Genomic DNA, 144,179 nt, shown 5'->3' with positions numbered 1-144,179 from the left:
GTTTTTCGGGCAATCTGGGCCCGGATTCGGATTTGGGAGACAATTTTCGACATAGTATGACCTACCGCGGGGTCGAGAAAATTCAAAATGGCGGCCTTGGAGCGGTTTGAAAATAAAATTTGCCCCAAAAATGGGCTAAAAATCTCGACTGCTTGGTAGAAAATGGCATTTTTGAGGGTGTTGCCGACATCTGGGGGTTTTAGGATGTTCTACACTATTGTTCACGCTGTTCTTGCGCATTTTTATAAGGTGGTCCGGTTTTCGAGAGACGCGTCTGGGACCAATTTTGGGCGAGATTTCCAAAATAGTTGCAGTGTTGCAAATTTTAAAATCGGGTTTTCGGCCACTTCCGAGGGTTTTTTCGCATTTCTGAGTGCGGCAGGCTTCTTTGTTCCTTTCTTATGACATTTTGGCCAACTTTGAAAAAATTGTCGGTTTTGATTTCGAATTTTTTCTCCGTTTTTGGCCTGAAAGTTGGTTTTAGGTGCGTTTTTCGGGCAATCTGGGCCCGGATTCGGATTTGGGAGACAATTTTCGACATAGTATGACCTACCGCGGGTCGAGAAAATTCAAAATGGCGGCCTTGAGCGGTTTGAAAATAAAATTTGCCCCAAAAATGGGCTAAAATCTCGACTGCTTGGTAGAAAATGTCATTTTTAAGGGTGTTGCCGACATCTGGGGTTTTAGGATGTTCTACACTATTGTTCACGCTGTTCTTGCGCATTTTTATAAGGTGGTCCGGTTTTCGAGAGACGCGTCTGGGACCAATTTTGGGCGAGATTTCCAAAATAGTTGCAGTGTTGCAAATTTTAAAATCGGGTTTTCGGCCACTTCCGAGGGTTTTTTCGCATTTCTGAGTGCGGCAGGCTTCTTTGTTCCCTTTCTTATGACATTTTGGCCAACTTTGAAAAAAATTGTCGGTTTTGATTTTGGACGGAAATTTGACATTTCGAATTTTTTTCTCCGTTTTTGGCCTGAAAGTCGGTTTTAGGTGCGTTTTTCGGGCAATCTGGGCCCGGATTCGGATTTGGGAGACAATTTTCGACATAGTATGATTTACCGCGGGGTCGAGAAACAAATGCCGCCAATTTTGGGCGAGATTTCCAAAATAGTTGCAGTGTTGCAAATTTTAAAATCGGGTTTTCGGCCACTTCCGAGGGTTTTTTCGCATTTCTGAGTGCGGCAGGCTTCTTTGTTCCCTTTCTTATGACATTTTGGCCAACTTTGAAAAAAATTGTCGGTTTTGATTTTGGACGGAAATTTGACATTTCGAATTTTTTTCTCCGTTTTTGGCCTGAAAGTCGGTTTTAGGTGCGTTTTTCGGGCAATCTGGGCCCGGATTCGGATTTGGGAGACAATTTTCGACATAGTATGACCTACCGCGGGGTCGAGAAAATTCAAAATGGCGGCCTTGGAGCGGTTTGAAAATAAAATTTGCCCCAAAATGGGCTAAAAATCTCGACTGCTTGGTAGAAAATGTCATTTTAAGGGTGTTGCCGACATCTGGGGGTTTTAGGATGTTCTACACTATTGTTCACGCTGTTCTTGCGCATTTTTATAAGGTGGTCCGGTTTTCGAGAGACGCGTCTGGGACCAATTTTGGGCGAGATTTCCAAAATAGTTGCAGTGTTGCAAATTTTAAAATCGGGTTTTCGGCCACTTCCGAGTTTTTTCGCATTTCTGAGTGCGGCAGGCTTCTTTGTTCCTTTCTTATGACATTTTGGCCAACTTTGAAAAAATTGTCGGTTTTGATTTAGGACGGAAATTTGACATTTCGAATTTTTTCTCCGTTTTTGGCCTGAAAGTTGGTTTTAGGTGCGTTTTTCGGGCAATCTGGGCCCGGATTCGGATTTGGGAGACAATTTTCGACATAGTATGACCTACCGCGGGGTCGAGAAAATTCAAAATGGCGGCCTTGGAGCGGTTTGAAAATAAAATTTGCCCCAAAATGGGCTAAAATCTCGACTGCTTGGTAGAAAATGTCATTTTAAGGGTGTTGCCGACATCTGGGGTTTTAGGATGTTCTACACTATTGTTCACGCTGTTCTTGCGCATTTTTATAAGGTGGTCCGGTTTTCGAGAGACGCGTCTGGGACCAATTTTGGGCGAGATTTCCAAAATAGTTGCAGTGTTGCAAATTTTAAAATCGGGTTTTCGGCCACTTCCGAGGGTTTTTTCGCATTTCTGAGTGCGGCAGGCTTCTTTGTTCCCTTTCTTATGACATTTTGGCCAACTTTGAAAAAAATTGTCGGTTTTGATTTTGGACGGAAATTTGACATTTCGAATTTTTTTCTCCGTTTTTGGCCTGAAAGTCGGTTTTAGGTGCGTTTTTCGGGCAATCTGGGCCCGGATTCGGATTTGGGAGACAATTTTCGACATAGTATGATTTACCGCGGGGTCGAGAAAATTCAAAATGGCGGCCTTGGAGCGGTTTGAAAATAAAATTTGCCCCAAAAATGGGCTAAAATCTCGACTGCTTGGTAGAAAATGTCATTTTTAAGGGTGTTGCCGACATCTGGGGGTTTTAGGATGTTCTACACTATTGTTCACGCTGTTCTTGCGCATTTTTATAAGGTGGTCCGGTTTTCGAGAGACGCGTCTGGGACCATTTTGGGCGAGATTTCCAAAATAGTTGCAGTGTTGCAAATTTTAAAATCGGGTTTTCGGCCACTTCCGAGGGTTTTTTCGCATTTCTGAGTGCGGCAGGCTTCTTTGTTCCTTTCTTATGACATTTTGGCCAACTTTGAAAAAATTGTCGGTTTTGATTTGGACGGAAATTTGACATTTCGAATTTTTCTCCGTTTTTGGCCTGAAAGTTGGTTTTAGGTGCGTTTTTCGGGCAATCTGGGCCCGGATTCGGATTTGGGAGACAATTTTCGACATAGTATGATTTACCGCGGGGTCGAGAAAATTCAAAATGGCGGCCTTGGAGCGGTTTGAAAATAAAATTTGCCCCAAAAATGGGCTAAAAATCTCGACTGCTTGGTAGAAAATGTCATTTTTAAGGGTGTTGCCGACATCTGGGGTTTTAGGATGTTCTACACTATTGTTCACGCTGTTCTTGCGCATTTTTATAAGGTGGTCCGGTTTTCGAGAGACGCGTCTGGGACCAATTTTGGGCGAGATTTCCAAAATAGTTGCAGTGTTGCAAATTTTAAAATCGGGTTTTCGGCCACTTCCGAGGGTTTTTTCGCATTTCTGAGTGCGGCAGGCTTCTTGGTTTCCTTTCTTATGACATTTTGGCCAACTTTGAAAAAAATTGTCGGTTTTGATTTAGGACGGAAATTTGACATTTCGAATTTTTTCTCCGTTTTTGGCCTGAAAGTCGGTTTTAGGTGCGTTTTTCGGGCAATCTGGGCCCGGATTCGGATTTGGGAGACAATTTTCGACATAGTATGACCTACCGCGGGTCGAGAAAATTCAAAATGGCGGCCTTGGAGCGGTTTGAAAATAAAATTTGCCCCAAAAATGGGCTAAAAATCTCGACTGCTTGGTAGAAAATGTCATTTTTGAGGGTGTTGCCGACATCTGGGGGTTTTAGGATGTTCTACACTATTGTTCACGCTGTTCTTGCGCATTTTTATAAGGTGGTCCGGTTTTCGAGAGACGCGTCTGGGACCAATTTTGGGCGAGATTTCCAAAATAGTTGCAGTGTTGCAAATTTTAAAATCGGGTTTTCGGCCACTTCCGAGGGTTTTTTCGCATTTCTGAGTGCGGCAGGCTTCTTTGTTCCCTTTCTTATGACATTTTGGCCAACTTTGAAAAAAATTGTCGGTTTTGATTTTGGACGGAAATTTGACATTTCGAATTTTTTCTCCGTTTTTGGCCTGAAAGTCGGTTTTAGGTGCGTTTTTCGGGCAATCTGGGCCCGGATTCGGATTTGGGAGACAATTTTCGACATAGTATGATTTACCGCGGGGTCGAGAAAATTCAAAATGGCGGCAATTTTGGGCGAGATTTCCAAAATAGTTGCAGTGTTGCAAATTTTAAAATCGGGTTTTCGGCCACTTCCGAGGGTTTTTTCGCATTTCTGAGTGCGGCAGGCTTCTTTGTTCCCTTTCTTATGACATTTTGGCCAACTTTGAAAAAAATTGTCGGTTTTGATTTTGGACGGAAATTTGACATTTCGAATTTTTTCTCCGTTTTTGGCCTGAAAGTCGGTTTTAGGTGCGTTTTTCGGGCAATCTGGGCCCGGATTCGGATTTGGGAGACAATTTTCGACATAGTATGACCTACCGCGGGGTCGAGAAAATTCAAAATGGCGGCCTTGGAGCGGTTTGAAAATAAAATTTGCCCCAAAATGGGCTAAAAATCTCGACTGCTTGGTAGAAAATGTCATTTTTAAGGGTGTTGCCGACATCTGGGGTTTTAGGATGTTCTACACTATTGTTCACGCTGTTCTTGCGCATTTTTATAAGGTGGTCCGGTTTTCGAGAGACGCGTCTGGGACCAATTTTGGGCGAGATTTCCAAAATAGTTGCAGTGTTGCAAATTTTAAAATCGGGTTTTCGGCCACTTCCGAGGGTTTTTTCGCATTTCTGAGTGCGGCAGGCTTCTTTGTTTCCTTTCTTATGACATTTTGGCCAACTTTGAAAAAAATTGTCGGTTTTGATTTTGGACGGAAATTTGACATTTCGAATTTTTTTCTCCGTTTTTGGCCTGAAAGTCGGTTTTAGGTGCGTTTTTCGGGCAATCTGGGCCCGGATTCGGATTTGGGAGACAATTTTCGACATAGTATGATCTACCGCGGGGTCGAGAAAATTCAAAATGGCGCCATTTTGGGCGAGATTTCCAAAATAGTTGCAGTGTTGCAAATTTTAAAATCGGGTTTTCGGCCACTTCCGAGGGTTTTTTCGCATTTCTGAGTGCGGCAGGCTTCTTTGTTCCCTTTCTTATGACATTTTGGCCAACTTTGAAAAAAATTGTCGGTTTTGATTTTGGACGGAAATTTGACATTTCGAATTTTTTCTCCGTTTTTGGCCTGAAAGTCGGTTTTAGGTGCGTTTTTCGGGCAATCTGGGCCCGGATTCGGATTTGGGAGACAATTTTCGACATAGTATGATTTACCGCGGGGTCGAGAAAATTCAAAATGGCGGCCTTGGAGCGGTTTGAAAATAAAATTTGCCCCAAAATGGGCTAAAAATCTCGACTGCTTGGTAGAAAATGTCATTTTTAAGGGTGTTGCCGACATCTGGGGTTTTAGGATGTTCTACACTATTGTTCACGCTGTTCTTGCGCATTTTTATAAGGTGGTCCGGTTTTCGAGAGACGCGTCTGGGACCAATTTTGGGCGAGATTTCCAAAATAGTTGCAGTGTTGCAAATTTTAAAATCGGGTTTTCGGCCACTTCCGAGGGTTTTTTCGCATTTCTGAGTGCGGCAGGCTTCTTTGTTCCCTTTCTTATGACATTTTGGCCAACTTTGAAAAAAATTGTCGGTTTTGATTTTGGACGGAAATTTGACATTTCGAATTTTTCTCCGTTTTTGGCCTGAAAGTCGGTTTTAGGTGCGTTTTTCGGGCAATCTGGGCCCGGATTCGGATTTGGGAGACAATTTTCGACATAGTATGATTTACCGCGGGGTCGAGAAAATTCAAAATGGCGGCCTTGGAGCGGTTTGAAAATAAAATTTGCCCCAAAAATGGGCTAAAAATCTCGACTGCTTGGTAGAAAATGTCATTTTTAAGGGTGTTGCCGACATCTGGGGGTTTTAGGATGTTCTACACTATTGTTCACGCTGTTCTTGCGCATTTTTGGCCTGAAAGTCGGTTTTAGGTGCGTTTTTCGGGCAATCTGGGCCCGGATTCGGATTTGGGAGACAATTTTCGACATAGTATGACCTACCGCGGGGTCGAGAAAATTCAAAATGGCGGCCTTGGAGCGGTTTGAAAATAAAATTTGCCCCAAAAATGGGCTAAAAATCTCGACTGCTTGGTAGAAAATGTCATTTTTAAGGGTGTTGCCGACATCTGGGGGTTTTAGGATGTTCTACACTATTGTTCACGCTGTTCTTGCGCATTTTTATAAGGTGGTCCGGTTTTCGAGAGACGCGTCTGGGACCAATTTTGGGCGAGATTTCCAAAATAGTTGCAGTGTTGCAAATTTTAAAATCGGGTTTTCGGCCACTTCCGAGGGTTTTTTCGCATTTCTGAGTGCGGCAGGCTTCTTTGTTCCCTTTCTTATGACATTTTGGCCAACTTTGAAAAAAATTGTCGGTTTTGATTTTGGACGGAAATTTGACATTTCGAATTTTTTTTTCCGTTTTTGGCCTGAAAGTCGGTTTTAGGTGCGTTTTTCGGGCAATCTGGGCCCGGATTCGGATTTGGGAGACAATTTTCGACATAGTATGATTTACCAGGGGTCGAGAAAAGGTGGTCCGGTTTTCGAGAGACGCGTCTGGGACCAATTTTGGGCGAGATTTCCAAAATAGTTGCAGTGTTGCAAATTTTAAAATCGGGTTTTCGGCCACTTCCGAGGGTTTTTTCGCATTTCTGAGTGCGGCAGGCTTCTTTGTTCCCTTTCTTATGACATTTTGGCCAACTTTGAAAAAAATTGTCGGTTTTGATTTTGGACGGAAATTTGACATTTCGAATTTTTTCTCCGTTTTTGGCCTGAAAGTCGGTTTTAGGTGCGTTTTTCGGGCAATCTGGGCCCGGATTCGGATTTGGGAGACAATTTTCGACATAGTATGACCTACCGCGGGGTCGAGAAAATTCAAAATGGCGGCCTTGGAGCGGTTTGAAAATAAAATTTGCCCCAAAAATGGGCTAAAAATCTCGACTGCTTGGTAGAAAATGTCATTTTTAAGGGTGTTGCCGACATCTGGGGGTTTTAGGATGTTCTACACTATTGTTCACGCTGTTCTTGCGCATTTTTATAAGGTGGTCCGGTTTTCGAGAGACGCGTCTGGGACCAATTTTGGGCGAGATTTCCAAAATAGTTGCAGTGTTGCAAATTTTAAAATCGGGTTTTCGGCCACTTCCGAGGGTTTTTTCGCATTTCTGAGTGCGGCAGGCTTCTTTGTTCCCTTTCTTATGACATTTTGGCCAACTTTGAAAAAAATTGTCGGTTTTGATTTTGGACGGAAATTTGACATTTCGAATTTTTTTCTCCGTTTTTGGCCTGAAAGTCGGTTTTAGGTGCGTTTTTCGGGCAATCTGGGCCCGGATTCGGATTTGGGAGACAATTTTCGACATAGTATGACCTACCGCGGGGTCGAGAAAATTCAAAATGCCGCCATTTTGGGCGAGATTTCCAAAATAGTTGCAGTGTTGCAAATTTTAAAATCGGGTTTTCGGCCACTTCCGAGGGTTTTTTCGCATTTCTGAGTGCGGCAGGCTTCTTTGTTCCCTTTCTTATGACATTTTGGCCAACTTTGAAAAAAATTGTCGGTTTTGATTTTGGACGGAAATTTGACATTTCGAATTTTTTCTCCGTTTTTGGCCTGAAAGTCGGTTTTAGGTGCGTTTTTCGGGCAATCTGGGCCCGGATTCGGATTTGGGAGACAATTTTCGACATAGTATGACCTACCGCGGGGTCGAGAAAATTCAAAATGGCGGCCTTGGAGCGGTTTGAAAATAAAATTTGCCCCAAAAATGGGCTAAAAATCTCGACTGCTTGGTAGAAAATCATTTTTAGGGTGTTGCCGACATCTGGGGTTTTAGGATGTTCTACACTATTGTTCACGCTGTTCTTGCGCATTTTTATAAGGTGGTCCGGTTTTCGAGAGACGCGTCTGGGACCAATTTTGGGCGAGATTTCCAAAATAGTTGCAGTGTTGCAAATTTTAAAATCGGGTTTTCGGCCACTTCCGAGGGTTTTTTCGCATTTCTGAGTGCGGCAGGCTGCCTTGTTCCTTTGCTTATGACATTTTGGCCAACTTTGAAAAAAATTGTCGGTTTTGATTTTGGACGGAAATTTGACATTTCGAATTTTTTCTCCGTTTTTGGCCTGAAAGTCGGTTTTAGGTGCGTTTTTCGGGCAATCTGGGCCCGGATTCGGATTTGGGAGACAATTTTCGACATAGTATGATTTACCGCGGGGTCGAGAAAATTCAAAATGGCGGCCTTGGAGCGGTTTGAAAATAAAATTTGCCCCAAAAATGGGCTAAAATCTCGACTGCTTGGTAGAAAATGTCATTTTTGGGTGTTGCCGACATCTGGGGGTTTTAGGATGTTCTACACTATTGTTCACGCTGTTCTTGCGCATTTTTATATGGTGGTCGGTTTTCGGAGCGTTTCTGGGCAATCTGGGCGGATTCGGATTTGGGAGAAATTTTGCATAGTTGACATCATGGGGTCGAAAAACAAAATGGGTTTTTGGAGCGGTTTGAAATAATTTGCCCCTGAATGGGCAAAATCTCGACTGCTTGGTAGAAAATGTCATTTTTAACTTTGAAAAAATTGTCGGTTTTGATTTGGACAATTTGTTCAATTTTTCTCCGTTTTTGGCCTGAAAGTCGGTTTTAGGTGCGTTTTTCGGGCAATCTGGGCCCGGATTCGGATTTGGGAGACAATTTTCGACATAGTATGACCTACCGCGGGGTCGAGAAAATTCAAAATGGCGGCCTTGAGCGGTTTGAAAATAAAATTTGCCCCAAAATGGGCTAAAAATCTCGACTGCTTGGTAGAAAATGTCATTTTTAAGGGTGTTGCCGACATCTGGGGTTTTAGGATGTTCTACACTATTGTTCACGCTGTTCTTGCGCATTTTTATAAGGTGGTCCGGTTTTCGAGAGACGCGTCTGGGACCATTTTGGGCGAGATTTCCAAAATAGTTGCAGTGTTGCAAATTTTAAAATCGGGTTTTCGGCCACTTCCGAGGTTTTTTCGCATTTCTGAGTGCGGCAGGCTTCTTTGTTCCCTTTCTTATGACATTTTGGCCAACTTTGAAAAAATTGTCGGTTTTGATTTAGGACGGAAATTTGACATTTCGAATTTTTCTCCGTTTTTGGCCTGAAAGTTGGTTTTAGGTGCGTTTTTCGGGCAATCTGGGCCCGGATTCGGATTTGGGAGACAATTTTCGACATAGTATGAATTACCGCGGGGTCGAGAAAATTCAAAATGGCGGCCTTGTAGCGGTTTGAAAATAAAATTTGCCCCAAAAATGGGCTAAAAATCTCGACTGCTTGGTAGAAAATGTCATTTTTAAGGGTGTTGCCGACATCTGGGGGTTTTAGGATGTTCTACACTATTGTTCACGCTGTTCTTGCGCATTTTTATAAGGTGGTCCGGTTTTCGAGAGACGCGTCTGGGACCATTTTGGGCGAGATTTCCAAAATAGTTGCAGTGTTGCAAATTTTAAAATCGGGTTTTCGGCCAATTCCGAGGGTTTTTTCGCATTTCTGAGTGCGGCAGGCTTCTTTGTTCCCTTTCTTATGACATTTTGGCCAACTTTGAAAAAATTGTCGGTTTTGATTTAGGACGGAAATTTGACATTTCGAATTTTTCTCCGTTTTTGGCCTGAAAGTCGGTTTTAGGTGCGTTTTTGGGCAATCTGGGCCCGGATTCGGATTTGGGAGACAATTTTCGACATAGTATGACCTACCGCGGGGTCGAGAAAATTCAAAATGGCGGCCTTGGAGCGGTTTGAAAATAAAATTTGCCCCAAAAATGGGCTAAAAATCTCGACTGCTTGGTAGAAAATGGCATTTTGAGGGTGTTGCCGACATCTGGGGTTTTAGGATGTTCTACACTATTGTTCACGCTGTTCTTGCGCATTTTTATAAGGTGGTCCGGTTTTCGAGAGACGCGTCTGGGACCAATTTTGGGCGAGATTTCCAAAATAGTTGCAGTGTTGCAAATTTTAAAATCGGGTTTTCGGCCACTTCCGAGGGTTTTTTCGCATTTCTGAGTGCGGCAGGCTTCTTTGTCTCCTTGCTTATGACATTTTGGCCAACTTTGAAAAAAATTGTCGGTTTTGATTTAGGACGGAAATTTGACATTTCGAATTTTTTCTCCGTTTTTGGCCTGAAAGTTGGTTTTAGGTGCGTTTTTCGGGCAATCTGGGCCCGGATTCGGATTTGGGAGACAATTTTCGACATAGTATGAATTACCGCGGGGTCGAGAAAATTCAAAATGGCGGCCTTGCAGCGGTTTGAAAATAAAATTTGCCCCAAAAATGGGCTAAAATCTCGACTGCTTGGTAGAAAATGTCATTTTTAAGGGTGTTGCCGACATCTGGGGGTTTTAGGATGTTCTACACTATTGTTCACGCTGTTCTTGCGCATTTTTATAAGGTGGTCCGGTTTTCGAGAGACGCGTCTGGGACCAATTTTGGGCGAGATTTCCAAAATAGTTGCAGTGTTGCAAATTTTAAAATCGGGTTTTCGGCCAATTCCGAGGGTTTTTTTTTCGCATTTCTGTGTGCGGCAGGATTCTTTGTTCCCTTTCTTATGACATTTTGGCCAACTTTGAAAAAAATTGTCGGTTTTGATTTTGGACGGAAATTTGACATTTCGAATTTTTTTCCGTTTTTGGCCTGAAAGTTGGGTTTAGGTGCGTTTTTCGGGCAATCTGGGCCCGGATTCGGATTTGGGAGACAATTTTCGACATAGTATTAATTACCGCGGGGTCGAGAAAATTCAAAATGGCGGCCTTGTAGCGGTTTGAAAATAAAATTTGCCCCAAAACTGGGCTAAAAATCTCGACTGCTTTGTGCGGCAGGCTTCTTTGTCGAGAAAATTCAAAATGGCGGCCTTGCAGCGGTTTGAAAATAAAATTTGCCCCAAAAATGGGCTAAAAATCTCGACTGCTTGGTAGAAAATGTCATTTTTAAGGGTGTTGCCGACATCTATGGGGTTTTAGGATGTTCTACACTATTGTTCACGCTGTTCTTGCGCATTTTTATAAGGTGGTCCGGTTTTCGAGAGACGCGTCTGGGACCAATTTTGGGCGAGATTTCCAAAATAGTTGCAGTGTTGCAAATTTTAAAATCGGGTTTTCGGCCAATTCCGAGGGTTTTTTCGCATTTCTGAGTGCGGCAGGCTTCTTTGTTCCCTTTCTTATGACATTTTGGCCAACTTTGAAAAAAATTGTCGGTTTTGATTTTGGACGGAAATTTGACATTTCGAATTTTTTCTCCGTTTTTGGCCTGAAAGTTGGTTGTAGGTGCGTTTTTCGGGCAATCTGGGCCCGGATTCGGATTTGGGAGACAATTTTCGACAGAGTATGACCTACCGAGGGGTCGAGAAAATTCAAAATGGCGGCCTCGAAAATAAAATTTGCCCCAAAAATGGGCTAAAAATCTCGACTGCATGGTAGAAAATGTCATTTTTAAGGGTGTTGCCGACATCTGGGGGTTTTAGGATGTTCTACACTATTGTTCACGCTGTTCTTGCGCAATTTTATAAGGTGGTCCGGTTTTCGAGAGACGCGTCTGGGACCAATTTTAGGCGAGATTTCCAAAATAGTTGCAGTGTTGCAAATTTTAAAATCGGGTTTTCGGCCACTTCCGAGGGTTTTTTCGCATTTCTGAGTGCGGCAGGCTTCTTTGTTCCCTTTCTTATGACATTTTGGCCAACTTTGAAAAAAATTGTCGGTTTTGATTTTGGACGGAAATTTGACATTTCGAATTTTTTTCTCCGTTTTTGGCCTGAAAGTTGGGTTTAGGTGCGTTTTTCGGGCAATCTGGGCCCGGATTCGGATTTGGGAGACAATTTTCGACATAGTATTAATTACCGCGGGGTCGAGAAAATTCAAAATGGCGGCCTTGTAGCGGTTTGAAAATAAAATTTGCCCCAAAAATGGGCTAAAAATCTCGACTGCTTGGTAGAAAATGTCATTTTTAAGGGTGTTGCCGACATCTGGGGGTTTTAGGATGTTCTACACTATTGTTCACGCTGTTCTTGCGCATTTTTATAAGGTGGTCCGGTTTTCGAGAGACGCGTCTGGGACCAATTTTGGGCGAGATTTCCAAAATAGTTGCAGTGTTGCAAATTTTAAAATCGGGTTTTCGGCCACTTCCGAGGGTTTTTCGCATTTCTCTGTGCGGCAGGCTTCTTTGTTCCCTTTCTTATGACATTTTGGCCAACTTTGAAAAAAATTGTCGGTTTTGATTTAGGACGGAAATTTGACATTTCGAATTTTTTCTCCGTTTTTGGCCTGAAAGTCGGTTTTAGGTGCGTTTTTTGGGCAATCTGGGCCCGGATTCGGATTTGGGAGACAATTTTCGACATAGTATGACCTACCGCGGGGTCGAGAAAATTCAATAAAAATAAAATTTGCCCCAAAAATTAGCTAAAAATCTCGACTGCTTGGTAGGAAATGGCATTTTTGAGGGTGTTGCCGACATCTGGGGGTTTTAGGATGTTCTACACTATTGTTCACGCTGTTCTTGCGCATTTTTATAAGGTGGTCCGGTTTTCGAGAGACGCGTCTGGGACCAATTTTGGGCGAGATTTCCAAAATAGTTGCAGTGTTGCAAATTTTAAATTTAGGATTTAGGCCACTTCCGAGGGTTTTTTCGCATTTCTGAGTGCGGCAGGCTTCTTTGTTCCCTTTCTTATGACATTTTGGCCAACTTTGAAAAAAATTGTCGGTTTTGATTTAGGACGGAAATTTGACATTTCGAATTTTTTCTCCGTTTTTGGCCTGAAAGTTGGTTTTAGGTGCGTTTTTCGGGCAATCTGGGCCCGGATTCGGATTTGGGAGACAATTTTCGACATAGTATGATTTACCGCGGGGTCGAGAAAATTCAAAATGGCGGCCTTGGAGCGGTTTGAAAATAAAATTTGCCCCAAAAATGGGCTAAAAATCTCGACTGCTTGGTAGAAAATGTCATTTTTAAGGGTGTTGCCGACATCTGGGGGTTTTAGGATGTTCTACACTATTGTTCACGCTGTTCTTGCGCATTTTTATAAGGTGGTCCGGTTTTCGAGAGACGCGTCTGGGACCAATTTTGGGCGAGATTTCCAAAATAGTTGCAGTGTTGCAAATTTTAAAATCGGGTTTTCGGCCACTTCCGAGGGTTTTTTTTCGCATTTCTCTGTGCGGCAGGCTTCTTTGTTCCCTTTCTTATTTGGCCAACTTTGAAAAAAATTGTCGGTTTTGATTTAGGACGGAAATTTGACATTTCGAATTTTTTCTCCGTTTTTGGCCTGAAAGTCGGTTTTAGGTGCGTTTTTTGGGCAATCTGGGCCCGGATTCGGATTTGGGAGACAATTTTCGACATAGTATGACCTACCGCGGGGTCGAGAAAATTCAAAATGGCGGCCTTGTAGCGGTTTGAAAATAAAATTTGCCCCAAAAATCTAAAAAAGCTAGGAAAATCTCGACTGCTTGGTAGAAAATGGCATTTTTGAGGGTGTTGCCGACATCTGGGGGTTTTAGGATGTTCTACACTATTGTTCACGCTGTTCTTGCGCATTTTTATAAGGTGGTCCGGTTTTCGAGAGACGCGTCTGGGACCAATTTTGGGCGAGATTTCCAAAATAGTTGCAGTGTTGCAAATTTTAAAATCGGGTTTTCGGCCACTTCCGAGGGTTTTCGCATTTCTGAGTGCGGCAGGCTTCTTTGTTCCCTTTCTTATGACATTTTGGCCAACTTTGAAAAAAATTGTCGGTTTTGATTTAGGACGGAAATTTGACATTTCGAATTTTTTCTCCGTTTTTGGCCTGAAAGTTGGTTTTAGGTGCGTTTTTCGGGCAATCTGGGCCCGGATTCGGATTTGGGAGACAATTTTCGACATAGTATGACCTACCGCGGGGTCGAGAAAATTCAAAATGGCGGCCTTGGAGCGGTTTGAAAATAAAATTTGCCCCAAAAATGGGCTAAAAATCTCGACTGCTTGGTAGAAAATGTCATTTTTAAGGGTGTTGCCGACATCTGGGGTTTTAGGATGTTCTACACTATTGTTCACGCTGTTCTTGCGCATTTTTATAAGGTGGTCCGGTTTTCGAGAGACGCGTCTGGGACCAATTTTGGGCGAGATTTCCAAAATAGTTGCAGTGTTGCAAATTTTAAAATCGGGTTTTCGGCCACTTCCGAGGTTTTTCGCATTTCTGAGTGCGGCAGGCTTCTTTGTTCCCTTTCTTATGACATTTTGGCCAACTTTGAAAAAATTGTCGGTTTTGATTTTGGACGGAAATTTGACATTTCGAATTTTTCTCCGTTTTTGGCCTGAAAGTCGGTTTTAGGTGCGTTTTTCGGGCAATCTGGGCCCGGATTCGGATTTGGGAGACAATTTTCGACATAGTATGACCTACCGCGGGGTCGAGAAAATTCAAAATGGCGGCCTTGGAGCGGTTTGAAAATAAAATTTGCCCCAAAAATGGGCTAAAAATCTCGACTGCTTGGTAGAAAATGGCATTTTTGAGGGTGTTGCCGACATCTGGGGGTTTAGGATGTTCTACACTATTGTTCACGCTGTTCTTGCGCATTTTTATAAGGTGGTCCGGTTTTCGAGAGACGCGTCTGGGACCAATTTTGGGCGAGATTTCCAAAATAGTTGCAGTGTTGCAAATTTTAAAATCGGGTTTTCGGCCACTTCCGAGGGTTTTTTCGCATTTCTGAGTGCGGCAGGCTTCTTTGTCTCCTTGCTTATGACATTTTGGCCAACTTTGAAAAAAATTGTCGGTTTTGATTTAGGACGGAAATTTGACATTTCGAATTTTTTCTCCGTTTTTGGCCTGAAAGTTGGTTTTAGGTGCGTTTTTCGGGCAATCTGGGCCCGGATTCGGATTTGGGAGACAATTTTCGACATAGTATGAATTACCGCGGGGTCGAGAAAATTCAAAATGGCGGCCTTGGAGCGGTTTGAAAATAAAATTTGCCCCAAAAATGGGCTAAAAATCTCGACTGCTTGGTAGAAAATGTCATTTTTAAGGGTGTTGCCGACATCTGGGGTTTTAGGATGTTCTACACTATTGTTCACGCTGTTCTTGCGCATTTTTATAAGGTGGTCCGGTTTTCGAGAGACGCGTCTGGGACCAATTTTGGGCGAGATTTCCAAAATAGTTGCAGTGTTGCAAATTTTAAAATCGGGTTTTCGGCCACTTCCGAGGGTTTTTCGCATTTCTGAGTGCGGCAGGCTTCTTTGTTCCCTTTCTTATGACATTTTGGCCAACTTTGAAAAAATTGTCGGTTTTGATTTAGGACGGAAATTTGACATTTCGAATTTTTCTCCGTTTTTGGCCTGAAAGTCGGTTTTAGGTGCGTTTTTGGGCAATCTGGGCCCGGATTCGGATTTGGGAGACAATTTTCGACATAGTATGACCTACCGCGGGGTCGAGAAAATTCAAAATGGCGGCCTTGGAGCGGTTTGAAAATAAAATTTGCCCCAAAAATGGGCTAAAAATCTCGACTGCTTGGTAGAAAATGGCATTTTTGAGGTGTTGCCGACATCTGGGGGTTTTAGGATGTTCTACACTATTGTTCACGCTGTTCTTGCGCATTTTTATAAGGTGGTCCGGTTTTCGAGAGACGCGTCTGGGACCAATTTTGGGCGAGATTTCCAAAATAGTTGCAGTGTTGCAAATTTTAAAATCGGGTTTTCGGCCACTTCCGAGGGTTTTTCGCATTTCTGAGTGCGGCAGGCTTCTTTGTTCCCTTTCTTATGACATTTTGGCCAACTTTGAAAAAATTGTCGGTTTTGATTTAGGACGGAAATTTGACATTTCGAATTTTTTCTCCGTTTTTGGCCTGAAAGTTGGTTTTAGGTGCGTTTTTCGGGCAATCTGGGCCCGGATTCGGATTTGGGAGACAATTTTCGACATAGTATGACCTACCGCGGGGTCGAGAAAATTCAAAATGGCGGCCTTGGAGCGGTTTGAAAATAAAATTTGCCCCAAAAATGGGCTAAAAATCTCGACTGCTTGGTAGAAAATGTCATTTTTAAGGGTGTTGCCGACATCTGGGGGTTTTAGGATGTTCTACACTATTGTTCACGCTGTTCTTGCGCATTTTTATAAGGTGGTCCGGTTTTCGAGAGACGCGTCTGGGACCAATTTTGGGCGAGATTTCCAAAATAGTTGCAGTGTTGCAAATTTTAAAATCGGGTTTTCGGCCACTTCCGAGGTTTTTCGCATTTCTGAGTGCGGCAGGCTTCTTTGTTCCCTTTCTTATGACATTTTGGCCAACTTTGAAAAAAATTGTCGGTTTTGATTTTGGACGGAAATTTGACATTTCGAATTTTTCTCCGTTTTTGGCCTGAAAGTCGGTTTTAGGTGCGTTTTTCGGGCAATCTGGGCCCGGATTCGGATTTGGGAGACAATTTTCGACATAGTATGACCTACCGCGGGGTCGAGAAAATTCAAAATGGCGGCCTTGGAGCGGTTTGAAAATAAAATTTGCCCCAAAAATGGGCTAAAAATCTCGACTGCTTGGTAGAAAATGGCATTTTTGAGGGTGTTGCCGACATCTGGGGATTTTAGGATGTTCTACACTATTGTTCACGCTGTTCTTGCGCATTTTTATAAGGTGGTCCGGTTTTCGAGAGACGCGTCTGGGACCAATTTTTTGGCGAGATTTCCAAAATAGTTGCAGTGTTGCAAATTTTAAAATCGGGTTTTCGGCCACTTCCGAGGGTTTTTTCGCATTTCTGAGTGCGGCAGGCTTCTTTGTTCCCTTTCTTATGACATTTTGGCCAACTTTGAAAAAAATTGTCGGTTTTGATTTTGGACGGAAATTTGACATTTCGAATTTTTTCTCCGTTTTTGGCCTGAAAGTTGGTTTTAGGTGCGTTTTTCGGGCAATCTGGGCCCGGATTCGGATTTGGGAGACAATTTTCGACATAGTATGAATTACCGCGGGGTCGAGAAAATTCAAAATGGCGGCCTTGTAGCGGTTTGAAAATAAAATTTGCCCCAAAAATGGGCTAAAAATCTCGACTGCTTGGTAGAAAATGTCATTTTTAAGGGTGTTGCCGACATCTGGGGTTTTAGGATGTTCTACACTATTGTTCACGCTGTTCTTGCGCATTTTTATAAGGTGGTCCGGTTTTCGAGAGACGCGTCTGGGACCAATTTTGGGCGAGATTTCCAAAATAGTTGCAGTGTTGCAAATTTTAAAATCGGGTTTTCGGCCACTTCCGAGGGTTTTTTCGCATTTCTGAGTGCGGCAGGCTTCTTTGTTCCCTTTCTTATTTTGGCCAACTTTGAAAAAATTGTCGGTTTTGATTTAGGACGGAAATTTGACATTTCGAATTTTTCTCCGTTTTTGGCCTGAAAGTCGGTTTTAGGTGCGTTTTTGGGCAATCTGGGCCCGGATTCGGATTTGGGAGACAATTTTCGACATAGTATGACCTACCGCGGGGTCGAGAAAATTCAATAAAAATAAAATTTGCCCCAAAAATGGGCTAAAAATCTCGACTGCTTGGTAGAAATGGCATTTTTGAGGTGTTGCCGACATCTGGGGGTTTTAGGATGTTCTACACTATTGTTCACGCTGTTCTTGCGCATTTTTATAAGGTGGTCCGGTTTTCGAGAGACGCGTCTGGGACCAATTTTGGGCGAGATTTCCAAAATAGTTGCAGTGTTGCAAATTTTAAAATCGGGTTTTCGGCCACTTCCGAGGTTTTTCGCATTTCTGAGTGCGGCAGGCTTCTTTGTTCCCTTTCTTATGACATTTTGGCCAACTTTGAAAAAATTGTCGGTTTTGATTTAGGACGGAAATTTGACATTTCGAATTTTTTCTCCGTTTTTGGCCTGAAAGTTGGTTTTAGGTGCGTTTTTCGGGCAATCTGGGCCCGGATTCGGATTTGGGAGACAATTTTCGACATAGTATGAATTACCGCGGGGTCGAGAAAATTCAAAATGGCGGCCTTGTAGCGGTTTGAAAATAAAATTTACCCCAAAAATGGGCTAAAAATCTCGACTGCTTGGTAGAAAATGTCATTTTTAAGGGTGTTGCCGACATCTGGGGGTTTTAGGATGTTCTACACTATTGTTCACGCTGTTCTTGCGCATTTTTATAAGGTGGTCCGGTTTTCGAGAGACGCGTCTGGGACCAATTTTGGGCGAGATTTCCAAAATAGTTGCTGTGTTGAAAATTTTAAAATCGGGGTTTCGGCCACTTCCGAGGGTTTTTTTCGCATTTCTCTGTGCGGCAGGCTTCTTTGTTCCCTTTCTTATGCCAACTTTGAAAAAAATTGTCGGTTTTGATTTAGGACGGAAATTTGACATTTCGAATTTTTTCTCCGTTTTTGGCCTGAAAGTCGGTTTTAGGTGCGTTTTTTTGGCAATCTGGGCCCGGATTCGGATTTGGGAGACAATTTTCGACATAGTATGACCTACCGCGGGGTCGAGAAAATTAAAAATGGCGGCCTTGTAGCGGTTTGAAAATAAAATTTGCCCCAAAAATTAGCTAAAAATCTCGACTGCTTGGTAGGAAATGGCATTTTTGAGGGTGTTGCCGACATCTGGGGGTTTTAGGATGTTCTACACTATTGTTCACGCTGTTCTTGCGCATTTTTATAAGGTGGTCCGGTTTTCGAGAGACGCGTCTGGGACCAATTTTGGGCGAGATTTCCAAAATAGTTGCAGTGTTGCAAATTTTAAAATCGGGTTTTCGGCCACTTCCGAGGGTTTTTCGCATTTCTGAGTGCGGCAGGCTTCTTTGTTCCCTTTCTTATGACATTTTGGCCAACTTTGAAAAAATTGTCGGTTTTGATTTAGGACGGAAATTTGACATTTCGAATTTTTCTCCGTTTTTGGCCTGAAAGTTGGTTTTAGGTGCGTTTTTCGGGCAATCTGGGCCCGGATTCGGATTTGGGAGACAATTTTCGACATAGTATGACCTACCGCGGGGTCGAGAAAATTCAAAATGGCGGCCTTGGAGCGGTTTGAAAATAAAATTTGCCCCAAAAATGGGCTAAAAATCTCGACTGCTTGGTAGAAAATGTCATTTTTAAGGGTGTTGCCGACATCTGGGGGTTTTAGGATGTTCTACACTATTGTTCACGCTGTTCTTGCGCATTTTTATAAGGTGGTCCGGTTTTCGAGAGACGCGTCTGGGACCAATTTTGGGCGAGATTTCCAAAATAGTTGCATTGTTGCAAATTTTAAAATCGGGTTTTCAGCCAATTCCGAGGGTTTTTTTTTCGCATTTCTGTGTGCGGCAGGATTCTTTGTTCCCTTTCTTATGACATTTTGGCCAACTTTGAAAAAAATTGTCGGTTTTGATTTTGGACGGAAATTTGACATTTCGAATTTTTTCTCCGTTTTTGGCCTGAAAGTCGGTTTTAGGTGCGTTTTTCGGGCAATCTGGGCCCGGATTCGGATTTGGGAGACAATTTTCGACATAGTATGACCTACCGCGGGGTCGAGAAAATTCAAAATGGCGGCCTTGTAGCGGTTTTAAAATAAAATTTGCCCCAAAAATGGGCTAAAAATCTCGACTGCTTGGTAGAAAATGGCATTTTTGAGGGTGTTGCCGACATCTGGGGGTTTTAGGATGTTCTACACTATTGTTCACGCTGTTCTTGCGCATTTTTATAAGGTGGTCCGGTTTTCGAGAGACTGGGACCAATTTTGGGCGAGATTTCCAAAATAGTTGCAGTGTTGCAAATTTTAAAATCGGGTTTTCGGCCACTTCCGAGGGTTTTTCGCATTTCTGAGTGCGGCAGGCTTCTTGTTCCCTTTCTTATGACATTTTGGCCAACTTTGAAAAAATTGTCGGTTTTGATTTAGGACGGAAATTTGACATTTCGATTTTTTTCTCCGTTTTTGGCCTGAAAGTTGGTTGTAGGTGCGTTTTCGGGCAATCTGGGCCCGGATTCGGATTTGGGAGACAATTTTCGACATAGTATGACCTACCGCGGGGTCGAGAAAATTCAAAATGGCGGCCTTGTAGCGGTTTGAAAATAAAATTTGCCCCAAAAATGGGCTAAAAATCTCGACTGCTTGGTAGAAAATGGCATTTTTGAGGGTGTTGCCGACGGGTCTAGCTCATTTCCCCGAATGACATTTCCCCGAATGCCATTTCCCCGAAAATCATTTCCCCTAATTGGCCACATCCCCGAATACCACTTCCCCTAATCAGCCACATCCCCGAATGCCATTTCCCCGAATATCATTTCCCCTAATCGGCTATATCCCCGAATGCCATTTCCCCTAATCGGCCATTTCCCCGAATGCCATTTCCCCGAAGTGACACTTACGCCAATTGCCGTTTATTTAAATTTGAATTTTCCCGAATTTGTATATTCCCTAATCTTCATTTTCGCTAAAGCCTTTTTCCATAACTAACAGTTATTTTCTTTCTCAATTTTACCGAACAAACCTTTTTCGGGTATGCTGTTGATTAAATGTTGTAAATTGGGTAGTAAAGCTCTTTGTCAATTTTTATGAACAACGGTAAGAAACACGATCAAAAACCAATTCTGATAACGTTTTTTATTTCATTTTTATGCAAAAAAAAGTTATTGACAAGACAACATTTTTTCGATGGATCAACTATGGTCCCCTTGGAACGAGCTGTCAAGTACACTCAAACCCCGATGGTTTGACACCAACTGTTGTCAAACGAACGCGGTCACTTTTTAGTTTGACACCCCTTCTACACGGAGTTTACACACACTACCAAACGTTTGTTTTGGTAGTGTGCGTAAGCGCCGTGTAAAAAGTGACAGTTCGTCACTTTTAGTTTGACTTTGACCAACCAACGGGATACAAACTAAAAAAGTGTCAAACGAAAAAGTGACCAACCACCGGGGGTTGAGTGTAGGAGCTTTTCTGCCAAGAAGGGCCGTGAAGTGAATTTTTAAAGATTGAAAGAGTCATTGTACTTAGAAAAATAAGCTTTATCGTTGTGAACAATAATATCACAAATTTAGGCTTAATTTTAGGACCCAATTACAGTCCAAACTCGATTATCCGAAGCCTCGATTATCCGAAGTTTCGACTATCCGAAGTTCGATTATCCGAAGGTTTGTATGGGACTTCGGATAATTAAATCACGAACATTTTTTTTCTTTTTTTTTCTTTTTCTTATCTAATTTCAGTTCTGCAACCCCATTTTAGTCAAATTTGAATAGTTGATTGCCAGTTGAATAATAAAATGCATTTTTTCAACATTCCAGCACCGCCATATTGGCCGCCATCTTGGATTTAAAAGTTTTAAATCACTTTAACGTAGTTTAGGGGTCATACTTAAGCTCGACAATAAAAAATTAGGCATCGAAAAAAAATGTCTTTTCGTGTTTCGATTATCCGAAGTTTCGATTATCCGAAGTGAAATTTTTCCGAGGCCTTCGGATAATCGAGTCTGGACTGTACTAGATTTTTTTTGTTCAATTAACACTTGTATTCAACCGCATAGTTAGATGTTGTTTTTGAGAAATTTGTCTTCTTTCGAATTTTGTTCAAGAACCCAAAAATCGAACAAATAGGTACATAAGGCTGGTACAAATTTTATTTAAAGTTTTTGTTGATCATACTTTTCGCCAAATCTAAAACCAGCAATGTGAATAAAACGATCAGTGTGAACGGGGTTCTGTACTACGAAAATCGCACGGTATGTTTTCTGAATCATAAAAATAACAAACTTTTTATTGCATTATTATTATCATGTCTATAAAAAAGTATATGTTTTGAGAATATATAACAAAAAGTCTGTAACAATATTCATTGTATTTGAATGAATAGTACCAAACCTTTCAACACCCTTTCCCCCCTAAAATGCTACGTCTGTTCTGAGTGAATCCAAAAAGAAAGTTGATCATTCAAGGCCAATACGAACCTTTTAAGAAATATTATATGTAGTTTGATGTGATAAAAATTGGCATCATTTTTTTTCTCATATAAAATGCTATTTCCCCGAACGCGGTCAAGCGGAAATGCCCGGTGACCAGGAGCGCGCGCGCTCCGGGGCACCGGGCATTTCCGCTTGACCGCGTTCAAATGGCATTCAGAAATGACTATTCAGGGATATGACTAATCGGGTAAGTGGCATTCGGGATTGTGGCCCATTCGGAAAATGACTTTCGGGGATGTGGACGATTAGGGGAAATGGGAAATTCGGGTAAATGGAATTCGGGGAAATGACTATTAGGAGAAGTGTCTTTTCGGGGAAGTGGCATTCGGGGAAATGTCCCTTCGGTAATATGGGTTTCGGGGAAATGTCATAGATTCGTTGCCGACATCTGGGGGTTTTAGGATGTTCTACACTATTGTTCACGCTGTTCTTGCGCATTTTTATAAGGTGGTCCGGTTTTCGAGAGACGCGTCTGGGACCAATTTTGGGCGAGATTTCCAAAATAGTTGCAGTGTTGCAAATTTTAAAATCGGGTTTTCGGCCACTTCCGAGGGTTTTTTCGCATTTCTGAGTGCGGCAGGCTTCTTTGTTCCCTTTCTTATGACATTTTGGCCAACTTTGAAAAAAATTGTCGGTTTTGATTTAGGACGGAAATTTGACATTTCGAATTTTTTCTCCGTTTTTGGCCTGAAAGTTGGTTTTAGGTGCGTTTTTCGGGCAATCTGGGCCCGGATTCGGATTTGGGAGACAATTTTCGACATAGTATGAATTACCGCGGGGTCGAGAAAATTCAAAATGGCGGCCTTGTAGCGGTTTGAAAATAAAATTTGCCCCAAAAATGGGCTAAAAATCTCGACTGCTTGGTAGAAAATGTCATTTTAAGGGTGTTGCCGACATCTGGGGGTTTTAGGATGTTCTACACTATTGTTCACGCTGTTCTTGCGCATTTTTATAAGGTGGTCCGGTTTTCGAGAGACGCGTCTGGGACCAATTTTGGGCGAGATTTCCAAAATAGTTGCAGTGTTGCAAATTTTAAAATCGGGTTTTCGGCCACTTCCGAGGGTTTTTCGCATTTCTCTGTGCGGCAGGCTTCTTTGTTCCCTTTCTTATGACATTTTGGCCAACTTTGAAAAAATTGTCGGTTTTGATTTTGGACGGAAATTTGACATTTCGAATTTTTCTCCGTTTTTGGCCTGAAAGTCGGTTTTAGGTGCGTTTTTTGGGCAATCTGGGCCCGGATTCGGATTTGGGAGACAATTTTCGACATAGTATGACCTACCGCGGGGTCGAGAAAATTCAAAATGGCGGCCTTGTAGCGGTTTGAAAATAAAATTTGCCCCAAAAATTAGCTAAAAATCTCGACTGCTTGGTAGGAAATGGCATTTTGAGGGTGTTGCCGACATCTGGGGTTTTAGGATGTTCTACACTATTGTTCACGCTGTTCTTGCGCATTTTTATAAGGTGGTCCGGTTTTCGAGAGACGCGTCTGGGACCAATTTTGGGCGAGATTTCCAAAATAGTTGCAGTGTTGCAAATTTTAAAATCGGGTTTTCGGCCACTTCCGAGGGTTTTTCGCATTTCTGAGTGCGGCAGGCTTCTTTGTTCCCTTTCTTATGACATTTTGGCCAACTTTGAAAAAATTGTCGGTTTTGATTTAGGACGGAAATTTGACATTTCGAATTTTTTCTCCGTTTTTGGCCTGAAAGTTGGTTTTAGGTGCGTTTTTCGGGCAATCTGGGCCCGGATTCGGATTTGGGAGACAATTTTCGACATAGTATGAATTACCGCGGGGTCGAGAAAATTCAAAATGGCGGCCTTGTAGCGGTTTGAAAATAAAATTTGCCCCAAAAATGGGCTAAAAATCTCGACTGCTTGGTAGAAAATGTCATTTTAAGGGTGTTGCCGACATCTGGGGTTTTAGGATGTTCTACACTATTGTTCACGCTGTTCTTGCGCATTTTTATAAGGTGGTCCGGTTTTCGAGAGACGCGTCTGGGACCAATTTTGGGCGAGATTTCCAAAATAGTTGCAGTGTTGCAAATTTTAAAATCGGGTTTTCGGCCACTTCCGAGGGTTTTTTTCGCATTTCTCTGTGCGGCAGGCTTCTTTGTTCCCTTTCTTATGACATTTTGGCCAACTTTGAAAAAAATTGTCGGTTTTGATTTAGGACGGAAATTTGACATTTCGAATTTTTTCTCCGTTTTTGGCCTGAAAGTCGGTTTTAGGTGCGTTTTTTGGGCAATCTGGGCCCGGATTCGGATTTGGGAGACAATTTTCGACATAGTATGACCTACCGCGGGGTCGAGAAAATTCAAAATGGCGGCCTTGTAGCGGTTTGAAAATAAAATTTGCCCCAAAAATTAGCTAAAAATCTCGACTGCTTGGTAGGAAATGGCATTTTTGAGGGTGTTGCCGACATCTGGGGGTTTTAGGATGTTCTACACTATTGTTCACGCTGTTCTTGCGCATTTTTATAAGGTGGTCCGGTTTTCGAGAGACGCGTCTGGGACCAATTTTGGGCGAGATTTCCAAAATAGTTGCAGTGTTGCAAATTTTAAAATCGGGTTTTCGGCCTCTTCCGAGGGTTTTTTCGCATTTCTGAGTGCGGCAGGCTTCTTCGTTCCCTTTCTTATGACATTTTGGCCAACTTTGAAAAAATTGTCGGTTTTGATTTAGGACGGAAATTTGACATTTCGAATTTTTTTCTCCGTTTTTGGCCTGAAAGTTGGTTTTAGGTGCGTTTTTCGGGCAATCTGGGCCCGGATTCGGATTTGGGAGACAATTTTCGACATAGTATGACCTACCGCGGGGTCGAGAAAATTCAAAATGGCGGCCTTGGAGCGGTTTGAAAATAAAATTTGCCCCAAAAATGGGCTAAAAATCTCGACTGCTTGGTAGAAAATGTCATTTTTAAGGGTGTTGCCGACATCTGGGGGTTTTAGGATGTTCTACACTATTGTTCACGCTGTTCTTGCGCATTTTTATAAGGTGGTCCGGTTTTCGAGAGACGCGTCTGGGACCAATTTTGGGCGAGATTTCCAAAATAGTTGCAGTGTTGCAAATTTTAAAATCGGGTTTTCGGCCGCTTCCGGGGATTTTTTCGCATTTCTGAGTGCGGCAGGCTTCTTTGTTCCCTTTCTTATGACATTTTGGCCAACTTTGAAAAAAAATGTCGGTTTTGATTTTGGACGGAAATTTGACATTTCGAATTTTTTCTCCGTTTTTGGCCTGAAAGTCGGTTTTAGGTGCGTTTTTCAGACAATCTGGGCCCGGATTCGGATTTGGGAGACAATTTTCGACATAGTACACGCAACCTAGACTTCGGTCAAATTGACCGAAAAACTCGGTAAATTTATCAGAAATTCTCTGATAGAGCGTCTCTATCAGAGAATTCTCCGTCAAAGCTTTATCAGACATTCTCTGATAAAGTTCATGAGGTTCACGGAGGCAGATTTGACAGATGAATTCTTTGATTGTGTTGGTGAACTCCTTGGCAAAAGCTTTGTTGCCAAATCTCACCACTTGGGCAGCGCTAGCGTCGTTCCGGTAAAAATGCACGCACACCACTGCAACAGTATATTTGTATTGGTAAGGCTGAAATTTTGCTTTGGGAGAATGAAAACGAACGATGAAACAGTTTTAGAACATTTATTTTCATAATATTTAACACTGTTGAAGCACACTTTTATTGAGCTGGATCTACCGAATGAGGATTCGGTTCGGTTGGCCACGAGATTCTGGTTGTTCCAGATTTTCCGGTCATCGTACGGCCATAACCTGCAACAGAGGAAAAAATAAAGTGAAAATCTACCCGTACATGACAAAATACAGAATTACTTTCACTTTGCATTTAAATACACATTTAATTACACTTACTTGATAGTAACAGCGGCAGTTCAAACATTTTTTTTCTTAATTTTCACCACAGAAAATGGAAAAAACGGCACCGCTGCAGCGAACAAAACAGACGCGATATTTGGTTCAATTTGTCATGGCGGACATTGACTGCTACGATGGGATGTTCAAATACTACGATGACATAACAAATTATAGGGTCGTTCAAATATTACGTACATTGAAAATTAAACAAGAAAATTTAAGTTTCGCATTTTGGTTAAAATGTCAAAATGTCAAAATGTCAAAATGTCAAAATGTCAAAATGTCAAAATGTCAAAATGTCAAAATGTCAAAATGTCAAAATGTCAAAATGTCAAAATGTCAAAATGTCAAAATGTCAAAATGTCAAAATGTCAAAATGTCAAAATGTCAAAATGTCAAAATGTCAAAATGTCAAAATGTCAAAATGTCAAATGTCAAAATGTCAAAATGTCAAAATGTCAAATGTCAAAATGTCAAAATGTCAAATGTCAAAATGTCAAAATGTCAAAATGTCAAAATGTCAAAATGTCAAAATGTGTCAAAATGTCAAAATGTCAAAATGTCAAATGTCAAAATGTCAAATGTCAAATGTCAAAATGTCGTGTCAATGTCAAAATGTCAAAATGTCAAAATGTCAAAATGTCAAAATGTCAAAATGTCAAAATGTCAAAATGTCAAATGTCAAAATGTCAAAATGTCAATGTGTCGTGTCAAAATGTCAAAATGTCAAAATGTCAAAATGTCAAAATGTCAAAATGTCAAAATGTCAAAATGTTAAAATGTCAAAATGTCAAAATGTCAAAATGTTAAAATGTTTAACATTTTATAATGTTTAACATTTTAACATTTTAACATTTTAATATTTTTACATTTTAACATTTTAACATTTTAACATTTTAACATTTTAACATTTTAACATTTTAACATTTTAACATTTTAACATTTTAACATTTTAACATTTTAACATTTTAACATTTTAACATTTTAACATTTTAACATTTTAACATTTTAACATTTTAACATTTTAACATTTTAACATTTTAACATTTTAACATTTTAACATTTTAACATTTTAACATTTTAACATTTTAACATTTTAACATTTTAACATTTTAACATTTTAACATTTTAACATTTTAACATTTTAACATTTTAACATTTTAACATTTTAACATTTTAACATTTTAACATTTTAACATTTTAACATTTTAACATTTTAACATTTTAACATTTTAACATTTTAACATTTTAACATTTTAACATTTTAACATTTTAACATTTTAACATTTTAACATTTTAACATTTTAACATTTTAACATTTTAACATTTTAACATTTTAACATTTTAACATTTTAACATTTTAACATTTTAACATTTTCTAATCTAATCTAATCGAACACAAGCGCAGCCAGTCCGAAGAAAGCATCCTGGAAGAACTTGTGGTAAGATTACGCCTCAAGTCCTTTCTTGTCAATATTAATGATTACAGTACATCCGAGTTACCCCGAAAATGTATAGCAAAAATTAAAGCGGCCAGGCCTACTGCGTTGCATTAACCGCAGAGACAGATTCTGTGAACGGATCACATTTCACAGAATCATCAGGAGGAAGGATGCGTGGACATACCGTACCAAACGCTCCGAATCAGTTGTGGTGTGGTGTGTTAGTGTAAATTTGGCAGATAATAATATTTAGAGGCGGGTGGGGGGGGGTTGGGAGGGGGAGGAAATGAGGATAGGAAAAAGGGAAGGTGGGAAAAGGATAATATGGATATATCATTTGATCAATAGAATATTATATAAAATAAGGGAAAAAAACTTCTATCAAATAATGATAGATAAAATGGATAGATCTCACCAAATCAAGATTCAGATTCAACGATCCATAATAAACCTCCTTCACAAGCAAAATTCCGATCTATCGGCTTGGTAGATTTCGTAGGGATCGGAACCCAACATTCCAATTTCCTTGGAACAGCTTCCCGACGTCTTCAACGATATCCATACGAAAAGAAAGTAGAAATCCCTTCTGGACCAACACTCAGAAGACTTCACTCTTTCTGCAGAAATGTCCAGTTCTTCGCTTTGGCAGCTTACACCTCACAAAGTTTTCCGCGGATGATGACATTACAACCAACTGTCAGAAAAGGCAAAATACGGATCTAATATCTGGTTTAGACACTTTAATTTTCTAAAATTTTCCTAGAAGGTTAATTTTAAATTCGAAAAAAACATGACGCAGCAAAAAAATTTCACGCCCGCACGCACCGATTACTACGATCAACCGTCCACATTTTAACATTTTAACATTTTAACATTTTAACATTTTAACATTTTAACATTTTAACATTTTAACATTTTAACATTTTAACATTTTAACATTTTAACATTTTAACATTTTAACATTTTAACATTTTGACAATTAAACAATTTAAAAACAATTTTGCAAAATTTACCAAATAATTAATTGGGTAATGTCATTTGTGAATGCCCTTTTCACATAATCGCTGAATGCTCCCCGTTTGAGATGACGGCTTATGCCGATATCCGCCACTTGGGGCGCAACGATCTTTGGATGAATTAGGGGTGAATTCTCGTGTACGATACAATGTCGTGCTAATGTGTGCGTTAAAGTCGTTTTCTTGGATGAACTCAAACCAAAAAGTTTATCAGAGAATCTCTGATAGACGATTATCAGAGATTGGTCTGATAAGCGCCAGGTTTGCGTGTACAACCAATTCGTGAACAGCTAGACAACTGCACTTTACCCGTGAACAACCATTTTAACATTTTAACATTTTAACATTTTAACATTTTAACATTTTAACATTTTAACATTTTAACATTTTAACATTTTAACATTTTAACATTTTAACATTTTAACATTTTAACATTTTATCATTTTAACATTTTAACATTTTAACATTTTAACATTTTAACATTTTAACATTTTAACATTTTAACATTTTAACATTTTAACATTTTAACATTTTAACATTTTAACATTTTAACATTTTAACATTTTAACATTTTAACATTTTAACATTTTAACATTTTAACATTTTAACATTTTAACATTTTAATATTTTTACATTTTAACATTTTAACATTTTAACATTTTAACATTTTAACATTTTAACATTTTAACATTTTAACATTTTAACATTTTAACATTTTAACATTTTAACATTTTAACATTTTAACATTTTAACATTTTAACATTTTAACATTTTAACATTTTAACATTTTAACATTTTAACATTTTAACATTTTAACATTTTAACATTTTAACATTTTAACATTTTAACATTTTAACATTTTAACATTTTAACATTTTAACATTTTAACATTTTAACATTTTAACATTTTAACATTTTAACATTTTAACATTTTAACATTTTAACATTTTAACATTTTAACATTTTAACATTTTAACATTTTAACATTTTAACATTTTAACATTTTAACATTTTAACATTTTAACATTTTAACATTTTAACATTTTAACATTTTAACATTTTAACATTTTAACATTTTAACATTTTAACATTTTAACATTTTAACATTTTAACATTTTAACATTTTAACATTTTAACATTTTAACATTTTAACATTTTAACATTTTAACATTTTAACATTTTAACATTTTAATATTTTAACATTTTAACATTTTAACATTTTAACATTTTAACATTTTAACATTTTAACATTTTAACATTTTAACATTTTAACATTTTAACATTTTAACATTTTAACATTTTAACATTTTAACATTTTAACATTTTAACATTTTAACATTTTAACATTTTAACATTTTAACATTTTAACATTTTAACATTTTAACATTTTAACATTTTAACATTTTAACATTTTAACATTTTAACATTTTAACATTTTAACATTTTAACATTTTAACATTTTAACATTTTAACATTTTAACATTTTAATATTTTAACATTTTAACATTTTAACATTTTAACATTTTAACATTTTAACATTTTAACATTTTAACATTTTAACATTTTAACATTTTAACATTTTAACATTTTAACATTTTAACATTTTAACATTTTAACATTTTAACATTTTAACATTTTAACATTTTAACATTTTAACATTTTAACATTTTAATATTTTAACATTTTAACATTTTAACATTTTAACATTTTAACATTTTAACATTTTAACATTTTAACATTTTAACATTTTAACATTTTAACATTTTAACATTTTAACATTTTAACATTTTAACATTTTAACATTTTAACATTTTAACATTTTAACATTTTAACATTTTAACATTTTAACATTTTAACATTTTAACATTTTAACATTTTAACATTTTAACATTTTAACATTTTAACATTTTAACATTTTAACATTTTAACATTTTAACATTTTAACATTTTAACATTTTAACATTTTAACATTTTAACATTTTAACATTTTAACATTTTAACATTTTAACATTTTAACATTTTAACATTTTAACATTTTAACATTTTAACATTTTAACATTTTAACATTTTAACATTTTAACATTTTAACATTTTAACATTTTAACATTTTAACATTTTAACATTTTAACATTTTAACATTTTAACATTTTAACATTTTAACATTTTAACATTTTAACATTTTAACATTTTAACATTTTAACATTTTAACATTTTAACATTTTAACATTTTAACATTTTAACATTTTAACATTTTAACATTTTAACATTTTAACATTTTAACATTTTAACATTTTAACATTTTAACATTTTAACATTTTAACATTTTAACATTTTAACATTTTAACATTTTAACATTTCTTGACTTTTTTTTGATAACGTCCTATAAACAAATGTAAACATTGAGTGTATCCCTTTCACACCTTATGTCAAAGTCCATCGGAGTAAGCGGGATACACTCAATGTTTACATTTGTTTATAGGACCTTATCAAAAAAAACTCAAGATTTTAACATTTTAACATTTTAACATTTTAACATTTTAACATTTTAACATTTTAACATTTTAACATTTTAACATTTTAACATTTTAACATTTTAACATTTTAACATTTTAACATTTTAACATTTTAACATTTTAACATTTTAACATTTTAACATTTTAACATTTTAACATTTTAACATTTTAACATTTTAACATTTTAACATTTTAACATTTTAACATTTTAACATTTTAACATTTTAACATTTTAACATTTTAACATTTTAACATTTTAACATTTTAACATTTTAACATTTTAACATTTTAACATTTTAACATTTTAACATTTTAACATTTTGACAATTAAACAATTTAAAAACAATTTTGCAAAATTTACCAAATAATTAATTGGGTAATGTCATTTGTGAATGCCCTTTTCACATAATCGCTGAATGCTCCCCGTTTGAGATGACGGCTTATGCCGATATCCGCCACTTGGGGCGCAACGATCTTTGGATGAATTAGGGTGAATTCTCGTGTACGATACAATGTCGTGCTAATGTGTGCGTTAAAGTCGTTTTCTTGGATGAACTCAAACCAAAAAGTTTATCAGAGAATCTCTGATAGACGATTATCAGAGATTGGTCTGATAAGCGCCAGGTTTGCGTGTACAACCAATTCGTGAACAGCTAGACAACTGCACTTTACCCGTGAACAACCTTTGGTTCACCACCTATAATAGTTATAGGGACAACTCATTACGATTCGTGAACAGCTAGACAACTGAACACTTTACCCGTGAACAACCATTTGTTCACCACCTATAATAATTATAGGGACAACTACAACCAATTCGTGAACAGCTAGACAACTGAACACTTTACCCGTGAACAACCTTTGGTTCACCACCTATAATAATTATAGGGACAACTCATTACGATTCGTGAACAGCTAGACAACTGAACACTTTACCCGTGAACAACTACATGTTCACCACCTGTTCAACTACAGGGACATTTACCCGTGAACAACTACATGTTCACCACCTGTTCAACTACAGGGACATTTACCCGTGAACAACTACATGTTCACCACCTGTTCAACTACAGGGACATTTACCCGTGAACAACTACATGTTCACCACCTGTTCAACCACAGGGACATTTACCCGTGAACAACTACATGTTCACCACCTGTTCAACTACAGGGACATTTACCCGTGAACAACTACATGTTCACCACCTGTTCAACTACAGGGACATTTACCCGTGAACAACTACATGTTCACCACCTGTTCAACTACAGGGACATTTACCCGTGAACAACTACATGTTCACCACGTGTTTAATCACAGGGACATTCCACCGGAAACATTCCACCCGTGAACAGCTTTCTGTTCACCACCTGCAACCAATGTTACAGGGACATTATCTTGGTGCCTGACTTACCAACGACTGTCTAAACCCGGAATAAAGTAAACCATCCCTCCACGCTCCGCGTGTAAGCTCGTCTTTTTGTTGCTTTAACTAGTACCGCAACCCAAATTTCAGGATAACCTATTTTCGTCCTACGTCAAAATAAAACATAGTTCTGCGTCAAAATGATTGTAGTCCTACGATAAAACAATTAAAACTCTATGTAAAAATCAAAGTAGTCTTCCGTAAAACAATTAAAAATCTAAGTCGAAATCATTGTCATCCTGCGTTAAACTACTCGCATATCTAAGTCAACATAATAATCCTACAATGAAGCAAACGAAGTTCTACGTCAAAAAATATTTTTCTCTGTTGATAAAACTTAAGTTCATTGTCAAAGTTGTATTAGTCCTACGTCAATGTAATTGTAGTTCTACGTCAAAATTATTGTCAAATTAATTACAAGATCATTCGAAGTATCAGTCATAATTATTTTGATCCTCTAAGTCAAAACTAAGTGCATCTCCAGCGCTGGGTGCATCGAAGCAAAGCTAATTTGCACCCGACGTCAACCCCATCGCAGAGACGCATCGAGCTCTACAGGCTCAATAAAAACTCCTTACCTGCTCTGTATGGTAGAACAGAGCTAAGCTCTGTATGCAGCGAACAGAGCCAGCTCTGTATGGGGAAAAATAATATTGATTTGCATATATCTCAAAAACGATAAGTTTTAGAAAGTTGACATGTTCTAGAAAGTTGCTGGTACCAAAATACAGGAAAGTTGCTGGTATTTAGAATACAGGTAATAAAATGGCAAATTTCCATAGAGAGCATTTAGAACTTGAAACTCTTCACTGATTTCCTGGCTTGAGAAATAAAGAAAAAATGGTTTTTGCTATTTAATTTCATTTTCTTATTTTATTTAAAAAAGGTGACAAAATGTAAAAATATATCATAGAGATTATTTAGAGCTTAAAACTTTCTTATGGTGATCTTGCTTGAAAAATATAGTTTTTTCTGTTGAATTAAATAAAATAGAAAAGTTTCCTGAAATCTTTATAAGGTTAAACTTATGTTAACTGATTTTTTTTTTTTTAAATTAAAATAATTGTTAGAAGATTTAGTTTTTATATTTTTAACTTGCGTATTTGAAATTGTTTTTTATCTTAATTTAAAAAATTTAAAAAATTTAAAAAATTTAAAAAATTTAAAAAATTTAAAAAATTTAAAAAATTTAAAAAATTTAAAAAATTTAAAAAATTTAAAAAATTTAAAAAATTTAAAAAATTTAAAAAATTTAAAAAATTTAAAAAATTTAAAAAATTTAAAAAATTTAAAAAATTTAAAAAATTTAAAAAATTTAAAAAATTTAAAAAATTTAAAAATTTAAAAAATTTAAAAATTTAAAAATTTAAAAATTTAAAAATTAAAAATTTAAAAATTTAAAAAATTAAAAATTTAAAAATTTAAAAATTTAAAATTTAAAAATTTAAAAAATTTAAAAAATTTAAAAATTTAAAAATTTAAAAATTTAAAAAATTAAAAATTTAAAAATTTAAAAAATTTAAAAATTTAAAAATTTAAAAATTTAAAAATTTAAAAATTTAAAAATTTAAAAATTTAAAAATTTAAAAATTTAAAAATTTAAAAATTTAAAAATTTAAAAATTTAAAAATTTAAAATTTAAAAATTTAAAAATTTAAAAATTTAAAAATTTAAAAATTTAAAAATTTAAAAATTTAAAAATTTAAAAATTTAAAAATTTAAAAATTTAAAAATTTAAAAAATTTAAAAATTTAAAAATTTAAAAATTTAAAAAATTTAAAAATTTAAAAATTTAAAAATTTAAAAATTTAAAAATTTAAAAATTTAAAAATTTAAAAATTTAAAAATTTAAAAATTTAAAAATTTAAAAATTTAAAAATTTAAAAAAATTTAAAAATTTAAAAATTTAAAAATTTAAAAATTTAAAAATTTAAAAAATTTAAAAATTTAAAAAATTTAAAAATTTAAAAATTTAAAATTTAAAAATTTAAAAATTTAAAAATTTAAAAATTTAAAAATTTAAAAATTAAAAATTTAAAAATTTTAAAAATTTAAAAATTTAAAAATTTAAAAAATTTAAAAATTTAAAAAATTTAAAAATTTAAAAATTGAAAAATTGAAAAATTTAAAAATTTAAAAAATTTAAAAATTTAAAAATTTAAAAATTTAAAAATTTAAAAATTTAAAAATTTAAAAATTTAAAAATTTAAAAAATTTAAAAATTTAAAAATTTAAAAATTTAAAAAATTTAAAAATTTAAAAATTTAAAAATTTAAAAATTAAAAAATTTAAAAATTTAAAAATTTAAAAATTTAAAAATTTAAAAATTTAAAAATTTAAAAATTTAAAAATTTAAAAATTTAAAAATTTAAAAATTTAAAAATTTAAAAATTTAAAAATTTAAAAATTTAAAAATTTAAAAATTTAAAAATTTAAAAATTTAAAAAATTTAAAAATTTAAAAATTTAAAAATTTAAAAATTTAAAAATTTAAAAATTTAAAATTTAAAAATTTAAAAATTTAAAAATTTAAAAATTTAAAAATTTAAAAATTTAAAAATTTAAAAATTTAAAAAATTTAAAAAATTTAAAAATTTTAAAATTTAAAATTTAAAAAATTTAAAAATTTAAAAATTTAAAAATTTAAAAAATTAAAAAATTAAAAAATTAAAAAATTAAAAATTTAAAAATTTAAAAATTTAAAAATTTAAAAATTTAAAAATTTAAAAATTTAAAAATTTAAAAATTTAAAAATTTAAAAAGTTTAAAAATTTAAAAATTTAAAAATTTAAAAATTTAAAAATTTAAAAATTTAAAAATTTAAAAATTTAAAAAATTTAAAAATTTAAAAATTTAAAAATTTAAAAATTTAAAAATTTAAAAAATTTAAAAATTTAAAAATTTAAAAATTTAAAAATTTAAAAATTTAAAAATTTAAAAATTTAAAAATTTAAAAATTTAAAAATTTAAAAAATTTAAAAAATTTAAAAAATTTAAAAAATTTAAAAAATTTAAAAAATTTAAAAAATTTAAAAAAATTAAAAAATTTAAAAAAATTTTAAAAATTTAAAAATTTAAAAAAAAAATAAAAAAAATAATATAAAAATTGAAATAACAAGCTATGTTCTCAACAATTGAATGAAAAAGGTGTTTTAAAATGCATTTCACACCTGCCCAGTTGTTTTGCAATCATTATTTTTCAAAATATCCAATTATTGAAGAGATTTTTTCGCCGAAAAAACTTTTGCGGTGCTGTACATTGGAATTCCACGAAAATTGAAAATATGTTTGACCGAACCCAGACATGCTAAATATGATTTTAAACGCAGGAAAATGCATTTGGGTAATTCTCTACCAACTCACACGAAATCGGGAAAAGTTGCCCCGACCCTCTTCGATTTGCATGAAAATTTGTCCTAAGGGGTAACTTTTGTCCCTGATTACGAATCCGAGGTCTGTTTTTGATATCTCGTGACGGAGGGGCGGTACGACCCTTCCATTTTGAACATGCGAAAAAGATGTGTTTTTCAACAATTTGCAGCCTGAAACGGTGATGAGATAGAAATTTGGTGTCAAAGGGACTTTTATGTAAAATTAAACGCCCGATTTGATGGCGTACTCAAAATTCCGAAAAAACGTATTTTTCATCGAAAAAAAACACTAAAAAAGTTTCAAAAATTCTCCCATTTTCCGTTACTCGACTGTAAAATTTTTGGAACATGTCATTTTATGGGAAATTTAATGTACTTTTCGAATCTACATTGACTCAGAAGGGTCATTTTTTCATTTAAAACAAAAAAAATCATTTTAAAATTTCGTGTTTTTTCTAACTTTGCAGGGTTATTTTTTAGAGTGTAACAATGTTCTACAAAGACATAAGGGGTTTGCTCATAAACATCACGAGTTATTGCGATTTTACGAAAAAAAAGTTTCGATTTTTTCAATTTTTGAATTTTGAATCACCTACAAGAGCAGACATAGAAAATCTCCGAAACACGCATTCAAAACTTTGCCCCCGGCTTGCCGGTACTTGTCGGGTATCAGAAAATGAGTACCCGACAGGTACCGACACATATTTTTCTTCTACAGATGAACTTGAGATCAAATTTGATACCTGCTTTGCTACGCGCGGTGGGAGACTCGGGGGCAAACTCGAGAGCAAATTTGGTGAGCATCAAATCGGGTAGCAAATGGTTTAACTTTCGACATTTTCGAAAAATGAAATTCTTTGGAATTTTCAATAGGATTAAAAAGTTTAATACACTTTTAGCTTTTCTAGGCATGAATCAACACATAATTATTGATTTTGAAGGTAAACGAGAGCAAAAAATGATAAAAACCCATATTTGCCCCCCGCGGTGGGCTTGTTTCGGTGGCAAATTTGCTACCCTAGCGGTGGGGATGACGGAATTTTTTCAAGGTGGCAAATTTGATCTCGGTATTCACGAGCCGGGTGCAAATTTGATTTGCACCCCAGCGCTGGAGATGCCCTAACAAAGTTTTACGTCAAGCTTATTGTAGTCCTACGTTGAATCATCGAATCCTACGTCAAGCCAATCTGTCAACTATCCTTCTTGGTCGTGGAACACTAAACGCACCCGAGCATTTGACTTTCCCATGTGTGTGTGTCAGAAAAATGTAAACAATTCGTTGTGAATCCATAAACACAACCAACCAAGGCACCACTACCATCATCAAGTTCAACACCTTCTTTCAACTTTACAAAAACAAACAGCTTTGTGACGTTTCGCATACGCACACCAGCGCACGATTTGCCTTTGCTGCTTGCCGACAAAATCCAAGCTCACTTCCCCTTATGCACGCACACGCAATACGTGCGAACGAAAATAACTCGATAAGAGAGAGAGAGAGAGAGACCGTTACTCCTCCTCCTTACACAGAAAAAAATCATGGTAATATTACATCTGGGAAGTGGTACATCTTTTATGTCAGAAAAATGTGTAATTTTACCTCTGGAAATGTGTAATTTTACCACTTTTCTGGTGTAATGTCACTTTTTCAGTCTAAATTGAGGTAAAATTACATCATAAAAGAGGTAATATTCAACCTTCCAAAATTACAGCTTCCAAATTTACATTATTTTTTTCTGTGTACTGTTTCTTTTTTTGTAGATCACTTGAAAATAACGCCACCATAGGCGGCATCAAAACCATGGCCCGACTTAGCACTTGTACCTTAAATACCTGTAGTTAATCCTCGTCGCCAACTTTGTGGGGTCCTCGCCATTCCGGACGCAGCTCGCAGGCTGCCGATCATCCTCCCGACCGCCCTCTGACCACATGTCCGGAATGCCGCCAGCACCGTCCTCGTTCACAGCTACCACTCAACTAACTCTTTCTCTTCGGGTTTTCCCCACACGCTGTTCTCTCTCAGCTTATCTGCCAAGGGGCATGACACTCAGCGGATCAGACCCTACAGCTATAATTGATGAGCTTCCATTATTCTCTTTTGGTGAGTTCTGCGCAGGCAATAGTGTTCCATCCTTCCTTCCCTGTAAATTCTGTGAAATGTGAACTGTTCAGAGAATCCTTTCTGCGGTAAACATTATGCAGTAAGGCTGGCCACTTACATTTTTGCGATTTATTTTCGTTTCAATGTACTTTAACCATTAATATTGACTCATTATATTGGAACAATTTTCTAAGACTTATCAGCAACTTTCCTTGGACAGAATGCGTCTATTTTTAATTTGCATGGTCAAATATTTAATTTATTTTATTTTATTTTGTAAAATTCTTTCATGTTATTATCTAATCTTTTACAGACTTTTGTCCTCACAGTAGTTATGTTCTTCTCATTTAAAATAACTTAACTCGATTCCTTCGGTAACTGCAATTAGCTTCGGACCAAATTCGACTCAAATTCTCAACAACTTTTCCTTTTTTTTTCAGCAGTTGGTCTTAGACTAACTCCGACTCAACATTTCAGGAACTGTTAAGCTGCAGTTGGCCTTGGGCTAAACCCGACTCAACTTTTCAGGAACTCTTTTGCAGCAGTTGGCCTTGGGCTAAACCCGACTCAACTTTTTAGAGCGATTGGCCTTGGGCTAAACCCGACTCAACTTTTCAGGAACTCTTTTGCTGCAGTTGGCCTTGGGCTAAACCCGACTCAACTTTTTAGAGCGATTGGCCTTGGGCTAAACCCGACTCAATCTTTGCAGCAGTTGGCCTTGGGCTAAACCCGACTCAACTTTTCAGGAACTCTTTTGCAGTAGTTGGCCTTGTTTTTCTCCGTTTTTTGCCTGAAAATCGGTTTTAGGTGCGTTTTTCGGGCAATCTGGGCCCGGATTCGAATTTGGGAGACAATTTTCGACATTTTTTTCAAAATGGCGGCCTTGGAGCGGCTTGAAAATAAAATTTGCCCCAAAAATGGGCTAAAAATCTCGACTGCTCGGTAGAAAATTGCATTTTTGAGGGTGATGCCGACATCTGGGGGTTTTGGGATGTTCTACACTATTGTTTGCGCTGTTCTTGCGCATCTTTATAAGGTGGTCCCGAGGGGGATGTCACTTTCGCGCTAGCCGAGCGATAAAGCTTCTTTTTCAAACCTTTGCAGCGTTCACTTTCACCTTTCCGATTTAACTTGCTTTAATACCCCGTTCGCACGGGCGAGTTATAACCGGTTATAAGACCAAAAGTGGTTATAACTCTTAAAACCGGCTATACCTCTGGTTTTGCCCATACAACGAGCTGTCAGATTAAAACTGGTTTTAAAAGTTATAACCAAGTTAAAACTGCTCGAAAAATAGGTTTGGCTGCTTGAATTTCATAAAACCCAAATAGTAGGCCTCGGAAAACCTTTCGCAAAGTTTGACGTTGTCAAGAACCAAACAAAACAACTTTTTTTCAGCTGTGAAAATCGTTAGCGGTTAAGATTTTGATTATTTATTGGTGATCGAATGTTTGATGGCCTCCAAATCCCGCATCGCAGTCGATTACCCCGCTTGACGTTCTGCTGCTGGCGCTTGTACGAGGAGGTGGCCAACGACATCAACTTCCGAGGCAGAGCATTTTTCTGGACGGATTCCATGATCGTTCGCTGCTGGAACCAACTCGTGGCTAACCTGGTTTTAGAGATTCAACACCGGAAGGAGAGCGGACCTTGGGATCATGCTCCCGGAACAGAAACCGAGCTGACATTATTTCTCGCGACATGTTGCCGATGCAGTATGAACAGTTTTGGTTCAAGAGACCTAGCTGAGTCTCGACCACCAGCACTGGCCGCATGCCCCAAAGTTCCCACCGCAGAAGACTTCGACCCCGAGGATCTGGAGGAACACAATGCTGTTCCAAGACCCGAGCCTTACCTACTGAGCAGTTCTCTAGGATTTCGGTCATTCGATTTTTTTTGTATTTTTTAATCCTGAAACTTTTTTGGTGCCTTCGGTATGCCCAAAGAAGCCATTTTGCATCATTAGTTTGTCCATATAATTTTCCATACAAATTTGGCAGCTGGCCATACAAAATGATGTATGACAATTCAAAATCTGTATCTTTTGAAGGAATTTTTGATCGGGTGACGACTATTTTCAAAAAAGTCACCTAAAAATGGATTTAACATGAAAACGGTGCACTTTATCAAAATTTCACTAAAGTACTTTTTGATTGCAAATTTGATTTTACATCGAAAAATGAAGTTGAAAAATTTTTGCGACCAATATTTCGATTTTTTGAAAAAATCAGTATCGATTCAAAAATTCATAACTCGCTCAATGATTTTTTGCACAACCTGGAAATTTCTGAAAAGTTGGCATTTTATGTCCTCTAAAACATATCAAAAAATAAAAATAATAAAAATAGTGTTTTTTGCAAATCAAGTTTTAGTGATAAAAAGTTAAACAAAAAAATTACCAAATTTTTTTTACCGTGTATCATTTTTTTCCAGTGTAGTCCATATCCATACCTACAACTTTGCCGAAGTTACCAAATCGATCAAAAAATTCCTTCAAAAGACATACAGATACAGATTTTTGAATTTTCATACATCATTTTTGTATGGACAGCTGCCAAATTTGTATGGAAAATTATATGGACAAACTAATGATGCAAAATGGCTTCTTTGGGCATACCGAAGGCACCGAAAAAGTTTCAGCCGGATTAAAAAATACAAAAAATAAAATTGAAGAAAAAAGACCGATTTCGTAGAGAATTGCTCTACTGTTAATACAGTGACTTCGCCGTACATTACGACAATACCGCTGTAATCTGCTTTGAATAAGCTGGTACGCTTCGCTCTACGCTTCTCGGAAGAGTACGTTGCTTTGTCCAAAACCGCGCGATTCCAATGAACTTCTGCATTGCTGCGCTGAACCCAAGAATCGTCATGGAAACTTGTGCGTCGGCGGCCGGTTGCAGCACGCTGCAGTCTTGGACAACCAAAAGCATCCAAGCAAACCTGGCGCTTATCAGACCAATTCTGATAATCGTCTATCAGAGATTCTCTGATAAACTTTTTGGTTTGAGTTCATCCAAGAAAACGACTTTAACGCACACATTAGCACGACATTGTATCGTACACGAGAATTCACCCTAATTCATCCAAAGATCGTTGCGCCCCAAGTGGCGGATATCGGCATAAGCCGTCATCTCAAACGGGAGCATTCAGCGATTATGGAAAAGGCATTCACAAATGACATTACCCAATTAATTATTTGGTAAATTTTGCAAAATTGTTTTTAAATTGTTTATTTGTCAAATAAAGTTAAAATAAGAAATGTAAATGTTAATAAAAAAATGTAAAATAAATGTAAAAGAAAAATGAAAATGTTAAAATGTTAAATAAAAATGTTTGTAAAATGTAAAATGTTAAAGCTGTTAATCAAATGTGTAAAATGCTAAATGTTAAATGTTAAATGTTAAAATGTTAAATGTTAAAATGTTAAAATGTTAAAATGTTAAAATGTTTAAAATTAAATGCAAAATGTTAAATGTTAAATGTTAAATTAAATGTTAAATGTTAAAATGAAAATGTTAAAATGTTAGTCAAAATGTTAAACAAAAATGTTAAAATTTAAATGTTAAAATAAAGGAATAGTTGTAAAATGTTAAAATGTTGTGTCATTGTTAATGTTAGTCAGCAAATGTTGTGTTAAAATAAAGTTAAAATGTTAAAAAATAAAATGTTAAATGTTAAAATGTTAAAATGTTAAATAAATGTTAAAATTTAAAATTAAAATGTTAAAATGTTAAATGTTAAAATGTTAAAATGTTAAATGTTAAAAGTTAAAATGTTAAAATGTTAAAATGTTAAAATGTTAAAATGTTAAAATGTTAAAATGTTAAAATGTTAAAATGTTAAAAATGTTAAAATGTTAAAATGTTAAATGTTAAAATGTTAAAATGTTAAAAGTTAATGTTAAAATGTTAAATGTTAACAGTTGTGTCAACAGCAAATGTTGAATGTTAAATGTTAAAATGTTAAATGTTAAAATGTTAAAAGTTAAAATGTTAAAATGTTAAATGTTAAAATGTTATGTTAAAATGTTAAAATGTTAAAAAAAGAAAATGTTAAAATAAAATGTTAAAATGTTAAAATGTTAAAATGTTAAAATGTTAAAATGTTAAAATGTTAAAATGTTAAAATGTTAAAATGTTAAAATGTTAAAATGTTAAAATGTTAAAATGTTAAAATGTTAAATGTTAAAATGTTAAAATGTTAAAATGTTAAAATGTTAAAATGTTAAAATGTTAATAGTTAAAATGTTAAAATGTTAAAATGTTAAAATGTTAAAATAAAGAAATGTTAAAATGTTAAAATGTTAAAATGTTAACATTATAAATGTTAAACATTTTAAAATTTTAACATTTTGAAATTTTGAAATGTTGACATGTTAAAATGTTAAAATTTTGAAATGTTAACATGTTGAAATGTTGACATGTTAACATGTTAAAATTTTAAAATTTTAAAATGTTAACATATTGACATTTTGATATTTGACATTTTGACATTTTGACATTTTGACATTTTGACATTTTTGACATTTTGACATTTTGACATTTTGACATTTGACATTTTGACATTTTTGACATTTTAAACATTTTAACATTTAAACATTTTAACATTTAACATTTTAACATTTTAATATTTAACATTTTAACATTTTAACATTTTAACATTTAACATTTTAACATTTTAACATTTTAACATTTTAACATTTAACATTTTAACATTTTAACATTTTAACATTTTAACATTTTAACATTTTAACATTTTAACATTTTAACATTTTAACATTTTAACATTTTAACATTTTAACATTTTAACATTTTAACATTTTAACATTTTAACATTTTAACATTTTAACATTTTAACATTTTAACATTTTAACATTTTAACATTTTAACATTTTAACATTTTAACATTTTAACATTTTAACATTATAACATTTTAACATTTTAACATTTTAACATTTTAACATTTTAACATTTTAACATTTTAACATTTTAACATTTTAACATTTTAACATTTTAACATTTTAACATTTTAACATTTTAACATTTTAACATTTTAACATTTTAACATTTTAACATTTTAACATTTTAACATTTTAACATTTTAACATTTTAACATTTTAACATTTTAACATTTTAACATTTTAACATTTTAACATTTTAACATTTTAACATTTTAACATTTTAACATTTTAATTTTTAACATTTTAACATTTTAACATTTTAACATTTTAACATTTTAACATTTTAACATTTTAACATTTTAACATTTTAACATTTTAATATTTTAACATTTTAACATTTTAACATTTTAACATTTTAACACTTTAACATTTTAACATTTTAACATTTTAACATTTTAACATTTTAACATTTTAACATTTTAACATTTTAACATTTTAACATTTTAACATTTTAACATTTTAACATTTTAACATTTTAACATTTTAACATTTTAACATTTTAACATTTTAACATTTTAACATTTTAACATTTTAACATTTTAACATTTTAACATTTTAACATTTTAACATTTTAACATTTTAACATTTTAACATTTTAACATTTTAACATTTTAACATTTTAACATTTTAACATTTTAACATTTTAACATTTTAACATTTTAACATTTTAACATTTTAACATTTTTACATTTTTACATTTTTACATTTTAACATTTTTACATTTTTACATTTTAACATTTTAACATTTTAACATTTTGACAAATAAACAATTTAAAAACAATTTTGCAAAATTTACCAAATAATTAATTGGGTAATGTCATTTGTGAATGCCCCTTTTCACATAATCGCTGAATGCTCCTCGTTTGAGATGACGGCTTATGCCGATATCCGCCACTTGGGGCGCAACGATCTTTGGATGAATTAGGTGAATTCTCGTGTACGATACAATGTCGTGCTAATGTGCGTTAAAGTCGTTTTCTTGGATGAACTCAAACCAAAAAGTTTATCAGAGAATCTCTGATAGACGATTATCAGAGATTGGTCTGATAAGCGCCAGGTTTGCGTGTACGGATGCTTTGGTTGTCCAAGACTGCAGCGTGCTGCAACGGCCGCCGACGCACAAGTTTCCATTGACGATTCTTGGGTTCAGCGCAGCAATGCAGAAGTTCATTGGAATCGCGCGGTTTTGGACAAAGCAGCGTACTCTTCCGAGAAGCGTAGAGCGAAGCGTACCAGCTTATTCAAAGCAGATTACAGCGGTATTGTCGTAATGTACGGCGAAGTCACTGTATTAACAGTAGAGCAATTCTCTACGAAATCGGTCTTTTCTTCAATTTTATTTTTGTATTTTAATCCGGCTGAAACTTTTCGGTGCCTTCGGTATGCCCAAAGAAGCCATTTTGCATCATTAGTTTGTCCATATAATTTTCCATACAAATTTGGCAGCTGTCCATACAAAAATGATGTATGAAAATTCAAAAATCTGTATCTGTATGTCTTTTGAAGGAATTTTTTGATCGATTTGGTAACTTCGGCAAAGTTGTAGGTATGGATATGGACTACACTGGAAAAAAATGATACACGGTAAAAAAAATTTGGTAATTTTTTTGTTTAACTTTTTATCACTAAAACTTGATTTGCAAAAAAACACTATTTTTATTATTTTTTATTTTTTGATATGTTTTAGAGGACATAAAATGCCAACTTTTCAGAAATTTCCAGGTTGTGCAAAAAATCATTGAGCGAGTTATGAGTTTTTGAATCGATACTGATTTTTTCAAAAAATCGAAATATTGGTCGCAAAAATTTTTCAACTTCATTTTTCGATGTAAAATCAAATTTGCAATCAAAAAGTACTTTAGTGAAATTTTGATAAAGTGCACCGTTTTCATGTTAAATCCATTTTTAGGTGACTTTTTTGAAAATAGTCGTCACCCGATCAAAAAATTCCTTCAAAAGATACAGATTTTTGAATTGTCATACATCATTTTTGTATGGCCAGCTGCCAAATTTGTATGGAAAATTATATGGACAAACTAATGATGCAAAATGGCTTCTTTGGGCATACCGAAGGCACCAAAAAAGTTTCAGGATTAAAAAATACAAAAAAAATCGAATGACCGAAATCCTAGAGAACTGCTCAGTAGGTAAGGCTCGGGTCTTGGAACAGCATTGTGTTCCTCCAGATCCTCGGGGTCGAAGTCTTCTGCGGTGGGAACTTTGGGGCATGCGGCCAGTGCTGGTGGTCGAGACTCAGCTAGGTCTCTTGAACCAAAACTGTTCATACTGCATCGGCAACATGTCGCGAGAAATAATGTCAGCTCGGTTTCTGTTCCGGGAGCATGATCCCAAGGTCCGCTCTCCTTCCGGTGTTGAATCTCTAAAACCAGGTTAGCCACGAGTTGGTTCCAGCAGCGAACGATCATGGAATCCGTCCAGAAAATGCTCTGCCTCGGAAGTTGATGTCGTTGGCCACCTCCTCGTACAAGCGCCAGCAGCAGAACGTCAAGCGGGGTAATCGACTGCGATGCGGGATTTGGAGGCCATCAAACATTCGATCACCAATAAATAATCAAAATCTTAACCGCTAACGATTTTAAAATATTAAAATGTTAAAATGTTAAAATGTTAAACATTATAAAATGTTAAACATTTTAACATTTTGACATTTTGACATTTTGACATTTTGACATTTTGACATTTTGACATTTTGACATTTTGACATTTTGACATTTTAACATTTTGACATTTTGACATTTTGACATTTTGACATATTGACATTTTGACATTTTGACATTTTGACATTTTGACATTTTGACATTTTGACATTTTGACATTTTGACATTTTGACATTTTGACATTTTGACATTTTGACATTTTGACATTTTGACATTTTGACACTTGACACTTTGACATTTTGACATTTGACATTTTGACATTTTGACATTTTGACATTTTGACATTTTGACATTTTGACATTTTGACATTTTGACATTTTGACATTTTGACATTTTGACATTTTGACATTTTGACATTTTGACATTTTGACATTTTGACATTTTGACATTTTGACATTTTGACATTTTGACATTTTGACATTTTGACATTTTAACCAAAAATGCGAAACTTAAATTTTCTTGTTTAATTTTCAATGTACGTAATATTTGAACGACCCTATAATTTGTTATGTCATCGTAGTATTTGAACATCCCATCGTAGCAGTCAATGTCCGCCATGACAAATTGAACCAAATATCGCGTCTGTTTTGTTCGCTGCAGCGGTGCCGTTTTTCCATTTTCTGTGGTGAAAATTAAGAAAAAATGTTTGAACTGCCGCTGTTACTATCAAGTAAGTGTAATTAAATGTGTATTTAAATGCAAAGTGAAAGTAATTCTGTATTTTGTCATGTACGGGTAGATTTTCACTTTATTTTTCCTCTGTTGCAGGTTATGGCCGTACGATGACCGGAAAATCTGGAACAACCAGCATCTCGTGGCCAACCGAACCGAATCCTCATTCGGTAGATCCAGCTCAATAAAAGTGTGCTTCAACAGTGTTAAATATTATGAAAATAAATGTTCTAAAACTGTTTCATCGTTTGTTTTCATTCTCCCAAAGCAAAATTTCAGCCTTACCAATACAAATATACTGTTGCAGTGGTGTGCGTGCATTTTTACCGGAACGACGCTAGCGCTGCCCAAGTGGTGAGATTTGGCAACAAAGCTTTTGCCAAGGAGTTCATCTGTCAAATCTGCCTCCGTGAACCTCATGAACTTTATCAGAGAATGTCTGATAAAGCTTTGACGGAGAATTCTCTGATAGAGACGCTCTATCAGAGAATTTCTGATAAATTTACCGAGTTTTTCGGTCAATTTGACCGAAGTCTAGGTTGCGTGTTGAGTGTATCCCGCTTACTCCGATGGACTTTGACATAAGGTGTGAAAGGGATACACTCAATGTTTACATTTGTTTATAGGACGTTATCAAAAAAAAGTCAAGAAATGTTAAAATGTTAAAATGTTAAAATGTTAAAATGTTAAAATGTTAAAATGTTAAAATGTTAAAATATTAAAATGTTAAAATGTTAAAATGTTAAAATGTTAAAATGTTAAAATGTTAAAATGTTAAAATGTTAAAATGTTAAAATGTTAAAATGTTAAAATGTTAAAATGTTAAAATGTTAAAATGTTAAAATGTTAAAATGTTAAAATGTTAAAATATTAAAATGTTAAAATGTTAAAATGTTAAAATGTTAAAATGTTAAAATGTTAAAATGTTAAAATGTTAAAATGTTAAAATGTTAAAATGTTAAAATGTTAAAATGTTAAAATGTTAAAATGTTAAAATGTTAAAAATGTTAAAATGTTAAAATGTTAAAATGTTAAAATGTTAAAATATTAAAATGTTAAAATGTTAAAATGTTAAAATGTTAAAATGTTAAAATGTTAAAATATTAAAATGTTAAAATGTTAAAATGTTAAACATTATAAAATGTTAAACATTTTAACATTTTGACATTTTGACATTTTGACATTTTGACATTTGACATTTTGACATTTTGACATTTTGACATTTTGACATTTTGACATTTTGACATTTTGACATTTTGACATTTTGACATTTTGACATTTTGACATTTTGACATTTTGACATTTTGACATTTTGACATTTTGACATTTTGACATTTTGACATTTTGACATTTTGACATTTTGACATTTTGACATTTTGACATTTTGACATTTTGACATTTTGACATTTTGACATTTTGACATTTTGACATTTTGACATTTTGACATTTTGACATTTTGACATTTTGACATTTTGACATTTTGACATTTTGACATTTTGACATTTTGACATTTTGACATTTTGACATTTTGACATTTTAACCAAAAATGCGAAACTTAAATTTTCTTGTTTAATTTTCAATGTACGTAATATTTGAACGACCCTATAATTTGTTATGTCATCGTAGTATTTGAACATCCCATCGTAGCAGTCAATAGAGTTATCTACGTGCGCATGTATTGCGTGTACGTACACGAAAAAGATTGAGGTTAAATTTTGTACCGCCCAGCAAAACAAATGGCATGCTAGTGTGCGTGAGATCGGCCTTAGATAACTCTATGTCCGCCATGACAAATTGAACCAAATATCGCGTCTGTTTTGTTCGCTGCAGCGGTGCCGTTTTTTCCATTTTCTGTGGTGAAAATTAAGAAAAAAAATGTTTGAACTGCCGCTGTTACTATCAAGTAAGTGTAATTAAATGTGTATTTAAATGCAAAGTGAAAGTAATTCTGTATTTTGTCATGTACGGGTAGATTTTCACTTTATTTTTTCCTCTGTTGCAGGTTATGGCCGTACGATGACCGGAAAATCTGGAACAACCAGAATCTCGTGGCCAACCGAACCGAATCCTCATTCGGTAGATCCAGCTCAATAAAAGTGTGCTTCAACAGTGTTAAATATTATGAAAATAAATGTTCTAAAACTGTTTCATCGTTTGTTTTCATTCTCCCAAAGCAAAATTTCAGCCTTACCAATACAAATATACTGTTGCAGTGGTGTGCGTGCATTTTTACCGGAACGACGCTAGCGCTGCCCAAGTGGTGAGATTTGGCAACAAAGCTTTTGCCAAGGAGTTCATCTGTCAAATCTGCCTCCGTGAACCTCATGAACTTTATCAGAGAATGTCTGATAAAGCTTTGACGGAGAATTCTCTGATAGAGACGCTCTATCAGAGAATTTCTGATAAATTTACCGAGTTTTTCGGTCAATTTGACCGAAGTCTAGGTTGCGTGTAGTTGTCCCTATAATTATTATAGGAGGTGAACAAATGGTTGTTCACGGGTAAAGTGTTCAGTTGTCTAGCTGTTCACGAATCGTAATGAGTTGTCCCTATAATTATTATAGGTAGTGAACAAAAGGTTGTTCACGGGAAAAGTGTTCAGTTGTCTAGCTGTTCACGAATTGGTTGTAGTTGTCCCTATAATTATTATAGGTGGTGAACAAAAGGTTGTTCACGGGAAAAGTTTTCAGTTGTCTAGCTGTTTACTCTCCAAGTAGTAAGTTAAAAGAAGGTGTGAATTGTCACAAGAGATGAGCAGAAGTGTTTATTCACGAGTAGTTCTTGGGTTAAAAGTTGGTTTAATCTGTAATTTCTAAAGCTTCAACGAATGGCATTTGTTACGTTCAATAATTGGTTATATATATTTTGTTCTAAGATGAAAATGTTAATTCAAGAGAGGATCACTGCCAATGTTCCGGAGGTTCGAGAAAAGTGAAGGTCATGTAATTAATGTTTCTTGAATGCCTGGTGTTAATTTGACTAGTGATGTTCACTAGCCAGGGTGAGGTATTAACTGTAAAACTGACGCTGAGGAGGCTTGTGGATGTCAACTCATGCCTGGCATAGAGATGATTTGTGAATTTTCGCTGTAAGACCAGGAGGAGTAGAGGCTTGTGAATATCCACAGTGTAATCTGATGTAAAGCGTTGAGGTGGATTGTGGATTTTTCTGGAAGGTCTTGTAAAAAGAAGTTTGTGGATATTATTCGGCGTTAAATTGTAATCCGGTAAAGGTTGTGTATATCATCGAATCAATGGTTAGGATTTTTGATTGGAAACAAAGTACAGCTGTGTTATATCTAATGATAACAGTTTTAGTCTAACTGAAGATAATGGTTTACATTTTATACGCTAACATATTAAAGATAGAGATTAAACGCAACGGGGGAATAATTCGTTGTTTTCAATATGGTGTAGCGTAAGTGAGCATCAACTGCCAAGTAGATTGACAAATCAGAAACTGCGCTAGTGACGAGCTCATTTGCATTTCTTTTGTGATATTAACAGATGTTCGATGGAAGTGAAAGGCAGATAGTTTTATCTTTATGTTTATGTTGTTGTTTCGAAGACATGTCTGGACTTAGATAACTTTAATGAATATTTTGAGTAAGAATTAAGTTATAAGAGGATTTTCTAGTAAGGAGGTTATTCGGAAGTGTTCATGTTCATTGTATGGAATGTTATTCGAAGTTGCTAGATATAAAGATTTTTAGATGACATGGTTGAACATTACTTGTAACACTGTTGCACAGGACTTTGTTTAAAAAATGTCTTACTAAAGTTTTCTGAAGTTTTCACTGCTCAGAAGAATAGATAGATGTTGGTACATGGTTGAAGATTTATCGAGAGGTTTCTAAATTATTGATGATGGCACGACACTAGAATAAATGCTATTTACTGGATAATATAGTAGGCTAACTAAGCATTGGGTGGTAAAAGTGCTGATTAGTTACATAACTGAAGTTTATCAATCACTACTTTATAAAAGGGCATCAAGAAAGTCTGAAACTGTAGTTCTCATTTTAAATAACTGTTTCTGATTCGGGCATATATCATATAATTTTGCTTAGATGCATGGTTTAGATTAAATTGATTGATAGTGAGTTTTCTGTCCGATTAAATATTAAATAAATAAATTTTTAGATGTTTCTAAGCATTATAACAATCATAGGAAATTAAGAATTGATTTAATTCTTGTTGTATTTCGTGAGAGCTAAATTTATTTGATTCTTGCTTGTTCGAGTGTCATAAATAGAATGATCGCTTGATTGATTGATGGTTGCTTCGATTGCTTGAATGGGTTGCTTCGTTAGTCCAGGGTGTGCAACATCTCCCCCTTAAGACCAGCACAGGGTGCGACTTGGTGCGATCCAGATCGCTGTGATCCAGATCGCTCGCCATCTTCAAGCGGTGAGATATTAGGAACAGTACCAGCGGAGATGTTCTTCGTGCCATGCCGTGGATTCGGACGGGCTGGAAGCTGCATCGGTCGGACCTAGACCTGTTTTCATGTTTGCCTCCCCTTGCGATTTGACTGCAAGAGAACGCTGCTGCTTGACGCGGTTAACCTTTCCAGTGACGCTGCTGCATACTGCTGTCATCGGGGTGTCCCACAGCTCAAAAGCTCGATCCAGTCGAGACCGAACAGGTTGATCTGCTTGTCAGTCACATAGAAAGTTCCGGTTCTGGTGACGCCTCCGAGTGTGACTCGGCATCGGAGCTCACCGAGTAGGGACAGTGACTTACCAGAGGCTGTTCTGGCAATCTGCTTGGTGGGAGACAGCGGCGGTGAATCCATGTTGTCGCACCACTGCTTCCGCGAGATCACTGTGATGTCCGAGCCGGTGTCGAACTGCAAAGATGCTTGGGAACCGTTGATGTTCACCGTCAGGAACTTACGCTTCGAGGTAGAGTTGACCCGGTTGGCGGCATACAGGCTGTTGACGTTCGTCTGCTGCTTGTTCTTGGACTTCTTGGGCACGCAGCTGCAGTAACCTTCCTTGTGGCCGGTCTGCATGCAGTCCTGGCAGACGTGCTGTTTGTAGGCGCAGTCTCGAACGAAATGCATGTCGCCACAGCACCAGCAGGGCGATGGTGGTAGGACGGACTGTGTTTTCGTTGACTGGCTGTCGCTGGAGCTGGAACCCGTCGTCGGTGAAGGCTTGTCCCGATCTTGCTTGACCGCGCAGACTGAGCTTACCGGCTTGTGTTCCACCATGGCGGTATCGTGCTTGAGGTTTTGGAGGCGATGGCATTCGGTGATCAGTGCTTCCAAAGTGCATGCGCCCTCCGCGTTGACCTCGAGCATGGACAGGAGTCTCGTGCGGATGTCGGCATCTCTTGAAGAGCGCAAACCGCAGATGAACAGCAGACTCTTGAATTGGTCTGCCGTGAGTTTCTTGAGTTCGAAGTCCTCGCAGTGCTTGTTGACGATGCCAGCGTATGTCACGAAGTCGTCCGACTCGCTCTTGGACAGTTGAAAGCACTGGTATCGTTTGCTGAACAGCGAGGCTTGGACACTGAAGAGCTCGGTCAGCTTCTTCACCGTCTCCTTGAACTCGATGTCACGGGGATGCTTCGGGAGCACGAAGTTGACGTACTTGTCGTGCACGGCCACGTTGAGGCTTCTCAGCAGCAACCGGACTTTAGCTGCGTCGTCGAGCTTCGCGCCGTCCTTGAGGAAGAGGTCTTCGTACTTGCGGTACCACCGGTCAAATACGAGACCGTTGTCGGGATCGTAGACGAACTCCCGGATGTTGGACGCCAGCGTTTCAATGATGAATTCCGGACCGTTTGAAGTCCGACTGGAACCGTCTTGCAGGTTGAAGCGCTCCAGCATCTCCATCATCCTCGCGTTCTGGGCTTCCAGCCGCTCGTTCTGCTGCAGAAGTCGCTCGTACAGCAGGTTACCGTCGGGCTGAATGTTGTCCCCTTCCGGCATTCTTGAATCCGCAACTCTTCGTCAAGGTGAAAATTTTGAGTTTTTCCTCGTCGCCAATGTTGTATTTCGTGAGAGCTAAATTTATTTGATTCTTGCTTGTTCGAGTGTCATAAATAGAATGATCGCTTGATTGATTGATGGTTGCTTCGATTGCTTGAATGGGTTGCTTCGTTAGTCCAGGGTGTGCAACAATTCTGAATAACAATATCGATGTTTATGAATTGCAAAACTATATGTTTTGTTGAACTAGATTTGTTTGATAGTTTAAAGTAGTGAACTATGATTGTGAATAATAAGTATGTTTTATTATAAAATCTTAGGAAATTTTCACTTTACTTAGACGAAGTGGCACTCATTTGTCTAACAGTATGCATGCCTGTGACAGGAATTGAGCGTTATAACTGAAGAAATATATTGTGGTTAATATGAGGTGATATTGAATAACTCAATGAAGTTTCAACATAAGACATTTGACATTTGCATTTGATACTGATTCATTGGAATATTGTTTCAACTTTATTTTGTTCGAGGGTTGGATAGGATCTGAATTAGAATTTATTTGTAAACGAATCATTCTTGTGTTAAAGAAGAAATCGAAACCAAGCCCATCGATACAATATTTTACCTTTAAAGCAGGATATAACTGAGATTAAGATCATGGGATGTTTTTCCGTTACGTTGTGTTGGTGTGTTTTGTTATATATTTTCAGACGTTGTGTAAGACGAATATAGTGAATTGCGCAAGGGCCATAACGGATATATTTTTAAATTTGTTGATTCAGGATATTGTCACATGCCGTCAACTCCGTCAAATTTCAGGCATCAGAACACTAGCGCCACTCCGATGCGAACGGGAAAATATTCAAACAATAAGCTTATAAAGCGATGGTGGGAGAGCGAGAGAAAAAAAAATAAAGTTTCAGCGCAGCGAAGAGAAGACACACAAGAAACGAGAAAGCTTGTTGCTGCTGTCACTGCTTTTCGCGCCACCGCACGAGATGGATGTATTTTGCTGTGCGTAGCGCTTTTTGTTTTGAATTTTTATTTGAAGCAATTCAATCAGTTAGCGAACACTTTTGTTGCTTTTCGATTGTGTAGTGATACGTATTGATCTGCATTGTTTTGACTGTAATAAATGAATCAATTTGTGACGTGAGAATATATATATATATATAATTATAATTTTAAGTAAAAACTTAATTTGTAAGAAAACCCTCGTGATTATAGGTATTTGCTTTGATGCTTTGAGACAGTCCAAAATATTGATTTAAATATCGTTAAAAATAAAAATATTGCCGTAACCCGTCTGACCTGTGTCCGATTGTTAGCCAATCCGGTCTTACCGGATCCTATCAATTACCTCGTCTTGAGGGCCCCTTTGTTCTCTAACTCTACCACGTCCTCGTGTAGCGTTTCCTTCGAAGACCGGAAAAAGGCACTAACCAGCAATTAATTAATTTATTCCAGCAATCGATTAATTTATTCCAGAATGATTCTCAAGCCCTGGAGGAACTATTTCTCAACTTGCCGGTTCCGTCGATTTGTTGGTTAGGTTTGGCAGAAACCAAAATAAACAAAAAAAAAGTTGTGACATTTCTAGACGTCACCCCTGACGTTTTTTTACAAGATGATTCATGTTAGGGTGGAAGAGCGTAAGTATACTAACATTATTTAAGTATACTTATTAATATACTTAGGTAAAGTTCTAAGAGTTTCCAGCCCCTTGCTAACCAGGCACTAACTGTTGGCTTCTTTTGTCCCTGGGAGCCTGTGACAGTTCTCTATCTAGAAGAATTTACCAGCAGTCTTTGGCTGGATCCGGGTTTGTTATGGTTTGGTTTGCCATGAAAACTGCTTTGCATTAAGTATCTTTGATTAAATTGATTTTTCCACTGGGCTCAAACCCGCCCGGTGTTCAATTTGATTTTAACCTAATCATGAAATTCCAAAACTTGCTCGCCATTTCGCTGAATGTTTTCCTCGCTCTGTCAAAATTTGGTCAAAACAGTGCGAAAGAGATGAACGAAAAACAACATCATTACCATGTTTGACTGTGTGCGTGCGGGCATATTTTGTTTCACTGTGTGCGTGTACGGGCATTGAAAAGCTCGACAACTTAGATGTCAGCCCACCAGATGGCTCTGCGGTTTTGATGATTGATCGTTGTTCCCAGATTTTGGGAGTTGTCTATCTTTTTACATTAGGTATCTTTGATATTGTGCTGAGGTAGACGTTCTACTTGGAGAATATATTCCAGTTATATATTTAGTCAAACAAATATAGTTCTCGAGTACATCTTGATGTGATTACCGACATCATCAATAATAAAACAAATAGAGATTCTGTATCCTAGATAAACAAATGTTAAATCAGTAATTTTTAATGTAACATGGCTAAGTTCACAAAAGGTTGAACATAGTAAAAGCGTTTATGTATATGGAAATTGATTATGCATCAACAGATGAAGAAGAATTTATTCAACTTTTGTTGTGTAAGATGTATCGAGAAATTAAAAGTGAGAGTGTGTGCAACATGGAGTTAAACTTTCTATGAAGAATCATGAAATTCCAAAACTTGCTCGCCATTTCGCTGAATGTTTTCCTCGCTCTGTCAAAATTTGGTCAAAACAGTGCGAAAGAGATGAACGAAAAACAACATCATTACCATGTTTGACTGTGTGCGTGCGGGCATATTTTGTTTCACTGTGTGCGTGTACGGGCATTGAAAAGCTCGACAACTTAGATGTCAGCCCACCAGATGGCTCTGCGGTTTTGATGATTGATCGTTGTTCCCAGATTTTGGGAGTTGTCTATCTTTTTACATTAGGTATCTTTGATATTGTGCTGAGGTAGACGTTCTACTTGGAGAATATATTCCAGTTATATATTTAGTCAAACAAATATAGTTCTCGAGTACATCTTGATGTGATTACCGACATCATCAATAATAAAACAAATAGAGATTCTGTATCCTAGATAAACAAATGTTAAATCAGTAATTTTTAATGTAACATGGCTAAGTTCACAAAAGGTTGAACATAGTAAAAGCGTTTATGTATATGGAAATTGATTATGCATCAACAGATGAAGAAGAATTTATTCAACTTTTGTTGTGTAAGATGTATCGAGAAATTAAAAGTGAGAGTGTGTGCAACATGGAGTTAAACTTTCTATGAAGATGCTGTGAAGGTTACCATGACTCTTTGAAAAGTTTAACTCCATGTTGCACGCACACACTCTCACTTTTAATTTCTCGATACATTAGAGTAGCATAATTGATAGGTCACCTTCACGATCTGCATCACATTATTACCATGAATGGGTAAAACAGGTCTCAAGACGATAATATGTATAACAGTAAGCAGTAAGTTAGAGTAGAGTTTCACGTATGACAGATACTATTTTATTTTAAAGAAGTTAGAGATTTCTATTGACATTGTTAGGTTTTGCACTAGGTCAACATCATTCAAATAAAACCAAGGGGGGATTGTAGGGTCTGATCCGCTGAGTGTCATGCCCCTTGGCAGATAAGCTGAGAGAGAACAGCGTGTGGGGAAAAACCGAAGAGAAAGAGTTAGTTGAGTGGTACCCAGTCAAATCAATCCGAATTCTGAAACGGAATCTAATTAGAATCGTATACAAATTCCGTTTCAAACGCAACAACCGGTTCCGTGTTCGAACCGGTTGTTGCGTTTGAAACGGAATTTGTATACGATTCTAATTAGATTCCGTTTCAGAATTCGGATTGATTTGACTGGGTAGCTGTGAACGAGGACGGTGCTGGCGGCGATGGTGATCGAGTGTGTGGCATTCCGGACATGTGGTCAGAGGGCGGTCGGGAGGATGATTGGCAGCCTGCGAGCTGCGTCCGGAATGGCGAGGACCCCACAATAGCAACACAATGGATTATACAATGATAAGTTCCACAATAAAAAAAAAACAGCTCTTCAACCAAATGTATTATCCAAACAATGTTCAATTGTATTAAGATTTTTAGCAGGGATCTATGTAGTCAACGTAAGTTTGACGAATTAATAAATAAGGAACAAGTATAATATATTACTACAGTTAATCACACATATAAAAATATAAGGAGATAATATACAAATACGGTCTTCGAGATAGCAGGCCACGAAAGTTAAAATTGTTATCAAACAAATTGAATGCAAATACCATTACTTACGTACGTCGAAACTTGTATATACGGAATAAATACAAAAGGCCAACCGCGGTATGAATCGTTAAATTCTAACTATAGTATAACTACCACGACGTAGTTTCTAATAAGGTAAAGCCGTGAATCACTCTCTCCGAAAAAGAGTTTTCATCACACAATGCTCTCTAATCAATTTCATAAATATATAACCTAATTGAAAGATTCCAGCGATCTTACGATTTCATCTGAAACCAAGTGATTAAAAGCTAAATATGCGAAGAGCAATCAAGGTCATGTAAAGAATTTGAATATAAGTAGAATATAATTTGTTAAATCAGTGGAGGAAAATAAGACCGAGTTCTTAACCAACTAAACATATGTACTTTAACTCTCGGAAGAAGTATTGTTTCTGAAATTCATGTTATTTAACAATGCTATTGAATAATGTCATTCAAGCCTTGTGGAAACTAATCAATTTTCATTCAATTTATTGCATTGTTCATCATTTGTGCATTCGTTTCCCAAGAAACCAAACAGCACTAAAACAAGTCAGTGTTCAGCACTACAAGCGCTTTACCAGCTGCGGATTATTGCTAACAAGTTTAGACATCTGCACTAAAAGCGCTTTTACAGCTGATTTGCAATCGGTTTTGGACTTTATATTTCTGATTTCCAGCTAGCCTCTACTGTTGTTGATCCAACCCTGCACAAAACGTCAAAAAAAAAATTGAGAGAAAAAAATAACTAAAATAACTCTGTGGTATATGCTCCGTCAGACTCTGCTGGGGCAGGTTCCTCCTTTATGACCAGTACCCCAGTACCCACGGCGAATTCTGAAGAAAAAAGAAACATTCGAATAGCCAATAGAAAGGGGATAGTTCGATGAGAGGAGAATTCTTATATCACAGTTTTATATAATTGTAAAGAAGGATGTTCACTGAAGATTATACGTTAACCACATGGCTCACGTCTGTCAATGAAAACAATAATTTTAGTTCGGAGAGGGAGCCTTATACAGTTTTCATTTAAATTGGTGATACGGTTAAATACGTCGTTAAATATGTTACAAAGATGTTTATGATTTCTTATGCCTGATATACGTGGTTTTTACTTTTATATTTTACGTTTCAGAGCATGGTATTCTGCTGATTTTTGGTTTTTTTTTTCCCTCCAGTTTTTTTTTTCGTTACTTTAGTTGACTCGGAGGAAGACAGGATGGATGGACGATCAACACAACAACTGGCATCATTGATATCGGCAGCCTAAGCCGGTAGCCTTCGCGCTTTGGGACGGACACTTCACAAGGCGTTACAAAACTTGAGATGAGAAGCAGCAGAAAGGATGTTAGATTAACATTAACTTTATTGTTTTGTTAGTGTACTTATTATAACTTTCAATTTGGCAAGGGGAGGATGTGGCATCCTGAACATTATCCTGAATTAGGAAATCAGAGATAAGCGTGTAGAGGCGGTGTTGTGGCATTCTAGATTAGCCGTGTTATGGCTGAATTAGTGTTGAGTTGAGGTAATCGACAATAAGCGTGGGGGAGCTGTCAGTCAGTGAGTGTATGAAGGTGTACGAATAAAGCGGTGCATAGAGCTATCTAAGCCCGATCTCACGCACACTAGCGCACCATTTGTTTTGCTGGCGGGTACAAAATTTAACCTCAATCTTTTTCGTGTACGTACACGCAATACATGCGCACGTAGATAACTCTATTGCAGACCGCATAAAGGTGTTTTAATTACAAGCTTGAGAATATCACACTAGTGACAGTTGGTAATCAGCTCTATAACGGCTTTTATCAGAGCAGTTATTTTAGAGCTGATTTGCTTTAATCATTGCAGTTTTACAGCTGATAAGCTGGTGAATGCTGTTTAGCAACTGATTTATGATTTCTATTAATGCTGGATGGTTACTTGGGCGGTCATGACGTGGTCGTGGTGCCCCTGCTGCTGGTTCAGGGTAATGTTACTTATTGATTATGATCCATGAATAAAAGTGTTTGTGTCTAATCCAATTCTTGTGTTTTTTTCTCAAAGCATATAATTACCTCTGACTTTGGGAGGAAGAAATTAAGACAAAAATTTGCAACCGTAATTTCGAAAACTTTCTTAGGGGAAGCAGCAGTAATTGAAACAGTCCAATCACATCATTCAAACATTTCCCAAACAGGCGTGACGACTCGGGCGCAGGAACCATCAGTAAGCATCGAAGAACACTTCTGGTATCTGGCATCACATCCCCCAACAAGGCAAATTCAATCAAATAAATCGACTCCTCCGCTCGGTCAGCTGAGTCGGTAAAGTGGTAAACAAACTAAAAATAGAGTTGAGAGAAAAGTGCCTCTCCCAACTTTGTTGACATTTTGCAGGGGTGGAACAACAACAGTAGGGGCCAGCTGGAAATCAGAAATATAAAGTCCAAAATTAGCTGCATATCGGCTGTAGAAGCGCATTTGATGCAGATGTCAAAACACTTTAGCATTAACTCGCAGCTGTAAAAGCGCTATTAGTGCTGAAAAGTGATTTGTTTTAGTGCTGAATCGTTACTTGGGGTGGACAACTATCGTGGAATATCAGCACTGTGCGCCGTTTCGAAACTTTTCGAGCTAGCGGTCATGGCTCCAGTTTTCTTCTTCTGCAAAAACCTGATCAGCGAGGACCAGCACGGGTTTATGCCATCGCGGTCAACAACGACGAATCTACTCACGTTTACGACGTTCGTGACCGACAGCTTCACCGCCAGATCGCAAACCGACGCGGTGTACACCGACCTGTCGTCAGCGTTCGACAAGCTGAACCACGCTATTGCGATCGCAAAACTGGAAAGGATGGGAATCGACGGGACTCTCCTCAGTTGGTTCCAGTCCTATCTGGCCGACCGGAAAATCAACGTCAAGATTGGAGACTGCTTGTCGGCTGCCTTGATGGCCTTTTCGGGTATCGCACAGGGGAGTCATCTCGGACCACTCGTCTTCCTTCTATACTACAACGATTGCAACCACTCCCTCTCTGGACCGCGTCTGTCCTACGCAGACGACATGAAGATCTTCTGTCAAGTGAATAATGCAGCCGACACTCAAGCCCTCTTACAGGATCTGAACATTTTCACGGACTGGTGTGAAACAAATCGAATGGTCGTCAACCCCACCAAGTGCTCTATCATTACCTTCTCCAAGAAACGCAACCCAATCAAGTTTGACTACCAGATCTGCGGCACATTAATCCCCCGGGAGAACTGTGTCAAGGACCTCGGCGTGCTTCTTGACACGGAACTCACATACAAGCAGCACATATCATTCATGATTTCCAAAGCCTCGCGACAGCTCGGCTTCATCTTTCGTGCAGCAAAAGGTTTTACAGATGTCTACTGTTTGAAGGCTCTGTACTGCGCTTTGGTCCGTTCAACGCTGGAGTATTGTTCTGCCGTATGGAGTCCCTAATACGAAAACAGGGCGGTGCGGATTGAGAGTGTGCAGCGAAGATTTATCCGGTTCGCGCTCCGTCGACTCCCCTGGCGGGATCCATTTCATCTGCCTAGTTACGAAAGCCGCTGTAAACTGATCAACCTTGACACCTTAGCAGTGCGTAGAAATGTACTCGTAATCTCCGACGCTCTGACTTCTAGATTGCATTGCCCAGCCATTCTTCGAGGACTAGACATTATGGCCCCGCTTCGAACGCTTCGTAACACTCCGTTCTTGCGTGTTCCTGTTCGCCGGACGAACTATGCTATGTATAGCACATTGACTGGACTACACAGAGCATTCAATTTTGTAGCTTCTTTGTTCGATTTTAATCTGTCCCGTGACGTCATCAAAAATAAGTTTTTATTGTTTTTTAGGCGATAATTTGTGTACATGCACTTAGTTTTAAGCACACCATTTGGGCATGTGGTGCCTGTTGGTGTTAAACAAATAAACAAATATTCTGTACCATGTACCGTGCCAACCCTACTCTGTACCGTGAAGTTTGTCAGAAAATTGTCATTTTTTTTTACACATTTCTAAGATTGCTCGACTTACTCGACTTCTTTGCCATTTTAGGTGTCATTAACACCCTACATCCTATCTAAACAAATTGTTATCTTATCTTAAATTTCTGCGTCTCAATAATAATAAAACAGTTGGACTTCATCACCATCAGTAGGTTTACAACGAGTTTTTCATCATTAAACTTTTTTTTTACATTTACTCGGAAACTGGCAGCAGATCACCCTACATAACAAAACCCAAAACCCATTTGCCTGTCTTCTGATGATTCCATAAATGAAAGACTTACCGTTATTTATCATTTACATACCAGTGGCAATCATTCATCGAGTCCTCCATGCCTCAATTTCAATCACATCTCAACGTCTATCGAACCTCATATAGTTCCATATTGGTATCAAGCTCTTGCACATTTCAAATTCATATCAAACTCTTCCACTTCTCAACGATGGCTCAACCTCTCAACGATCCACGCAGTTATCGGTTGCACATCTGATTAAATCGGCTCATATCGAACTCTAGCACAACCCAGCGATAGCCAAACATCCAATTGATCCACACAGGCTTCGATCTTTTGCACATCTCAACGATGGCCGAACTTCTTATCGATCCACGCAGGCATCGATCTCTTGCACATCTCAACGATGGCCGAACCTCATATCGATCTACGCAGGCATCGATCTCTTGCTCATCTCAACGATGGCCGAACCTCATATCAATCCACGCAGGCATCGATCTCGTGCACATCTCCACGATGGCCGAACCTCATATCGATCCTCGCAGGCATCGATCTCTTGCACATCTCAACGATGGCCGAACTTCATATCGATCTACGCAGGCATCGATCTCTTGCACATCTCAACGATGGCCGAACCTCATATCGATCCTCGCAGGCATCGATCTCTTGCACATCTCAACGATGGCCGAACCTCTTATCGATCCTCGCAGGCATCGCTTACTTGCAATCCCTAAAACTGTCGAACCTCTCGTCGATCCACACTGCACATTGCGTATCTCAGCAACGGCTGAAACCCCTTTTTTAGATCATATCTGTTTATCTGTGCTATATTACACACTGCAAACACAAGATCTTCTCATCTCAAAAGAAATCTTAGCTCGATCTCAGGTTTTGCTCACCATCAGTTTTGTTCCGTTTACGTACATTCAAAATTCAAAATGATAACTTTCGCTTCAGTTCAAATTGTATGCACACAATTGTATCAACACGTATGTCTTACCACCTTTTAAAAACCCTGTTCTTGTTGTTAGCAACCAACTTACACTTCCAGCTGATTTTTTTTAAATAACGTTGCTAACATCCCAACTCCCAAACTTCCAAAACAAAACATCTAAGCAGAATTTAAATCAACATAAACTTAGCAACTTTTCGAAGCAATTCACTTTGTTCTAACTCTCACCTTTTTATTACCTTTGGTCTATGTTTACTGTTTTTCAATAAAACTCTAACAAACGCCATTACTATTAATCATACACAGAAACAAAAACAATTTTTTTGTCACAATCTCACAATTTCACATTTTTCTCTAACATGTCAGCACTCCCCCTACAAATATGGGATGCTGCACAGCATCCGCGGTTGAACCAAAAATACACAAACACACACACTGTGGAAAACAAACAAACAAAAACACTTTTTATTTTGTCGGCCGCGATTTTTTTTATCCTCGTCGCCAATTGTAGAGTCCTAATTATTCTCTGTGTCTCGCTCCGTGCGCACAACTATTGTTTTGTGATGGCCTTCCACCCGTCCGCCCGCTAGCCATCGATTCATCGCGTCTGGCCGTACGACTCACAATTCCCTCCGCTCAGGCCGGTGGCTTACTAACAATAATCCACCACGCGCTCTTCTGTCATAATCCGCAATAATGCATGGGTTGCATACAAGGTGTGATGCAAGCGCTATATACGCATGCAAGTTTGACTTGTGTCGCATAGGACCCTACACCATCTTTATTGCCTTAACATCTGGATAAATGCTTAAATTACATTCCCCCTACCCCAGTCAAATCAATCCGAATTCTGAAACGGAATCTAATTAGAATCGTATACAAATTCCGTTTCAAACGCAACAACCGGTTCGAACACGGAACCGGTTGTTGCGTTTGAAACGGAATTTGTATACGATTCTAATTAGATTCCGTTTCAGAATTCGGATTGATTTGACTGGGACTGACCACAGATCATAGATTATTAATTATCTAGATGTCTCACATCGGGATTTTTCCTCGGATTTTTCCATACATCCAGTTGGCGACACCCCTTTAGCGCTCCGAGCGCCACCACAGTCAAGTTACAGGTACTAAATTGTTAAACAAAATCGAAGTACTCTTTGTGTTTGCCCGTTCAATGTTTACTTTCTGTTTTGTCAAGTGTCACAAACGTTGATTCAAAGGGCGCTTTTATTTCGTATTTAAATTTTTTTCTGGGATTAATTCCGAAACAAGAGGAAGATGCTCGGCCTCCAGCGTAAGCTAGTAACGCAAGCGGCAACGGCAGCTGCAGAGGCGATTCCGAGCCGCAGATCAAAACAAAGAAACCAAAGGAGGAGGATGTGACCCAACTTCAAGCCAAGGTCAAACAGTGCCCACTAGGTGGCGAAATAGAAGCAGGTTCGCGCCGCTCCCAGGTGGTACGTCCCGTGTGGTACCGACGGTGAACGAACTAAGTGCAATCCGAGTTATAAGGTGATTTTTGCTGGTGAAGGTTGGTATAATAACTTCGGATTGTCGGATTGAGAGGGGTCACCGCTGCCTTCTGATCACCCGTCTGACCCGAAATGGCATGGAGCAAGAACAACCTTGAGCTTTCAAAGTGGCAGCTCCCAAGTTTAGACAATAAAAATTCAAAACAGATTCAGAACCGTTTTATTGTGCATCTTTAAATCACTACTACTTGAGTATTACTACAAATTAAAATTTGCAGAAAAATCATAGCATTGTCACTAGTTCTTGACACTTTTGCCAGCAGGGCACTTGATTCGTCGTGGTATTTTTGATTGTCCGAGTATTCTCGTTCAGTATCGCAATGAAATGCAGGAGAACACGACAGATTCTGGAGGAACCACGGAGGAACCGGTATTCGGCAAGAGATTGCTGGAGTTCACACAAAAGAAGACTGCGCTGCCGAAGACATCGCTGCTCGCTTCCGGTGGATTGTCGCTGCATTTCGGAGAACAATAAAAAAAAGCGTTGTTGTGGCTGGAGAAGAATGTGTCTGCTGGATAAGGTTGTATCTGGAGGACAGGTTCTGGATTGCGGTGCAGGTTCCACTAGCAGTGGGGATTTTGAACGTAACCTGAGGGGGTGTGAAAACAAAACTTTTTCTTAAGTCATTTTTGGCTAAACATCAATCTACTCACTTGTCGGCACTTATCCACGTCGAACAGTGGGCACCGTCGGATAAACCGGTTCCATTCATGGAATTTTAGTTAGGCGGAAGCATCTGGACCGTATTTTTCTAAATGAACTCTAAAATCACCAATGATGTGCTTTTTGGTTTGACAGAAAATAAATAAAGTTTGAAAAGCAGATGTTGCTACGATGCAACCGAACCAATTGAACTGAAACTGGGGAGAAAAAACTTTTTCAATATTCCCAAAGGGAGACGCCCAACAATTTTACCTGTAAATTGCCACCAGGGGGAATTATGGCGTGGCGGTAGCGTCACCAGCCCCAACAGCGGAGTGGCGTATCTATATATAATTAGTAGCCTGTCCCATTTTGAGGTCATGTCGAGGAATTCCAGGTGCTCACTTCTTAAATGATAGATTATGATGTTAGGAACAATGTTTTCTTAGACAAGAAAAAATAATAAAATACTTTCTCGCACCCCCTAGTCGATTTACTGAAAAAATCACTTTTTTGAACAAATTTTCTAAAATCACTTGGAATCAATACAAAAACTGTTAAGATCAGCCCAGTTAACTCAATCCGAATTCTGAAACGGAATCTAATTAGAATCGTATACAAATTCCGTTTCAAACGCAACAACCGGTTCCGTGTTCGAACCGGTTGTTGCGTTTGAAACGGAATTTGTATACGATTCTAATTAGATTCCGTTTCAGGATTCGGATTGATTTGACTGGGAGGTGTGTATTATCTTCAAACGATAGGTTTTTGTCCATAGATTAAGATACACTATCAATATTGGACCAAAACTTAAGTTTTTGGATTCTTCCAGGCGAATTTATGTCAAAAAAATCGCATTTTTCGAAACTTTTTTCAGAAATGCTCATTTAATTTAGGATAGCCTATTTTTCCCAGTAAAACCAATACATGCAGCTTGTAGGAAATTTCATGGGGAACATTTTTCCATCTGAGAAAATGCAATTTCGACTCTCCAGAGCCGAGATATTTGAGTTTTAGTGAGAAAAAAAGTGCTAATTTTCAAAATTGCTCAGAATTCAGAAGCAATGCCTACTAATTACACGATGTTGCAAGCATGTGTCGCAAACAGCCCGGGAGCATGTTGACAGCTCCCATACAAACTGAGCGTACCTGTTTTGTGGGCCCAGTGGGCCTAAGATGGCGGCCTTCGATATTATCTAGCCAAACATTTGAAAATGGTGAATAGTTTAAATAAATATAGTTTTTGCCTTGTTTTGGTTTAAAACGACAAAATAAGCATTCTGGAATCATTTTCTTTAAAAACTTGTTTAGAGATACGCCACGTTCAAATATTAGTCTAGAACAGTTGAATAAGAGTGCCGCAAAAGCCGTCACGAAAAAAAGTTTTCTTTGCAAATTTTGAGTTTCGTATTTGATGGGTGGACTCCGACGAGGCCCACTTGCCATCTGTCGGTGAATACGCGCAACTCACGAAAACTGTCATCTTAGGGTCCGGTTGGTCGCAAAGGTCAGTGTATGCTTTCTTATAGTAATTTTGGCCGCTGAATCCGAATCTGAAATCAAATTTCGTGTAAACAGTGATATTTTGGAGCTACACCCTTTTGCAATGTTATTAGCGTGTTTAAATCGCTGCAATTTAAATAGCTTGCAAGTTCAGTCATACTTTTCCTCGGTTTTCGTACCACTTTGATTGTTATTTTACTCACAGAAATCTTTATGTTTAAAGTTTGTTTACGTTCTGATTATGTTTGAACAATGTGTTTAGCAATTCGGAAATCGCATTTTTTAAATTTGGCGGGGGCTTAAGTTAATATTGTTTTCTAAAAATAGAATATCAGAGAAATTTTTTGGAAAAGTGGCTGCATTTGGATGAATTTGTTTGGAAAATTTGCATTAAAATAAGTTCTGGAAGACATTTCCGAACTTTTTCATAAAAATATGTGTTACATCCATCAAAAATGCTTCAGAATTTTTAGTTTTCTCTATTCATTAATCAATCCTTAATTCTAGTAAGGGACCATTCATAAACCACGTGGACACTTTGGAAGGGGGGAGCGGGGGTTCAGCGATTGTCCACGCTCCATATCAATAAGATTTGTTTCGTATGGTAATTGGGGGGAGGGGGTCTGAGATTTAAAAAAATGTGTCCACGTGGTTTATGGATCCCTTAGCCCCCGCCAAATAACAATATGCGATTTTTTCGAATTGCTTAAGATAATCAAAACGTAAAAACATTAAAAAGCTCTGTGAGTAAAATAACAATCAAAGTGGCACGAAAACCGAGGAAAAAGTATGACTGAACTTGCAAGCTATTTAAATTGCAGCGATTTAAACACGCTAATAACATTGCAAAAGGGTGTAGCTCCAAAACACCACTGTTTACACGAAATTTGATTTCAGATTCGGATTCAGCGGCCAAAATTACTATAAGAAAGCATACCCTGACCTTTGCGACACATGCTTGCAACATCGTGTAATTAGTAGGCCTTGCTTCTGAATTCTGAGCAATTTTGAAAATTGGCACGTTTTTCTCACTAAAACTCAAATATCTCGGCTCTGGAGAGTCAAAATTGCATTTTCTCAGAGGGAAAAATGTTCGCCATGAAATTTCCTACAAGCTGCATCCCAGTCAAATCAATCCGAATTCTGAAACGGAATCTAATTAGAATCGTACACAAATTCCGTTTCAAACGCAACAACCGGTTCGAACACGGAACCGGTTGTTGCGTTTGAAACGGAATTTGTATACGATTCTAAATAGATTCCGTTTCAAAATTCGGATTGAGTTAACTGGGATGTATTGGTTTCACTGGGAAAAATAGGCTACCCTAAATTAAATAAGCATTTTTGAAAAAACTTTCGAAAAAATGCGATTTTTCCGACATAAATCCGCCTGGGAGAGTCCAAAAACTTAAGTTTTGGTCCAATATTGATAGTGTATCTTAATCTATGGACAAAAACCTATCGTTTGAAGATAATACACACCTGATCGAAACAGTTTTTGTATTGATTCCAAGTGATTTTAGAAAATTTGTTCAAAAAAGTGACTTTTTTCAGTAAATCGACTAGGGGGTGCGAGAAAGTATTTTATTATTTTTTCTTATCTAAGAAAACATTGTTCCTTACATCCAGGGTTGCCAGGTTGCCAGATAAATCTGGGAATGCCAGATTTTTCAAGTGTCAACCAGAATAAAGATTTACCCTTCTCTGTGCCTGATTTTGACAGATTTTGCCAGATTTTTAACTTTATGCCCATTTTAAACACATTTTTGATTTAAATAAACTTATTTCATTGAAAATCTAATAAAAATAGAATGTGTTTTCAAAAAGAAAATGTAAATTCATCATTTTTAGGTCATATAATCAGTTAAACCATCTTAATTCAACAAATTTTTGAATCAATTCATATCATCCATACCGTTTACTATTCAAAATTATTAAATTTTCGTCTGCCAGATTTTTCCAGATTTTTAATCGATACTTTGCCAGATTTTTAAAGTTTGGACCTGGTAACCCTGCTTACATCATAATCTATCATTTAAGAAGTGAGCACCTGGAATTCCTCGACATGACCTCAAAATGGGACAGGCTAATAACATAGAATAGAGAAAGATAGAATTGCCACTCATTTACCGAACGGGGGACAAAACTGTGCTGCCTAACTGATGCCAGCGGCGAAACGGGGAACTACAACACCCTGCGCATAATACTGTCAAGAATGTGGAGAACTGGTTGGCACATATATATTATTTATTAAAAATGTAAAATGATTTTAAAAAACATGGAAAACAAATCAAAACAATTATGAAAATTCAAGATAAGTGCATCCCTTAACTAGGATATTATGTTTTAAATAAGATTAAATGATTTTTATTTCGCATCAGCATCTTTTTTTCTAAATTTCAAGATTATGCCAAATAAGTTGACACCCGTTTTCACTTCTCCAAGACATCTGTTTTGTCATGTTGACATTTCGCTGTCGCTGTCAAACCAAGTGAAGAATCGGAAGAGGAAATGACTATTTTGCCGTTCGGAGTGAAGAAAAGTGGTCGTGGTGTTCCAGCAAAGACTCCGCACTCCAACTTAAACCGCAATTTGCGCCTAATCCTAACGTTCTACCGCCTTCACTAGTCTCGTCTTTTCATCCGGCTTCCAAGCACCATTTCACATTTTTGATTGCCAACTGAACGTCAACAAGCCTTTTTCCATCTGTCACTGTCAAACAAAACGCACCCTCCAGAATGCACAGGGCAGTTCCATCAAAGTGCACAGTGCGCATTTCGACTGAAGTTCCCCGTTTCGAGCAGTGGTGGCGCTGTCGGCAGAGTCGCTTGACGTTTACAAGGGGGAATCGGCAAGTGGCAATTCTACCTATCTCTATTCTATGCTAATAATTAGTCTATGCCACAGATGGTGGTAGTTTTTTTGTGAAACCACTACCAGATGGTGTTGGTTAACTATCTTGATAATTGTTGTGAGTTGAAAATTTGCATATACATTTTACACACTATTGAGTTTTGCACATTTTTGTGTTAACATAGATGAACTGAAAAATCCTCTGCAAATGTGAAAAACAAAACAGAAAAATGTGTAATGCTGATTCTCAATATACTTAGGATATAGATTGCAAGCAAATTACAAGCGAGCGGAGAAAAATAAGAAAAAGATAAAGAGGCCAACAACTCATAATTTCTTTTCTGTTGTAACCTGCGAAGATGACGGACTTGTCGAAAAAAGTGTGTGTTGCATAGTGACGAAAAAACGATGCAAAATACATCGAGTGAGCATTAATTGTATGCATTTTGTTACATTTACAGGCGATTCTGATCGACGGACGCGGACATCTTCTCGGCCGCCTAGCGTCTGTGATTGCAAAGCAGATTCTGAATGGGCGCAATGTTGTGGTTGTGAGGTGCGAGGATTTGCAGCTGTCCGGTCACTTCTTCAGGAACAAAATTAAGTTTCTTGCGTATCTGCGTAAACGATGCAATGTGAACCCGGCCCGTGGCCCGTTCCATTTCCGCGCACCAAGCCGAATGCTGTGGAAGGCGGTTCGTGGCATGGTTCCCCACAAAACAAAACGAGGCCACAACGCATTGAAACAATTGAAAGTGTACGAAGGCATTCCGCCACCGTACGACCGACAGAAGCGTCTCTGTGTGCCGATTGCAATGAGACAACTTTGTCTTCGTCCCGACAGAAAGGTAAGACATTTTTAAATGACTAATAAGCGGAAAAAATTGGTTTGAAGTTACGATGATTGAAACGTTTTTTTATATATATAGTTTCATTTTTGTAAGCAAGGTTATGTGAAATGTTTAGCAAAAAAGGTTATCCAGTGATTTTCAACTGACATAAGTGGAGATTAGATAAAGGACATTAACAATAAAAATAGTAATTTTATTTGGCAACGTTCTCCTGTTAGTTGGACTTTTTATTATGCTTGAGGTACATAGGTATATTCCCCCTAAATTGTTTGGGAACATGTAAATAATTCATCAACAATATCTAATTACCCTTTTAAAAGTGAGTTTTTTCGGACCCGAATTAAGTGGTCCTTAACGCAAATAAATAAAAAGTGAGTTTAATTGAATTGAACGAAATGAACTTTACAGGTTTCTATGTATGTAGTTATCTCTATCGAGAAATTAAAAGTGAGAGTGTGTGCAACATGGAGTTAAACTTTCTGTGAAGTTGCTGTGAAGGTTACCATGGCACTTTGAAAAGTTTAACTCCATGTTGCACGCACACACTCTCACATTTAATTGCTCGATTGTTTCTTTAAGTATTAATTCTAGATTAAATTTTCTAAATAGTAATAGTAATAGTAATTTTATTTGGCAACGATATCCTGTTAGACTTTTTATCAGGGCAAGGATGGACCTATCCCTCATGGGTTTCCTATGCAGATAGGGCCTTTTGAAAATTTAATCGAGAATTGATATTGCTGCAGTTGATTTTATTGGGAGCACTTACTTTCTTGACCTGATAAAAAGTTGTAAACTAACAGGTTATCGTTATAAATATACGCACAAATTACAATCACAAATTATGGGTCAAAAAGTTAATTACTAAAACCAGTATTACAGCACTAGTAATATGCTAACAAACAATATGTATCTTAAAAAATATATTTTAAAATGTTCAAAGCCGCCATTACAGTATCAAAAACAAACTAGACAATACACGCACCTTTTGGTGCTTGACAGTTTGCCTGCTCCGCCATATTGTTTGCGGAAAAGTTTGTTAACAAACAGTTTGCGAGTTTGGCAAACTAGTTTGCAGGCAAACAAACAGTTTGTTCAAAATTTCATACTGTACATTTTGGTTGACCTTCAATAAATAAAAAAACATTAAATATTCTAGAGCCGTGTTTTTGGTAAAAATATTAATTCAGGGTGGCCACCAGATTTCGATTTTTAATTTCCCGGTTTTCTTCCGAGATCAGAAGGAATATTCCGGAATGTTTTTAAATCAAATTACAATGTTGTTAGGCTAACGTTAGTATCATCATACTTTTTGAACTCATACATTTGAATTCCTCAAGAAAGCTTTCAAATATCATGAGTATATAGCAAGTAAGTTGAGCAGTTCTCTCAGATTTCGGTCATTCGATTTTTTTTTGTATTTTTTAATCCGGCTGAAACTTTTTTGGTGCCTTCGGTATGCCCAAAGATGCCATTTTGCATTATTAGTTTATCCATATAATTTTCAATACAAATTTGGCAGCTGTCCATACAAAAATTATGTATGAAAATTCAAAATCTATATCTTTCGAATGAATTTTTTGATCGATTTGGTGTCTTCGGCAAAGTTGTAGGTATGGATACGGACTACACTGGAAAAAATGTTACACGTTAAAAAAAAGATTGGTGATTTTTTATTTAACTTTTTGTCACTAAAACTTGATTTGCAAAAAAACACAATTTTTTTTCGTTTTTTGATATGTTTTAGAGCAGCGATTCGGGCCTACTTGATTTACATGGCAGGGGTACCAGCCTAGAAGAAGGTTGAGAATCGCTGTTTTAGAGGACATCAAATGCCAACTTTTCAGAAATTTCCAGGTTGTGCAAAAAATCTTTAACCGAGTTATGAATACTGATTTTTTCAAAAAATCGAAATATTGGTCGCAACATTTTTGCAACTTCATTTTTCGATAAAATCAAATTTGCAATCAAAAAGTACTTTAGGCGTCATCCATAAAGTATGTCACGCTCTAGGGGGGGAGGGGCAAGTGTGACATTGCATGTTATAAGTACAGGAAAAGCGTGACAAAGGGGGGAGGGGGGTAAAATTTGGCTGATTTTTGCGTGACGTACTTTATGGATGAAGCCTTAGTGAAATTTTGAAAAATTGCCCCGTTTTCAAGTTATAGCCATCTTTAGGTGACTTTTTTTTTAAATAGTCGCAGTTTTTCAATTTTTAAAATTAGTGCACATCTTTGCCCACTTCTGAATGAAATATTTTCGAAAAGCTGAGCTGAATTCTCAATATTTTGCTTTTTTCAACTTTGTTGATTCGACCCTTAGTTGCCGAGATATTGCCATGCAATGGTTTGAAAACAGGAAAATTCACTTTTTGATTGCATTTTTTTTTATATTATTGAGACTTCACACCATTGTGCATTCATCTCTTCAAAGTGGATAGCGAAAGAGGAAAGATTACAGAGTCTAGAATCACTTGTCTGGCTATATTTCAATAATTGTTACCATGCCATTTTTCTAACGATTTCTGACTATGTTTCAAATATTTAGCAGAATATTTAGAGAGTGAATTATCAAGTTCTTCAAGTTTATCTATGTCCTCTTCTACCAGGGATTTAGAAGTTATCTCACAACACTTTTTCTTATAATATTTTGCTTTTATGACATCTTCGTCTTCTTCATCTGTTTCTTCTGCAGCCATCTCTCTTCGTTTTGTTCTTAATTCGTCATCCGCGTCCAAATATGCCTGTAAGCGCTTCCGTGTTTTGCGAGTGTGCTTAGAAAGCACGGTCTCGAATCCATCGTTGTCTTCTTCGTCGATTTCACTTGTTTGCATTGCATATAGGTCAGGTTCACTGTTGTTGCTTTTACTGCTGCTGCTGCTTGGCTCAGGTTCAATCGGTGGTGTACTGCTTTTTTGGTTCACCTTTTTATTGCGCCTTGCAGCAATTTCTAGAGTTTTGTGTCGATCGTGCTAGGCCTAGATTTTTTCATCACACTGCTTTGCAGGACTGAGAACTGTCAACTTTGCGCACTTTGCACCTCAGTAGAGTGCTGCGGGAAAATTTTCATCACAGTTGGCAAACCGAATTTCCATCACACCATCAAGACAAAACAAGTGTACTACATCGACTTCTGACCACAATCTAGTCATCAAGCTGTGGTGGCCGAGGCAGATAAGTCATTGAGATGGTCTGTTAAAGGTTCCTGGATCGATTCTTGTGGTTGCCACTGTTAGGTTTTTTGGTGGATTATTTTTTTCTAATGAGTTCGAGGGCATAATTCTATCGATCATCACGAGATTACGGTTCTGTTCAGCAACGGTGGGGATCTCTCATGCTCATGCTCATGCTCATAATTGTATCGACCACCTCGAGCTATGTTCAATGAGTCAGTAAACGGTACCATTATTCTTACGGCCCGAGGCCATGAATTGGCTGAAAAGCCTTTTTATTTTTCAGTGAAAACAGTACTAAATACTCTTAACTACCGTATTTATGGTAGAACCGGGAAGAACATTTTTTTCGAAAGACTTTATTACACAGGATTACATGTCCTAAATAGCATTGGTAAAAAGTTTGAACAAACTCCAGGGTAGCCAATGATAACAAATCGCCCTCTCCGAAGGCGAAACTCCGGACATCCGTCTATCTCGGATTGATCCGCATGGGTAGCTTGAATCCCGGGCAGTTGCTTCTTACCGCCGCCGTCTGTCACCTTCCCATCTCCTTCCCCAGGACCATAGCGCCGGTTCAGTCGGATGTTGTACCGATCCAAGCTGGTTGTCCACCATCCGCCCAGCAAAAAGACAAAGATTCACCATAAGCCAAGATGCCGGCGCAACACCGCTGCATCGCGGTACCGAAGACCACGATTCCACAGTCGAAACAAGACGTTGTCCCTCCACTTAGCCGGTCCAAACACTTTTTCTGAGCTGGACGAGCTTTCTGAACTTCCAAAAATAAACAAATAAATAAACAGCCTGCCATAGCAACGGATATCGTCGTCATCACTGTGAAGAAAAATCACTGTGATGAAAAAATACTGTGATGAAAATAATTGCGCAAGACTCTAGTAAAGTGCAAAATGCGCAATACTCGAATCTGCACATTTTTTGATCTTTGCTTTGAGTTTGCAAAGCGTTTTTTTTTGCCTATAATCGTCACTGCTGCAACAGCATTGTTTACAGTGATTGATTTCGGCGTTGGCTATTTCAGCAACATCCGCAGGGTCCGAACTCCATTTGGGATCCCTGGGAAAAAGTTAATCCAGCGATAAAATTTGCAAATTACGGGTGGTCGTCTTATCTTACCCCCGGAGGAAGTGGCCGTCTTGCCCTCAAATAACTTTTTTTTTTTTGAAACATTTTTTTTAAACTATTCCGATGTAGGGAAAACTTTCAAAAAAATTAACATGAAAAATATTTGAAGACAGGAAAACCCTGGAGAGGAGCCACACGTTGCCGTCGTTTCAGGGCTATTTGCCAAGATGGTTTCCGATGTTGATATACATCACACATTTTTTTTTATACTTATACAGGGGAAATATGCCCATTTTAATCACTCTAAGCCGTTCGACCAATTCTCATCACTTTTGCCGTTTTCTGCTATTAAATCAACATTTTCAGATGTATCAACAATGGATAGTTGCTTGCTCACTTTTGTTTGAGCTACTTATTACTCTGGAACAGTCAAAAACACTTTTTAAAAGCTGTAATTCATGATCAAAGTGCTGATAGGCAGGGTATAGTTCCCCTACTTGTGTTGATAGAAATCACAACTTTTATACTATGTAAAATTGCAAGATATTGATTTTTTAAAATGGGTGTTAGGTTAGGATTTGGTATTGTGATAATTGAGTTTTTTTGCAAGGCACTCAAAATAGTTAGTTTTTTTTTGTAACTTTAGGTTGTTTAATAGTTCCAGACTCTTTCTATGTGTAAGCGAGTTAAGTAATGCTATCAGAATCTCTGATTTCAATTTATGTGGTCTAATAATAACCATTCAGAACTGTCGAAAAATCCATAGAGTCTCGGTCAATCAATAATGAAATGATATCGGACAAAATTCGTTAATCTGTTGAACTAACGGTTTTCGGATTATGGTTGTATCGACCATTGTTGCGAATCGAGGATCTACTGGAGTTTTGACGATCAAATGGAGCCTAACATTTCAAAGGGACACACGGGTTTTGTGAACAGGAGTGTATCTCTTTCACTCAAATGACAGTTTACATAAAGTATGATAGGGATACACTCTTGTTTGCAAAGCTTGTGTGCCCTAATGAAATGTAAGGCATGAATTAGGCGACTTAACAACAAGTGTTTAGCTTGTAAAATATGAACGTATCAATAATGTTTATTGTTTTTGGAAGCAGCAAACCAGGTTTAAAAACTAGGTAAAGGAATGTTTGGATTTGTAATTAAAATTTCGAGGATTTGAGATTCAAGTTACTTTCAGACAGTTTAGTTGAGGTTGTTGATTCAAGTTGGTTAGCTTTCCTGAAATGAATAATTGGGCATAAATGATTAGTTAAATTGGTTTAATTAGTCAAAGTGTACTATTTCATTGGCAGATCTGCTTCTAGTTGTAATGTACGACAGACAAGACTACTGACGGACGCGACAGAACGGGGGCCAGAATAGAGGCCTCAAGATTTATATTCCCGTGACAAATTAGTTTTCAGCTTTTATTTTCCAGTAGATATATTTAATTGCCTTTAAATTTGAAATACATCATAGGTTCCCTTTGTATAAATCTCAAATTAGTTTTTGATTGAATCATAATTGCAGATTTCCTTTATACAGTTTTAAAGTTAGATTAACGTAACTGCTCAAGTCATCCAAGTTCTTACTACAGTGGACTCTCTGGCTGTCGATCTTCTCGATATCAATATTGCTCCAGCTGTCAATAAATTTTTCAGTCCCTTCAAATAGATTGCTTTGATTTTACGTTCTATAATTTGATAACTCCGCTCTCGACGGTCCCGTCAACATCGACAACGAGTGAGTCCACTGTACTCACACCTACACTAATTTTCTTTCACCTTCCCCCTCCCGATCCCCTATATCTTCCAGTGGTGTTCATTTTGTATGCAATACTAGTTCGGCCACTACCCTTTTTTCCACAAGAAACCGGACTTGGACTGACTTGAGGCCGCGTCCCCCACCTTGCTCCGTAAAACGAAAACGCACACAAGCTTTGCAAACAAGAGTGTATCCCTATCATTCCTTATGTAAACTATCATTTGAGTGAAAGGGACACAATCCTGTTCACACCTGTGCGTTCTTTTGAAATGTTAGGCTCTATTTGATCATCAAAACTCCAGTAGATCCTCGATTCGCAACAATGGTCGATGCAACCATAATCCGAAAACCGTTAGTTCAACAGATTAACGAATTGTGTCCGATATCATTTCATTATTGATTGATCGAGACTCTATGGATTTTATGACAATTAAAAATTGGTAGGGTACCACTTCAATTGAAATCAGAGATTCTGATAGCATTACTAAACTGGCTTACTCATAACTGGAGTCTGGACTTATTAAGCAACCTAGAAAATGTTACAAAAAAAAACTAACTATTCCTCCCCATTATCAAACAGTTTTAAACCTCTTCCTAACAGATTTTACGAACAAGAATATTGAGACTCAAATAAAAAAAAATTCAATATCTTGCAATTTTACATACCCTCAAACCCCGATGGTTTGACACCAACTGTTGTCAAACGAACGGGGTCACGTTTTAGTTTGACACCCCTTTTACACGGAGTTCACACACACTACCAAACGTTTGTTTTGGTAGTGTGCGTAAGCGCGGTGTAAAAAGTGACAGTTCGTCACTTTTTAGTTTGACTTTGACCAACCAACGGGGTACAAACTAAAAAGTGTCAAACGAAAAGTGACCAACCAGCGGGGGTTGAGTGTATTATAAAAGCTGTGATTTCTATCAACACAAGTATATGAATATAAAATAAATGTGTGATATATATCAACATCGGAAACCATCTTTGCAAGTAGCCCTGAAACGACGGCAACGTGTGGCTCCATCTCCAGGGAATAACAATTTTACAATTTGTGTGAATAACTGGTTCATAGAGATTTGGTGTTCCTTGCAACTATTTCCTTTTCAATAACCGTTTGGTTACAGAAGGTTCTTCAAATGCAATTAAACAAAGACTAGGGAAAATTTGGTCAAAAAACCTAGTGAGATAATTGATCATTTTGATTTTTATACACAAAAGTGAAGAACTCTGCTCTCCTAGTAAGTTTTTGGAAAACCCCTTTTCTACAGTTGTTTCTAAAATAAAAACGAAGATCTTGCTTCCTAGATCACCCAATTTCGTCAAATTTTGTTGATTTGACAGGTACTTCTTTTCGTGGCGGGACAACGCAGATATTTTGCAAAAGAGGGTTTTGCTCGCGTTGTCCCGTCACGAAATGAAGCAATTGTGAAAATCTCTACTGACTAGTCAACTTTAACTAATTTGGGGTCGCTGAGCTCGAATATGACTCCTAGAATACTCCAAAATATTCAGGAATGTGCAATCCAAAATCCAAGTGGCTAGCGTGGTAGTCTCTCACCCCAGTATGGCCTGGGTTCAATCCCAGACGGACCCGGTGGCATTTTCGAGGCCAAATTTGCCTGACCACGCCTTCTATCGGATGGGGAAGTAAAACGTCGGTCCATTTGCGTAAAAGAGGTTTCGAGTGACTCACCACACATAACCTTCGGACGCCTAGATATGAGTAGAAACTTGCAACAGAGACCACAAAAGACCCGGGGGTCGTTAAAGTGGATTGCTTAGCTTTTTTTTACAATCCAAAATGGTGGCCAATATGGCGGTGCTAGAATATTCGATATTTCGACGGTAACATTTCAAAAGGCATCATGTACATTTTGACACTTCCTGGGTTATTGAACATTCTGAAAGTACTCCCAATAAGCTACTTCTCCACCAAAAACGAGCAAAAGTTACTTTAGTAAAGTCTGTTTAATCATGATTTTAAATAAAGTAACATAAACAAAATCTCTGCCATCAGCAGTCCCTGTTAATATAGCCCTGTCAACCTGTCAAACAAAAGACTACATGAACCTCGTGACGAAGAAAAAGCGTCATGAAAAGCGCCATGTACATTCGGCGAAGAAAAACGAATCATAACAAAGCGTCTCCCTCAATGACAGCAGGGTGATTTCAAAAAAAGTTATGTTTGTTTTTCTCAAATAAAATTACGGAAATAATGTTTTATTGAATTTGACCGGCCCGTGGCTTAATGGCTACGGCTCCCGCCTCATAAGCACCCCTTGAGTGAATTAATCCGTAGTGGTGAAATAATGTCACATGGTCATTTACTATATAATACAACAATCCCTCTCCCGACGGTTCCCCTACACACACCACACACCGTATTCTATAAAATAACTCGAAGTGGTTGGTACGGTATGTCCCCACTTCTTCTTCTTCCCCTGATGATTCCATGAAATGTGGGTTCCGTTCATAGAATCTGTCACTTGCGGTTAATACAACGCAGTAGGCCGGGCCGCTTTAGTGAGTGTAATACGCACGGTGTCCAAAATACCGTTATTATAAAATAAAAACACCCCTCCGAGATAAATACACCAGTCGATTGGTATGACCCCAGAGCACCTCTGGGTGAAATATGAAAATCTTTGTCGGGCCAGTTTTCGAGTTACGCCCTTTTAAAGATGTTAGTACCGATTTTTCATGATTTCCTCATAAAAGCGACCTCAAAATCCACGGTTAATTCATCAAAATTTCACTTCTTGTATATTATACAAGCGGACACTATTGTCCCAAATCATCATTATTATTTAACAATGTGACGTAAGCGTCCCATGTCTGAATTACGCTCTTAAGAGATGTTATTATCGACTTTTTTTTATTAACTAACGAAAGTTGCCTGAAAACGCATAATTATGACTATCTGAGCACTATTTTAACATGTAAACGTCATTTTTTATTCAATTGGACTATCTTGCAATGTGACGTAAACGACTGTTAATTCTATAATAAAAGTTTGGTAGAGCTTATTTATTCTGCAAGGATTATATTTATAATTATTATAATCACTCATTCATTGAATTGAGATAATCTGTGGGTTGTCCATAATCTACGAAAACTCTTTATTAAAGATTGTGATCGATTAATAGGTTTTAGTTAAGAATAAAAATCTAGGCCAGGCCTGCCCAACCTTTTCGGCTCAATTTTCACATTTTTTATCGTCAAAATTACAATTGTTGATTTTTTCATGGTTTCCTTGATGGAATCGGTTCTCAGATGACCAGTGAACATAACTTTGATAAAAGTTTGAAAATTTTTTTTTGCTGGTCATTTTTATGTAAGTTTTAAGTGAAAAATTGGTCCGGCCCGCGGGCCGGATTGATTTTTGACGTAAAATTTAGATAAAAACGACTTGTATAAATATTTTTTCAAACTTTTGGTAAAGTTATGTTCACTGGTCATCTGAGAACCGATTCTATCAAAGAAACCATGAAAATATCAACAATTGTAATTTTGACGATCAAAAATGTGAAAATTGAGCCGAAAAGGTTGGGCAGGCCTGATCTAGGCACTATGTTCAACTAGTAAAACATAGGATATTTGTTTGAAAGCAATGGCGGATTAATTTGAGTTACGACGTTTATGGATGGGCACTTTAAAACTTTTGTACTAGTGTACCAAATGTGGCTACTAAGTCATCTGTAGCATGCAAACAGTGGAAAATAGTTTTGAAATCAAATTGAGAGGAATTTATGTGGGTTTAGTTGCAGATCTAAATTCCTTTAAATTCTACCAAACTTTTATTATAGAATTAACAGTCGTTTACGTCACATTGCAAGATAGTCCAATTGAATAAAAAATGACGTTTACATGTTATAATAATGCTCAGATAGTCATAATTATGCATTTTCAAACAACTTTCTTTAGTTAATAAAAAAAGTCGATAATAACATCTCTTAAGAGCGTAATTCAGACATGGGGCGCTTACGTCACATTGTTAAATAATAATAATAATTTGGGACAATAGTGTCCGCTTGTATAATATACAAGAAGTGAAATTTTGATGAATTAACCGTGGATTTTGAGTTCGCTTTTATGAGGAAATCATGAAAAATCGGTACTAACATTTTTAAAAGGGCGTAACTTGAAAACTGGCCCGACAAAGATTTTCATATTTCACCCAGAGGTGCTCTGGGGTTATACCAATCAACTGGTGTATTTATCTCAAAGGGGTATTTTTATTTTATAATAACGGTATTTTGGACACCGTGAATACATTTCGGGGGTTCTCGAAAGTACTGCAATCATTAATAATGACAAGAAAGAACTTGAGGCGTAATCTAACCATAAGTTCTTCCCGGATGCTTTCTTCGGACTGGCTGCGCTTGTGTTCGATTAGATTAGATTAGTAACCGGAAAAGAAGGTGTGCATGCCTGGCACGAACACTCAAAGCGTGTTCTAGCGTGTTGCTCGTACTGACTCAGAGCAAGGGCGAGATGAAGGTAGGGTAGGGCAGTGCGTGTTTGTCGGGAACCTAGTGCATAAAATCGGTCAAGGCCCGTTCTTACACTGAAAATTGCGAATTGCGAATTATAATTTCAGATTTCCTTTATTCAGTTTCAAACTTAGATTAACGTAATTGCTCAAGTCATCCAAGTTCTTACAACTCACACCTACACTTATTTTCTTTCACCTTCCCCCTCCCGATCCCCTATATCTTCCGGTGGTGTTCATTTGGTATGCAATACTAGTTCGGCCACTACCCTTTTCCACAAGAAACCGGACTTGGACTGACTTGAGGCCGCGTCCCCCATCTTGCTCCGTAAAACGAAACGAAAACGAAAAATTATTTGTTTATTTTGAGTTATTTTTATACTATTTCAAACAATATGTTTGGCAAAGGTGACTATATGGGTCATTCCATCTGAAGCGGAACAGCATTTGAAAATTACCCTCTCCGATTCTGGGCAGGGCTGTTGGTACTATCAAAATATGCAAGAATCCTGAATTTCATCCAAATCGGACCACCCCCCTCTATTTTTGTACCTCCCCAAAAAATCGACTTTTTGGCGATTTTTGAGCGAACCTCCTAGTTTCAAACGGCGATAGCTCAGGAACCACAAATCTTAGAAGGCCTTAGACTCAATTTTGAAAAAAAAAAAAAAATTGGACGTAGAATCCATTTCCGTGTTCAACATTTTGATTAATTTATTTTTTCTACCTGTATTGCGCAATTGAAAACTTTAAACGGCCGTATCTCAAAACACCCTAACTTATTTTTTTTTATTTGACTTCACCATCGTATTTCCCGGCCAATTTTACATAAGAATCACTTATCGACAGAAATGAATATGTTTCGTTCCAGAGATATCGGATTTTAAAGTTTTGTGTTTTTGAAATTACCTATATCAGCTTCTTTCGCCACATCTGCTAGAAGCACACAGGCGGGCTGATCAATAACTGCTACTTGCTCATTTATTGAAATAATATTTCACAATAAATAATCTTAACCAAATTGTGTGTGTGTGTGTGTGTGTGTGTGTGTGTGTGTGTGTGTGTGTGTGTGTGTTTAACCAATCCAATATCCGTAGGCCGGCTACGAAATTATGGGAAAGTATAATCTGTATCAGACTTGGTTTATGCTGATACAGCTTATCGCAGTCCCGGACATTAGGTGGTGTTAGCCCTCGCGCTGCTTCCAATGACCCGTTTCAGAATGACAGAGCTCCTTGCGGCCCAATTCCGAGGTCATTGGGCATTGTCCGGCCCGCCCAAACATAGAACAAGAACCAGAAGAGTTCTCGAACTATCTTCAGACTTACAATCTCATAAGGCAGAAATGAGATTAGCGCGTATTTAAAGGTTGTTGATAAATAGGCAAATTTTGAAAGTTTGAATTTGGATAGATCTCACCAAGTTTCTGGAATTTCCGGTAGCCCTCTTTGTCGGCTGCTTTGCTTCTAAGCAACTGAATGTTGCCATCCGTTTTTAGTCGTTCGGATGGCCAGCTGCGTGTTCCAAACACGGGCAGCTTGATCTTGCTCATCTTGTAGAATGGTTTCCTTGCCTGCAGCGGACACGATCCTTCGGCTTCTTCGCAGTGTCCTCTTCAGCATCAGCAGCAACAAAATTCCCCGAAAAGATCCCGCCAGAACTTATGTTTGTTCACTCTTCAACACAATACACGCACCAAAAACTTTTAATTTTAATTAATCGAATCAATTATGACCAAAACAAAACAAAACACCTCGTCGAAAAATAATTTGATTCCGCATCACTGTGTCGAAACTGTCAGGCACTCATATATGACAGGGTGAGTTCCGTGAGAGCCCATGCAGAAAAATTGACGTTTGAAAGAGTGACCGTAAACGAAATGCGTAGCATAGCAACACAACAAATATGAAGAAGAAATTTACAAGCTAAAATTATGAAATTCTTGCAAAAATGCCGTAATTTTCTCTTAACTTCACTGAATTCCAAATCTTAGTTCCTTTTTTAACCACTACACGCCAGCGGACGCTTCGAAAGCTGCGGAAAACACACCAAAAAACGTTAAAAAAACTGGAGACCGATCGAACGCGCTTCTTTCTTATTTCACAGACAAGCCAGTCTCCTCATAAATAATCTTTATCAAATTAGGCAAAAATTAACTGAACACTGTAGGAAACTGGCGTTTAATCGCGAATGTATATCTGCTTGAAAAAAATTAAGTGAATGTCTGTGCTAACCCGCAGGGTAGAGCCATAACGACACATAGTAAAAGGCAGAATTGGATTCCGACGGAGCGAGCAGGAAAATGCAATTAATCTTGTTAGTAACACTAAACAATAAGTGCGATACATTATTGAGTAAAAAATATGAATTAAAATGAATAAAATTTGTTGATACGTTGTATTCTAGTGAAGGACGATCACAAGGAGTAGGAAAAGGATTTCTGGAAGGTATAAAACTGAAAAGTGTAAGAAAATTACAAAGTTTGATCTGCTGCAAAGCGGCTAATTCCTCAAATTTAGTTGCGATGATTTCGACACCGTCCGAACTACAATGTTTTTTTTTGCTTCTATCATTCTTGGATTCTTGGCTCACAATACGCCTGCTGTCCTCACGTATAAGGATTTATTTAATTAAATCTTGGATTAGTTTTCAAAAAGACGTAAGAGCCATTGGTAAACAAAGTTTTTTATGCATCGGTATTCGACCTACTTACAAAAAAACCAATTTCAAAAATGCGATTGTTCATCAACACGTCTTTCAAGTGCCCCAACCTAAAAATAAATGACATTTTGTTTCAATTTGGAGAAAACACAACTGCAACTTACAACTTTTTTAGAAGATTATTTTTCGATTTTATGGGATATTTGTTCAAAAAAGTCACAGAAATTCGGTGCATTTATGTTGCTATCACTCAAACTTCTTATGAATATACCTTGGGTGATGAGCAGAGTGGCAGGTTGGTCGGATTTGTTCCGAAGAAAAACGCGTAAGTTGTTCACTAAAATGGAGATCTTTATTGAACGCGTGCTTTTAAAACGGATGACGCAACACACTTGTTGTTGTTGTTTTTCAGCTCTGACAGCTGCGCGTGAGGTCGACAGGGGGGTTCGGCCCTCGGAGCCCTCGGAGCATCCCTCCGGATCTTCAGGCACGCGACCTGGTCCACGTTCGTGTAGAACCAACAGGTACAGCCTCTCCGATTGCTTTCCGATCGCCACAGTTCTCTCCTCCTGCTTGATGCTCACTGTTCCCGAACTGAACACCACCTTCAGTCCGCGCTGGCTTCCGGGATGTACAGAACGTCCTTCAGCGCGATCGGGATCGTCTTTCCGTCCACGGCTGAGGTCAGACGGATCACGCCACGATGCTCAGCAACGATCGACTTCCCCCTTCTTGGCAACGGCGATTGTCACCGGGTTCTTCAGCGGCACGAGCTCCTCGAACTACTCACGATCCTTGGCGATGTGTTCCGATGAACCAGAGTCCACGATCCAGCTCACCTCCCGCAGCTCCGGAAGCTTCTCCACGCCGACGAAGCACACCTCGTCGTCACTCGACCCGTAGCGTGCGCTCGCTTTCGTCGCGTCGGACTTCTTCTCCGGACAGTCTGCAGCTTTGTGGCCCTCTTTTCCGCAAACAAAGCACTTGAACGCCTTCTTCTTTTTCTGCTGTTGCGACTTCAGCGCACTCGTTCCCGAGAAAGCCGCTTCCCCCGTCTTCACACCGACCGATTCGCTGGAGTTCTTCCTCGTCTTCTCGTCGAGTAAACGGCACTTGACGAATTCCAGCGATAAATCTCGCTCCGGAACCGTCTGAATGCTCGTCACCACCATCTCGAACCTCGGATTCACCGTCAACAGCAGGTGACAGATGACGTCGAGTTCATCGATGGTCGCTCCAGTAGACTTCAACTCACGAATGATCCGGTCAAACTTCGTGAAGTGCTCCCGTAGAGTGTCGCCCCCCTGGCGCAGTAGAATCAGCTCCTGCTTCAGGTGCAAACGTTTCGCCAAACTTTGCCGCTCGTACATCGCAGTCAGGGCCAGCCAAATCTCCCTCGGCGTCGACTTGTCCTGGACCTGCTCGACGTGGTCGTCATCCAGCCGCAAAAGCAGAAACGACCGGCACCGTTTCTCCTTCTTCTTCCTCTTCTCCGCCGCCTTCAACTTTACCTCCTTCTGCGCCGCCGTGTCCTCCTCCTTCACCTTCAGCTCCTCCACTTCCGCCGCCTCCTGCTGGATGCATTCTTCCAGCTCGTGCTCGTCCAGCACGGCCAGCATCCGGCACTTCCACGACCGGTAGTTCGAGCCAAGTTCGAGCCAACGAAGAGTGGCACCCCCGCAACAACGCCGTTGGTCTCCATCCTCAATCCGTTCCACCAACTTCCAAACTTCACTCACTAAAACGCCGCGAAAAACAACTTTTCGGCACTCGCGCAACCTGGGCTCATAAGAGTGGCAGATTGGTCGGATTTGTTCCGAAGAAAAACGCGTAAGTTGTTTACTAAACTGGAGATCTTTATTGAACGCGTGCTTTTAAAACGGATGACGCAACACACTTGTTGTTGTTGTTTTTCAGCTCTGACAGCTGCGCGTGAGGTCGACAGGGGGTTCGGCCGACTAGGTCGACTCGATGACGACTACAGGGTTGTTCATCTCAACATTGGGGACTCTAACTAATCATATTTGACCCATATTTGACCTCCACCAAACAAAAATCAAACCAAATTTACCAGATTTCTAGCATTCTTTGAAATTACTCCAAAATCCCAGCTGGAAACCCCGATACGTTCGAAAATAAATCTTTTCTTTTTACAATTTGTCATGAAAATACAGCAACACATTGCCCGGATACAAATTTGAACATTAAACAAGGCAAAACATGGATTATTTCATAAATACCCAAGTAACCATTAAATCAGCATTATATTGGCATTTAGGGTCCATTTTCATAACTCCAGAATTCCTGATTCTTGCTGCTGAATTCTTGTCAAACCGGTTCCGAACCGGTGCAAAGTTGTATGAAATTTTATAGCAACGCAGCCAAAACGCGTTGCGTCCTCGGTGAAAACTGCCAAGCAATGTCATGTATCTGTCAAGACCAGCTGGTGAAAATACAAACACAAACTCAGAAAATGTTGAAAAATAGGCCTCACTTTGACGAAAATTTATATGAAATATTTAATATGCTTGAAAGTAAATAATTTTATCTACTAAATTTTACAAAACTCCCGAAATATGGTCTCAAGCGGCAGGTCTCAAAACAAAAGAAAAGTCCACTGAGTTTGTCATGATTTTGCTTTGTTCGGACCAGCATGTGATCGGAGTTGGATAATCTTGGCCACCCTACCTTTTCTGACCGAGCCACGTAGCCTAGTGGTAACGCTTCCGCGTCGTAAGCGGTAGATCGGGGTTCAAATCCCGGCTCGGACCAACACAACTGGTGATCTTTTCCCTTCTGGATTCGATTGCTTAGTAAAGGGAAGGTAGTGTATCGTCACAAACTGGACCTTATCACGACACCTTCGGGAGGCGACCTATGGAATGTTAACATTAACCTAAACATGTTAACATTAGTTGAGTGAAAAACTGCCACTGAATCCGCTTTGTAAATGCCGGTCCCGTTACTCTTCACGGGTGTTCCCCTCAGGAACTGGGAAAGATTTACTTTTTTTTCCCTACCTTTTCTCGACCAACTCCAACTAAGAAACTTCGGACAGCGGACTATGTCCTGGATGGCGGCCAGAGAAACAAAAAACTTTATTCCGGTGGCCAGGACGGTTGAAACTTGGTTGAAACTCTGCCATCCAATGTCACAATAAATAGGGAGAGAAACCTTCGAACCTCAAATCGTCACTTGAGAGGCGACGCGTGGCCAAAATGTTTACCTGTTCAAACAATCTTTTCACTAATTTTCAAGTTTTTTAGCTCAATTTAATTTAAAAAATATATTTTATACATAATAAAGAGGAATTAGATTATGTTAGCAATATTGTTGTGAGAATTGTTGATCACACGATTTCAATTGAAATAGTAACTTTTTCAAATAACAGCAATGATCATTCTTTAAGAAGTGTAAAATTGACATGCTTTTTACATTGCAGTTTTCAATAATTAGCTTGTTTTTTAAATAAAAAAAACTAAATCAAAACTTGAGGCGTAATCCAACCACAAGTTTTTTCCTGGAGTTTTCTTTAGAATGACTTCTCTTATGTTCCATTGGATTAGGTTAGAGCAAAAATTATTCATTATTTTCAAATCTCACTAAGCAAACATTCCTGATGTTGACCGTTCTAATCCTGAAATCAAAACAATTAGGCCTAAAAAATTGTATTTTACGTTTCTCTTCAAAATTTCTCTAAAAAACTAGAAGGAAGAAAAAACATATCGATGAAAATTAAATGTTTCATTTAACAAAAACTCGTGCAATCGATTGGACGTTTAACGTTTATTTTTGCATTAACCAATACTCAAGAATTCAAACCAAGTAGACATTAGTACGACAGCTTATTTAAGCTTTATTTTGATTTTTGTTTTTGTACAAATAACACGTAAAGGAAATTATTGTATGCTTGGTAGGTTAAATATTTTGTTTTATTTTCTTCCAAATTATTTTGCAAATCCTTCGATGAACTTGCTTGCCAGCTATTTATTACTTTATTTCAGTTAAAAACGCTTTTTGGAAGCAACACAGTTCAGCAGTTTCAGCAGTTCTACTATTCATAACAATTAAAAAAGTTTTACAAAAATATTTGAGCGAACACGCCAAATCGTCTTGGAATCATGGAACAGCCAAGCGCATTCGTATCCATAGACCTCTCAATGAAAATCTAACGCGCACTGAAAATCCTCCCAAGCAGCCGCCAACCTGTTCGGATTTCTCCATGCACGAGTTCCCATACAACGCATCCAAAAATACACAGAAGGCTCCCCCTATTTGTACACGCTGGACGGTATGAATGTGGTAGTTCAGGGTGTGCATAAAAGCTTTTGGACAGTCGACATAAAAGCGCGCGAACCGAGACACGAGCTGGGAGAGAGCAAAATATGGAGCTTTCTCTCTCTCTTTGAACTTTGCTCTCTCCCTGCTCGTGTCTCGGCTCGCGCGCTTTTATGTCGACTGTCCAAAAGCTTTTATGCACACCCTGAACTACCACATTCATACCGTCCAGCGTGTACAAATAGGGGGGCCTTCTGTGTATTTTTAGATGCGTTGTATGGGAACTCGTGCATGGAGAAATCCGAACAGGTTGGCGGCTGCTTGGGAGGATTTTCAGTGCGCGTTAGATTTTAATTGAGAGCTCTATGGATACGAATGCGCTTGGCTGTTTCATGATTCCAAGAAGAGTTGGCATGTTCGTTCAATTATTTTGATGAACATATTTTAATTCCTTCTTCAGAAAGAAATCATAATGATCACCTGTCCTATGAACAGGTTGAACAGGTGGACGCGACGCCTCGGCTTCACCGAAAGCTCGAACAAAAATAAACTGCTATATCGACGTCAAGGCTGGGGGAAAAAAAGAACAGCTGCTCCACACACTTCACTGAGCAAAACTTACACAGCTCAACGAAGTGTTATACACATGATCTGGCCCTGCTGTACAGAGCACTCAAATATCAATCGCAAAACACTTGAAATTTCGGTGATTGGCCATAAAATAATGTCAATAGCCAAACACTTGAATTTTAAATGGCGTTGAAAAATAAAAGTACGTACAAGCGATTTACAGGTTCTCGCTTGCTAGTCGTGCACGCTACCACTGCGCCGGCCGGCCAGTTGAAGACGGGAGTGTTTTTGTGCTATTCGTTCTTGCCTCGCTTCTAGCCTTCGATGAAAGTCGCGCAAAAATCAGTCAGTGAAACACATTAAATTCATGTGGATAATCACGTTGACTTTGAATAGTGCCTATTTTGGGTAGATCTTAAGATCATTTTCAAGTGTTTTGCTCATCACTTTGAATAGTTCAAGACGGTGGGACAAATTCATGTGCAAAACACTTGAAAAGCTTGAGCCACCCGAATGAAAATAACATGTTAAAAAATACCAAAAAGTCAACCGCCCAAACACTTGCATTTGAAAGTGGTTTGGATTTATGTTGAAACAAAAACCAATTAGATCTACGATGTGTTTTTATTAAATCATTTAAGTGTTTGGGCACTTGAATAAAAAGTGTGGCATATTTTCAGTGTTGGTGGTGGGCCTTGCTTTTTTTCTCTCCTGTTGCGTTTCATGTGTGAGTGTGACACTTTGATGTTATTCTTGCATTTTTCTCGTATTATGAAATGAGTGTTTGTTTTAAAAGTTGTAATCGATGTGTTGATGCATCGAACATTAAGGAAGACTATCTTTCTGCTGTTTCGAGGTTCTGGTTCGAAACCCGTTGTCATTTGTTGGACGGAAATTATTTACGAGTCACTCAGCAAATTGCGGCCAGCCAGTAAGTGCAGTGCAATCAATTACGGAAAGCTTAAGGTTAATAGGGACAAGTACTGGAGGAGTGCTTGGTCCACGGTTGGTAACATTTCACAAAGTGTATCAGACTTCCGGAAAGCAGCATTTTGCTTGCTAGAAAAGTCATTCAATTTACCAGAGAACTTTTGGTAATGTCCTTTGTGCTATGGGCATATGTTTTGAAAAATTTGGCTTCATTACAAGCTGCAGTTTTCCACAAAAAAATAAAAGCAAAAAAAAACACTTCAGTCAGCGGGAATTGAACCCAGTTCACGTTAAAAACAAAACTGATGAGCAATTCTCTACGAAATCGGTCTTCTTTTTAGAATTTTAATTTTTGTATTTTTTAATCCGACTGAAACTTTTTTGATGCCTTCGGTGTGCCCAAAGAAGCCATTTTGCATCATTAGTTTGTCCATATAATTTTCCATACAAATTTGGCAGCTGTCCATACAAAAATGATGTATGAAAATTCAAAAATCTGTATCTTTTGAAGGAATTTTTTGATCAATTTGGTGTCTTCGGCAAAGTTGTAGGTATGGATACGGACTACACTGGAAAAGAATGATACACGGTAAAAAAAATTGGTGATTTTTTTATTTAACTTTTTATCACTAAAACTTGATTTGCAAAAAAAACACTATTTTTATTTTTTTATTATTTTTTGATATGTTTTAGAGGACATAAAATGCCAAATTTTCAGAAATTTCCAGGTTGTGCAAGAAATCATTGACAGAGTTATTTTTATTTTTTTAAATAAATACAGATTTTTCAAAAATCGAATTATTGGTCGCAAAAATTTTTCAACTTCATTTTTCGATGTAAAATCAAATTTGCAATCAAAAAGTACTTCAGTGAAATTTTCATAAAGTGCACCGTTTTCAAGTTAAATCCATATTTAGGTGACTTTTTTGAAAATAGTCGCAGTTTTTCATTTTTTTTAAATTAGCGCACATGTTTGCATACTTTTGGAAAAAATATTTTTGAAAAGCTGAGAAAATTCTCTATATTTTGCTTTTTTGGACTTTGTTGATACGTCCTTTAGTTGTTGAGATATTGCAATGCAAAGGTTTAAAAACAGGAAAATTAATGTTTTCTAAGTCTCACCCAAACAACCCACCATTTTTCAATGTCGATATCTCAGCAAGTAATGGTCCGATTTTCTATGTTAATATATGAAACATTTGCGAAACTTTCCGATTTTTTCGAAAAAAATATTTTTAAGTCAAGACTAACATTTCAAAATGGCCAAACTTTCAATATTACGCCCTTTAAAATGTTAGTCTTGGTTTGAATTTTTTTTTAAATATTTTGCTTTCCGATAAAAATATTTTCGAGACTGAAAAATCAAGTCTGTCATATAAAAATTGTCAAAAACCATCAAAAACCCAATTTTTTCAACATTTTTGCCTTCCTCACTGAGGTAAGGCTATAATCCTGCTCTAAAAATGAACTTTGTATAAAAACGTCGTAGACCCACCTTCATGTATACATATCGACTCAGAATCGAAAACTGAACAAATGTCTGTGTGTATGTGTGTGTGTATGTATGTATGTGACCAACAAACTAGCTCATGTTTCTCGGCACTGGCTGAACCGATTTGACCCGAACTTGTTGCATTCGACTTGGTTTAGTGTCCCATAGATCGAGTTTTATACAGATTGAAGTTTCGATAAGTAGTTCAAAAGTTAAGTATAAAAATGTGTTTTCACATATATCCGGATCTCACTTAAATGTATGTAAACTATGTCCGGGTCCATCATCCGACCTATCATTGATTAGGTTATCAAAAGACCTTTCCAACGAGTCCAACACATTGAATATCTGGCAACCCTGTCTCGAGATATAGCCACTTAAGTGATATTGATGTACTTTTGGAAGCCGGATCTCACTTAAATGTATGTAAACTATGTCCGGATCCACCATCCAACCCATCGTTGGTTAGGTTATCAAAAGACCTTTCCAACGAGTCCAAAACATTGAAGATCTGGCAACCCTGTCTCGAGATATAGCCACTTGAGTGTTATTGATGTACTTTTTGGAAGCCGGATCTCACTTAAATGTATGTAAACTATGTCCGGATCCACCATCCGACCTATCATTGGTTAGAGCGGTTCTCAACCTTTTCTTGGCTAGGTACCCCTTTTCGTTTTGCTTAACCTGCTGGTACCCCTTAGTTTTTCAACATGAAATGTTTTCGCCATTTTTTTTTGCTTCCTGGGTGTTTTTGAAACCGCATTGACTCAGGGTTTTTCAAAAACACTTAAAAGTGAAAAATATTTTTTTGTATATTAAAAAAATCCAAAAATATTGTTAAAAAGTTAAAGTTTGTGTCTAAAATTATTTTAAAACAAGTACTGGGTAAGCCTTATTTTGTAGTTTCCAAATATTATAAGAAAACAAAGGTTTTGAAAAAAAACTTCATTCAATCTTATGCCTCGTGGCGTTTACATTGTTTTGGCGGTTATGTGGTAGTAGAATCAGCTAATCGCATTGCTAGCAACAATTCCTCATACTGGAAACATCAAAATTGTAAAAAATTATGGCCATACGAGCGATTGTTCCTCTTGCCCCACCTTCCCTACTTTTCTTCGATTCGATTGAAAATATTGTAAATTTTACTTAAAAACTTTTTGATAAAGTTAAGTTTTCAAGTTGTAACTATTTTCAATTAAAAAAATCAAATATTTTGCATTCCTAAAAAAATCTTTTTGCAATTCCGTCGTGAAACTACTTACTTTTACTGTAATTCTTGAACGACGAAATAGCCTGCTTTTCAGTACCAAAAATAACAGAATCGAATAGAAACACTTTTCAAAATAAATGCTGAAAAGTTCTACTTTTACGCACTGAAATGGGTGCTGAAAAGTTGAACTTTTCAGCACTTGTTTCGAAAAGTAACACTTTTCAACATTGTCTTGATTTAAACGAACTATTGACAAATACATGAAAATTTGACTTAAAATTTCACTCAATGGGTGTTTTTTGGAATTGCAAAAAATGTTGTATGGAACTCGTTGCAAAACTTGATTTTTTCAGCACTCGTCGAATTTATCCAATTCGGTGAACCTCGTTGGATAAATGTACGACTCGTGCTGAAAAAATCCTCTTTTTGCAACTTGTTTCATAAACTACTATTACCGTCATCTGGGGCGAATCGGGACTACAGTATGAATAGGGACAGCAGTTTTTAGAACACTTAAAAGCTTGAAATTTGGAAAACGATGCACTTTTACAGATGTTCTGTGTCTGTTCTATCCGAAACTATTAAAAAATATCCAAATATTGTACAGTAACAAGGCTAAAACAGCTGTTCCAATTCGCCCCATGTGTCCCGTTTCGCCCCAGATGACGGTACAGCTTTTTTGAACATTGAACATTTAAACCTTTTAAACAACACCACGATAATATTTCGAAAAGGCGTTTTGTTTGATAATTTTGAAGAAAAGTCTTGATCTTGAAATTGAAATAGAAAAATTAAGAAAAAAAAATCACTTAATCACACATTTTTTGTAACATTGAAAATGAGATCCATATTTTCCAAGATAATATCAATTAAAAAATTAGGTACCTTATTGGGTAACATTACAATAAAAACATTTTTTCCTAAGTTTAATTTTTGGCAAAACTAAAAGACAGGTCGAAAATATAATGTTAAATTATGAAACATTAGAATCTTTTACCAACCTATTGAATTTGTTTAAGAGATGGTAGTTTCTTTCTTTCTTTTACAGATATGAGACAAAAATTTAAAGAAAAAATGAGCAAAAATCTAAAAAAACGGTACACTTTATTTAAAATAATAAAATGCAAGCGATTTTTCTCATTTAAATATTTTAAATATTTTTTACTTGTGTATAGACAGCCCCCATTTTGTATGAATCAATCAATATACAGGGTGGCCACTCAAGTCGGGAAATCGGGAAAGTCGGGAAAAAGTCTGGAATTCGCCAAAATCCGCCAAAAATCGGAAAAAAGTCGGGAATTTATGATTTGTTGTCAAAAAGTCGGGAAAAGTCGGGAATTCCAAGCATACTTGTTTGAAAATTAATTTTAACTTTTGAATAATTTTGTAATATTTTGTTCAATTTCAAATTAAATTCACTCAATTCTGCTTTTGTAAATTACTTTAAATTTAAGGATCTTTTCACAATTTCAATATATTTGAGTATGGAAAAGCTGTTTAAGACAGTCAAAATCTTAATAAATATTAAATGCAGTTGACACAGATTTTCATAATTTTTCAGATGAATCTAATGATTTCTATTCATTTTTGTTTATAAACAAAAGATAAAGGTAATGAAAAACTAGTATAAAAATAGAGCCTGATGACCAGCTTAGAGTAATGATTCTATTTCATTTTGTCACATAGATTGAATATTTGAAAACTGATCCCAACTTGAGTTTGGCAATAATATTTTTTTTAATATTTTGAATTGTTCATTGAGCAATTTCAAATATATTTTTTTCCAAATGTTGTCTTTGAACTTATTTTGTGAGTTTAAGTAAATTATTTTCTATAAATAAAACTAGCTTTTCAGTTTTCGGAAAACTTAAATATCGAATAAAATCTGACATTGAAAAACTTTTTTACGTTTTGAAAACATGAGGAAAAAATTAAAATAGTGAGTTATTGCAAAATTGTTTAAACTTTTTTTCTTTTCATACATTTTGCTTAAAATAAGTGGTAGAAATAGGAATAAAAGTTTAAACTTAGTTATCATTAACTTTTTGCCATTTCCAGTTGAAACGAAGTATCAAAAACTGTTTTTGTTCAGTTTCTGTGTTTACAAAAATTGCCAATAGTTGGATGTTTTTATATTAATTTATAATTTTTTATCGGTGGTTTATATTGACTTTTCTTTTAGAGAGTTTTTGTTTGAAATCATTATTTAGATAAGAAATGCCTATTATTTGAGCTTTCTGTAAATGTCTGGAAAAAGTCTGGAAAATAGTCGGGAAAAAGTCGGGAATTTGAAAAAGGGATTTGAGTGGTCACCCTGAATATAGCTTTATGACGTTTCGCGTACGCACACTAGCGCATCATTTGGTTTTGCTGGCTGACAAAATTTAACCTAACTTTATTTTCGTGTACGTACACGCAATACATACGCACGTAGAATGCTCTATAAAGCAAAATAGTTGTTTTTTCAAATTTAATGATAATCGATTTGCAAAAACGAAGTGAATAAAATAACCTGCAAAAATTGTTGCGTTATTTTTTTGTTTCTAATCTGTTGGTTTTTGCTTCTCTCAAAATTTTTGTCTGGGATATTATTCAAATGTTCGCCATTACGGGGTTTGTCTTCCGGTACCCCTTGAGACCGCTCGTGGTACCCCCAGGGGTACATGTACCCCAGGTTGAGAACCGCTGGTAGGTTATCAAAAGACTTTTCCAACGAGTTCAAAACATTGATGATCTGGCAACCCTGTCAAGAGATATGGCCACTTAAGTGATATTGATGGACTTTTTTATTCCGTATCTAAAAAAATAGATGAAATTTGTGTACAGCCATTGTTGAAGTGAGTGAGGAAGGCTCCAACCACATAGGTGGATTAGTTTTCTTTTAAAACCGCTGTAACTTCACGAGGATTGGACCTAGGTTAATGGTCAATATGGAGACTTTTATGTAAAATTGTCTGGAGAATCGACTCTTGTGTTCGGTTTACACAACGTTTAGAGCATTTTTGAATAAAACAATTTCAGTAAATGATTTTTGTATTTTTTTAGGTGAGTTTCTCCATCCTGCATTTTTTATGAGTCTTTTTGTAACATCTTAGGCTATTTTCTCAAAAATTTTGAACAAAAAAAAATCGTGGGCTCACCTTCAAATTTGACTTTTAAACTGAAAAATCAAAAAATCTCATTAAAGTGGAGTGTTTTTTTTCTTTCAGTGTATTTTTTTTCGGAAAGCCCGTCAAATTTCCTACAAGTTTGTTTTTGACCACTTTTTGATACGATGCAACGGCTTTGAGATACAGCAATATTTAAATTACGAAATACAAAAATATTTAAAACACTTACGCCCTTCTCGAATGTCATTATCGAGTGTAACTGGCTCCATATACACAAAAATGGCTTATATAAGCGTAGGATAACATGTCTACAAAGTTTCATAGAAATCGCAGAGGGTCGAGAAAAAAGTACTTTAAAAAATCCTGTTTTGGGCTGGAATTGCTCGTAACAGAGTTCCTAGACAACTATAGCAGTGCACTTCTGCAGCAGTTCCCGAACGAAAACAACGTGCGGTTACACAGAAAAAAAATCATGGTAATATTACATCTGGGAAGGGGTACATCTTTTATGTCAGAAAAAAGGTGTAATTTTACCTCTGGAAATGCATAATTTTACCACTTTTCTGGTGTAATGTCACTTTTTCAGTCTAAATTGAGGTAAAATTATATCATGAAAGAGGTAATATTCAACCTTCCAAAATTTAAGCTTCCAAATTTACACAATTTTTTTCTGTGTAGATCTTTGTTTCGTCAGCTGCCCAGATATTGCACCCCCGATAGTCATCGCCCCGGCACCGCTAGTCAAGGATTTCCGGAACCATCCACCGCTGCACCTATTTTTGCCTGTTCATTTAGCCAGCGAATATACGCCCATTATTTGTGAAGTCCGCTATGACTATCGCAAATTCGACGTTCCCAGCATGCTAGAACTACTTCGGAGCATTGACTGGGAGAACACACTTGACAAGGACAATCTTGACGATGCTGTGCAGACCTTCACCAATATTATCGGCTATGTCATCGACAGGCATGTCCCGAAGAAACCAGTTACGAACGACCGTGTTCCATGGCAAACCAGCGAACTTAGGAGAGTCAAGACTGCTAAGAGGTCGGCACTGAAAAAGTACTCAAAACGTCGAACGTTACCATTGCACAACTACTACGTGTGACTAAACAGTTGCTACAAAAGGATGAGCAAACAGTGGCATGTCGATCATGAAGTACGTACCCAGAAGAAGCTTAAGTCCAATCCGAAAGGATTCTGGAAGTACATCAACGAGCAGCTGAAGGAAATCGGGTTGCCGTCGTCGATGTTCCTTGGCGACAAGACAGCTTCGAATACGGAGGATATCTGCCAGCTGTTTGCCGCAAAATTTTCGAGCATGTTCACACAAGAGGATCTGTCACAATAACAAATCACCCCTGCTGCCAACAATGTCCTTCCAAACGGGTTGGCCCTGAACCGCATCACAATCGATCGCTCGCAGATTCTGGAAGCCGCAACCAAACTCAAGTCATCCAACACTGCAGGTCCGGACGGAGTTCCATCGATAGTCCTGAAAAATGTATCGACGGGCTTCTAGAACCTCTCGGACATCTCTTCAGCTTGTCCCTCTCCACCAGCTCCTTCCCAAAACTCTGGAAGCACGCATATTTGTTTCCGGTGCACAAACAAACGGGAACAAGCGGAACGCAGACAACTATCGTGGGATTTCAGCACTGTGCGCCACTTCGAAACTCTTCGAGCTGGCGGTCATGGATCCGGTGTTTTTCTTCTGCAAGAACCTTATCAGCGACGACCAGCACGGTTTTATGCCTTCGGTGATTGGCTGTCCGCTGTCTTTGATTCCTTTTCGGGAATTGTACAAGGCAGTCACTTGGGACCACTTGTATTCCTACTGTACTACAACGACTGTAACTACTCTATCTCGGTTCCACGCCTGTCGTACGCGGACGACATGAAAATCTACTGCCGGATTGACAATGCATCTGATGCTCAAGTTCTCCAACAACAACTGATCAACTTCGCGGAATGGTGCAAAATTACCCGAATGGTCGTTAATCCAACCAAATGCTCCGTTATCTCTTTTTCCAGAAAACTTAACCCGATTAAGTTCGAATACCAGATTTGCGGCACTTCAATTCCTCGTGAGAACTGCGTTAAGGACCTGGGTGTGCTCCTCGACACGGAGCTGACATACAAGCAGCACATCTCCTACATCGTCTCCTAAGCATCGCGGCAACTAGGTTTTGTCTTCCGTACAGCCAAAAACTTTACTGATATCTACTGTTTGAAGGCACTTTATTGTGCGTTGGTCCGTTCCACACTAGAATACTGCTGTTCTGTGTGGAGTCCGTACTACGAGAACAGCGTAGCGCGAATCGAGAGTGTGCAGCGAAGGTTCATCCGATATGCCCTTCGATCTCTACCCTGGCGGGATCCCTTTCGACTGCTTAGCTAAGAAAGCCGCTGTGAGCTGATCAACCTGGACACGCTAGCAGTACGACGAAATGTGTGCCGATCACTCCTAGTTGCCGACGTTTTGACCTCGAGAGTGCAGTGTCCGGCCATTCTCCGTAGATTGGACATTTTCGCCCCCATTCGGACTTTTCGGAACTCCCCATTCCTACGTGTCCCTATCCGTCAGACAAATTATGCAATGTACAGTGCACTGACAGGGTTACACCGAGCGTTCAATTTTGTCGCTTCTTTGTTCGATTTTTACTTGTCTCGTGATGTTTTTTTTTTTTTTTTCATAACTTATTTTTATTAGGTCCTTTTAGGTGCTACGACCAGGTTAGGACCGAGGGTCAATGGTACAAAAATAATAAAAGAGAAAAAAAAACGTAACTGTAGAAGATGATCATTTTCCCGCGCCATGCGTTAACAAGTGTGCGATCACATCGATCTGTTCCTCGGGTGTCTTGCACTGCCTCAAGCGTACTCGGTATTCTCGGTAAATGGCCCACAGCTCCGACTCGCTGTACAGCTTCCGTTCGCCTTGTTGCTCCTTCGGGGTTGCACCGGCGCCGGCGCCAGTATCTTCTCGACTTCTTCCTGCGGGACGAGGATGTTTTTCTTCCGTCCCGACGGACGGCACCGCTCCAGGTAGCGGAGGAAAATCCGCCGCGGTGAACGCGGCTCCTGCCGGAGTCTGTTTCTCCTTCTTCCATGCTGGCGGCTTCGGCTTGGACGCCTGCTGCCTCGACTGGATGAACTGCGCACGTTTGGGACAGCTGCGGTCCAGACCCTCGTGGGATCCGGAGCAGTTGACACACTTCTTGGCTTGCGTTTCTTCTGCTTTGCACTTTTCCGTGCTGTGGGCACCCCCACAGCTGCTGCACCTTGGCTTGAGATGGCAGTTACTGGTTCCGTGACCGAACTGCAAGCAGTTCTTGCACTGGGTCACGTGCGGTTCTTTGTTCCGGTAGGCCACCCACCGGACGACGACTGGTCCCACTTTCTTTACCTTGCTACTCAACTCCTTCAAACTGGTGTGCCCCTTGGGGAAGAGCACGATGAAAGGCGTCTCATCGATGGCGGGAAGCTGCTGCTTCCGCCTGATGGCGTGTACTGCCAAGACGTCCAGCTGATGTTCCGTCTTGAGCAGCTCCTTGATGTAATCTGGTTCCGCGTTCGGGAGACCTCGCATTACTACCCGGTGCGGTCTCGCACTGCGCTTTCCGTGCGTGTAGAACTGCACCTTGTTCTTCTTCAGGTGGGCTTGCACCGTGTCGAAGTCGTCGCTCGAGAAGCACGTAATTTTGGTGCCGTACCGCGTCAGTTTGTGTTCCGGCTGGACATCACATGTCGACATCACCTTCGCAAGGCGGGTGAAGCTCATTTCTTTCACCACCAGCGGCGGCTGCTTCTTCTCCCGGCCGAATTGCCGGGTGCTGGAACCACGGGGTGGTTTTTCTGCTGCTGGGTTCGCATTGTTGTTGTTGTTGCTCTTCTCCGCTAGCGGGCTGAACTTGTTGTTGCTGAGCAGTTTCTCCACTTCCTGGCCATCGCCGACGTTGATCTCCTCGTTAGCCTTCCTGCGCCGAACCTTGATCACGGGACGAAATTCGCCCCGTCCTCTCCTCCTCCTTCGGAGTTTTCCACCTCCATGCCCGTCGCCGCCTGCGTTTTGGGTTGGAACCCGTCCGGTTTCTCCCACACACTTTTCTTCATGGCCGCGTTCCAGTAGAACGGCCTTCCATCCTCGGTTCTATGCTCCGTCCACTCACTCTCCACCGTCGCGGCCGTCGGCGAAAGTTAAAAAAAAAACACCGTCAAAAACGCGCTCAAAAGACACACGTCTGTTCTGAGCAAGCTGTCAAACTAGAATGTGTCTCGTGATGTTATCAAAAGGAATTTTTTGTTGTTCTTTAGACGTTAATTTATGTATTAGTTTGTATGATAAAACACCATTGGGGCCCGAGCCTGTTGGTGTCCAAATAAAACACAACTAAAACCCAAGTCTGATACAAATTATACTTTCCCATAATTTCGCTGCCGGCCAGCGGGAATTGGATTGGACCACACACACACACACACACACACACACACACACACACACACACACACATATGTTTGATGCTTGTTTGGCAAGGAGTATGATATGATCCGATGTGGAATTAAAATCGAAGTTTTCAGTATAATGCTGAAGCTTCTATTTTTACACATGGACACCACTTCATGCTACGAGAACCCACTTTGACGCAGTCTCAGGGCTGTCATCGAGACAGGGAGGTTCTCTGATAGTGGAAATATCACATTTGTACAATGAACCGCTACATATGTGATTTTTTCCTATCTTAATGTGGGTGTCAGGTTAGGATGCGAGTTTTTAAAAATTTAGTTTTTATAGAATTTAGGTAAATAATGCATATGGGTCATTTTAACTATAAATATCAATTTTTTATACTTTGCCTTTAGTTATTTAGGGACAAAATTAGTAATAGTGAATTTAGCAATTCTATCAGAGTCGGTGATTTTCATTCAAGTATCATAAAAACCATTCTGATTTGTCAAAATTTCCATAGTCTCGATCAATCAATAGTGAAATGATATCGGACTAAATTCGTTGATCTGTTGTCGGTTGTCGGATTATGATTGTATCGACCATTGTTGCGAATCGAGGATCTACTGGAATTCTGACGATCAAATGGTCGTCTCTTTTCAATTCACGACTTGTAACATATTAACTGTTACTGTTATCTATTTTGAAGCCAGACAGGTTTTAAAAGAAACGTTCTAGATTTTTGGGTATTCATTAAAATGTCGGGGATTTGAGATAAGAGTAGCTTTCGGATAGGTTACTTTAAATCTTGTATTCAATGAATATTTGTCAGATCCATACAGCGTCAGTGTTTATTTGGTCGAAGTGTACTAATTCATTGGCAGATCTGGTTCTAGTTGTAATGTACTACAAGACTACCGACGGGCGTGACAGGACGAGGGACAATCCTAATATTTTTCTACCGCCATATTGGACGCTATCTAGGATTACTCACTCCCTAAGTACGTGAAAGTAATCCTGGGATCACATTCGAGTTCAGGCAATTTAGTCGTGTAAACAATTTCAATATTCTGCTACCGCCATCCATGCCATATTGGATTCTCAAATTAGTTAAATTTGATGTGTTGATTGCCTACTATTTTTTTTATACAAACAAATACAATATTCTGCTTGTTTCTCTCTTTTCCAGTACTGTGATGTCGGCCGTGTTGCTCATGAGGTTGGCTGGAAGTATCGCGATGTTGTCAACAACCTCGAAGCAAAGAGAAAGATCAAGGCGCGTTTGTCATTCCTGCATAAGAAGAAGTTGAAGGTAAGTTATGCATTTTTTAAGTTTTTTTTTATGTTCTACGGACCGAGCCACGAAGCCCAGTAGCTTCCGCCTCGTAAGCGCACGCAGAAAAATATTTTGTAGAATCAGCCTGTACGAGATTTTTGTTGTTGAATATAATCAACGCCGATTTTGCGTTGAAACAAACCTTGATTTTCTCAATTCCACAAAAATCTATTGTTGATTTGAAAATGTTGCTTTGACGTTTAGCGTTGATTCAACAAAAATCTTGATTTTCAAATCAACAAACGTTTTGTTAATTCGAATATGCCTTATTTTTCTGCGTGCGGTAGATTGGGTTTCAAATCCCGGCTCGGACCAACACAACTGGCGATCTTCTCGATAGCTTAGTAAAGGGAAGGTAGTGTATTGGTTGTTTTCGACTTCGGGGGCGAGGAAGAATAGACCACCCTACGGGGCAGAATGGGCCACCATAGGAAACAGGCCTTTTCGTCGAATACAACGCTGAAGGCTGATATGAAACCTCGGATTAGTTTTCAAAAGACGTAAGAGCCAATAGTAAACAAAGCCTAATTACGAAAAACCAATTTCAAAAATGCTTGAGATTGTTCATCTACACGTCTTTCAAGTGCCCCAAATAAAAAATAAAAAATATTTTGTTACAAATTGGAGAAAAATTAATATTAGTGTCGGAGGTCACGGTGTTTCTTACGGCTTTTTGAAAACTCACCCGAGAAATAATGTTGCATTAAACGTGATTTGTGAAGATAACGGGATTGAAATAATTCATTTAATTTAAATTTCATAACTGATTGCTTTTACAAGGCAAGAAAAGGTGGTCCATTATGCACCAAGTGGATTTTTATTTAACACTAACACCACCAAGCCTCTAAATGATTTGAAGGTTCTGTTGTTGGTGGTAATAGCTCCCGGTAAAATTCTCAACATTAAACAAACTTTTTCAAACTATCTAGCTTTTTAAAAGCTTATTTATAGACCTCAAAATATATAGAATTTGTGTGGTTATCTAAATAAATTTACATTTTTGCTCATAACTCGAAAAATACAATGAACAAAGCATGAACCGAAAAATTAGTGCCCAAAGCAATTATATCCATATTGTTTTGTTTTGCCATTAGCAATTTTAGAAAGAAAAAAAAACTGTAGCTCCGCGTCATTTCAACCGATTTTAGCTGTCTTGGACACAAATGAAAGATGATTTGGCTTTTCAAAGAAAAATAGTTTGAGGACCGAAAAGGGTATAGGTACATACATTCCGGTTACCGGAATGCTGCGGAGGAAGTGTCCGGAATAATATAAGAAGTCCTGTTATGTGACATATCAAAATTCATGAAATTGATAATAACGTCCGACGAATGCCATAATGACGTCACTTGAGGGGGGTCGGGTCAATCGGCAGAAAACCGATCGGCAGAATGCTGAATGGCAGAATGCCAAATGGCAGATAATCACATGGCAGAAAGGACAAATAGCAGAATAGGTCAAATGGCAGAATATTAAATGGCGGAAAAGGTCAATCAGCAGAAAATTAAAAGGCAGAAAATTAATTGGCAGAATAAGTCAAAGAGCCGAAAAATCAAAAGGCAGAAAAATCAAAAGGCAGAAAAATTAAAAAGCAGAAAAGTTAAATGGCAGAACGTTAATAAGCAGAAAAATTAATTGGCAGAAAATTAATTAGCAGAAAATTAAATGGCAGAAAGTTGATCAGCAGAAAAATAAATAGCAGAAAATTAAATGGCAGAAAATTAAACGGCAGAATAGTTAGTTGGCAGAATAGTTAAATGGCAGAATAGTCAAATGGCAGAACAGCCAAATGGCAGAATAATCAAATGGCGGAATAATTAATTAGCAGAAGAGTTGAATGGCAGAATAGTTAAATGGCAGAATGTCAAATGGCAGAATAAATAATTCATAGGAGAGTTGAATGGCAGAATAGTCCAATGGCAGAACAGTCAAATGGCAGAATAGTCAAATGGCAGAATTCACTTGATTCAATATTAATAGTACGTTCATTTGAAGTGCCGGTGCGGCACTAAGTGCCGCACTCGTCGGTGCCAGTTTTGATTCAATCGAACGTCTCAGAGATATCCACGCGCGAGAGTGTATTAGTTCGTAACAAAATGACACGCATACATAGGCAAATCGAGTAGAATGATTCGTCTGTCAAAATCAGCTGTGGTGGTGCACGTGGTAAACGGCTGGTTTTTACAGGTGATTGATCTACTCGAAAATAGTATAAACAAAATCTAAGCTATCTAAGCCCGATCTCATGCACACTTTGTTTTTGCTGGCGGGTACAAATTTCAACCTGAAAACCCTTCGTGTTCAAACACGCAATACATGCGCACGTAGATAACTCTATCTCACTCTTACACAACGATAACTGTCACCAGAGCAAGTGGGATAGACTGTTTGTTTACATTAATGGTTACGCCATTTTAAAAAGTTACTAAGGAACTATTTAGGACACAGGGCCAGTACGCAGCTCGAAAAGGAAAATTTTTTTACGAACAGCAGAACAACGAAGCGATTTTTTGGGGGGTTTTCTACACCATCTCTGGCTTGCTTTCGCTGCTGTTGTTGCCCATTTGAAATTTTCCTTGACTGGTTTGTTACCAAGTGCATACACTGCTTCAAGTGGTAGAAATCTTCCAGTTACGACGATCTAGCACAGTTCTAACAAAGCTGGAAATTCTTGCAGCATTCTAGCAGAAATGCTCCACCGTTCTAGCAGGGTTTTAGCAGAACCAGCTCTGCTAGAATATTTCGTGACTGGGCTGGCTGGAGCAACATTTGAAAGGGGCGGTACTACATTGCGGTCTTTCTCCCCATTTAAACACATGCACTGTCCGAATCGAAAATTTGCCACCATTTCAACATGCTTCTTGCATAGTTCTTGGGCAGACTGGCCATGTGTAACATAACCTTCATCGGTTCTAAAATAAATCTAAATTATTCGCTCTACAGCCACGGACGAACGGACATGACACCAGCATTTCGATTTTGAAGCTGGTCTTCTCTTTCTTCTTCATGTTCTTTTTTCCTGCTTACCTTCAGAACGAGATCGTAAATGTCAAAACAAAATTTGACAGTTTGCTTTACTTGACCGTTTGCTTTTCAAAACGTTTGGAATCGTCGATTTGCGTGCTAAATGAAATGGAATGAAAGTTTCGACGTGTTTTAACAACTAAACGAAACAGAATGGAGCATCTTCAGATTTCCTTCAGATCTTGCAGTTTCTAAGCAGTGGGTTTTGTTTTGCGGCTCAGAAGAACTATCAAATAATTGAAAGGAGCAAGAAGGTCGTGCCGCGACCGCAAAGATGCTCAGTTTATTTTGCGGGAGGTTTCCGTATTGGGTGTCGACCAGCCGAGAGCTTAGATTTGGGACAGTTCCGCGAACCGTTGGCTGTTCCTTCCTTCCCGCACATGGTGTTTTGTGGCAGAGGATTTGCGGATTAATGGACCGGATCTTACGAACTTGCCATTCCCTAGTGTTGGGAGGCCAGTTCTCGAATTCCGTGTGCTAAGCGTCCTTCTGACGATCTGATTAGTTATATCACGGACGACCGTGGTTATATCTTTGCCATTTATAGCTGTTGAAAGCTGGAATGCTGGGACGTGGAAGAATGGCATCAAAATGTTGGTTTACTCCCGTTTACGACAGCGGAAAATGTTATGCCTAATCACGAGCTCAAAATAATGAAAAATTCTAATTGTCAGGACAATTGTAAATAAATTAAATAGCTGAACTTATTTACTAAATTTGTCGTGAACTTAGCACATCCTGCTTGCTCTGTTTATTGACAAATTCATGATTCTCTTTGGATTCGCTTCAAAAAGTATTGTTGACATCAATAAAATGTGTATAACTACCGTTCGCCGCAAAAAGAACAACGCACAATGCAAAAGTATTGGTAGCGGATAAAAAAAACAGAAATTTTTCAATCGCCGCAGTATGCCAAAACTTTGACTGAACGAGTAATAATTTCAAAACAAATATAGTTCGCCAACGTGAACACAAGCGGCGCTAGTGTTTCATCGCGGTTTCAACGTATTTTTATTCGGCTGAAATTTGAATTTTGCCTCACAAAACTGGGCCAAATTTGTTCGTGGTGTCATGTCCGTTCGTCCGTGCTACAGCATTGCCTTGGCGTTCTCGATTGCGAGATTCCTACTCGAAACTAGGTGTCCGAAGGCTTGATTGTTGAGGCAATTGCAAACCTCTTTTTACACCTAAGCTTCCATCCACCCCGGGATTCGAACTGACGACCTTTGGATTGTGAGTCCAACTGCCTACCAGCGACTCCACCGAGGCAGGACCCAGGGAGACGACTCCTGCACCTGGACTGAGCTAACGACCTAACCTTTTTAGGTTAGTCCGGGGCCAACATTCACTTCCCGTCCGACGGAAGGCGTGATCAGACAAATCTCGTCTCGAAAAATGCCACCGGGACCGTCTGGGATCGAACCCAGGCTGACTGGGTGAGAGGCAACCACGCTTACCCCTACACCACGGTCCCGGCTTCATCGGTCCATAGTTTTTTTTTTTTTAAATAGGTCCTATAAGCTATTGTGTTTCATATGTTTAAAGGACCTATTCAAAAGACTCTAAATGTTAAACAGTACAATTTATTAAAAATTATTACTTTTATTGCATGAACTGTTTGATAAACTGTTTATGTTGAATAAACACTGAAGTTACAATATAAGCAAAGTGTTTCTTTGGAAAAACTCGTGCTAGTTCCGCACGAGTTTCGCTGCCATCTTGAAACTGAAACTCTAGTGCCGCACTCGATATTTTTTCAGTTTCATGCGAGTTCCACGCACACTGACAAATGACGTTCGATTGAATCAAAACTGGCACCGACGAGTGCGGCACTCAGTGCCGCACCGGCACTTCAAATGAACGTACTATCAATATTAAATCAAGTGAATTCTGCCATTTGACTGTTCTGCCATTGGACTATTCTGCCGTTTGACTATTCTGCCATTTGACTGTTCTGCCATTGGACTATTTTGCCATTCAACTCTCCTGTGAATTATTTATTCTGCCATTTGACATTCTGCCATTTAACTATTCTGCCATTCAACTCTTCTGCTAATTAATTATTCCGCCATTTGATTATTCTGCCATTTGGCTGTTCTGCCATTTGACTATTCTGCCATTTAACTATTCTGCCAACTAACTATTCTGCCGTTTAATTTTCTGCCATTTAATTTTCTGCTATTTATTTTTCTGCTGATCAACTTTCTGCCATTTAATTTTCTGCTAATTAATTTTCTGCCAATTAATTTTTCTGCTTATTAACATTCTGCCATTTAACTTTTCTGCTTTTTAATTTTTCTGCCTTTTGATTTTTCTGCCATTTGATTTTTCGGCTTCTTAATTTTCTGCTCATTGACCCTTTCTGCCGATTGACCTTTTCTGCCATATTATATTCTGCCATTTGACCTTTTCTGCCATTTATCATTCGGCCATTTATTTTTCTGCCGATTGAAATTTCTGCCATTTGGCATTCTGCCATTCGGCATTCTGCCGTTCGGTTTTCTGCCGATTGACCCGACCCCCACTTGAGGCATTGGTTAAAGAAGCATTCAGAAGCGGTTCCGTAACACAATTGTGTACGATACAAACTAGCAACAAACTTGAACTCTTGAACCAAACATGACAAGTGACATAATAAACAACTACTTCTAGCTCTCTGGTTGGGTTTCCATGGTAACAGGCATATGTCAAAATCATATGGCTATCTGGGCTACTCCGACAGCGTACCGTCATCAGGGGTGACATTGGGTCTGAGGTGAGATTGGGTCATTCAAATTTCAGCATTTTTGTATGACCCAATTTCACCCCAAGACCGAATGTCACCCCTGATGACGGTACCACCTTGTAGCCTGCTCACTGAAAGCGGAGTAGATTGGTCAACCGAAACCAATACAGGTAGATAAATTTAAAAAGCAAGCGTCGATCGACGTATACCGAAAACTACCGCTTCGTTCACCAGGATAGTAGGGTAGAGGACCCAGAAATCGCCCACTTTATAGAAGGAATTTAAAAAAAAGACAAGAATTTAATGACAATTTATGGTTTTCGGTTCTATTTGTTGTAGAACGTTGATAAACTAATTGATTTAAAGTTTCCACAAGGTTTTTATCATTTCCAAGTTCCTTTTTGTTGAAATTTTGCTTTTGAATAAAGTGCTCTGAAGTGCCTATTTTCGCCCCCCCTAAATCCAATTTTCGACCACCCTTGGAACCAGTTTTCGCCCACGACAAAAATCAAGAAATCAAATGAAATAATGGCACAAAGCTAAGCAAATATGGTCTCCTATTGACACACAACATGTTCCCGAAACTCAATTTCATTGATGTGCACAATTTTGTCGTAATATAGAGTGAGGTTCAAAAAACCCTAGGAGTTTTTTTTAAACAGATATCCCACTAATTTTAAGGTTCTAACTAAAACCAAAACATGTTCTCACTAATAAAAAATATGACTAAATCAAAATTCCTTATAAAAACTCATGTGTCCCTATTCACCCAAGATAAGAGCACACAGTTAAAATTAGCTCCATGTTGTTGTTGATTTTAGTAGGGGAACTTTAACCCTATGGGTCACTTCTAGTGTCTCCTAAATAAAAATATTAAAGCACAAGTGCTATTTTGAAGGATATTGTGTAACTACTTTTCCCTCCTTTGTTCAATTTGATCTACTAAGTACCAGTAAACTCTTACCAAGTTTGAACTAGGTGTCCCATATCTGAGTTTAGGTTAATTTTTGAACTGATGTTGTTACCAAATGAATGAAATAAAAATAAATAAATAATTAAGTTTTAAAATAATCTGGAATGATCCAATTATATCCGTAGTAACAGTTCAATAGGGCGAATCTGCGTTTAAGGGGATACATACATGTAGAAAATCACAAAATAACATATTGATAAATTTTATGCAATTTGTAATTCGCTTCAAAGACTATTCTCAATCACTCCTAATAGATTCATGAAGATATTTTATGATTAAACTGATTAAGAGACGATTTAAATTTAAAAATTTTCCATGCGCAAATCTAACTTTGCGAGCGTTTTTCACTGAGCATTGAGTTGATTTACGGGTGCCACGATATCTCGAGATGGGCTAGATAAAATTTGCTGAAATTTTAGGTGAAGACTTGCGAGCAGAGGTAGCAGATGCCAAAAAACCATCGCGAAGCCCTCGATTGATTTATTTCTTTCCAGTTACAGAATTCACTGTAATGATGTATGAACACGCAGAAAAATAAGGCATATTTGAATGAACAAAACTTTTTCTTGATTTGAAAATAATGATTTTTGTTGAATCAACGCTAAACGTCAAAGCAGCTTTTTCAAAACAACAAAAGACTTTTGTGGAATTGAGAAAATCAAGGTTTGTTTCAAAACAAAATCGGCGTTGATTATATTCAACAAAAAATAAATTTTGTTGATTCAAACCTCGTACAGGCTGATTCTACAAAACATTTTTCTGCGTGAAGCAATGATTATTGTAGATTTTGTACAAACGGACAATTTTGCAGAACATTTTTTTGTTCAAAAGTGAATGCTTTTGACAATAGAGCGTCAACATGTTAAAGAATGCCGCCATAGCCGTCCCTCACTCGCGATGGTGAGGGGATTTTTGTTTACGCTCTAATGTCAATGTCAGCATTCAGTTTAGAACAAAACAATGTTCTACAAAGTTGTTCATTAGTAAAATATCTGTAAGTACTCTTTATATATAATAAAAGCAAAGCAATCCACTTTAACGACCCTCGGGTCTGTTGTGGTCTCTGTTGCAAGTTTCTGCTCATTTCTAAACGTCCGAAGGTTATGTGTGGTGAGTCACTCAAAACCTCTTTTACGCTAATGGACCGACGTTTTACTTCCCCATCCGATAGAAGGCGTGATCAGGCAAATCTCGTCTCGAAAAATGCCACCGGGTCCGTCTGGGATTGAACCCAGGCCATACTGGGGTGAGAGGCTACCACGCTAACCACTGCGCCACCGAACCTGGCATAATATATTAATGCTACCAAATTTTCTAAATTCGCTTGGAATCAATACAAAAACTGTTTCGATCAGGTGTGTATTATGATAGGTTTTTGTTCATAGATTAAGATGCACTATCAATATTGGGCCAAAAGTTAAGTTTTTGGACTCTCCCAGGCAGATTTATGTCGAAAAAATCTATTTTTCGAAACTTTTTTCAGAAATGCTCATTTAATGTAAGGTAGTCTATTTTTCCCAGTAAATCTAATACATGCAGCTTGTAGGAAATTTCATGGCGAAATTTTTTTATTTTTCTGAGAAAATGCTATTTTGACACCCCAGAGCCGAGATATTTGAGTTTTAGTGAAAAAAAGTGCCAATTTTCAAAATTTCTCAGAATTCTGAAGCAAGGCCTACTAATTACACGACGTTGCAGGGTCAGGGTATGCATTCTTAAAGTAATTTTGGTCGCTGAATCCGAATCTGAAATCAAATTTTGTGTAAACAGTGATTTTTTGGAGCTACACTATTTTGGAATGTTATTTGCGTGTTTAAATCGCTGCGATTTAAATTGCTTGCAAGTTCGGTCATACTTTTCTCGGTTTTCGTTCCACTTTGATTGATATTTTACTCACAGAACTCTTTATGTTTGATGTTTTTTTACGTTCTGATTATGTAAGTAATTCGGAAATCGCATATTTTTATTTTGCGGGGGCTTAGGGATCCATAAACCACGTGGACACTTTTTTTTAATCTCAGACCCCCCTCCTCCCGCAATTTCCTTACAAAACAAATCATTTTGATATGAAGCGTGGACAATCCCTGGGCTTTATCATAATGAGTATCATAGGTTTGATGCTTGTTTGGCAAGGAGTATGATTTGATTCGATGTGGAATTAAAATCGAAGTTTTCAGTATATTGCTGAAGCTTCCATTTTTACACATGGGCACCACTTCATGCTACGAGAACCCACTTTGACGCAGTCTCAGGGCTTAATCGATGGCCGGTAAGCTGTCATCGAGACAGGGAGGTTCTCCGATAGTGGAAATATCACATTTGTACAATGAACCGCTACATATGTGATTTTTTCCTATCTTAATGTGGGTGTCAGGTTAGGATGCGGGTTTTTAAAAAAAATGTTTTTATATAATTTAGGTAAATAATGCATATGGGTCATTTTAACTATAAATAATTTTTTTTTTACTTTGCCTTTAGTTATTTAGAGACAAAATTAGTAATAGTGAATTTAGTAATTCTATCAGAATCGGTGATTTTCATTCAAGTAGCATAAAAACCATTCTGATTTGTAAAAATGTCCATAGAGTCTCGATCAATCAATAGTGAAATGATATCGGACTAAATTCGTTGATCTGTTGAACTAACGGTTGTCGGATTATGATTGTAGGGAAAGGTGGGACAAGAGGAACAATCGCTAGTAAGGCCGTAATTTTTACAATTTTGATTATTTCCATTATGAGGAATTGTTGCTAGCAATGCAATCCAGCTTTTTAAGCGAAAATGGCGTTCGAATGGTGAACGCCCGAAATGTCAAAATCACGCAGTGGTGCCAACATTACGAAAAAAGTGTGCCATGGTATGACAGCCGCATTTTATTTTCTAATGTTGGTGCTACTGCGCTATTTTGACATTTCGGACGTTCAACATTCGAACGCCATCTTCGCTTTAAAACCTGGATTAGCTGATTCTACTACCACATAACCACCAAAACGACGTAAACGCCACGGGGCATAATATTGAATGAAGTTTTTTTTTTCAAAACCTTTGTTTCCTTATAATATTTGGAAAGTACAAAATAAGGCTTTGGGTTCGTTTTAAGGCTCATTTTATCAAAATGCTATTTTTCCTAGATCAGTAGTGTCCCTACCAATGACTTGCACGTATTATAAAGTATTATTTATGTTTTGGTTATTTTTGTAGAGAGCTTTTAAAAAATCTTGTTTGGTGGGGCAAGTGTAATGGATTTTTAGTATGAAAAATAAATACGAATTGCTGCAGCAACATATTTTATTTAAAAAAAAAAACATAAAAGTTCTTATAAACTGATAATCAATTGTTTAAAAAATTGTCCATACACGATATAATAACATCATGAAAATTTACTTTTTATCATCTAAGTAATATTTTTTTTCGTAAAAACGGTAAAATTTTTAGTGAAATATTATTTTTAATCTAAAAATGAAAGAAACGTTTCAAATACATCCTAATCTGATGTATCTAGTGATAATAGTTTTTTCATGCATTGTTCCTCTTGCCCCACTAGTTGAGTAGAACGTACGAAAAATAAAAAAAATAAAAACAATTTTTTACATTAAAAAACCATATTTAAAAAAAAACTTGTTCTATCAAAGTCTCAGTCAAGACCTGGAATAAGATGATTCCAATAAATCCGACAGATTTTTTAACGTTTTTGATGGGATATAACGAGCATTTCCTTAGCTTGTTACACTTGCCCCACTTTTCCCTATCGACCATTGTTGCGAATCGAGGATCTACTGGAATTCTGACGATCAAATGGTCGTTTCTTTTTCAATTCACGACTTGTAAAATAAGAACTGTTAACCTATTTTTTTTTTGTTTTTTTTTTTCTAAATAGAAGCCTGACAGGTTTTAAAAGATTTTCGTTCTAGATTTTTTGGCTATTAACTAAAGTTTCGGGGATTTGGGATAAGAGTAGCTTCGGATAGGTTACTTTAAATCTTGTATTCAATTCAAGTTAGGTAGTTAACCGCAAATGAATATTTGGACTTATATGAATAATTGAACATTTTAGACTTATAAATAACACCCAACAGTGCATTTATTCTACAGTCAGATCCATACAGCGTCAGTGTTTATTCGGTCGAAGTATACTAATTCATTGGCAGATCTGGTTCTAGTTGTAATGCACGACAAGACTACTGACGGACGTGACAGGACGAGGGCCCAGTTTAGAGGTTTCGACATCAACAATGTGTGGCTGAATCACTGTCGTACTACGCATAATTGTCCCATGTAATTTTTGGTCGATTCTGGCTTTTTGTCGTTTTCAGGTTTAGTTTGATGTTTACTTTTCGAAAAACACATAAAATCTAGTACTTTGTTCGGAAACTCACTGAAAACAACACCAAATCTGTTTGTCCCATCGTTGTACTTTTACGCATAATTGTCCCACCAAGAATTTTCTTTCAAGAATTCATCGTTTTATTAAGTATTGTGTCTTGTTTACCTATTGTCTTGCTATACAATTACACATAAGAGTGATAAACTGCTAGCTGGGATGATTAGAGACTTATGGGGTGAATAGGGACCCACGGGACAATTCGACGGTAACATTTCAAAAGGCATCATGTACATTTTGACACTTCCTGGGTTATTGCATATTCTGAAAGTACTCCTAATAAGCTACCTCTCCACCAAAAATGAGCAAAAGTTACTTCAGTAAAGTCTGTTTAATCATGATTTCAAATAAAGTAACACAAACAAAATCTCTGCCATCAGCAGTCCCTGTTTATATAGCCCTGTCAACCTGTCAAACAAAAGACTACATGAACCTCGTGACGAAAAAAAAAGCGTCATGAAAAAAGCGCCATGTACATTCGGCGAAGAAAAACGAATCACAACAAAGCGTCTCCCTCAATGACAGCAGGGTGATATAGACGTTGGTGATTTCAAAAGAAGTTATGTTTGTTTTTCTCAAATAAAATTACGGAAATAATGTTTGATTGAATATAGATGATCAAGTATCAATTAAAGCAACGTTTTTCATCGTTTGTTATCATTAGAACATCTTATTTTGCTTTTATATTAAAATGGGAATTGAAAAATGATGCTCAACATTCAAATGCGTTTTACTCAAAAAGTATGGTTTGTACATGATGCTTTTTGAAATGTTGGCATCGAGTTGTAATGTACGACAAGACTACTGACGGACGTGACAGGACGAGGGCCCAGTATAGAGGTTTCGACATTAACGATGTGCGACTGGATAACCCTCCCAAAAAAAATATTGTTCCTAACATCATAATCTATCATTTAAGGGGTTACATACATGTAGAAAGTCTCAAAATTTCATATTACGGCAAAATTGATAATTCCACTAAAATTATGATTTCCAATCACTCCTTAAAGTTACATGAAGATATTTCATGATCCAAATGAGTAACAGACGATTTAAGCTTGTAATGTTGCCATGCGTAAAGCGAACTTTCAAAGGAGAATGGGCAAATTTGTATGGGAGCTGATCCAAGGATGTACACGAACGGGACAAACTTTATTCGAAAGATCTCGCCGAGACATGAAAAAAAGTCTTCTGAACGAACTCTCTAAACCCCGGGGTTCAAAAGTTACAAGTTGTTGAAGTTTGACTACTTTGGGTTAAAATGTACAAAAAATCGTTTTTTTGCTATTTATAAAATCACTCATAAAATCCTTATTTTATTATGGATTTCAATCATCTTGACTTCATTCGACGCGTATCAGCAAAAACTATAAGTTCTGATATGTTTTAGCATGATTGAAACATGACTTCTCTTGTCTTTATCCGTTTGAACCGTTGTGCAAGAGGCTTGCCATAGAAACAAGTCGAAACTTGAAGATTTTGAAAACGGATCCTACCCAGACTGCTTCAGTGAGTATGGAAGGCTACAGTGCATTGTTGTAACAATTTATTGATATGTTCTGGGTCATCTAAGAACTCCTTGGAGTTTAAGACTGGAGGGCTTACCGCTGTAACAAGCAAGAGGTCAGTGATTTTTGACCACTGATCATACCGGCAAAACTTCAGTATGTGTAGACTATTTTGCCAATGTGTTGACATGAGGGGTAGGCGTGGCTGAATGGTTACGCTGTTCGCTTTGTAAGCGGAAGATTCTGGGTTCGATTCCCATCTGCTCCTATCGAGAAATTATGGAAAGAAGGAATTCTCTGAACACTTGAATATGAACGAAAAATGCATTTAGCTCGCGGCGGGGTTCGATCCCCCGTCCTTTGGGTCAGCAGACAAAAATGCTAACCACCAGACCATCGAGGCTTAGTTGACTAGAAGGATTAAGAATGCTATAAGAATCCAAGAAACTTGATTGGAATCTGTGTACCTAAGAACAGGACATGCAATATTGAATGCAAGTTTGAATTCAAGGACACTACTTACTGGTTGCATAATTGTTAGGCGAATATTGAACTTTCAACACGACCAGAATTCACCACAAAAAAGCTTGGTGAACCGAATTGGAAAAGCTTCCAAAATGAATCCAAGAACATACGAAGAATCAAAGGACTATAAATAGATTTGACCGGCCGCTTCACTTACCACGGTGAATCCTGGCTTCACACCCATCTTACTAACACCCTCAAACCCCTCACGTGATGCTTTGTCGAAGACGCAGCCGATTTAGCGGTCTTCATCACTCAAGTATCGGACTAAAATTCCTATCCACTTCCCCGTGTCTTACCACTGGTCGTGGCCGGCGCTGTGATTGGCTAGCATGATAGGGACATTTGAAAGTTGCGAAGTGGTGATGATTGGTTCCTACTCTTCATCTGTGGTCCACGGAGCAATTCTTGGAGGTCCTGGTCAATAACAGAGTAGCAACTACGGGTAGACACCAATGCTATGCTATGCTACTATTTTGCCAATGTGTTGACATGTCCAAGGTCATCCTAGGACTCCCTGTAGTTAAGATCTGTGGGTCTTCCAACGTAACAAACACAAGGTCACAAGTACCTTCAAAGTTTGGCATTTTTTTTCGAAAAATCGGTCCCAGCAAAATCAAATGGCGTCTCGGGCCGATTTTTCGAAAAAATGCCAAACTTTGAAGGTCTGTACCGAGCTCCAGGGTGCTTCAATGTTATATATACCAAAAGATGCGCAAGGATTTGGCCTACACGTCAGTGATGTTTTTGGTAAACGCATTGGTGGCCAAAATGCCTCAAAAAGTGACATTAAAAAAAAAAAAAAAATACGGGTTAAATCCCATTTAAAATTGAAGGGCGGAGCGCCAGCTCCTGTTACGTCCAATCAAGCTCATATTTGGGATTTAGGCTCAGTATGCCCACCGGAACAAACCCCTGAATGCCCGCCAAAAAGTCATTTTTGTTACATCCTAATCTTTATAGTAAATTCCTTAACTGGACGGAAATAAATATAAAAAAAAGCATTTTGGAGGCCCATCGGCTACTACCTTCCCTGCTCGCGAGTCATATTCTGTGTGTATGACGACAATAACGACGATGATAAATTGGGCTACGGCAAAATCTATATTACTTTTAGTTTTATAAAAAGTTTATTAATCAAAGTTTTAAAAATTTCAACAAGTTTCTCACTTGATATTTAACGTCTGAACAGTAAAATAATTATTTATATTTTTTTATTCTTTCAGAAACTTACGTGGAAGGCTCGTGCAGGCGTTGCCGACAAAATTAAGAACAATGACGCTGTTCTTCAAAAGTGTGGATTCCTCACGTCTGAGTTCGAGAAGAAATGGAAGAGACCTATTCTTAACTCTCAAAAACCTAAGCTAGGCAAAAAGAAACGCCAAGCTGCCACCAATGCCTAATGTTGGCTCAGTTGGAAAATAAGTTGCATTAAAGATGATGCAAGTAACACACATTAAAGGATGTTTTCATTAATTCGTTTATGTATTTTAAATCCCTTTTTATTTTATCTTATAAAATTGGTCCACGTCATGGCAGAAGGCAATTATTATTGAAATTAAATGTACCTAAAATGTTTTTCCCTGGAAAGGTAGCTTAGGGGACCCTTTTTTGATATCTGTAACCTAGAAAATATTTCACCGAAGGATTTTTGAATTTTTGTTATTTTCAGTTTTTAACTGTATAAATGGAGGCGCACGGTACTTTTGATTACTTTGCGGCTGCACCATCAAAGGGGTCGTGCATGAAATATTTCTCAATATTTAAGGCCCCAACCACCCCTATAAACCATGTATCGTGTTTGATTTATGAGTTAAGTTTATAAAGCATCAAATAACTTTTTTGTAAATATGTTAAGCCATAATTTGCATTGTGAAATATTTCATGGACGACCCCTTTGATTAGTATCCATTAGACTGGGAAATTTTCAAACACAACCTCCCAAAATTTGGGAGCGATTGGCTCAGCCCACACTTTGCACAAAGCGATTCAATTTTGTATAGGATTTTATATAAAAAAACAACTTTTTGTATTTTGATTTTTATAATTTTCAGGTTTAACTAAAATTTAAAACCAATAACGTAGGAGTGTAGCCTTGAATGTTCTCTAAAACTTTCCCGAAGAAGGTATGGTCTCTCTTATGAAAAAAGATATAAAAAAAATCAAACCATCCACATTGTGGCAAATGGGCAGTATTCATGATTGCTGAGAGTCGCAGGACTCTCGCCCTTTGCTATTAGTAAGTATCCAGCAAAGCAAAGGGTATAGCATGCATTTGATACTGTCAACTCCCATTCGGCTGTGTTCTCGTCGCTGTCATATTGTAAACTGGAGCCGAGAGAGGTCCTGTTGTGAATTCTAGTTGGAGGTGATCCGAAGATCATTGAAGAAGGTAGAATTCGCACGACACGAAGGCACGAAGGATAGACCATGTCTTGGGGGGTGAAAGGATGATAGGATTTAGTGATAATACCACAATTTTAATATTTGTTATTCTCTCTTATTTCTGGTCTGAGTTCTAAGTGTTGTAGACGTCTTCCACTATACAGAATGAGATCTTCTTTCTATCAATTCCTGTATTTTGAAAAAGGTGATGCGCCGAATGTGGACATATAGTTTATCACACTTACTCCGTACGGTGTGAACGTGAAATGCTGTATGTTTGCAATTGGTGCATTGGCTATTTTCAAAAACAAGCTAGATTTTTCCTTTTGTTTTAAGATAAAATTTAGTAAAATCTATCCATTTATTTATTTTTCTATTGCTATAACTTGTCCCTTACCTGCAGGCCAAAGATTGATACCTAAGAGCATGCAATGGCACTGACCTTGTTGCGTGCTCTTCGGTTGACGTCTACGTAAGGAACATCCTGGAAGGAGCGCAACTAACTACATCCGTAGTTCTGTTAGATCATCCGAATTATCTTGATCAGAACAGTATAGCTCTGGTTCCTTGCAAGTGTCCTATTGACTGGCTTGGCAGCACTGGTCGAGTGCGTTTGCCTTTCGAGTAAGAGCCGATCTAAACGCGATTTTTCGTTGTTAATTTAGCGTAATGACTCTCAAATAGTGGGAAAAAGCTTACTTCGTACGTCTTCGAATACAAGATAGTGAAGGTTCCTAGTTTTTGTGTGATTTTGAAGTGTTTAAAAATTTGCGTTGGGTGATCCACGAGGAGTTTATTTTTTCATTGTTTTTGATAGTGCGTTGCAAACTTCATCGGTTGTGCACAAATCAGACGCTACCAGACGTCACTCTCTCTTTCCTGTAGGGCAGCGCGCTGTCAGCTGTGGGAAAGCTTCAAAGTGACATTTGTCTCGATCGGTTCGCGTGTGTTGTTGTGTTGGTTTGTGTTTGAATTTTTATTACTTTCCCAAGCATTTTAATTTTTGTTATTACCGATTTAAGCGCTTGCATCGAGTTTTGGCTAGAAAGGGGACAAGTTTAATTCAGGAAGCAAAATTTTATATGATGAATGGGCGTACGACATGTTCTGCCCAAAAAGTGCTTGAAAAGTTATTCGATGCGAATTAGATTTGTGTTTTATTGTGTCAAGTAGTGAAATCCATTTTTCGAAAATTTTGTAGTGGTGGAATGGAAGTATAAAAGAAATTATCGTGATTTTAGATAAAAAAAGTGCGTAAAAGCGATTCAACAAACTAGATAACATTGGTGTTGTTTGAAAGTGAAATCTTTTTAAGAAAAGAGAGAAGAGCATGTTGATCGTAAGTTGTGGTTTGGAAATGTCAAAAATTTGGTCTGAAAAGGAATGGTGAATTTAGGGTTTATTTGCCACAAAGTTGTTGAAGATGGCAAAACAAGCACCGATGAGAAGTTTTTCGGGTGAGTTCGTTTCATGTCGTCTGCGTGTATTTGTGCGTGTGTGAGAGGAAGAGAGAGATAGAGAAAAAAAGTCAAAGTAGTTATGTCACAGACATAACCGGAATGGCGTAGACTTACGTAAAATTTAGATATGTGGACATGTGGGTTTTCCATATATTAATTTGAAGAATTAGCTATATATATTGGAAGGAACACCCATTCGAACGGCAAAGAGAGGAAAGAAAGAGACGAAGGAATTTTAGCGAGCCGAATGGGGGGAGGGGAGAGGGGGCATAGGGGTTGGGGGCGAGAGCAGCCTCAGAAAGTCAGAAAGCTGTGCAATCTGTCGTCCCCGAAGACCAAAATTTGTTCCTGAAATTTAAATTCAAATTAGCTCGCTGCCTCGTCCCGGGTGGGACGAGGGCAACTCTTTCAACACTAGAATTTAATGAGACGTAAATTCAAAGCGCTCGCCGCGAATGCGACGAGCTAGTTGGATGTCCCGATTGTTTAACAACCAAGGCTTGACCCACGAGAGGCTTTTCGGCGGAAGGCAGCAGGCGCGCGCCTCATCTTGTTGATGCCTCGTCCCGGGTGGGACGAGGGATGGGGATTGAAGCACCTCCGAACCACAGCAACCACGAAAGATCCTAACGGTCCGGCCATCGAGAGGCAACTGGCTGACGGTGACGACGAGAAGGCGATGCGCACTTCTTTTCCAGTTCTGGTCCCTCTCTCCTGCTGCTGCTGCTCTGGTCTCTCTCCTGCTGCTGCTGCTCTGGGCTGAGCTTTCCTGCTGCTGCTGCTGCCGGTCCGACGTCTGAGACGTGAATGATGGAATGGGCTCTGGCGCACGTTCTTATGTATGATTTCGGCCCGCTACTTCCCCTCCTTTTTTGCGACCGACATTCGGTCGCGTTGCTCGGATGATTTTCCCCTCAAAATAGGTACTTGACATTCCCGTCCGTGAGTGGGAAGCGCTCATTTTGCTTGCAAAATCTCTGCATTTTGAAAACATTTTAAAACATTCAATTGTTTCAATAGTTAAACTATTTTGCCAACAATGAAAGTTTTATAGCAAATTGCTGAATAATTTTCGAATCGAATGGCACATAAATCGTGTCGATTCGATTAGAGGGAAGGAAGATATAAGCGTTTGACGGATGACGCAGTAATCCAGGGCCTTCGGCCCGGGTTTTTTTGGAATGACACCCCAGTACCTTCGACAAAGACGTAAGTCTACGTCAAAAGATAGTATAATATATTGATTCGGTGCTGTTAAACGTTCGCGTCGTGGTCGGTTCTCCCCCGCTAAGTAATTTCGTCGTTATCGTTTCGTACCACCGGTTTGTCGTTATCTTCCAATATGATTAGATCTGATCGCAAAGTTGTTTATTTTTGTTCGGCTTCGATTCGGGCGCATTTGTTTCTGTTTTTGTTATCCAGTCAGCCTTATTGTAATCATCGGTTTTATCTCTTTTCCGCGCGCGGTTGATTCGACTTGGCATTGCTTTTTGAATATTTTTCTCATTCTTCTCAATGACTTACTATGTTTTTGCCGCGAAATAAATAAAAATCGGTCGATAATTAAAAATGTTTCTCTTGTGATTAATGAGATCATCTCGATTGGGTGTGTGTCGCAGTCGTCACGCAGGATTTTCGTTGCCGTTTCCGTCTTTGTTGTCCCGAGTCGCGAATGATTTGTCGGGCCGAAACGATGTTCGGTTTCGTTTTCGTCCAAAGTTTGTTTTGCCACGTTTACCGTCGAGTTTGCCACGCAATTTGCATATTTTTATTTTTATATTTTTTCATTCAATATTTAATATGTTTTCGCAAATCAAAAGTCCTTCCCATAGCACCAATGCTCGGAAGGCACGCGATCGATTAAAAAACTTTCTAAATAATTAATATTGTATCTTTCCGCAGCCGGCTGCCTAAGATTTTAAAAATTCAACCAATAAACAAATTGCTTATGGTCGCATCACCTACCACAGTGAATCCTGACCTCATACCCATCTTACTAACCCCTCAAAACTCATGTGATACTTTGTCGGAGACGCAGTCGATTTGGCGGTCCCATCACTCAAGTATCGGACTAACATTCCCATCCACTTCCCCGTGTCTTACCACTGGTCGTGGCCGGCGTCGGTATTGATCAGCAAGATAGGGACCTTTGAAAATTGCGAAGGGGTGATGATTGGTTCCTACTTTTCATCTGTGGTCCACGGAGCAATGATTGGGGGTCCTGGTCAATAACGAAGTAGCAGCTACGGGTAGACACCAATGCTATGCTATGCTATGGTTCCTTGCAAGTGTCCTATTTTCTTACCTCCACGTTGGCTTGGTTTTCATGATGACCTAGCTGGTGGCCTGTGGAAACGGATCGTTAACCTTTGACCACCGCGGGTCAGAGTCGAGACGGCAAAAAGAAAGGGGCGCGACAATGTGGGAAAGGGAAATAATTTGTGATTGTAGACGGTATTGTTTTGATTCGCAGTATGTTGAGTCAACTGCTGTGGATGTACCTGAAACATCGCACAACGGGGTTTCTCTTCTCTTCATTCTCAGCTACCACCTATCTCCTATTTTTATTTTTGCTCTATTGATTCCCACTTTTTCACTGATTCTTCTATTTAATATCATTTGATTTTGAAATAATTAGATGAAAAAAAAAGAAAAAAGAAAAGAAAAAAAAGAAAAAGAAAAAAAAGAAGAAAAAGAAAAAAAAAGAAAAAGAAAAAAAAAAGAAGAAAAAAAAGAAAAAGAAAAGAAAAAAAGAAAAAGAAAAAAAAGAAAGAAGAAAAAAAGAAGAAAAAGAAAAAAAAAGAAAAAAAAAGAAAAAAAAAGAAAAAAAGAAAAAAAAAAAAAAAAAATATCATTTGATTTTGATTTTACTAACTTTTGATTCTCTTATCTCTCAAAGCATTTCCACTCTTTTTTACCAATTGAGACTGCTGTAACAAACTTTTGCCCTAGTCACTCGGCCACCGAGGGGTGACACCCCTTGAGTGAATTAATCCGTAGTGGTGAAATAATGTCACATGGTCATTTACTATATAATACAACAATCCCTCTCCCGACGGTTCCCTACACACACCACACACCGTATTCTATAAAAATAACTCGAAGTGGTTGGTACGGTATGTCCCCACTTCTTCTTCTTCCCCTGATGATTCCATGAAATGTGGGTTCCGTTCATAGAATCTGTCACTTGCGATTAATACAACGCAGTAGGCCGGGCCGCTTTAGTGAGTGTAATACATTTCGGGGGTTCTCGAAAGTACTGCAATCATTAATAATGACAAGAAAGAACTTTAGGCGTAATCTAACCATAAGTTCTTCCCGGATGCTTTCTTCGGACTGGCTGCGCTTGTGTTCGATTAGATTAGATTAGATTAGAATTGAGACTGCTGTAACAAACTTTGTTTTTTTCTTAAACATATACTTTTCCTTAATGTACTAGTAATATCAAGTCTATTTATCATTTGCCTAATCTTTTTTGATTTTATTGCGAATTTATTTATTTGAATAATTCTTTATCTGTCATATAAATTATCATTACTTTAATCTAAGCTTGTTTTGTATCTCTATTTATTAACTAATGTCTAATTTTACATCTAATACATCTAGCTTCTCATTTTTATTCTTTAAAATTCGCTCATCATTCTCTTACTATTGATTCTTGATTTTTATAAAATAAATTCTCTTTTACTGTCTATTGTTTTCAATCTTCACCCTTTTTCAAACTAGTGAGGTTTGAGCCCTTACTCAATTTATGGAATGGTTAAAGGATTAACACAAATATTACTATTGTACTTTTGGTAAACTTTTATAAAATGCTTAGGACCAAAAATTGTAACAAATCACCGCGACAAAAGAAATAGCAACAAATAAACACGACTCAACACTAGGAAAGATTTCAGGAGAAAACAATACACAGTAAATAACAATTAGTTTTTGAATTGAAACTAAAAATAAAACAGTTTTTTGCTTTAATGAAAATTGATAGGCACACTATAAATGGTTAGGCGCTTATACTTACATCAAACCCTACGTAATGTACCACCCCCGGCCGAGTTAAAATGCGTAACCGAAAAAAAAGGTGTGCATGCCTGGCACGAACACTCAAAGCGTGTTCTAGCGTGCTGCTCGTACTGACTCAGAGCAAGGGTGAGATGTAGGTGTAAGGGCAGTGCGTGTTCGTCGGGAACCTGGTGCATAAGATCGGTCAAGGCCCGTTCTTACACTGAAAATTGCGAATTGCGAATTGCTATAACTTGTCCCTTACCTCACAAACTTTAACGACTCTATTCTTCAATCTTGGAATCGCAATACATTATTGTAGAAATGTAACTGCTGAAAAAAATGGTAAGAAATTTGGGCATAACTGTTATTCATACGATTAAGGTTCCACCTAAATCGAATTTTCCGCCCTGATTTTTTTTTACCAAAATTGATATATCTTTAACCAGGTTACATTTAGAACCTCCATATTACCTCATTTTGTTGAAAAATGATTCACGAAGCTAATGAAACCAAAATTGATGAGATTGATCAAATAGTTTTTTCAAAAAATAAGCAGAACTCAAGATTTTTGAACGAAATACTGCTGTTTGTATGGAAACCAAAAAACTTTTTTTTAGATGCGTCGATACACTAAAAACACTGTATAAACCATGCTCAGAACATATTGAGTCACTTGGGGACATTTCAAGGAATCGATTGGTAACCGGATTTCCCCGGAAGTTCCTCCCAAAGCGGCCAAAAGTAAGAAGGAAGTTGAAAGTCTGATTCCGGACATTCCCTGTCGTACCGGCATCCTTGCCTGGTCAGGCGTTTGTTGCATGCACAGTAGAAAAAAGCTGAATAAAGATGGTAAAAAAACAGAAAACAATAAAATACTTCAACTTTATCACCAACAACTTTTTGCAAAAATGCTCTCAAGCAGCCATGCCAGATATACAGATAAATCTGTATTATACAGATTTTTCGATCCCAAAAATCACAAAAATCTGTATATTAGCATTAGCATTAGCATTTGGAGGACGCCCCACCACCGGAAGGCTCCACAACGCTTATCCCACTGTTTGGTCTGGTTGTGTTAGACCCTCATCCGGAACAATAATCCAACACGGGAGATACCATGTCTTCATCTTTTGATGAGTGTGTAATACAGCCCAGGGCATAAGGGGTCCACGCCGGGTCCAAGCTATCCTCGGGGAAATGAAGGAATGTTAGTAAACACCTATCTAAAGTGCGCAGGGACCCTACGTCACCTTAGTGGTATAGATGTTTGTAGGGTGGTTTTGGACTCAATGTTAGTAGGAGAGGTAGAACCCTAGGATATACCCCGAAAGGTATTGCGGGCGAATCAAGTAGAGTTAGTTTTTATTATTAAACTTATACTTGTGATTGTATAGTGTTAAAGATGCATGATTTATATTTTTTTATTTTAAACAACGGCAGAAACAACGCGACGAAGCCGTGCATGATTAAATTGACTGTCGTATTACTAAACCAACCATTATCTCAGGTAAAAGCAATGCTGATTAATCACAGTTTTAACATGTCTGTTGTTAAACTCATTCTATCAACTGTAAGAGTAGAGAGAAGTTTATATTTTCCTTTAAATTATTATATGTTTAAGCGAAATTCGAGGTTGTAAATGATTTAACGCATAATTGATATTTTGATTTTAAACTCTTACAGCGATAAGGAGTAAACATTCATTATTCACTCATTTGTTTTATTTTGAATATAGGATTTAGATGTTTCATTAAAACGACCGATTAAAAAAGCATACTTAGTTAACATTTATCTTTAGTGTAATGGGATTAATCAGCATATTTAAATTATTTTCTTCAAATAAATACAATTAATTAAATTATTATTAGCTGAAAAATATACAGACAAAACACAATCCCTCACTCACTCACACACACATTGATGCTTCCTCGATTTGAAGATCAGCAACTTTCAGTTTTTATGCTAATGCTACAAAGGGTTTGAAAATTGCGAAAAGCCTTGGAACCATTTAGCTGCCTCAAGACTAAACAATCCATCAATACTTGTTGAAAAATACTTCGTACGCAACATCTGACTAGTAACACGTTTTCATTTAAACTTATAATTTTTAGAAAAGTTATAAAAATATTGGCATTCACTCTGGTAACGATCAGCACGGATAAAAACTAAATTATTAAAAAACTAAATATTCAACGAAAACTAAAAAAAAAGAAACTGAAAGATTAGCAAATTCGCGACCTGTAAAAATTGGGTACCCTATGCACAATTTTTTACGCGCATTTTAAATGAAGCCAACCTTTTCACAGCAACAAAACTATCATAACTCTGTTTGTTATCCAACAAAAATTTAAGTTAAAATTTGGACAAAAGCTCTTGTGTAAAACACCTACTATCACATTCACCCAATCGCATCCATGCTACATAAATTTACCAACACAAACACTGATCCAGAACGGGCTCACCGAATTCGTTATGTGCAGACCAAATCCATCGTTGCCACCCCGCATGCGCCACCGTTTTAGCAGTGCAGCTTAAGGAAGGGAAGTGACGTCATCGGCAGATCAGCGACGCAACATCTTGCACACCAATCATCTCGCATCCTCGAAGCCAGCATCAAAACAACCCTAATCAAACATCTTTTTCAGACGTTTCAAATGCCATTCTACAAGCACCAGCACCTCGTGTTTTGAAAACTTTGCGGCTGCAGCGCCACAAGGCCACCAACACAAACACACTTATTTAAAATCTCTCTCTCTCTCTCTATCCGTTTAACCACACGCACACAACTCTCAAATTTTTGGGAGCAGCTCTTTTTTCCCTTCAGTTTCTGCAGGGAAAAGCATGCTCTCTGACTCATTTTGATGACACTAGGTCTATTCCCGTACCTGCAGAATTGCAAAATTTCTGCAACTTCTGCAGAATTCTGCAGCCAGCATAAGTCACTTTTTTGCAGCACGTTCCCGTACTTTTCAGCTCGCTCTCTTCATCTCTCTCTTTTGCAGAAGTTCTGCAAGGAGAGAGGCCGCAAAACTTTTGCCTTGGTAGCGCGTTCCAGTACTTTTTCTGCAATATTGTACACAGTTGAGTGGATTTACTCAAATTGGGTATTAAAGTTTTTTCTTATTTAAAAAAAAGGGATTAACAAAAATTGTAATTGAAAGCGGTACGGGGACTTATTTTTATGCAACTCAACATTTTATTTAAAAGATGCTTATGCTTAGGTAGAAATTATACATTAGAAACAATTCAAAACTTTTACATTAGGTAAAAAAATAGAAATGAGAGTTGCAGGTACGTTTAACAAATATAATTTAAAAAATTACAAACAAAGGTTTAATATAGAAGGGATCATAAATACATGTTTTGATAGCAGACCATTTGAAGGATTTTTTACTAAGGATAACATAAATAAATTATGGATGTCATGTCGAAGAACAACGGCGACGCAGCAAAATTGAAAAATATTAGAAAGTAAATGAATCACAAACTCAAAATAAGGAAACACAAAAATTTAGGAACTCGGAAATCTAGAAAATCATACATGAAAATATAAAAAAAAACTAATATTTGTTAATTGAGAAACTAAAAAAAAATTAAATCGGGTATTTGAGAAATTAAAAATGCAAATATTTATTTCAGAAAAAATCACAAATTCAAAGCTTAAAAATAAGGTTGAAAATATTAAAGTTAGACCTCAAAAATTCAAATATTTGAATTCGAAATAAAAATCAAAATTTTGAATATTTAAGAGTTCAGAACATCAAAAATTCAACATTTAAAGTTAAAAATTAAAAAAATTGTAAATAAAAAAATTAACTAAATTATAAAAATAGAAACAGTTTGTACTCTATTATCCGAAGACCTTTACAAAATTTCTAATCTCTAAATCCTCTAAATATGCATTTCTAACCTAGAATATGACTCCAAAATAAGTGTATTTTTTATTATTCAAGATGGCGGCATTTAAGAATTTTAGAATATTAGAAAATAAGAAAATAAGGAAATAAGAAAATTAGAAAATAAGAAAATAAGAATTTAAGAATTTAGGAATTTAGGAATTTAAGAATTTAAGAATTTAAGAATTTAAGAATTTAAGAATTTAAGAATTTAAGAATTTAAGAATTTAAGAATTTAAGAATTTAAGAATTTAAGAATTTAAGAATTTAAGAATTTAAGAATTTAAGAATTTAAGAATTTAAGAATTTAAGAATTTAAGAATTTAAGAATTTAAGAATTCAAGAATTTAAGAATTTAAGAATTTAAGAATTTAAGAATTTAAGAATTTAAGAATTTAAGAATTTAAGAATTTAAGAATTTAAGAATTTAAGAATTTAAGAATTTAAGAATTTAAGAATTTAAGAATTTAAGAATTTAAGAATTTAAGAATTTAAGAATTTAGAATTTAAGAATTTAAGAATTTAAGAATTTAAGAATTTAAGAATTTAAGAATTTAAGAATTTAAGAATTTAAGAATTTAAGAATTTAAGAATTTAAGAATTTAAGAATTTAAGAATTTAAGAATTTAAGAATTTAAGAATTTAAGAATTTAAGAATTTAAGAATTTAAGAATTTAAGAATTTAAGAATTTAAGAATTTAAGAATTTAAGAATTTAAGAATTTAAGAATTTAAGAATTTAAGAATTTAAGAATTTAAGAATTCAAGAATTTAAGAATTTAAGAATTTAAGAATTTAAGAATTTAAGAATTTAAGAATTTAAGAATTTAAGAATTTAAGAATTTAAGAATTTAAGAATTTAAGAATTTTGAGAATTTAAGTATACCGTATATTTTTAATAAAATTTAAAATCAATTTAAAATAATATAAAATATGATGTGTAAACAACGTTACTTATGTTTCAGCAAAAAAATATGGTCATTTCTGGCTGGTTCCCTCCTTGACTTGATACATAGTTTAACTAACAAGTTATCGTATCCAATAAAACAACAAATTACAAATTATATAATCAATTATATTTTTATTTGTTTGGTACAGCCTTATATTTTTTATGATTCCTTCATTGAAAGTTCAACAAAATACATTTAGTTTTTGGTATCACAGGTACAATTTATTATTTGCCAATTAAATTTACCTATTATTTTAACACACATATTTAGTCTGTTCAAAAACAATTTACGATCAAAAATCATTTCTCAAACAAATATTTATTAAAAATATATTAAACTCAAAAGAAATGTGTCTTTTAAAAGTTTTTAAAAACATTTTGTTTTTATGATACAAATTGTTTGTTGGGTTATTAGCCATGTTGTAATACTGAATTTACTTATCAACTTCAACTCAACATTAATGAACTAAGCCTGAAATCGTTTACATAAAATATAGTTCTCAATAAAACCAGACATTAAAAAAATACCCCAAAATCCATCAATTCCAAATATACAAACGTCCCTACAAAACATAAAATTTATTACAACTCCATAATAATAAAATGCTTAATTTAACCCAACTTGCCAATTTTATGTAAGCGTGTACTCACACCAACTTGCAGTTACTTTTCAACACGAAAGAGAAGAGAGAGCTTGCAGAAAAGTACGGGAACGGTTTTGCTGCAACTTCAACCTCTCTCATTGCAGAAGTTCTGCCTGAGAGAAAAGTTACTTTTGTTGCAGAAAAGTACGGGAACGCTCTGCTGCCGATTTTGTGCAGAATTGCAGAATTCTGCAGTACGGGAATAGACCTACTGTTTCACACTCTCCCTCTCCAACACTCTTCCGCTCTTCCTAGCACTTCATGGAATTTTTTTTTCTTGGCACGGCCGCCATATTGTATTTTGCCAAAATTTTCACAAAAATTACACCTTTGCATTAATTTTTCAACAATTTGGCTTTTCCTTTAGAACAGCTGCCACAATAACTTTCACAAAGCATTTTTCTGCTTTCTGCATTAGGCAATCGGCCCAGATTCCAGTTGTGGCTAAATAATTGCCGAGCCAAACTCGGTCGGTGGATTATAAACTAAACACTTATTTCGCGAAAAACGTAATTCCCGGAGAAACCGAACACTTTTGCACAAATTTACACTCTGAATACCGAATAAATCGTATTAAAAGTATTCAAATCAACCAAAAATCGCGACGACACGGGGACAACTATGCTAGAGCGTGCACTCTCGCCGGCGGCTCAACTCGCCCAAAATCACAAAAATCTGTATATACAGATTTAAAAAAAAAATGATTTTATTTAAAAATTTCAACAATTTAATAATTGAATTATGCTTTAATATGATTAAAATGCTTAATATTGTTGTTGAAAGCCTAAAAATCTTCTATGACTACGAACTTGACATGATACAGACAAAATACAGATTTATTTTTAAGAAAATACAGATCTTGCTCTCAAGACAATGATAATGAAATCTATTGGTTTTGGTATTATTACACACAATATAGGGCAGCGAATGACCAAGAAGGTTAAAGCTGCCAGAAATAAATGAATTAACAACAACAACAACAACAACAACACACAATATTTCAATAATTTTGGCTAATTTGCATTGAATGATTGGAAATTCCAAAACAAAAACGGTTTCTACTGTGCATCTTTTCTAAATATGTTTTGTTGCACGCCGATTGTTTTGTTGCACGCAGTTTGTTTTGTTGCTTATGTTTGTGTTGATTGGTAACAGCTGTTTGGTTCGCGGTTCCAGTCGGATTTCGGTTCAAATTCCGCGATTAGAGGTCGGTCGGTCGTTCCGCGAGTGAGAAAGTGTTGTTTTGGTGCATGCGTGTGATGTTCCGGGAGGACGAGGCAAGCTGGTCCAGCAGTGTGTGAGTCTAATGTACCGGGAGAATGGAAGAAACCCGGGTTTGCCGGTGGAGGTGAGCTGGTGTGTATGTTGTCCCAGGAAGACGGAACAAACCCGGGTTTGCCGCGTCCTCACCGAGATCGTTGGAAGTAAGCTGGACCAGCGGTTTGTTGTCCCGGGAGAAAAAAAAACCGGTTTTCCGGTGGAGGTAAACTGGTGTTTGTGTTGTCCCAGGAAGACGGAAGAATCCGGGTTTGCTGCGTCTCCACCGAGAAAGGGAGGACAAAAGAAGATCCAGGAGGACGGAAGAATCCCGGGTTTGTTGGTGGAGGTAAGCTGGGGTGTGTGTTGTCTAAGAAGGACGGAAAAACCCGGGTTTGCCGTGTCCCCACCGAGATCGTTGACAGTAAGCTGGACTAGCCGTGTGTGTGTGTGTGTTTTTTTATAATTTCGGAATCTGCTACCCGACGAATTTCCCGACCCACTAAACCAGTCCTTGAACGCCATGCCCTTTTCCCCCCGGGACCACCTTTCGGTATAACTTCGGGGGGAGGCGTTGCATTTTCTGCACTAGTCTACTTACAGGATCCATGCCGGGTACTAGAACCATTTCCTGTTCCACATACACATGAGTCCATGCGATGGTTTAACCGCGCCCAAGAATCGCGTTGCTTTTGATCGGCTAGTCATATGCAGCCCTCTCCTTGGACCATCGAGACGTGTACCGATTTGGTAGAGCCGACCATCATAACGTGCTCTCCTTCACAGCCAACCTCGTGAGTTTTCGACTAGGCTTCTAGTCGTTCCTCCTCTGATCGTCTCTCCATTTCCGCTGGAGAGCCGAAGTGATCTGCGTCACTGCTCCGACGACCGCATTCCACTTGGCGATGTCGCTGCACATTCTTTGCACCACATTAACCGGGCTGGTGTCTGCTCCGATAATTGCCAGCATTTCGCTTCGCGCTGTCTCGAAGCGAGGGCAGGCGAACACCACGTGCTCCGGTGTTTCTTCGCACTCGTCGCAATCCGGACAGAGAGGAGACTCTGAATGTCCGAACCTGTGCAGGTACTTCCTGAAGCAGCCATGGCCCGACAGGAACTGTGTGAGGTGGAAGGTGAACTCTCCGTGCCTTCTGCTCACCCACGTGGATACGGACGGGATAAGCCGATGCGTCCATCTGCCTTTCTCCGTGGTGTCCCACTCACGTTGCGATTCGAATCTCGCAGCTTCCCGGATACCTCTCGTGCCTCTTCGGGTGTAGCGCACGGTGTCCTCCTCCAGTGTGATGCCGATGGGGATCATTCCGGCTATGACGCCAACTGCTTCCGACGAGATGGTCCTGTACGCGCTTGCAACCCGCATGGCCATCAGTCTCTGCGTTCTGTCGAGCAGCGCTCGATTTCGCTTCGTCCCCAGCGCCGTCCACCATACCGGTCCGCCGTACCTAAGTATGGACGTCGCGACACTTGCCAAGAGGCGGCGCCTACTGCTCCTGGGTCCAGCGTTGTTCGGCATCATCCTCGACAGTGCCATGATCGCCTTAGCCGCCTTCTCGCAGGCGTAATCGACGTGACTGTTGAAGTTCAGCACCATCACCCCGAGGTACTTGAGCGCTCTCTTCGAGTGCACTACGTGTTTCCCAACGTGTATCTGGGCCTGCTGCACCTTTTTGTGGTTACTAACCAGTATCATCTCCGTCTTGTGGTGAGCGATCCGCAGCTTCACCTCGAGCATCCAGTTCTCGATCATTGCGATTGCCTCCATAGCCAGCACTTCGACCTCCTCGACATTTTCGCCGGTTACCGTCAGCACTATGTCGTCTGCAAAGCCAACAATCTCTACGCCGTTGGGTAGCCCCAGTGTCAACACTCCGTCATACATTCCGTTCCACAGTGCTGAACCCAGAATGGATCCCTGCGGAACTCCCGCGGTAACAACAACGGTTTTTTGTCCATCGGCAGTGTCGTAGACCAGCACGCGGTTCTCGAAGTAGCTCTTCAAGATCATGCACAAATAGTCAGGCACCTTCATTTTGTGCAGCGCTGCTGCTATGGCCGCCCAGCTCGCACTGGTGAACGCGTTCTTGACGTCAATCGTGACTATTGCGCAGCAACGGTTCCCCCTGCGTTTTTTCCTCCGCGCTTCGTCGGCTTTCTCGACCACTTTCCGGATGGCGTCCACCGTGGATCTCCCTTTACGGAAGCCGAACTGCCTCGCTGCTAAGCCATGCTCGCTCTCCGTGTACTTGGTCAGCCGGTTAAGGATGATCCGTTCCAGAAGCTTTCCGAGGGTGTCCAGTAAACATATAGGCCTATACGATGATGGGTCCCCCGGTGGTTTGCCTGGCTTCGGCAGCAACACGAACTTTTGAACCTTCCACGGGTCGGGGAAGTGTCCTTCGTCCAGGCATTTCTGCAGGACTGTTCGAAACCTATCCGGGAATGCTAGAACCGCCGATTTCAGGGCGAAATTCGGGATTCCATCCGGGCCGGGAGCTTTCTTCACCTTCAATCTCTTCGCTACTGCCACAAGTTCTTCGTTGATGATCAGATGACCTTCGGCGTTGCTACCCCTTCGTCGTTGTACGGTGTAGGAGGCCATGTCGTTGGGTCATGTCTTGGGAAGAGCCCATCCACAATGACCTTCAGCTTGTCGGGACACGTTTCAGCCACCATCGATGGGCCTCTGATCTTCGCCATCGCGACACGATATGCGCTCCCCAAGGGTTTGCATCAGCGTCTTGGCATAACTCCTTGAAGCAGTTTGTCTTGCTGCATTTGATCGCTTTCTTGAGCGCGGCCTTTGCAGACCGGTACTCCTCTCTGCACTCCTCTCTAGTTGCTTCGGATCTTGCTCTCTGGACTCGTCTTCTGGCGCTGAGGCAACTTGCCCGAAGGGTACCGAGTTCTTCATTCCACCAGTAGGCTGGACGACGACAGTTCCTTGGCTCCAGTCTCCGCGGCATGGTTGTGTCGCATGCTGTCACTAGTTGTGCTGTTAGCACGTCGGCACTCAAGTCTTGGGGACCATCACACCAATGGAGCGCTTCCACGAAGAGACCCTCGTCGAAGTACTGCAGCTTCAATTTCCTTCCGTAGGACCGGCTGCTCCTATCTGGCACAGGGGCTCGTCTCCCGATGCTGTACCGGATCGCTTGGTGATCACTATGGGTATAGTATTCACTTACCCTCCAGTTCATGTCGGCCGCCAGCCGCGGGCTACAGAACGTAACGTCGATAATGGACTCACGACCGTCTTTGCGGAAGGTACTGCTGGTTCCGCGATTCGCCAGCCTAACGTCCAGCTTTGCCAGAGCTTCCATTAGGCTATGCCCCCTAGCATTGGTGCATCTGCTACCCCACTCGACCGCCCACGCGTTGAAGTCACCTCCGATAACGATCGGGCTTCGTCCGATCAGTTCATCGGTCAGACTATCCAGCATCTGCTGAAACTGCTCCAAGGTCCATCTTGGGGGAGCATAGCAGCTACAGAAGAAGGTTCCGTTTACTTTGGCGATCACGAATCCTTCAAACGCCCTGGTGAAATCTATTGGTTTTGGTATTATTACACACAATATAGGGCAGCGAATGACCAAGAAGGTTAAAGCTGCCAGAAATAAATGAATTAACAACAACAACAACAACAACAACACACAATATTTCAATAATTTTGGCTAATTTGCATTGAATGATTGGAAATTCCAAAAACAAAAACGGTTTCTACTGTGCATCTTTTCTAAATATGTTTTGTTGCACGCCGATTGTTTTGTTGCACGCAGTTTGTTTTGTTGCTTATGTTTGTGTTGATTGGTAACAGCTGTTTGGTTCGCGGTTCCAGTCGGATTTCGGTTCAAATTCCGCGATTAGAGGTCGGTCGGTCGTTCCGCGAGTGAGAAAGTGTTGTTTTGGTGCATGCGTGTGATGTTCCGGGAGGACGAGGCAAGCTGGTCCAGCAGTGTGTGAGTCTAATGTACCGGGAGGATGGAAGAAACCCGGGTTTGCCGGTGGAGGTGAGCTGGTGTGTATGTTGTCCCAGGAAGACGGAACAAACCCGGGTTTGCCGCGTCCTCACCGAGATCGTTGGAAGTAAGCTGGACCAGCGGTTTGTTGTCCCGGGAGAAAAAACCGGTTTTCCGGTGGAGGTAAACTGGTGTTTGTGTTGTCCCAGGAAGACGGAAGAATCCGGGTTTGCTGCGTCTCCACCGAGAAAGGGAGGACAAAAGAAGATCCAGGAGGACGGAAGAATCCCGGGTTTGTTGGTGGAGGTAAGCTGGGGTGTGTGTTGTCTAAGAAGGACGGAAAAACCCGGGTTTGCCGTGTCCCCACCGAGATCGTTGACAGTAAGCTGGACTAGCCGTGTGTGTGTGTGTGTGTTTTTTTTTATAATTTCGGAATCTGCTACCCGACGAATTTCCCGACCCACTAAACCAGTCCTTGAACGCCATGCCCTTTTCCCCCCGGGACCACCTTTCGGTATAACTTCGGGGGGAGGCGTTGCATTTTCTGCACTAGTCTACTTACAGGATCCATGCCGGGTACTAGAACCATTTCCTGTTCCACATACACATGATTCCATGCGATGGTTTAACCGCGCCCAAGAATCGCGTTGCTTTTGATCGGCTAGTCATATGCAGCCCTCTCCTTGGACCATCGAGACGTGTACCGATTTGGTAGAGCCGACCATCATAACGTGCTCTCCTTCACAGCCAACCTCGTGAGTTTTCGACTAGGCTTCTAGTCGTTCCTCCTCTGATCGTCTCTCCATTTCCGCTGGAGAGCCGAAGTGATCTGCGTCACTGCTCCGACGACCGCATTCCACTTGGCGATGTCGCTGCACATTCTTTGCACCACATTAACCGGGCTGGTGTCTGCTCCGATAATTGCCAGCATTTCGCTTCGCGCTGTCTCGAAGCGAGGGCAGGCGAACACCACGTGCTCCGGTGTTTCTTCGCACTCGTCGCAATCCGGACAGAGAGGAGACTCTGAATGTCCGAACCTGTGCAGGTACTTCCTGAAGCAGCCATGGCCCGACAGGAACTGTGTGAGGTGGAAGGTGAACTCTCCGTGCCTTCTGCTCACCCACGTGGATACGGACGGGATAAGCCGATGCGTCCATCTGCCTTTCTCCGTGGTGTCCCACTCACGTTGCGATTCGAATCTCGCAGCTTCCCGGATACCTCTCGTGCCTCTTCGGGTGTAGCGCACGGTGTCCTCCTCCAGTGTGATGCCGATGGGGATCATTCCGGCTATGACGCCAACTGCTTCCGACGAGATGGTCCTGTACGCGCTTGCAACCCGCATGGCCATCAGTCTCTGCGTTCTGTCGAGCAGCGCTCGATTTCGCTTCGTCCCCAGCGCCGTCCACCATACCGGTCCGCCGTACCTAAGTATGGACGTCGCGACACTTGCCAAGAGGCGGCGCCTACTGCTCCTGGGTCCAGCGTTGTTCGGCATCATCCTCGACAGTGCCATGATCGCCTTAGCCGCCTTCTCGCAGGCGTAATCGACGTGACTGTTGAAGTTCAGCACCATCACCCCGAGGTACTTGAGCGCTCTCTTCGAGTGCACGACGTGTTCTCCAACGTGTATCTGGGCCTGCTGCACCTTTTGTGGTTACTAACCAGTATCATCTCCGTCTTGTGGTGAGCGATCCGCAGCTTCACCTCGAGCATCCAGTTCTCGATCATTGCTATTGCCTCCATAGCCAGCACTTCGACCTCCTCGACATTTTCGCCGGTTACCGTCAGCACTATGTCGTCTGCAAAGCCAACGATCTCCACGCCGTTGGGTAGCCCCAGTGTCAACACTCCGTCATACATTCCGTTCCACAGTGCTGAACCCAGAATAGAACCCTGTGGAACTCCCGCGGTAACAACAACGGTTTTTGTCCATCGGCAGTGTCGTAGACCAGCACGCGGTTCTCGAAGTAGCTCTTCAAGATCATGCACAAATAGTCAGGCACCTTCATTTTGTGCAGCGCTGCTGCTATGGCCGCCCAGCTCGCACTGGTGAACGCGTTCTTGACGTCAATCGTGACTATTGCGCAACAACGGTTCCCCCTGCGTTTTTTCCTCCGCGCTTCGTCGGCTTTCTCGACCACTTTCCGGATGGCGTCCACCGTGGATCTCCCTTTACGGAAGCCGAACTGCCTCGCTGCTAAGCCATGCTCGCTCTCCGTGTACTTGGTCAGCCGGTTAAGGATGATCCGTTCCAGAAGCTTTCCGAGGGTGTCCAGTAAACATATAGGCCTATACGATGATGGGTCCCCCGGTGGTTTGCCTGGCTTCGACAGCAACACGAACTTTTGAACCTTCCACGGGTCGGGGAAGTGTCCTTCGTCCAGGCATTTCTGCAGGACTGTTCGAAACCTATCCGGGAATGCTAGAACCGCCGATTTCAGGGCGAAATTCGGGATTCCATCCGGGCCGGGAGCTTTCTTCACCTTCAATCTCTTCGCTACTGCCACAAGTTCTTCGTTGATGATCAGATGACCTTCGGCGTTGCTACCCCTTCGTCGTTGTACGGTGTAGGAGGCCATGTCGTTGGGTCATGTCTTGGGAAGAGCCCATCCACAATGACCTTCAGCTTGTCGGGACACGTTTCAGCCACCATCGATGGGCCTCTGATCTTCGCCATCGCGACACGATATGCGCTCCCCAAGGGTTTGCATCAGCGTCTTGGCATAACTCCTTGAAGCAGTTTGTCTTGCTGCATTTGATCGCTTTCTTGAGCGCGGCCTTTGCAGACCGGTACTCCTCTCTGCACTCCTCTCTAGTTGCTTCGGATCTTGCTCTCTGGACTCGTCTTCTGGCGCTGAGGCAACTTGCCCGAAGGGTACCGAGTTCTTCATTCCACCAGTAGGCTGGACGACGACAGTTCCTTGGCTCCAGTCTCCGCGGCATGGTTGTGTCGCATGCTGTCACCAGTTGTGCTGTTAGCACGTCGGCACTCAAGTCTTGGGGACCATCACACCAATGGAGCGCTTCCACGAAGAGACCCTCGTCGAAGTACTGCAGCTTCAATTTCCTTCCGTAGGACCGGCTGCTCCTATCTGGCACAGGGGCTCGTCTCCCGATGCTGTACCGGATCGCTTGGTGATCACTATGGGTATAGTATTCACTTACCCTCCAGTTCATGTCGGCCGCCAGCCGCGGGCTACAGAACGTAACGTCGATAATGGACTCACGACCGTCTTTGCGGAAGGTACTGCTGGTTCCGCGATTCGCCAGCCTAACGTCCAGCTTTGCCAGAGCTTCCATTAGGCTATGCCCCCTAGCATTGGTGCATCTGCTACCCCACTCGACCGCCCACGCGTTGAAGTCACCTCCGATAACGATCGGGCTTCGTCCGATCAGTTCATCGGTCAGACTATCCAGCATCTGCTGAAACTGCTCCAAGGTCCATCTTGGGGAGCATAGCAGCTACAGAAGAAGGTTCCGTTTACTTTGGCGATCACGAATCCTTCAAACGCCCTCGAGACCACTTCCTGTATGGGGTACCGCCCCATCACGTGTATCGCCGCCATTCTTGCTGTATCCGCGGCCCAGTTTCCGTTGTCGTGTGGAACTCGGTACGGTTCTGCAATAATTGCCACGTCGCAACCCGTCTCCGCGGTCGACTGCCACAGCAGTTGCTGTGCAGTGTCGCAGTGATTGAGGTTCACCTGGGACACCTCCATTACTTTTGCCCGAGGCCAGCTTCTTGTACACCGGGCAATTAAAGCCACCCGTCGTGTGACTATTGCCATCTCCTTCTTTACAGCACTTCGGCTTATTTTTGCAGTCTCTTGCCATGTGGCCTTCTCTACCACACCTTCTGCAACTGTTGGTTCGATCGGGACCGTCGCAATTTCTCGCCTGGTGGCCGAAACCCATACAGCGGAAACACCTCGTCATCTGCTGGGTCACACGAGGAACAGGCCTCAGTGGGCACACCGACCACCCTACTTTGACCTTGCCGGCTTCCAGCAGCTTAGACGCCGAAGGCGTCGATAGTCGGACCGACGCAATTTGCGTGCCGCCGTAGGCTTTCCTCAACCGGATTGCCATCGGTGTCGTACGGTCATTCAGAAGAACGATCAGCGCATCTTCTAGCTCTTCCTCCGCCGTGATCTCGTCCAGGTTCCTGCACTCGATCGTTGTCTCCGGCGATAGCGCCCTCACCTTCGACTCGTAGCCTACGGCTTTCTCGACGAGGGACTTAAAAGCTGAGCTCTTGACCGCGGGGTCATTCTTCAGCTCAAAAAGCATCGCGCCGGTCTGGGTGCGCCTGGTTTTAACCACGTTCTCGCCAAGCTCCTTGAGTTCCGGGTCGGTTCGTACTTTCCGGAGGAGGTCTGCGTACGAAACACCTTCCTTCACCTCGACCACCAAAGCCTCGCCTTTGTTACGCTCCCTGCGAAACTTGGGTTTTGGGTGTCCTCGTTCTGCTTCCCTTTTTCTTCCGCTTCTTTTTCTTGACCTTCTCCCATTCCTTCTCCTTCCCTGGGTCTGGTTCTGGCTCCTTCGCTGGGTCCGGACTGTCTCCATTCCCTGCTTCTGCTTCTTTGCGTCCTCCAGGCGTTTCCTGTCCTTTTTGTGCTTGGGCCGGGCGGCGTTTTCAGTTCTTTCTCCCGTAGCGCTTCCTCCTCCAGTTTTGCCTCCAGCGCTTCTTCGGCTCTTTCAGCTCTCAGCTTCATTGAAGTTCTCGTCACCACCAGCGAACTGTTTTCGCGCTCTGCAGCAATCATGGCTGCCTTGACTCCATTCACCATCTGTTTGATTCTGGTGTGGACGTTGTTTTTGTCCTTGATGAAATCAAAGAGTTCGTTGACCCTCCTCCTGACCTCCTTCGCTGTCCTTCCGAGCAGGACTCCATCCTGAGGGGTACCGCCGGCGAAGTTCAGTACGGATGACTTGGGAGTTTCCCCTCCAATGACTCCTATCTGCTGACTCGAAGCAGCCGCCTGGTTCAACACTGGGGATCTCAACACCTTCCCGCTTCCACGGAACGCGCTCGCCACTCCTTGCTGTGTCGCCGCCGTTTGACTCGCCTCCTGCCATTTCGATGTTTGCGTCCTCTTCTACCTCCGTGTTTTCCGATGCTTGAGGCGCATCGGGACCCTTTTGTTGGTTTGTTTCACTTGTCTTCATTTTGAATCCCACGAGTCGCTAGGGAAATACGGTCCGCTGCGCCAGTGCCCTGCCGTGACGCAGTAAGGGCAAATTACGTGTGGGTGCGCCCTGTGCCCCACAGGCTCCGTTATCGACTGGGAATTTGTTGAACCCCCCCAGCCATGCATCCCTCGACACGGGTCGCGTCACATCTTGGATTCGGGGTTTGGTGAGGTTTTGGGCTAAACACTTATAGCGGCGTTCGATCGCTTGACAGAGGTGTTTACGGACTCATGTGGTTTTTTTTTTCGTAGAAATTAAACAGAGCCCTTGTTCAATTCCACCACGTCCTAGACATCCTCCTGTGTGTGTGTGTATGTGTGTGTGTTTTTGTACATGGTCGGAATCTGCTATCAGACACCTGAGAATTCATTTCTCAGGTAGTGTGGGGTTGGGAAAACAAAAAGAGTTTTCCCGACCCACTAAACCAGTCCTTGAACGCCGTGCCCTTTTCCCCCCGGGACCACCTATCGGTATAACTTCGGGGGGAGGCGTTGCATTTTCTGCACTAGTCTACTTACAGTCAGGCCTGCCCAACGTCCGGCCCGCGGGCCGGATCCGGCCCGTGAAGCCATTTCATCCGGCCCTTGACGGCTTTTCAAAATAGTTCTATGACCGGCCCTTCATAAAATATTCAATATATAAATTGAGTGTCTAAATAACAAAAAAACAAACTTGAGATCAATTTTTCAGATATTATAACAAAACATTTATTTGTTTATTTTGCTTTTGACATACAATGTTGCTAATTCAAAGTTTCTTAGGATTATGCCTTTGTATTTTTTGAAATGATTTTATTTCACATCTAAACATTCTTTATGTTTGAATTTAATTCTTCAAAAAAATTCAAAATCAAATTATTCGCTCTACAGCATTGCCTTGGCGTTCTCGATTGCGAGATTCTACTCGAAACTAGGTGTCCGAAGGCTTGATTGTTGAGGCAATTGCAAACCTCTTTTACACCTTAGCTTCCATCCACCCCGGGATTCGAACTGGCGACCTTTGGATTGTTCGTCCAACTGCCTACCAGCGACTCCACCGAGGCAGGAGTGAATTTAATTCTTATCATTTCAATATTGATGTTATCAGAATTAATTATTAAACTTGAAAAATATGCAAAAAGATTGCAAAAGACACTGAACTCTAATTTCTTAAAGTTTTGGCTGTTTTTATTTCTAATTCAATTGTTTCTTTTTTGAGGATTTTGATTATTTTTTCATTTTCAGAGCAACTTTTCAATGAAAAAAAAACTTTTGCTGGGAAAAAGCTTAAAAAGGCAAAATAATTATATTGAAAATAAAGATCGCTGCAAATATTTAAAAAATTAAAAACAATCTAAAGAAGTCAAGAAATCAGATAGCATTTTTTCATAAACTTCAATAATTCTAAGAAATTTGAAGAATGACGAATCAGATAAATATTTGTATACACTTTTTAAAATTTAATGTCTTTAAAATAATGTTGAAATGTTTTGTAAAATATTTGAATAAAGGTGCACAACAACGCAAAAATGTTTTTCGTAGAGAAGATTTGAATCCAAATTGCGTTTTAATAAATTTTATCTTGTCTCGTTGATTTTTCAAACTTGAATAAAAACTTGCAACGACGAGATTTTGATTTTTTTTAGATAATGATGTCAGGGAATTCAATTTCCATCGACAAAAACAATTACAATACAATTTTGTCCAAAACAAAATAAAAGTAAATCAAATAAACACATCTTTGAAAGTAATCTTTGTATTTCTTTCTTAAAATCAAGTTATTTCAATCTTATTTGTAACACTTGTTTATGTAGTTTTTTACTTGAAATAACCTATTCAAATAAATTTTATGAAAAAAATGTTTATTGTTTTTTACTTTTTCCAACATAAGTTCCGGCCCGCCTCTGCTTTAGAAAAATAGGTCTGGCCTGCAGGGCCAAAGGTTAGGCACCCTGACTTACAGGATCCATGCCGGGTGCTAGAACCATTTCCTGTTCTACATGCATATGAGTCCATGCGAGGGTTTAACCGCGCCCAAGAATCGCGTTGCTTTTGATCGGTTAGTCATATGCAGCCCTCTCCTTGACCATCGAGACGTGTACCGATTTGGTAGAGCCAACCGTCATAACGTGCTCTCCTTCACAGCCACACTCGTGGGTTCTCAACTCCTGTGACCATCGAGACGTGTACCGATTTGGTAGAGCCGACCATCATAACGTGCTCTCCTTCACAGCAACACTCGTGGGTTTTCGACTAGGCTTCTAGTCGTTCCTCCTCTGGTCGTCTCTCCATCTCCGCTGGAGAGCCGAAGTGATCTGCGTCACCGCTCCGACGACCGCATTCCACTTGGCGATGTCGCTGCACATTCTTCGCACCACATTATCCGGGTTGGTGTCTGCTCCGATAATTGCCAGCATTTCGCTTCGCGCTGCCTCGAAGCGAGGGCAGCTGAACACCACGTGCTCCGGTGTTTCCTCGCAATCGACGCAGTCCGGACAGAGAGGAGACTCTGCATGTCCGAACCTGTGCAGGTACTTCCTGAAGCAGCCATGGCCCGACAGGAACTGTGTGAGGTGGAAGGTGACCTCTCCATGCCTTCTGCTCACCCACGTGGATACGGACGGGATAAGCCGATGCGTCCATCTGCCTTTCTCCGTGGTGTCCCACTCACGTTGCCACCTTACCAGCGATTCGGCTTTCGCAGCTTCCCGGATACCTCTCGTGCCTCTCCGGGTGTAGCGCACGGTGTCCTCCTCCAGTGTGATGCCGATGGGGATCATTCCGGCTATGACGCCAACTGCTTCCGACGAAATGGTCCTGTACGCGCTTGCAACCCGCATGGCCATCAGTTTCTGCGTTCTGTCGAGCAGCGCTCGATTTCGCTTCGTCCCCAGCGCCGTCCACCATACCGGTCCGCCGTACCTAAGTATGGACGTCGCGACACTTGCCAAGAGGCGGCGCCTACTGCTCCTGGGTCCAGCGTTGTTCGGCATCATCCTCGACAGTGCCATGATCGCCTTAGCCGCCTTCTCGCAGGCGTAATCGACGTGACTGTTGAAGTTCAGCACCATCACCCTGAGGTACTTGAGCGCTCTCTTCGAGTGCACGACGTGTTCTCCAACGTGTATCTGGGCCTGCTGCACCTTTTGTGGTTACTAACCAGTATCATCTCCGTCTTGTGGTGAGCGATCCGCAGCTTCACCTCGAGCATCCAGTTCTCGATCATTGCTATTGCCTCCATAGCCAGCACTTCGACCTCCTCGACATTTTCGCCGGTTACCGTCAGCACTATGTCGTCTGCAAAGCCAACGATCTCCACGCCGTTGGGTAGCCCCAGTGTCAACACTCCGTCATACATTCCGTTCCACAGTGCTGAACCCAGAATAGAACCCTGTGGAACTCCCGCGGTAACAACAACGGTTTTTTGTCCATCGGCAGTGTCGTAGACCAGCACGCGGTTCTCGAAGTAGCTCTTCAAGATCATGCACAAATAGTCAGGCACCTTCATTTTGTGCAGCGCTGCTGCTATGGCCGCCCAGCTCGCACTGGTGAACGCGTTCTTGACGTCAATCGTGACTATTGCGCAGCAACGGTTCCCCTGCGTTTTTCCTCCGCGCTTCGTCGGCTTTCTCGACCACTTTCCGGATGGCGTCCACCGTGGATCTCCCTTTACGGAAGCCGAACTGCCTCGCTGCTAAGCCATGCTCGCTCTCCGTGTACTTGGTCAGCCGGTTAAGGATGATCCGTTCCAGAAGCTTTCCGAGGGTGTCCAGCAAACATATAGGCCTATACGATGATGGGTCCCCGGTGGTTTGCCTGGCTTTGGCAGCAACACGAGCTTTGAACCTTCCACGGGTCGGGGAAGTGTCCTTCGTCCAGGCATTTCTGCAGGACTGTTCGAAACCTATCCGGGAATGCTTGAACCGCCGATTTCAGGGCGAAATTCGGGATTCCATCCGGGCCGGGAGCTTTCTTCACCTTCAATCTCTTCGCTACTGCCACAAGTTCTTCGTTGGTGATCAGATGACCTTCGGCGTTGCTACCCTTCGTCGTTGTACGGTGTAGGAGGCCATGTCGTTGGGTCATGTCTTGGGAAGAGCCCTTCCACAATGACCTTCAGCTTGTCGGGACACGTTTCAGCCACCATCGATGGGCCTCTGATCTTCGCCATCGCGACACGATATGCGCTCCCCAGGGTTTGCATCAGCGTCTTGGCATAACTCCTTGAAGCAGTTTGTCTTGCTGCATTTGATCGCTTTCTTGAGCGCGGCCTTTGCAGACCGGTACTCCTCTCTGCACTCCTCTCTAGTTGCTTCGGATCTTGCTCTCTGGACTCGTCTTCTGGCGCTGAGGCAACTTGCCCGAAGGGTACCGAGTTCTTCATTCCACCAGTAGGCTGGACGACGACAGTTCCTTGGCTCCAGTCTCCGCGGCATGGTTGTGTCGCATGCTGTCACCAGTTGTGCTGTTAGCACGTCGGCACTCAAGTCTTGGGGACCATCACACCAATGGAGCGCTTCCACGAAGAGACGCTCGTCGAAGTACTGCAGCTTCCATTTCCTTCCGTAGGACCGGCTGCTCCTATCTGGTACAAGGCTCGTCTCCCGATGCTGTACCGGATCGCTTGGTGATCGCTATGGGTATAGTATTCACTCACCCTCCAGTTCATGTCGGCCGCCAGTCGCGGGCTACAGAACGTAACGTCGATAATGGACTCACGACCGTCTTTGCGGAAGGTACTGCTGGTTCCGCGATTCGCCAGCCTAACGTCTAGCTTTGCCAGAGCTTCCATTAGGCTATGCCCCTAGCATTGGTGCATCTGCTACCCCACTCGACCGCCCACGCGTTGAAGTCACCTCCGATAACGATCGGGCTTCGTCCGATCAGTTCATCGGTCAGACTATCCAGCATCTGCTGAAACTGCTCCAAGGTCCATCTTGGGGAGCATAGCAGCTACAGAAGAAGGTTCCGTTTACTTTGGCGATCACGAATCCTTCAAACGCCCTCGAGACCACTTCCTGTATGGGGTACCGCCCCATCACGTGTATCGCCGCCATTCTTGCTGTATCCGCGGCCCAGTTTCCGTTGTCGTGTGGAACTCGGTACGGTTCTGCAATAATTGCCACGTCGCAACCCGTCTCCGCGGTCGACTGCCACAGCAGTTGCTGTGCAGTGTCGCAGTGATTGAGGTTCACCTGGGACACCTCCATTACTTTTGCCCGAGGCCAGCTTCTTGTACACCGGGCAATTAAAGCCACCCGTCGCATGGCTATTTCCATCGCCTTCACAGAGCACGCACTTTGGCTTATTTTTGCAGTCTCTTGCCATGTGGCCTTCTCTACCACATCTTCTGCAACTGTTGGTTCGATCGGGACCGTCGCAATTTCTCGCCTGGTGGCCGAAACCCATACAGCGGAAACACCTCGTCATCTGCTGGGTCACACGAGGAACAGGCCTCAGTGGGCACACCGACCACCCTACTTTGACCTTGCCGGCTTCCAGCAGCTTAGACGCCGAAGGCGTCGATAGTCGGACCGACGCAATTTGCGTGCCGCCGTAGGCTTTCCTCAACCGGATTGCCATCGGTGTCGCGGTCATCCAGAAGAACGATCAGCGCATCTTCTAGCTCTTCCTCCGTCGTGATCTCGTCCAGGTTCCTGCACTCAATCGTTGTCTCCGGCGATAGCGCCCTTACCTTCGACTCGTAGCCTACGGCTTTCTCGACGAGGGAAGCTGAGCTCTTGACCGCGGGGTCATTCTTCAGCTCAAAAAGCATCGCTCCGGTCTGTGTGCGCCTGGTTTTAACCACGTTCTCGCCAAGCTCCTTGAGTTCCGGATCGGTTCGTACTTTCCGGAGGAGGTCTGCGTACGAAACACCTTCCTTCACCTCGACCACCAAAGCCTCGCCTTTGTTACGCTCCCTGCGAAACTTGGGTTTTTGGTGTCCTCGTTCTGCTTCCTTTTTTCTTCCGCTTCTTTTCTTGACCTTCTCCCATTCCTTCTCCTTCCCTGGGTCTGGTTCTGGCTCCTTCGCTGGGTCCGGACTGTCTCCATTCCTGCTTCTGCTTCTTTGCGTCCTCCTCCTCTCCAGGCGTTTAACTGTCCCTTTAGAGCCTGGGCCGGGCGGCGTTTTCGGTTCTTTCTCCCGTAGCGCTTCCTCCTCCAGTTTTGCGTTTCTTCGGCTCTTTCAGCTCTGAGCTTCAGTGAATTCTGCGTCACCACCAGCGAGCTGTTTTCGCGCTCTGCGGCATTCATGGCTGCCTTGACTCCATTCACCATCTGCTTGATTCTGGTGTGGACGTTGTTTTGTCCTTGATGAAATCAAAGAGTTCGTTAACCCTCCTTCTGACCTCCTGCAACGCGGTCCTTCCGAGCAGGACTCCGTCCTGAGGGGTACTGCCGGCGAAGTTCAACAAGGATGACTTGGGTGTCTCCTCCAATTACTCCTATCTGCTGACTCGAAGCAGCCGCCGGGTTCAACACTGGGGATCTCAACACCTTCCCGCTTCCACGGAACGCGCTCGCCACTCCGCCTGCTGTGTCGCCGCCGTTTGACTCGCCTCCTGCCATTTCGACGTTTGTGTCCTCTTCTACCTCCGTGTTTTCCGATGCTTGGGGCGCATCGGGACCCTTTTGTTGGTTTGTTTCACTTGTCTTCATTTTGAATCCCACGAGTCGCACGAGTCGCTGTGACGCAGTAAGGGCAAATTACGTGTGGGGTTCGCCCTGTGCCCCACAGGCTCCGTTATCGACTGGGAATTTGTTAAACCCCCCTGCCATGCATCCTCGACACGGGTCGCGTCACATCTTGATTCGGGGTTTGGTGAGGTTTTGGGCTAAAACACTTATAGCGGCGTTCGATCGCTTGACAGAGGTGTTTACGGACCCATGTGGTTTTTTTCGAAGAAATTAAACAGAGCCCTTGTTCAATTCCGCCACGTCCTAGACATCCTCCCGCTGCTGGTCCGGGGCGATGCAATGAATGTATGCAATCGCCGACAGCTATCCGCCTACTGCAACCCGCCCGGTAGCTGGCAGCTAAGCTCCGCAGGGACCCTCGCCTGTCCCCACGGTTCACGTGTGTGTGTGTGTGTGTGTGTGTGTGTGTGTGTGTGTGTGTGTGTGTGTGTGTGTGTGTGTGTGTGTGTGTGTGTGTGTGTGTGTGTGTGTGTGTGTGTGTGTGTGTGTGTGTGTGTGTGTGTGTGTGTGTGTTTTTTTTTTTTTTTTTTACAAGGTCGGAATTGTTATCAGACACCTGAGAATTAATTTCTCAGGTAGTGTGGGGTTGGGAAAACAAAGAGTTTTCCCTGACCCACTAAACCAGTCCTTGAACGCCGTGCCCTTTTCTCCCCACCACCTTTCGGTATAACTTCGGGGAGGCGTTGCATTTTCAGCACTAGTCTACTTACAGGATCCATGCCGGGTACTAGAACCATTTCCTGTTCCACATACATATGAGTCCATGCGAGGGTTTAACTGCGCCCAAGAATCGCGTTGCTTTTGATCGGCTAGTCATATGCAGCCCTCTCCTTGGACCATCGAGACGTGTACCGATTTGGTAGAGCCAACCGTCATAACGTGTCTCCTTCACAGCCACACTCGTGGGTCTCGACTCCTGTGACCATCGAGACGTGGACCGATTTGGTAGAGCTGACCATCATGTGTGTGTGTGTGTGTGTGTGTGTGTGTGTGTGTGTGTGTGTGTGTGTGTGTGTGTGTGTTGTCCCGGGAGAACGGAACAAACCGGGTTTGCCCCGTCTTCACCAAGAACGGGATAACAGAAGAATCAAAATTACAATTACAAAAAGACGGAAGGAAGCCGGGTTTGTCGGTGGAGGTGTGTGTTTCGGAGGACAGAAAACAACCCCGGGTGGCCGCGTCTCCACCGGAACGGAAGGACAGAAGAAGATCCGGAAATGCAACTCAGTCGAAAGGATTAAAAAAATAATGAGATATCGCAATTTTTACGCTTGTTTGAAACGCAGTATGGTAAGTATTTTGTAAACAAATGCATGTATCTCGTATAAATTTAAAAAAACTCAAGATTATTCTAAAATTCTAAAATTCTAAAATTCTGTAATTAAATTCTAAAATTTAAAATTCTAAAATTTAAAATTCTAAAATTCTAAAATTCTAAAATTCTAAAATTCTAAAATTCTAAAATTTAAAATTAAAAATTTAAAATTCTAAAATTCTAAAATTTAAAATTTAAAATTTAAAAATTTAAAATTCTAAAATTCTAAAAATTCTAAAATTCTAAAATTCTAAAATTTAAAATTCTAAAATTCTAAAATTTTAAAATTCTAAAATTTAAAAATTCAAAAATTCTAAAATTCTAAAA

General features: G+C 39.1%; 2 protein-coding genes and 3 long non-coding RNA genes across 5 annotated transcripts; 3 read left to right on the top strand and 2 right to left on the bottom strand.

The window, feature by feature from the left end:
* Positions 1 to 25,316: 25,316 nt before the first annotated feature.
* Positions 25,317 to 25,712, bottom strand: LOC119770388. Its single transcript, XR_005278798.1, has 2 exons — positions 25,564 to 25,712; positions 25,317 to 25,464 (listed from the first exon to the last, which is right to left on the bottom strand). It is a non-coding gene; the product is annotated as an uncharacterized LOC119770388 (long non-coding RNA).
* Positions 25,713 to 45,618: 19,906 nt separating this feature from the next.
* On the top strand, positions 45,619 to 45,989 carry LOC119770540. Its single transcript, XR_005278882.1, has 2 exons — positions 45,619 to 45,743; positions 45,842 to 45,989. It is a non-coding gene; the product is annotated as an uncharacterized LOC119770540 (long non-coding RNA).
* A 1,515-nt stretch (positions 45,990 to 47,504) lies between these two features.
* Positions 47,505 to 47,895, top strand: LOC119770384. Its single transcript, XR_005278797.1, has 2 exons — positions 47,505 to 47,648; positions 47,748 to 47,895. It is a non-coding gene; the product is annotated as an uncharacterized LOC119770384 (long non-coding RNA).
* A 2,158-nt stretch (positions 47,896 to 50,053) lies between these two features.
* Positions 50,054 to 51,685, bottom strand: LOC119769089. The gene is made up of 2 exons (XM_038260992.1): positions 50,491 to 51,685; positions 50,054 to 50,145 (listed from the first exon to the last, which is right to left on the bottom strand). Exons 1-2 carry the CDS (start codon positions 51,683 to 51,685, stop codon positions 50,054 to 50,056), a joined length of 1,287 nt encoding a protein of 428 aa, XP_038116920.1.
* Positions 51,686 to 67,777: 16,092 nt separating this feature from the next.
* On the top strand, positions 67,778 to 113,571 carry LOC6052975 (60S ribosomal protein L13a). Its single transcript, XM_038266309.1, has 4 exons — positions 67,778 to 67,938; positions 68,020 to 68,406; positions 98,813 to 98,935; positions 113,322 to 113,571. Exons 1-4 carry the CDS (start codon positions 67,918 to 67,920, stop codon positions 113,496 to 113,498), a joined length of 708 nt encoding a protein of 235 aa, XP_038122237.1. The 5' UTR covers positions 67,778 to 67,917; the 3' UTR covers positions 113,499 to 113,571.
* Positions 113,572 to 144,179: the final 30,608 nt, after the last annotated feature.

This window comes from Culex quinquefasciatus, chromosome 3 (genome assembly GCF_015732765.1).
Source record: "Culex quinquefasciatus strain JHB chromosome 3, VPISU_Cqui_1.0_pri_paternal, whole genome shotgun sequence".
Classification (NCBI taxonomy): domain Eukaryota; kingdom Metazoa; phylum Arthropoda; class Insecta; order Diptera; family Culicidae; genus Culex; species Culex quinquefasciatus.
This window is presented reverse-complemented; position numbering and strand designations above follow the sequence as displayed.

Coding starts and splice junctions, on each gene's coding strand:
- LOC119769089 (XM_038260992.1), bottom strand. CDS start 51,685: ATGCCGGAAGGGGACAACATTCAGCCCGACGGTAACCTGCTGTACGAG. Junction 50,146..50,490: donor GATTGCCAGAACAGCCTCTG/GTAAGTCACTGT, acceptor CACCGCTTGAAG/ATGGCGAGCGATCTGGATCA.
- LOC6052975 (XM_038266309.1), top strand. CDS start 67,918: ATGACGGACTTGTCGAAAAAA. Junction 67,939..68,019: donor TGACGGACTTGTCGAAAAAA/GTGTGTGTTGCA, acceptor TTACATTTACAG/GCGATTCTGATCGACGGACG. Junction 68,407..98,812: donor GTCTTCGTCCCGACAGAAAG/GTAAGACATTTT, acceptor TCTCTTTTCCAG/TACTGTGATGTCGGCCGTGT.